This window comes from Passer montanus, unplaced genomic scaffold (assembly GCF_014805655.1).
Source record: "Passer montanus isolate IOZ18808 unplaced genomic scaffold, ASM1480565v1 scaffold108, whole genome shotgun sequence".
Taxonomy (NCBI): domain Eukaryota; kingdom Metazoa; phylum Chordata; class Aves; order Passeriformes; family Passeridae; genus Passer; species Passer montanus.
In genome coordinates this window covers 213,362-357,540 of record NW_024357392.1, presented here as the reverse complement: position 1 = coordinate 357,540, position 144,179 = coordinate 213,362, and the positions used below count along the sequence as shown (strand labels likewise).

At 41.7% G+C, this 144,179-nt stretch overlaps 1 protein-coding gene across 2 annotated transcripts; it reads right to left on the bottom strand.

The window, feature by feature from the left end:
• Nucleotides 1-80,768: 80,768 nt before the first annotated feature.
• Nucleotides 80,769-120,338, bottom strand: ANKRD50 (ankyrin repeat domain 50). 2 transcript variants are annotated; one of them, XM_039722751.1, is made up of 5 exons: nucleotides 120,156-120,338; nucleotides 118,117-119,389; nucleotides 97,892-98,121; nucleotides 86,003-89,550; nucleotides 80,769-83,757 (listed from the first exon to the last, which is right to left on the bottom strand). In XM_039722751.1, the coding sequence occupies exons 2-4, from the start codon at nucleotides 118,593-118,595 to the stop codon at nucleotides 86,006-86,008; spliced, it is 4,254 nt and encodes a 1,417-aa protein (XP_039578685.1). In that variant the 5' UTR covers nucleotides 118,596-119,389; nucleotides 120,156-120,338; the 3' UTR covers nucleotides 80,769-83,757; nucleotides 86,003-86,005. The 2 variants fall into 2 exon arrangements, with proteins under 2 accessions (XP_039578685.1, XP_039578696.1); XM_039722762.1 differs by having other exon boundaries at nucleotides 120,058-120,166.
• Between the last annotated feature and the right edge of the window lie 23,841 nt (nucleotides 120,339-144,179).

The following is a 144,179-nucleotide window of genomic DNA, read 5'->3' as shown; positions in this document are numbered from 1 at the left end:
TTACAGTTCAGTCAAATTCCTTCCAGTGACCTTTCCACGTATTTAAAATATTTCTTTTAAATAACTTGCCATTCTGTTCCAGCTTGTTGCAGCTGCAACCCCCCCAAACCGAGGATAAAACTCTGATTTTATGTCATATCATTACTAAGTCCTCCCCGGCAGATGCTGATTAGAAATGACCAATTAACAGTCTTCCAGTCTGTGGAACAAGCCTAATTAGCCAGACTGAGGAGTGCCCAGGAAACTAATGACTTTTCCCTTATTTGCACAGGCCAGGATGCCCAGTCAGCACAGCTCGGCAAGGCTCAGGAGGCTGTCAAAACCAAGATACCTCCCTGCAGGGCATAGTGGGAGCATGATGGTCAGTGAAAAGGGCCTTCAAGAGGAGAAGCTGTCCCACTTTGGTGCAGCATCTCTCTTGGTAGGAGCATCCAGCACTGGGCTGCACTGGGCACACCAAGGGAACCTCTGGAAGAGAAAGCTCCCACCCCACAGAGCTTGGAAGGGATCCATCAGCACTTGGCCTCAATGGTGCTGAAATACAAACAATTCCCAGATGAGAGGCCTGAGGCTTGCAGGAGGACAACAATAGGGTCAGGAGGAAGTTTTGGGGCAAGCATATTTTGGCTGGGTGTGATAGTATGTATGATTTGTTCTTTTTTTCCTTCAGTTGCAAGTCCAGCTTGGCTACACAGGATCAGACTGCTTTCCATTTGAATGACCTTGCAGTTTTGCAATAAGAAAGTCCTTTTTAGTTTCTATGAAACTGCAGGGCTGACCAAAATAATTTTTCTATTGTTAAAACTACTAAAATAGGAGTTTGAACTGGCTGTGTTGACTTACAAAAATTTTTTTCCCCCACACAGTAATAAGACAAACTGTCACTTAGGATTGGAAATTCCCACAGTTGCTAAACAGAAAAAAACAGAGGAAAACCTTTATAATGTCATGCTTTGTGCAAAAATATTTAACAATTAACAGTCTCAAGTTTCTTGAGCATTTCTCTAAATATTGCAGTTGTATTGTGAAGACCACTGTGAACACAGCTGTGCCAAGCCAACAAACAGTTGAGGCCATTGTTGGTATTTTGGCAAAACTCTCTTCCAGAAAAGCATGAAAGCCAGCTGGGTTGGAAATTGCAGATTCCAACTTTAAAGATTTGAGGGATGGAGTATGCAAAAATAAAGAGGGGTTATTCTGCCATATTTACCCACACCAGTAACAGCCCTTTGAGACCCACTGGCAGCAGGGGATGTATTCAGCCTGCAGGGCAGATAGGCTCCACGAGGAAAGGAGAAAAAAAGCCAGTGCTGTTGAGGAGACAGCCCAGCAGCACTGGAATGCAGTTTGGGAACACATTAAAACTCCCTCCCAAGTTTTAGACATTTCCATCAATGCCAATAAGTCCATTAATAGAGAGGGCTCAGCCAGCAAGGAAAGATCTGGCATGGAGAGCATTGTGCCACCTCATGCTGCTTTATACTCTGCAAATGGGCCATGGGTTTCAGTGGCTGTGTCCTGCAGCTGGGAGTAGAATCAAAATATCCTCTGTAGGTAGAGAGATCCAAACCAGACCTACCAGCCCAGCCCAAACTCCCTATCTAAGGTTTACCTCGTGTGTTGGCCCATAGCTGTGTCATCACATTCACAGTTCACAGCTGTTTAAAGCACCCTGAGGAGCACGATTCAGAGCACTCTGCATCTTGTGGGCACCTAAAGCTACCCACTGAGGTTATGGTGCCACGAGGAGTCCCACAGAGCAGGTCAGCAGCACATGTATGGGGTGATGGGACAGAAACAGAGCAGCACCACAGGATCTGTAGCCTCTGTAATGCCTTAACTGGAAATAATGCCATGGCAGCAAAGGCTGGCTGGCACACTGCAGAAATTCTGTTGGTATTTCTGTCAGCAGCATCAATGGAGAGAGCACAGATTCCTCTGTCCCGCTGAACAGCAGCAGCTTGCAATGAAATAAAGGGTTTAAAATGTTTAATTTGGATAGGTGTCATTTCCCTCCTAGTGCCACGCTACCAGATGTCCCTGTGCTGACTGAAGGTGCTGCTCCTGATGGAGCATCCTTCCCCACCCCAGCTGCCACCATGCATCAGCCGAGCACAGCTGGCCTGCCCCGGAGCACCCAGGTGACACTGAGGTGCCGCAGAGGTGCCTGCAGGGATTTTGTGGCCCCAGTGCAGGTGACACACACATCACACGGGGAGCCAGTGGGTTGCAGGCAGTGCCAGCAGGACTTGTGGCTGGCAGAGATTTTACAGCCTCTCTCATCACAGAAAATGCAACTCACCAGCTAGACCTAATAAAAGCCAGTCCTCACAAGCAAGGCAGCAGTGATGCCAACATTCTAAGTGGTAGGGAGTGCACGCTCTCTTTTTTTGGTGGTGGAGGCCAAGCAAACATGATGCAGTTTGTGTTTAGGGAAGCATATACTCCACTGTGATGTTTGATCTGGCAAGAAACCACAGTTCCTTCCTGCAAGCTGGCAAAACACTAAACACAGGGAGTGCCATGCACAGACAGTCTCAATTAAGCTATCTTTTCTGAGCTATAAAACAGCACCGGGCACATAAAACAACAGAAAACACATTTGTTTCCTCTCCATCTGCACAAGATATGCAGTGATTCAGTTTTACTCAATTAGCAATACCAGAGGAAGAAGAAACATGCATTTAATCTTTGTTTAGGACCACCTTACTCTGTACTGGCTACTGATCATTTCTAAACCTCTAAAGGTGCCTTTAGAGCAACTTAAATCTGGAGCTAAAGTCCATTAATCATGATCTGTACTAGATTAAATAGGGCATAATTACAGCAAGTTACTAAGCAATTGGAAAATACAAAAAAAAAAAAAAAGCCCAAAAAAACTTGCACCAATTAAAAATACCAAACTATGCAAACCATCAAAATCCCCCGCAATCACAACCCTACTGCTTTAGTTCCTAGTCATGAAATTCAGTTAGGTAACACATTTTTAGAGCAGAAGGAATATCTCCTTAATAACCCTTAAAAAGCTGGCATTTTCTTAGAAGCCATTTCTATAAACTGAGCAATAGGTTAATTAAAATTAGAGTCAGTCATGACAACTTATTTGATGACACTTATGTGGCCTTGATGAAGCTGATTGCAACCATGGCCTTGACCATGGATTATACACATGAAAAATCTCAGGCTGCTGTAAAACAGAGAAATTCAGACTATTTCACAGCAAAAATCTTATTTTGCATTTGGGTTCCCTAAACCACCAGCCCCACCAGCCCAGGTAAGAATCTAAATTCTCTTGGCTAAGCAGGGAGTGCAGGAAAGTTGGGTTGGGAGACATGACACATCAGTAGTCCCTTTGTGGCCAGCTCCCTCTTTCCACTGTGCCATGTCTTGCTGCCACTATAAAGCAAAAAGAAACCCCTGGATTGTAAAATATTCTATTAAGAACAAATTTAGGTCTCTCTGGGGTTTTTTTGCCTCCCCATAACTACAGTCTATATGATTAGTACCACTCAACTATAAGAGGAAAATAATTGTATTCAAATTTGGCCTTTGACCAGCAGAGTTTCTCCTCTGCACGAGAAAGTTCAGTCTGGGTTTGGCTGTTGCCTTTAAGATAAACAGAAAATTACCCTGCAGTTTTTCTGGCAAGTTGGTGAGGAAAGAAGCCAATACCCAGCTAAAATTAAACAGGGCTGCTTCACCATTTAGCCTCCCCTGGATTTGCGGCTTTATAACTGGGGATTCCAAATCTCTGATTTCACATGTTAAGGAAACTCCCCAGCCTGACCATTCACGAGACCCTCTTGCGTTTTCAGGAATCTCTTCCTTAAAAATAGACAGCTTTGGCTGCCCCTGTGCTAATGTGGGCCTGAGGATTTGCTCAGTGTGGGTATCCCACACCCAGCATAAGCCCCTTGGATCTCTCTAGCCTGGCCCAGGTGCAGCTGCAGTGGGGCCATGAGATACACGTGGGGCCCACAGAATTTGTTCCAAAGCTGTCCTTGAGCTGTCTCACCCTGCAGCACTCATAGATACACATTAGGCATCCTCTCTGGATTACAGGCAATGTGCATGTCCATCACAGGAGCAATGTGAGCCCTCTATGAATTGTTTTCATGGCTAATCATGCCAACTAATTGCAGGACATGATACACAGAATGTCTTCTTGTTTATGGGAGGATTAGCTCTCCATCCCCTTAGACCATAATCCAGTGCTCAGAGCTCCTCTCACAGACCCTTTGGAGTGCTGCTGGCCTCAGATTAGTAAATTCTAGGTGACCTATGGTAGTATCTAAATGACTCGTGCTGCATGGCCAAAAGCTGAGATAGAAATATTCCTTTTTAAAAACCAGCAGAAGCTGCTTGGACACAGTGGGACACAATTTCCCTAACTATTAACCTGAAAAACAGATTACCTGGACAAGTGGCTGTTAATAAACTCAGGAAAGTTTTTTGCTGATAATAATTTACCTAAATTGAGACAGTTTGGCAGTGGAAGAGGAAATAATTAGCAGAGAAAGAACAAAAAGCACAAGTCCAAGGTGTCATGTGCCACAACACATGTCACAGTTGAGACAGCCACAACACACAAAGTGTCACCATAGAATTCCATGGCTCATTGCTGTCAGTGCTGCTCCCCTGCTTCCCACAGCTGTGCCCCATTAGCCACCCCCAGTTACCACAAACTGTGTGCCTGCACCAAGGTCCAGTCAGAGACAGCATCTGAGCAATATCTATACCTTAAAATAGCTGACAGAAATAAAACAGCAAGTAATTGTAGCACACAGCTGACAAAGTACAACAGGTATCTTCAAGGGCAGATTAAACCATCTTGACCATGAGCCACATGAAAACTACCATGTCTCTTACTAAACCAGGACATGGGTACATCTACAGGGGGGGGAATCTATAGTGCAGTCAGAACATTTCTTCCTTTTGTCTTACTTATCTAATCTGATGGGAGAATAAAACTCCCAAAACTCTATTTTACAATTGAGACTGTAATGTAGACATGGTAGAGAAAGCCACTTTTGCACTTAGGGTAGAACAGAAACACAAAGGTTGGTGAAAGGCACTTGTCATAAAATGCAGAACATTAATTACAGAAATACATAGCAATTAAAAAACCAAAAAACCCCAATGGTCAGGATATACATGCATGCCTAAAAGACAAGTCCCAAAGCAGTGTTTTGAATTACCTTTTACTTTATCAATTATAAAGTAACAATTTTAGAAACACAAGCCCTTCTGCATCCCTCTTCTCCACAAGTGGCCCCTGAAACAAATCGAGGCACTTCTGACTTACATGTCTGGTAACCACAGCAGCCAAGGGTGGAAAGGGTGATTTGGCTTCCCAGTATTCCCAGCTGGTCGGTGGTGGCACACGGCACAGTTGAGATGGCCACAACACACACAGGGTCACCATGGAATTCCAGAAGGCTTCAACCCACACAGAGTAAGACCCTATCACTTCAGGAGGCTGCCAGCATCTACTCACCTTGTCCCCCAGCCCAGCCTTTTATCCCCTGATGCTGATGCACTGCCCCTGTGTGCCCTCTGTCCCTTTGGTGGTTGGTCAGTGCCCTGGGCACTCGTTACCCCCAGTGCTGCTCAGCTGCTCTGCACAGCTGTGGCCCATTGGGGATGATGCTCTCAATTACCACAAACTGTGTACCTACCTGAGCCATCTTTAAAATAGCATATTTTGGCAAGGATACCACAACAGTGAACCTATTTTTGCTTGATAAACAGCCCCATATTCCCCTTGGATAAACAAAGTTCCTCTGACACAATGACGATACCTGGCTTTATAGATCACTAACAGCTTTGCAGAACTTTTTATTCAAGAAAGGTATTTCTTGCCCCATTAGACAGATGGTCTGGGAAGGGAAGAATAAACACTGAATTCATGATCACTTATCACTAAAGACAACCTGGCCTGCCCAAACCCGGCCTCAGTCCTTCATTTCTCTGGAGTTTGGCAGAAGAGGAGCCATGCCATTCAATTAGGTGCTTGTGTGCCCCTCAATTCTATTTCATTATTTGCAATTGAGACAGGCCAAATCCTCCATTCTCAAGCTGAGACTAACCATGTGTGCTGAGCAACACCCTGCTGTTTCCTTGCAAACCCATTTCTAAAGTTTCCCTTCCCAGGCTAAGGGAGAAAAGGGGAGTCAAGCATTTATATTTTTTTTTTTAAGGAGAAGCTGTTCAAATCTCCTCAGTTCCAGGCTGTTTCCTTACAGCAAGGACACACCAACATAGAGGAAGTCAGCAGAAACCCTGTCCTTGCATTCCTGATAACAAATGACATTTTTTGGGGTGCCTGGTGGCAATTAACATTGAATTCCTTGCATAGAATGAGCATGACACAGACAAACACTGTTTTGTCCTCTCTGAGTAACCCAAGTGTCTTCTCCTAGTACAGTACTTGAATTCATTATGGTGGCCAATGCACTTTGAGCATTAATAATGACATTTCTACTCTCAGTCCCTCCATAATGGGTAAATTGCCTTTAGGAAGGGGAACAGAGAGGATATATTACTCTACCAGGGTGAAAAAAAAACTCCACAGGGAGAAGTTAATTGCATCCAGAGTCCCATGCTAACACCTTAAAGCCCAGACAGGCTTTCCCCTTTATATACTGAATTCACTCCATTTGCAAAAGGAAAGAATCTCTCCTTCTATACTGGATTTTATCAGCTGCTTAATCTATTGATGCTAAAATGGAAAATAGGGAGCTTCTACTTTATTAATTCTTCATTTTACAGTGCCCAGCCCTTAGCTGAATACAAATTATTTTTTTTTTCTTTACTGTCCTTAGTTTTTATGGCTGTCATGCATATTTGGCCACTCTTGGGATAAGGTCATTTCCATGAGCCCATCCCCTCCCTCTCAGGTATTTTTATTAGAGCATCGATCACAGCAGTAGCTGGGCACAAAGCGTCACCTGGCTAATGGTGTGTGGCTTTCAGACACCATAAGAGCTCAAAGACACACATCAGCATATCAGCCCTGTCACCCCGACCATGCAGAGTATTTCAATCACAGCACCCATGCCAGGCAGGGGGAAGGAAATTTGTGCCAACCCTCTGATCCCGGTGCCTGAGAGCGCCTCAGAGCAAAGCTTCAAATAGCACAAAGCACAAATAAGTTGCCCAGTTTTGTCGCTGAATGTGTTAAATGGGGAAGAGTTGCTCTCACCTCGCCCCTCTGAAGGTGGGCAGGGGAAGCCAGCACACACAGAGGGACACAGCACCTGGATCTGCAGCATCCACGTTTCAGCTCCTCTGCTCCCCCAGGATGGCTCAGGAGCACTCCCTGCTCTCCAGAACCAATCTGACTCCTCCAATGAGGCAAACCCCAAACTTAGGGTGCGCTTCCACAAGTGCTCCCTGCCTTCCAAAGGCTGCGCCCAGCCCTCCTCCCCCTTTCCAGCCAGGCTGTGATTTCGTATTCAGTGCCTTTGTCTCCTGCTCAAGTCAGCTCACATAATTGATAGTGGAGCAATTTCCAACTTAAACTCCAGCCATTAGCATACAAAAAGCAGAACGCATTTATTTGGAGTGCTTCGCTGTTGGAGGGAAGGAAACATTAGCCCAGGAAGACTTAACAAGAATGGAAGAAAGTAAATGGCTTTTAACTCAATCAAGGCATTTATGTCCTGATTTTCCCCTCCTTTTATAGAAGGATTCTAGCCCTGAAAAATAAAACATGGACATTCCTCACAGGAGGCCAAAAAGCCCTTTGAGTTTCATTATTTATTTCAGACTTCAGCTGGATGCAGATATAGATCTGCTCTGAAACACTGAAGCATGGTAATCACAGCATAATCAGTATTCTCATCTGCATTAAGAGCTGATCTTGAATTCATCAGATCAAACCCAATGCTCAATTCAGCTCTATAATATATTCCATTTCTCTTGATCCATCTGTCAGCACATTTCTACTATGCAGAGAGTATGAATGGCAGCACAAAGCTCCAAATTGAGGAGCTGGATTTCTCCTTGATCCTCATGGGGAAGTGTATGAAGCAAATTTTGGTTTACTATTGGGCTTTTCTTTCCACCTGCCTTGGCAGAAGGTGCGATGTACAAGTACCTGCAGTGTGGCAGGTGCTCTCTGATTCTCATTAAGATTTTTCTTCTCCCTGGCTTCTTATATGTGCACGGCCCAAATTGGACACTACAGCTCAGTACCTCCCCTTTGCCCTTCTGAACAGTACAGTTATGAGTCTCTTCATAAGGGGAAGTTATCACTGTCATCAATCTCTCCCCATTCTCTTTTTTTTTTAGTTGAAGTCACAATTTTGTGTCTTTCAAGCATCATTAGGCTTTTGCCATTACACTTGTTTTATGATTTACAGACTGTGAGAAACATTCTGCATTTTCAGCATCTCCCTGTCCCCTCTCCCCTCCTTTTTTTCCAGGGATTTAATTGCAGAGCCAAGGCCTTTCACTGAGCTGTGGCTTTCCCTTGAGAGGTGCATACACTGCAGCACACAGTGCTATCAGGATTTCCCTTCCCCTGCTCCCAAACTCCAGCTGTCCCCAAGGTAGCAGGGCCTGAGCTGGCACCTGGGATGTGCAGGTAAAACCCTGCCCAGCACCACCACACAGCCATGCCCCTCACAGGGCTGTCAGCATCCCCACCACATCACCTCCTATGCACACTGCTGCCAGTGACATGCTTCAGGGGGAGCTGATAAAATTCCATAACTGCAGCTCAGGAATTCCATATCTGCCCATCTCACTTACATCAGTTAGGATGCTGCTTGAGCAGAGATGTGTGTACCAAGAGCAGCTGGAACCAGGCTTTTGGTGAAAACAAAACCTCAGTTTTACCTGTGGAAGAACGACAGAGTTAGCAACCCTTGGATCGTTTTCCACCAGCTATAAAAATAATCTAGATTTACACAGAGGAGCACTGAGTCATTTTTCAAAGTGCCTTAGAAATATCTTGAAGGGCATCAACATTTTTATTTTTTTACTTTTACGCTTTAAGAAGTTATTTTCAGCTACCTAAAGGAGACCTCAGGAATTGCTCACAAGTAACTTTACATAGTTCAGTTCATGTCAGCCTTTTTCAAACCTCTACAGTTCTTGGATAAAGAAAACTTTGAGGAAACGAGCATTTACTGAATGCTCCAGAAGGAGGAATATATTTATCAAGCAAACATAAATCCAAGCTGGCAGAGAAAAGCCTGAAAACTAATCACATTCACTGTGAGTTTAGATTAAAGGGTTTTTTTCCTAAATTTACTGCTACTGATTTTAGTGTTATTTTTACTCTACTCAAACCTTCCTGCAGATTATTCTACACATCTCACAAACATTCAAAAGTCCTAACCAAGCTTGAAAAAGACCAGCATAGAAACATTCAGTTGCTAGAGCTAATCTTTGATGAAGGTTAGAAGCAAAAAAGAGAGAGAAAATCCATGCAAAAACCCTCACATGCTCCATCTTCCACCGACTGCCAAAGAGCCTCCTTCCTCTTCAATGGGTGTGAAAACAATAATAGATTCACTCATTTCAAGACAGAATTCTGGAGTCTATATTTCTACAAGTCTTTACAGCTTTTTATTTTCTTTATGCAGGTGATTTATCTTGAAATCCTGCTTTGATTTCCCATCCCCAAATATCCTGATAGTTTTCCAAGTAGTGATATAATTAAATGAGTTTTCCTGTCCAGGTGTTTTTACTGACCCATGCCCTTGGTTTCTGTCTAAACTCCCAAACCTGTTACAATTTAGTTCAGTTAATTCAGGCTGAACAACATATCGTGGCTTAATCTAAAGTTAATTCCAATGGTGACAACTCAGTTGTTCTTCCCTGACCTTACTCAATTTCCAGCCCAGGCTAGATAATCTTGTATGATTAGGTATCCCCTATGTGATTACAGCTTTCATAAATACCCTGCCTTGCATGAAGCTTGTTCTTTGAAAGTCTCACCATCTCAATGAACAGTTCTGTGGATGGTGTGCAACGAGAATGAAAAATAATTTTAACCTTTTTACTGCTTCATTCTACCACTCCACCAGGAATTAAATGGAAGTAGAATTTTTGGGTTTATTGCTAACATATATATTGCATGCATATATCTTTTACCATAGGAAACAAACAGTAGGATAAGCACAGCACCAACTTTCCAGGAAAGATTTCTATTATATATTTCAGCTCCATGGTGTTTCTGAATTTGCCTGTCCAAGTGTTTGATGGAATTAATGCGAACGCTCGTCCTACAGATTTGACTCTTGTGGTGGAGCGACTTTGAGGTCTCAGCAAATGCAGTCTGGGATTGTGAGTTCTCTGGGTAGTCTAATACCTGAAGTTACACTAAATTAATCTTCTCTTTTTAATGTCATCTCTTTCTTTCACAGCACATATGAGAATATTATGGATCTTTGGAACTCTACCTTTGACGGCTTCAGACCATATTTGCCTGTGGGTGCATAATCTAATCTAAGGTCTGGGAACAAGATGCAAATAGATAGATATCCTCTTTACATAAGGTGTTTTTCCACAGGAAAAGAAACAGAGCAAACAAAGCTGTACTGGGTGGAATATTTTAATATAAAGTGCGTTTATGAAGTCCCTCTGGAATCCAGTCTATATTACAATCACAGAGAGATGGATCAGCACACAGCATCTCATCTCTTATTGTTATTAAAAATGGGGGATGAAAGAGAAAAGAAGGAGAGGGGATGGCTAATGGGGGCTCTGTGTGGTGCTGAGATGGGGATTTATGTCGGAGCAGCAGCAGTTTCTTTTGGTAATTTTATTTGTGCTGTTCGCTTAGAAAATATTCGTTGAGGGCTCCCTCATGGCTTTGCTGTGTAGTTTGCATTTGCCACTCTCTCAGCATGCAGCTGCCAGGCATATGTGGCAACCAGCAGAAAAGCTGCTAAAAGGTACTTTGCACACACAAAGGTGGAATTGTGCCACCCAAACTCGCTTCCAGCTGCGCTCTGAATTTCTACATGCACACGACTGACCCTGTGAGGTGCTGCCTGTGCTCAGACCAACACACTGCCCCACTCACTGCCTTTCATTAACGTCTGCAATGTTGCAAAAAAAGTTTTGAAATATGCACCATTTTTCATTGTTTAGCACGTTAATGAAGGATAATGGCACGCACTGACATAAGTTGGTAAGGAAGTACAGGTTGATTTTAACCTTTGCTCTGAAATCATTAGACTAAGAAGGAATCTTCAAACCTTGCCTTTCTTTAGGGAAAAAAAAAAGTGTCTTTCACTGTCTACATTACCCAGCCTGAAGAAATTTATATCACAGAATCACAGAATTGATAGGATTGGAAGGAACCTCTGGAATCATCTAGTCCAGCCCTCCTGCCAAGGAAGGGTCACCTAGAGAATAAGATATGAAATTTGGTATATGATATCAATCAAAATGAAAGCAAGGGATCTCATAACTTGAACATTTTAACAGGCCAAGGTAACATTCTTCTTTATTAATGGATGAAGGGGCTTTGAGGTGGGCACAAATGTAAATTAAGCCTTAGCCTCAATTTCTCCAGGCTTTGCTGGAAAATCCCTGGGCATTTCAGCATCACAAGCTTCTCAGGAATGTTTGAAGATATTTGAAAGGCAGCTGATATTTCCAGCAGCAATACTGGAGAGAAATGTCGTGGGATTGTTCTGTTCTTCAAATACTTTCAGCTGCACTTTGGAGGAGAAGACCTATGGAGCAGACCTGGCTATGGTTTGGTGGTGTTGCTTTCTGAGTAACTGAATTTCCAGCTGAGTGTCATTGCCACTATTCCAGTTGGTTTTGAGTCAAAGACACACTGGGGTTCACTACAGGTATTAAAATTCTTAGATCTCTAATATGAAATAAAACAGAACTAACAATGTTCTTACTACTGAAAAGGCTGAAAGGAAGGAAAGGTTTTAATTTTTTTTTTTAGATAGATCTATCTTTCTTTTCTGCAATATTATGTTTTCAATATTTGCCAATTTTAAAAAAGGAGCTTGTATTTTAAAACTAAAGCAAAGGCTCTATCTTGGCTGTATGCAGGGTCAGCACCAAGGGGAGACAAGAAATCTCCCCATACCCTCCTGAACTGAGGGTTGTGTGCATTGTTAGGGAAAAGAAAATTGAAGAAAGAGCTTTTCCCACTGAAATTCACAGTGGTGAGGGCCAAGCTGAGCAGAAATGACAGCTCAGCAGCTCCAAGCAGAGCACCAGGAGGAATCTTTCAAGCCTGGAAGATAAAAGAGCAGCTGCTCTGGCCCCGTGTAAGCTGCGGAGCAATCCCTTTGCTCAGCCCCCTTTCCACTTCCCAAAACTTAGCTATGATGGAGAGGAGATGAAGGAGGGGAGGCAAAAGGGGGTGTTGGGGGAGGAAGGGTATTGGTGATGGCACAAAAACATCTATTTCCTGCCCTTGTTGCCAGAGGGTGCCTGATCAGCTGGATGCTCAGCCAGCAGCCCTTGGGTGCAATCCTGCTCGGGGAAGCAGAACCCTGGTGCCTGAGGACAGAGCAGGCACTGCCCTGTTCTCTCTCAATTAATCAATTTGCCTCCTTTCATGTTGGGTCAGTGAGTTACAGTGCATTATGGCTTCAGAGGATACAAACTAATTAAGGGTGAAAGAGCCAGCACACATCCGTTTAAGTCTGGGTTCCTCCGAGGAGTGCTGGGAGAGCTGTGAGATCCCATGTGCAGGGCCTCATCCCAGGAGCACTGAACCTTTCCCTGCTCAAATAATGCTACGAGCAGCATCTGCACACTGTGTCAAGAATGCCCTCAAGATTCCCCTCTACTTGGGAAAATAACACCAGGGCCTTGGCCATGTCTCCAACTCCAGTCAAACATATTTAATACAACAACTGGAACATTTACATCTGATGTCAGCATGTTTATACCCAGCCAGGCTCCAAAACCTTATTGCCTTCACAGGAAAAAAGAGAAAGAGGACTTTTAAAGCAAATTTCTCTGGTTCACCTGTGTTCTCACTAGTGAGGGTGCCACTTCACTCTGAAAATAGAATGAGCACAGCTGGTATATGCCTGTGGCTGTCAAGGCCAGTCATGTTCTGGTAGGAACACACTGATGCTTGTGTTAAGAATATTAACACATCAGGCACATTAAGTTTTCTACTCCCAGTTATCTCTCCATCTTGTTAAAAGCCCTTATGAGGCAAAGTATGAGGGTGAGTATGAGGAAAAATTCAGGCTGCAATTCTGCCAGTTGGACAAAACAGCATTAGACCTATCCCTAAGACTCAGCTCTAATGTGTTGAAGGGTAGATACTCAAGCAAACCCTCAACTCCAGCATTAGAAGATGCTATTTTAAAATAATTTTTGTTTTATTTAAGTAATGTTTGATTTTTTTGTTTGTTTTGTTTTGTTTTTGGTTTTGGTTTTGTTTGTTTTTTTTGGTTTTTTTTGCTTAGAACATCCCCAAATTTTCCAGGAGCAAAAGTGTCCTGTGCAATCCTGGTAATGGTTATGAGATTCCAGGAGGCCATGGAATCTGGCTTATTTCTGCTTCTTATTTCCCCCTGCTGGAATTACAGCCTATTTCTGTCAAGAATATAGTCACAGCCACATTATCACAAAGTGGGAATGCAATTACTTAACACACCCCAGTTTTTCACAGTGTGTCAAGTTAACAGTAATTTTTTATCCTGTCTCTGCCACACAGCACAGATGTTGTTGCTTCCAACATTTCCTTCGTTACTGGAGCACAGCTGAAGAGTAATTTTAGTTCCCTATTTTACACAGTCTCTTTCATGTGCTGCTGCTGCAGCCATCAGCCAGACAAGACACTTGACTAAGCAAACTGTCAATGTATTTCACACATCCACGGGAGATGCACAACATCAGATTTCAAGTTCACGTGTGAGATGCCTCCAGTTTGTTTGATTTTATGCTGGGCTTACTCTCCCTCATTAGTTTCCCTTTTTGTTGTAGCTGGGAGATTTTTGACAGCATAACTTTTATTGTGAATATACTGAAACTTCTCCTGAAAATGGAAATAATTCACACAAATATCTCGTGCTTTATGACAGCCACAAATTTCTTTTTGATTTGTTCTCTTGCAATGACAGAATTCAATGCCTCTCAGCAGCCTGCCTGTATTACCTGTAAGATGGAAGTGCAGGTGGGAATTATAAATCTCCAGCCTCTTTGCATACACACAAGCACTGAAAAAAAGCTGGAAAAAGGCTGAAGAATGAACTGGTAAGTTCTGATATGGCATTTGGAGCTCTGCTGGATATTCCTGAGGTCCCGTCCTTGTGGAGAAAGGACTTTGCTGTGCCAGATAAATAGGAAGCAATGCACTTGCAGTGTGACTGGATCAGCCCCTCAGCAGTGAAGGCTTTCCCTACACTATCACCAAACCCAGTTAGCTTGAAAGACAGGCGAATCCAAACCACTCACAACTTCCTCCCTGAGTGCAAATCAACCATGAACTGGAATTTCTGGAAGTCAATTAACAGCCTGTAATTTCTATGAGAAACTCTCTATTTTAGGAGAATTTCTGCATCTGTTTCCCCAGCAGATACTGCCAAAAGAAGACACTGGCAGAATTTCGGCATCTTGCCTTCTGTTTGAAACTTCTGTGAGTATGGAAATAGAAGATAACTTTAAAAAACATGATCTGAAGGAGATCTATCACTAGGTCTTGTGCACCAAAATGATCTAGATATGAAACTGCGACAGGACATACAAATAAAGGGTTTTCCCTCACATTCCAAGGGGCTGAAAGACTGGGAATGTGGGCGTGCACAGCTTATTGCTTCCTGGCACTCACACTCCCAAATGTGACAATAGTGCTGCAAGGATAATCAGGCCAATTTATGTTCCAAGTGTGAAATGTCCAAATCCTGCACAACAGGGGGGCTTTCATCATTTCATCTGCGTGCAATGAATGCAGAGAATAATTAGCAAAATGAATGAAAAGGCTTTGGACTCGATTTTAATCCACCTCTGTGCAATGGGAATAACACCCCAATTCATTAGGCATCAGATGCACATTAGTGAAACACAGTGGCAACTTAATTCAGCTGGGAAGGGCATCCCCCCAGGGAGAGCTGAAACAAGCAAGCCCATCATTTCTCCATATGTGGCTAGCTTCAATTAAACTTCCCAAAGCACAAATTCAGACACACCTTGAAGGAAAATGGGAAAGAACAGCTACTTTATGGACCTTCCTGTTGTATTTCAAGATGGTTTCCTCATCCTGAGCAAGCTGCAACAGCAGGAGTGGTTGGAATTTCGATGGAGGGGAATTCAAGCACTGGAACAATGTACTCAGGAGACCTCTGCAATAGTCAGAACAGGATTTGCAGTATCTTTAGGGAATATTATTACTAAATTTCAAGTTTCATTTATTCCTCTGGATTGTTCTACTCTTGCCCTGTCATTTTGGATCAAGTGCTCCTTTGTGAGTTTGTTTTCTCATTTATTAAAGGCCAAGTGGTATTCTGTTTACTCAATTCCATGGGAAAACAGAGTGACAGCTTGCTGTGGGCTTTGGGAATAAATGCTGTGCCCTGAAGTCTCATTTCCTTGCAAACCCTCCTATTAAAGCAATAACTGGGAAGGGTGAGCCAATTTTCCTGTTCTATAAACTTTCCCTAAAGGTTTGCTTAGTGTCTTTTAGCTTAGAGAGAATCTAAAAGGAAAACACTCATGTGCTCCAATTTTTGTTTTCTTGGTAAAATATCTAGGAACTTGGCAAGTGCAGAGCTGAGGGGAGAAGTTAATTTAACTGATATCCTGCTCAGTTGGGATCTTCTTGCCTTTTGAGGTCTCAGTTTGCAATTCCAGTACTGTACAAATTGGCCATTACAGAAATTGCTTATTAGTTTTCCCAGGGTTTCAAGTTGCATCCCTGACTTCAGAATTCTCAGGAATACTATTTAAGGAAACTGGGATGTGTGACTCCCAGGGCCTGTCCTTGACTCCCTCCTCAGCTTTGAGAGACAAACCTCCTTCTCTGCCTGGGCCATGGCATGCAGAGTTGAGGATACAGCATGACTTTTGTCCCAGAATAGTTCAGGCACCCCATGGATGTTCCAAGGAGGGAAAACTGTGCTTGAATAGTTATCCTCACTTGTCCTGCTTGTTCCTGAACAAAGGACATTTGTGGCCCAGCAGCAGACACAATAAATGGATGTCACTGCTGGTGTTCAGTTCCAGGGAGCTGAGGAATTTTCCATGTCACTCACAAAAAACAGCCCTTGGAGCTGATTTTGAGGCTGGGGTTACTCCAGTGGAATCAGTTTAGCCACAACTAACATGAATGACAACATGGAAGCAGAGTCCATAACAAATCAGAGGGCAGAGATGTTCTCCCTCCACCACACTCCTTGCACAGCTCTGTCATCAGACAGACCTTCTTACCCTCATTCCTCCCATCCAGAGGGCACATCAGGCACAAATGGCAGATATCAGACAACTCCAGAGCAGCTGGCCAGGTCTGGTGTTTGCTGTGAAAGTGTGAGTCACAACCAACCTCATTTTTCCCACATCTGCATAAATCAGCCCTTCTGCACGGGCTGTTCCAGGGAAAAGAGAAGTGAGAGGTAAATCTCAGGGAAATGGAAATGCTTTTGCTCTGGCTCGGTGGCCAGACATGCAGGGTGTTCCTCCTGGCCTCAGTGGTGACAGGCATTTCTGACACTTGTGATTAATCTTGCTCTGATTCTGGCCATGTCCCTGCAGCGTCTCCTTGCACCTTCTCCAACCTGTCATGCAGCCCATGGATGTGACAAGAGGTGCAAACTGCAGATGCCCTGGCAAGCTCAGCTTTAAATAGTTTAATCCTGGCAAGTTTGTGCTGCTGAGGTTTTTCAAAGGTTAAGCCCTTCCAGTGTGGAGGTGATGAATGGCTGCTCAATGTGGCAAGCACTCAGGACAGCAGGGGCTTCTAAATTCCTCCTCTTTTTCATATTTCACACAGAGAGCAAAGCCTTGAATTCAGTGTGATGCTTGTGCTAATGGCAGTGTGGCCTGTTTGTAAACATTCAGCAAGAGGGGGTGATTTAGGGGATAACCACTCTGTGGACCCCAGATTTTCTCTTATGCAGCTGCCATTCTGTCAGCTGTTGGAGGCACAGCTTTCCTTCCTTCCCTCCTGCCTGCTGCCCAGGCCCCTCTGCAGTCCCAGGAAAAGGAGTGGAAATGACTCAAGGACAAAGCAGGCTTCTCCTCTCAGTGTGAAAAGGAAAAGGCCCCTCTGAGACTACAGAAAGCAGTGGCTCAGTTACCTGTGAGGCGGCAGGATTTCCAGTGTGACTGGATCAGCGCCTCCGCAGTGAAGGCTTTCCCTACACTGTCACCAAACCCAGTTAGCTTAAAAGACAGGAGAATCCAAACCACTCACAACTTCTTCCCTGAGTGCAAATCAACCATGAACTGGAATCTCTGGAAGTGACTTAACAGCCTGTAATTTGTATGAGAAACTCTCTATTTTAAGAGAATGGAGCTGGAGAGAGCAGAGGGCAGGATGGGAGCAGAGCACCGTTTTCTCAGTGTCCTGCGGTCCTTTCAGGGCAGAAATCCCTGAGATTTACAGAGATTCACACAGTATCTTAGAGATCCTATTATTAGCAAGCTCTGTTTAACCTCCCAGAGCATCCATCAAGCCAAAGCATCACAGTAACACTCCCCAGCTGTTATATTACATGGATAATTATAGTCTGCAGATGCTAATGCAAGGAACCCATGTCACTTATGATACATCATGCTACAGGATGAAAGGCTTGTTTTCTCTTCTTTTTTTTTTAATATTAGGCTTCGAAGTGGCAAATTGTTTCTTTCTTTCCCCATTGTTTTTCATCCTGCAGAGGTAGAAGCACAGCCCCATTCAACAGTTTGGACTGGATTAATTTTTAAGGAGTGCTTGGAGGCTACTTGAGGTCAGGCAAACATTTTGCATGAGTGAGCAGTCAAAGGGGAAAGCACACGAGTCAACCATAACGTGGCCTCTCAGGGACACTGCACTGCTGTTGTGGGTAAGGCAGCAGGCTCAGGCAAGGCCAGGCTGCAGCAGAAGCTCAGAAATGTCTTGGTGGAAACCTTGGCCTGTCCCCAGCCACCTCTCTCCATGTTGCACTCTTGCTCCAGTCTCCTGCCTCTTTGTTTGACTCTTTCCAAGGAAAGCAGAAAAGATCTGAAAACCTCCTTTGCCAATGGATGCATTTTCCTACATTTTATCTGATGGGTATGTGCAATCTCCTTTTTCCACTTGTGTTACAACCACAAGGGCAGTTGGTGCCTCATGATTACAGTCTTGAACTCAGAGTGGACTAAAATAATGTGGAGAGCACGGATTAGAGGCCAGACACCCGACCAAATTTGAGACTGCTCAAAGGATTTACAAAAGTGTCTCCAAATCAGGGAGCACTCAGCCAGCTTTACTTTACAAGAGGAAAACCAGGGCACATTCCTTTGACCAAAAACCTTCTGAGCACTGAGGAAAGGAGGAGCAGACAGGCACAATTTAAGGATGTGTGCCTTTGTGTCAGAGTTTTCAGAATGAACAGTGTTAATTTTACATTCCCCCATTAATTTTTCACAAGGCTTTATTTGAAGAACAGGACTATAATTTCGGCTCAGGTTTCTGGTGGCTTGAGGATCATTTTGTTTATAATATCACCAGACAGCCCTGATGGAAGTATCTATCTGTAATTCATGTTGGTTTGCCACTCATTCTCCCTTTTCAGTATACATGAAGCTCCTGTAAAAGTCACAGAGGTAATTGCATTTTTGGATTTGTACTGTGTGATTAAATGTGAGTGTATGTGGAATTTTTTAGGGGAAAAATCCCCACAATAAAACTACATTGTGAAGGAAAGAATTGCATATATGAGTGGATGTACTTCTGCTGCTGCCATTTCAAAAAATCACAGCTCCAGATTGAACTAAATCAGTACTAAATATTTATTAATGCATTCCGCATTTTTTCTTGCCTTTCTTTCTCTTACCTTGCATGGTAGCTGGCAATATATAGAGATATTGGTACAGATTACAGAGCAGGTGAAAATAACATTAATTATAAGATAGCAGAGAGAAAAGATGCATGCAGGGAAGATTTACTGCTTTCATTTTTATATTCTCCTTTCCTCTGAAAGAGAACATTAAGGATCCAAATTGCCTTTAATTCTCTGCCCACAGTGCATCACACATTATTTGCAGTCAATAAGTATAATTTTTTTGCAGCAAGAGGAGCTTTACCAGTCACAGACAGCATAAGAAGCATTTAATGTAGTACACTCTTTATCTTTTTTTGTCCCCAATTTTAACTGTCACGACACAAAAGCTAATTTCTGGTGTGGCATTTCCCAGACAGCACAGGAGGTGCTGAGACAGCTCTAATAACTTCACCCCAACCTCTGCCTCCACATCACAGTTCTGGGTAATGCACATACGTGTCTGGTGGCTGGGGCTTTCACAACATCACATCTCTGATCTCTGGCTGCCAGTGTCATTCTCAGTTTGCTTTTATCCTTAATGACAACGAAGGAAGCAGGATGCAAACAAGAGAGCTGGATAGGCTCTATCTGTTTCTGTTGTGAAATGAGAAGAATAATTGCAGCTGCCTTAAAACAGCTTCCCCAGTGCCTTCTGTCTGTATTGGGGTAAGCATTGAAGCCACTTCTAAAATGAAAAAAAATATTAGAATGAGCCATTTTTCTTCTTAGGGTATTGTGAGCCACACATATGAAAAGATTTATGTTGAAAATCTATAGTCTTGATAAGTGTGGAGTTTTAATTTTCTTTTAATGGGTAAAGACAGACAGAAGGGGATGAAAAGATGCATCAGATAGAAAATAATACAGCTACAAAGAAATACAGCTACTGCCTTCAGTTTGAAAGTTAATTAAATTCTGGACATTTTTGTATGGACATTTTGGATTTCTTTTCATCGTTAAAGAATGGAAATAGTAAGAGGCCCTGTAAATACACAATGACCTCCATCCTTCAAATATAATTATTATATTAATTAGCAGCTGCTGTATCTCAACCTTGTTGGCCCAAGATGTTAACATTAACTTCTACACAGGAGATAAAGCCACCTCTAATTGTATTTTTGCAATGGCTTATCCCACTGTTCTGGGACTGAGGCATGCTAATGACTGCTCAGGATCAGGAAAGACTCTCCCATTTTCCTCTCTAGGGTTCAAATCTCACCTTTACCAAACTCCAAGGATCCTTTGTACACAGATGTGAAAATTAAATACTTTTGTAAAGACACAGCATTGCTTGAGCTGAGCTGTACGTGCTCATATCTAGATGCTTTCAAGTGGCTTCCTGTCATTTACTGTTTACAAATCAATTTCTCCTCATGCCTGTGTTTTGCATGCAGCCCTGGCCTCATCTGCAGCTCTTTACTGTACTTTTCAAAAGCTTGTGGCAACTCAAGAGGGTATAATTTACTCCTGAAAGTGTCCTTTTCCTGTCAAACATCCTCCTTCCTTCCTCATTCCCAGCTGAAACAGAACAAGTAGAAAGAGATGCCGATGATCTGAGCCATGCAGCAGGAAGGATACAAAGTGATTTATTGTTGTGGATCACTGAATCACAGAACACTTTGAGTTGAAGAGACCTTTAAAGTTATCCTAGTCCACCCTCAAAACAATGAGCATCTTCAACTCGACCAGGCTTCTCCAAGCCCAGCCTGACCTTGGGCACTTCCAGTGATGGGGCATCCTCAGCTTCTCTGGGCAAGCTGTGCCAGGGCCTCACCACCCTCACAGTAAAAAACTTATTCCTTTTATCTAATGTATAACGTTATCTATTCTAGATCTAATATCTATGTCTATCTGTAGCATCTGTATGCAATCTGTGTGGGTCCCCTCATGCATCTGTCTCGAAGCACCCATGCTGTCCACACTGCAGGTGAGTATTTCCTAAAATCTGCCTCCCAGAACCCTCACGGGCAGACTGTGGCTGTCGAGGGTGGTAGCCTCTCTGAAAATGTGACCAGAACATGCACTCTGTTATATCTGAAATTCCCAGGCAGGAAAGACATGCAGTGTTAGGGAAGCAGTGTGATAAATTTAGCAAGTGATAATGCAAACAGCGTGGAAAAAATGTGTGCTGTACAGGAGGGCACAGGCTCCTTTGCTAGCTGGGACATTACTGACCCCTTGGAAAGAGGGCAGTAATACATTTAAATCTGATCCACAGGCTTGCATGTGTCCACAGTCCCACTGGAGTCAGGGAGACTGCAGAGTGTGCAGTTATAAGCTATAGAATTATTTATTTTTGTAAGTATCAGGAAGTTAGGGGGTAAAACGTCCTTGGCTTCACCTCCCAAATAGATCAGCAATGTAAATAGGCAGTTACTTCTCACTACTGTCAGTGATTAATCTGTCTAAGGAGAGCCCTTACTTTCTCTGGTTCACTTTGCTTTTTCTTTGTTGATATTTGACTGACTTGTCAGTTTGCTTGAAACAGTAAAAACATCAATTTGCCAGAAGCCAGAGAACAGTCTCACTCCTTTTAATTTGCTCGTTTTCAGTATCAATTCGTTTAGAAGTCTAAAGATTTAGCCTTGTGGTATGTTTTCCTGCAGCTGCATTCATATCCTATCCATATAGCCAAAGCAAGTGAGTTTCTCAGAAGGAGGACAGCTGAAATGTCATAGAGAGTTAGTCAAATTGCTGCGCTGCAGGCATTACCAAGACACAATGACAGAAACTCTCAGGCGGAGGCCAACTCTACCCTCAGCAATTTGTTCAAATTCCTTTCTTTGTTGCTTCCCCAATTTTCCTGAACTGTGGCTTTATAAAAATCTTCACTGAATCCTTATATTTTACTGTAAACACCAACCAGGCTGTTAATTCACAGCTCTAGGCTTCCTTCCCAGGTAACAAGAATTGCTTTCTTGCCATTGTTTTTGGGTTTTTTTTCCCAGTAACCTCGAGTGCCATTTGATTTAGATTGATAAAGAAATATCATTTCCACTTTTAACAAGCCATTGTTCAGATCTGAAGTGGGAAATATCCACCCAGGCAATTTGTATTTATAAGACTTCTGCTGCTCCCCAGATTGTTTTGTTCTTTGTGACAAAAAAGGCTGAAATGAGGAAGCAAATGGAGGCAGTAAGTGAAGTGAACATGGAGAACCTTTCCTAAAGCTTAAAATCCCAGGTAGTGTCATTGCTAAGGGCATTAATTATTTCAAAACTGTCTTGCTTTTTCCAACGAGACAAAATGTAATGTGAAATGTTACAGTGAAATCAGACACACTGTAATCCTCAGCAGTTAATTCAAGGCTATGCATTAGCATCAGAAAGCAATTAGATGTTTGAATTCACACAAATTGGAAGGGTCACAGTAAATCTACTGTAAAGGAAAGGAACCAAGTGAATTGAAGAAAGACTTCCCAGTCAAACTGCAATAAATATGTAGTAAATCAGCTTCTGATAATTCAGGAGGCACAGAGGCAAAAAAACAGTGAAGAAGCCAGAGTTTTTTAAGTGCCTGTCATGGTGAAGGAAGGCATAGGAAAGGGAAAGGCTGGAAAATTAAAAGGGCAGAGGGAGGGATAATATTTTTTTCTGTCAAGCATTGTAAAGAAAAGAAAATGCCAGTCATAATGATAGGGGAAAGATAAGAAAGGAAAAAATGGTTCTTTTTTCTTATGCACTAAGCAGGGAATGCTGCTGCAGAGCTGAGCAGGGAGCAGGAAAATGTTAATGGGCACAAAAGGCTGGGCTGCCCACTTGGATGGGGAGATGACAAATTGCCAACAACACGAGGCTTGCTCCTGTTCAATTGCATTTTAATAACATGGAAGGGCTCGGTGCAAGCAGCGAGAGGCTCCGAGCAGAAATTACCTTACAGAAAGATAATCTGCCTCAGTGTCTGTCACTGCTGAGCAGGAGGGACACACTAGCAGGGGGAGAGATCAGCATGCCCTCACTGCTTTTAACACACTGCTGTGAATGCCCAAATCCTCGAGGATGAGGTTAAGGCAACAGACTGCCAGGTCCCTGCATCTGCATCTGTCACAGATTCTGGACAAAAGACACTGAGGTTGCCCAGAAACTGAGGGAGCAACAGCAAATCCAGCAGCACTCGTGGCTGCAGGAACTAGAGTGGAGCTTCTGTCCAGAGTCAAAATGGAGCTAACAAACTTGCCCGCTTGTTGTGGACATCCAGATAACAGCTTTATATTGTCAGAGACAGAAGTTCTTTAGCAATGGACCATAAAAATAAGCAGAAAAAAGAAGAGCAAAAGCTCTTCCCATCTTCCTTAACTCAACACCTCTTTTTCCTCACCTCTCCTTAAAGTACATACAGACTGGATGTGCTGACATTTGTAGCTTTCATTTGGTATGAAGAGTTTGGTATTTCCTACAGTTTTGGATGGCCAAGCTGCTGAAGTGGAGGGAGAAAAAAAGACTGGGAGGTGTATAATAAAAAAAAAAAAGCCTGAAGGGAGAAAAGACTGAAAGATATAAGACTTCTGTAACTTTTTCCCCTCTTAGACCTGTGGAACATACACTTTAGTCAGTGATGAGACACTGGCAGAGGCTGCCCAGAGAAGCTGTGGAAGGCCCATCCCTGGAAGCGTTCAAGACTGGGTTCATGAGGCTTGGAGTAACCTGGTCTACTAGCAGGTGTCCCTGCCCATGGCAGGGGGTTTGGAATAAATTGACTTTTAAAGGTCTCTTCCAATCCAAACCATTCTCTGATTCTGTAATTGTGAAGGAACAATCCATGTTCAGGACCTAGTCCTCAAACAGAAAGTTTTAGCATATGACCACCTGCCTACAAAGGTCAAGTATAAAACCTTAGCACTTCAATCAGCACATTATTTATAACATTTCTGGGATAAGCTGGAGTCCACCTAATCAATGGGAATGAAATACCATTCTAGTGGTTCAAGTTCTAAGGGAATTTTTCTCTGGGATTCTCTCACTGTAATTTTTTTTATTGCTGGCATAATTCCCTTTGAAATGACATTTCCATTTCTGCACTCACACCGAGTCAGCCTTTCTGGGAAGGTTTCCTCCGTGCAGCAGAACAATATGGTGCTAATGGGATTACTCACAGCATAGAGTTAAGCATTCATAGAAATCTTTGAGAGAGTGGGGTGATAATTACCAGCTCTCATATCACAGCCCAAATAGTGAAACATAATAGTGTACACATTTCCCCCAAAGTTGTCTGAACTCCTCTTGGTCAGAGCATTGGTGACACAGGAATGGCTCTGCTGGAACTTAAGCTCCATTCACTGACACTATTGTGTGTAATTAAGGGAATTTTCTCTTTTTAACACAAGCACAGCACTGAGCATATCCAATGTGGAGATTTTCAAGTCAAAATGCATTTAAAAAATGAAAACTCTGCCCTGAATGTAATAAAGGTGTCAGCGCATTTTACTTTTCAAAGCTCTGTATCAAGATTTTAGTTCAAATGAGTATTCCAAGGTAAAGCAAAACATAGTAGTCACTAGTATTGCAAAGAAGAAAAAAACCAAAATAACAACTTAAAAGGTTGTTTCAGTATGGAAATAAAAAAAAATGCCAAGTTTCGGCTTTAGGTTTTCTTCATCCTCTCTCTGCTCTCCTCACCTCCCTCCTTTAGAAGGCAAAGGGAAGGAAGCGTGCAGAGATATGGTTTTCATCCTCTTTTATTGTTCTTTTTTTGGACATATATATCCTCATCTGAGCTGGAACTCATTTTCAATATACTGACTTTTTAAAACTTGCTTTTGAACATTTCTGTTGTCTTACATTCTCTGTAATTTTGTCCCATCTCATCATCTCAAAGCAAACTGTTCTCCCTTTCTCTTAATAGTAGCTTTTATGCTCTTTCTGAGGAAAGCCATTGACGTGAACTTTGTGTTGTGCAGATAAGAGAAGCAAGCTGTGGCACTCCTAAGGTTTTAACAATTATGGATAGTTTCATTCTGTGATGAGCTTTATACTTCTACATCCTCCCTCTTTTCAGTTCTGGACCAAGAGGTGCCGTTGAAAAAGAAAACCTACAGAAATTCATGAATTCAGCTATAAATACCAGCAGTTATACATCAGCACTAGGTAAAACTGGGGGAATATTCACATTGTCTAATGCAACAGGGAAACCAGGCACAATGTTCACCAGCAGTCCCAAAATGTGTTGGGAGAGAAGGGAAAAGTGTAGTGACAAATTATGTAAATGGTCCATACAGGAGATATGTAAATGGCTAAAGCCATGTTATTCATGGTCTCCTAACTGACTCCCGAGGGAATAATTAACCATGTGCAAATTATGGAACATTTCTTGCAGGCCCTTTTCTCCTTTGTGTCCCTCTTCCCACTGTCTCATTAATTAACACTCCTCTCTCACTTTCTCCTTTGTTTCCTTCAAACTGTTGCCAGCTAAGAATAGATGAAAACTTCACACTAAGGTAAATCATGTCGAGGTTTCAATCGATAGGAAGGGAAGAAGGGAAAGCCAACAGAATACCTCTACATGCACTGAGAATTAATTATAGCAACCAAAAATAGTCAATTGATCATTGACTGAGATAATCTCATCAAGTGATGATCTGATCAATTGATCATCTCTTCTGAGAGGAGGGATGGGGGATTGAGGAGTTCTCACAGGACTGTGCTGGGGCTGTGTGAAAATGGAAAAAGCAAAGCAATCCTTAATCCAGGGGCATTCCAAGCACTCCTCCTGTTCCTAGGCAGAACAGGGAGAACCACAGACACAAGGCTGGGACAGGAGTGGGTCCGGGCAATGGGAAATTTTCCCTCTGGTGTGAATTCAAGCCCAGCCCTCAGACCAGACCAATGGAGGAGACAGACCCTCCATCTTTTGCAGGTGAGCTTCCTGAACGACCATCATGGCATGGTAAAAACCCCCAAATAGCAAATTGTCCCACTAAACCCTAGAACTGAAGGAAAAACCCACTGAGAAAGGCCTCCCAAGACTGTGGTTGTGCATGAGTTTTATAAGGTGATCTGTAAATGTCAAGAGAAATGACATTTTGGAGCTGTAAGATGAGATGCATTCCCTCCAGTGGTGCTGATTGATTAGGCATTCACTGTCACGTAGCTAATTGTTTGCCAGCTGCTAATCAATGGGATCTGAAATACCGTGTGTGCATAAGGCTTATTCCCAAAATTAAAAGGAAAAGAAAAAAAAAAACCACAGAAAACATTCAATATCCCTGTGGTATTCATCCTCCAAGAGGTATCCCATATAAAGTAAATATTCAAATTTTATTGTTGCCTTTTGTGGAGGATGTGACAATGACAGAAGTGATAAGCATGCTTCGTATTAAATCCCTCAGTTTTTCCTTAACTAATAAACTCCTGAAACTGCTCTCTGACAGACTCTGAGAAGGCAGTGAAAGGGTCAGCTCAGTGATAGCGTGGCTCTGATGTAGCATTAAACAGCTTTCCACAAAAAGATCGTCCATGTGACTGCTGCCCCATGAGTGAATGTTCTGTCAGACACTGGAGCCCATTTGCTCTGGTTGTGATCTGAGCATCCAGAGTATCTGGGCACGGGCTGAAATATCTCTGACTGGGCTGGAAATGGCTTTCAGAGCAGTTTCCAGCTGAAATTATCCAGACATTTATCCAGACATTCTCAGGGCTGTATCGGCCAAATGGCTATCTCCCAACACAGAATTAAAAGCCTGATACTGAACAGATTATGTTTTGGAGAGTCAGAAGGATATAGAGCATATTTTTCTGTAAGACTGGAATGTAATTATGACTTCTGGGGCATGGTAAGAATAAATGATTGCATTTGTCAGATATTTTGAAAAAATGCTATTTTGCATGCAATCCAATGGGTGAGCAATATTCCAGCAAGCAAAACAATGCAAATTCCTACTGCCAGAGCATATACAACAGTTTGGATTGTCATGCACAAACAAAGAGTTGTCCTGCCTTCATCCACAGCCTGTTTGTGCAGTGTGAGATCCCCTAACCTCTACCAAAAATTGTTGAAATTAAAATTAATAACGAGGTGATCTAAATGTTTTCTCTCTTTTTATTGGCACAATTTTTGGCAGGCAGAGGACATGACTTATTTGCCAGTGTTTAAAGTAAAGGGTGGCACTAAGAAGAGAATGAAATGATCATCAGTGCCTACAACCTCCAGTTTCTCCTACCTCCTGTTAGCAAGGAGACAATGGTGGACAGGAACAGCTCTGGAGCCTCTGGACAGGCTCTGCATCCAACATGTCTGCTCTGTGTCCTTCACTGGCCAAGGCACAGCTGAGTCAGAAGAAAATGCATCAAGCATTTGTTTTGAAACGGAATAGAAACCAACCTTCCTTCCTTCCTTCCTTCCTTCCTTCCTTCCTTCCTTCCTTCCTTCCTTCCTTCCTTCCAAGCACCATGTGTACAACTTTAAAAAGACAAAAAGGCAAACACAGCTTTTGATAACATATAAAAAGGAAAGCAAATATATCAAAATAAATAAAAGATGAAGAAATTCAGCCAACTGATGTAATATTTAGATGTTTTGATGACACCCTTTGATGGCTTAGACAAGAGTAGGTGTATTTCATGTTTCATAGAAAAAGAGCAAAGCAAGCTCAGAGATTTATGCTTAACCACTAAAGAACAGCATTTAGAAAGCTGCAGCCAGGAAATGAGTCTTTTTATCAAATTGCAGAAGGGGCTGAATGGGAGGACTGCATGAAGGAAACAGAGTGATGGTCAAAGGGGAAATGAACAGGCCCTTATACACAGAGGGAAATGGCAGTGGGGGAGGAAACAGGTTTGTTTTCTCTCTCTCTCTTGTCTTCTTTTTTTTTTTTTAGAAAAGTACTTAGAAATATTAATATCTAAGAAAAACAGTAAAGGAAGAAGAGAGATATCATCATGTAACTGAAGTAAGAGTATCAGATAGCTGCAATTGCAGCTGGTGGAGATTATGTGTAACATATAACCTGTTGCCAACTCCTTTGATGAAACCAGTGCTCCCTTTATGCTACACTTGCAAATAAATGAGGTGGTGACCAGTTACCATTAATCTTCTGAAAATCACAGATGAAGGCCAACAGTTTTCTATCAACCTCATCATGAGAGTACAGTTGAGGTAAGATCAAAGCTCTGGGGTTACAGCAGGAATGCCTGATTTTGACAAAATCTCTCCAGAGATTTGGAGAATGAAGGATGAACAACAGGACTGGATTTAAGCATGTCTATCAGGGTACCTGGAATTGTTGGCACACCCAGGGTTCCTGCTCCTGAGAGGACACAGTCCCTTTTCCAAAACCTCCTCCTCTCCCCTCCTTCCCATGCTCCTTTTCACCAAGCTCAGTGCCAGGGCTGCAATGGTCAATCCAAAGATTCCAGAGCCTGCTCTTCCCTGCAGACATAAAGGCTACAACAAAATCCCTTCATGTCCCTCTTGGCTTTGGTAATAACTGCTGCAAACTCTGCATTCCTTCACACCAGTGGCATTCATTTCCAAATCCTTTGGTTACTCGTAAACTGTGCTCCCATGATACTGGGAGGAAAATAAACACACAGACACAAAAGCCTCTCTGCCCATCATCACAACAATCACTGCAAACTATCAAGCACTGAAAAACGAGGATGTGAGGACAACCTCTAAAATGGACAGTCCAAGGGGTCAAATGGAGCTTAAACTGATTGAAAAACTGAAGTGTCCACCACCAAAATGATGATTAGGGATGGTTTCTTTCCTTGTCTTTCCCAGTTGTGATTCCCCACTTCTTCTAATTCAGAGTAAGTCTCTTTCCAGATGAGATGGGATATTATATATAATAGGGGAGAAAATCCCACATCAGCACAAAGACACAAAAGCTGGAAGTGGCTCCCATTCCCACAGATGTCAAGTCCAGTGAGAGACTCATGGGTGCTGTCTGGCAGAGATGAGAGACAGCAGGCCAGTTTTCTGCTCTTGTTTGGCCCTTGCAGTGTATGGGAAACAGGAATTTGGGCACGCCTGGTCAGCAACTGAGTGAGTTGTTGTGGAGAAACACCAAACTCAAAGCCAACTTTTTCCCCCTCCCCATTGGGACAGCTTACCAGACTTTGAAGTTTTTTAGCCAAGGAGTATTAGTGTGCTGTGACAGCTGGCAACACATTCCAGTGGGTAAGTGATGGACTGGCTCTGGAGAGAGTAAAATAAATTATGAAGTGGGTGAAATTTCAGCCCTCCAAATAACAGTCCAATGATTTCATTGGAATGGCTCTGTCTGGCAACGTACTCAAACACATACAGCTGGGCAGAACACACAAACACTCCTATATGGAATAGCTGCCTGCATGGGAAGAGAAGGAGTTCTCCTTGGATAAAGGAGCCTGAGCTGGGAGACAGTGAGAGGGGATTTTCAAAATATGCTTGTGCCAGAGCCAGTCACGTATGGTTCTGTGTGAATGTAAGTGCTGGAGCCAGAAATGAGTGTTAGACACATTGCTCAAAGCCAACACCTCCAGGATTCCCTGGGGGATCTCTCTGCCCCAAAGAATGCCATCCACTGTCTGCACTGTTAAAGCACCAGCATGACCTAAAGACTCAATTTCTACCTCAATGAGTGCAATTGGCAGGGGCAGTTTAGCAGCTGGAAACATGAACAGGTAATGCAAATAAGAGCCCATGACTCAGAAGCAAAATGAAAAAAATGAAGTCACATATCTTCCTCCACTTGGAATTAAATAGGTTTAGATGGTATCACCCTGCCAAGTCCCCCTCCAAACTCTAAAAAGGCTGCCTGACCTGTGGCTTTCAGCACAGAGGGAATGTTATGGAGTTAGTTACCTTATTTTGTACCAGGACATTACAGGTGATGGACTTGGGCTGACTGACGAGGAGAGGAGAGGAGAGGAGAGGAGAGGAGAGGAGCTTTCTAGGGACGGGAGGTTTCCTATTTTTAGCTGCAATTCATTCCACAAATTTGTACATTCTGAATGCATCATCAGTAAACAATAAGCAGCCTGTTGTGTGAGTGCTTGTTGTAGAGGATCCTATATTCTCCTCTTGTCAAATGTAGTCAGTGTAATTTAATTTGCTCAGGGAAGGACTGTGCAGCTTAGCTCTCCAGAACCTGTACATCTTTTTCAACCTCTGGATGGGATCCATTGAAGTGCAAAAAAATCCCTATGAACAGGTTTTCTTGGAGGTGTATTGGCTTCCATCTCTCAGCTACTCCCATTTCAGTACAGCTTTGTGGCTCCTGTGTCAGCTGCCTGAAAGAATAAACTGTGTGCTGGGAACATTTACTGCAAAGCTCATTGCTGCTTGTGTTTGTTCTGCCATGGTTTAATCAGCATTAGCCAAAGCTAATGTTGGTTAAACCATGGATATATGATCAGTTCCAAAAATCAGTTTATTTCTATGGTAGAAAATTTCATGGGGAAGTTACATTTTAGGGATAAACCACTACTGCCTATCATGGCATCATCCCATTTTCTCTCTTTTCATCACACACTGTCTGCTAGCTCTGTCTTATTCCAGTGTAATTCATTGCTCATAGGAGGCAATTACTACTTCTTGTCTTAGGGACACCTGTAAACATGTTCTTCTGTTTGGGAATTTGTCTTTAATACTTTTTTCCTCTGTATACTTAATAAATTAAAAATCAAGCTAAATCAGAATTAGATTTCATGCTAGCCCATTACACAAAGTTTATGTATTTGACAAAATCCTAGAGGGCTCTAAGAGTTTTTTGTGCCATCAAATTCCCCAATGTAAAGTCTGGGAAACTGTTTTGATTACTATTAATTTGTCCTCAATACTGAAGGAGAAAAGGCTTGCAAAGAAATTTACAGTGTTGAAAAAGAAATATATATATAGCCATCTTTTGTTTTCTTTCAAATTTAAACAAGAGGACTGAATATTCCACAAGGGAAGCTAGAACATTTCAAACTGACTTGCAATGATGGAATGATTTGGGCTGAGTTTTGTTTACTATTTTGTTTCAATATACATTCACTTTCTTTCCAAAATTTTCCGCTAAGCTATCAAAGTAAAAAATATTCTTTTTTGTTGTCTGCCCTTAATGTTTTTGTTTTGGCTCTGGGTTTTTTTTTTTTGCATATGATCATTTATGCTGCCAATTTCCTTTGTGTGTTTCAGCTTTTCCTCTGTTTTCTTGCTGTTAGACCTCTTGAATACCTGTCCAGTTAGGTATCACAAACTCACATGAATGCTTTGATAGTAGTCAGAAGCACTGAGAGCAATACTTCTGTTTATTTAAATAGAACATATGATTATTATCTTTGGTGTAGTTGCAAGGAGGAAAAAAAGATCAGGATACTCTTGGACACTATCCGAGCCCAGCTGAAATCCTCAGGGGATTTTAGGGTTTAAAATTACCAGGATGTAAATTTTCCCTGGGCTCTGGCTGAGGAGGGACATCTGTATGCTCTGTTTCAAGCGAGCACATCACTAGAAATATTCTGAGAGGCTGTTGCTGATATCCAGACATGTGAAATAACAACGGGATGGTCACATTTGTTCCCCTCCCCACCAGTTCCCTCCTGTGAGATGCCTCCCAGTTAAGCTCCATTCATCACTCTGTTATTTTTAGCCTGGTTTCCAAAGGAAACCCTGCACATGAGACCGTGTTGTCTGTCTGTCTGCTTATCATTGCCTCCATAAAAATGTACCCTTGCCCAGTTTCAACCAAATTGGAGAGCAGGACAGAAGCCTGTGGGATGTGAAATAGCTGCCAGTTTCTCAAAGCCTGGAGAGGCTGTAGCAGGAGCTGAGCAGCTGCCTGGTTTCTGGGACTGGACACAGAACATACACACACTAGCACAGCACCACTCACCCTAATGCCAAAATTCTTCAGGGATATAGAGAAGGGATGGACTATCCAGAGTCATCAGGAGCTGGAAGTTTCCCCTGAACTTCCAGAAGGAGTGTAAGAAAGGCATTTGCTAGCAAACAACTTTACAAAATGACACCTCTTTCTGGTGTCATTATTCCTTGACTCAGAAAAAACCCATAAATATAACCCCTGGTCCTACTTTGCTACTGATGGTGAATTAGGCAAAATGTAACAATGGAGACAAAAAAGCCCAAATTTCCACCAAGCACCACCTGCTACATTCACAGAGGGTACAGCCCAACCACTGAAGAAGCAGTGGCTTGACTGGCTGGCCAGAAATGAAGTCGACAGTGTAATTAACCCCAGGTGATGACCACTGGTCTGAGTCAGGAATGACCTTCCTCTCCACCAGCCCATAATTCTGGTGTACACCAGAACCAGCTCAGTCTGAGCCATCCCCCTGAAATCAGGGCTCCCAGCACAAGAGGCAGCATCATACACAAAAAACTATTTGCAGTGTCTACAGCTTAAATATTACCAAGCTGGGTAAAAAACATCTGTTTTGGCCAACACCAACAGACCTGGGAGCACTGCCTGCTTTGGGGCTGTTTGTTTATATATTTATTTATGCTTTCTTTGTTTTTTGTTGGGGTGTTTTTTTAATGGCAGTCAAAAGCCTCCCATACAGAAGCATGAACTAAAACTATATTTAAGCCTTTAAAGCGAAGAATTGCCGAGCGCCCGCGGTTCTCATTAAGAACCGACTGACGTTCACTCCTTTGAAAGAGCAGCTTGGCACCGCTGGAATCAAAGCACTGGGAGAAAAGCTCCACTGCTCTCTTCACTTCCCAGCGAACCAAGGAGCCAGCAGAACACCAGGAGGGGAAAATGAGAGATGCTCACAGTGTGATGGTTCACCTGGATCTTTGGTTTTCTTTTGAAACAGCCCGTTTGGAGCCACCAAGTGTCACCAAGCACCGAGACTGTGAGGTTTGCTGACCCCTCTGCAAAATGTAGGGCTCTTTTCCCAAATATTTATCTTTTCAGCTGAAAATGTCTGTGCTTGATCTCTGACTGTAGTAATATTCTTGGAAGAAAAAGCAAAGTACTTTCAGCTGTTTAAAATAACTTTACAGATGATTTTATAAAAAAGCAGTCATACATAGTTGCATGCATTTTGCAAGGCCAAAGGGAAAAATAAAGGAATTAAGTTTGACAACTGGCTTGGGCAATGCTTTCATGTAGATCTAGTGCCTTTTCTGGGCTTGAAATAAAACAAGGATCTGCCAAGGAAAACATGCAACCTGTGCATTCATAGAATAGCAGGTTGGTTTGGGTTGGAAAGGACCTTAAAAACCTTGTTTCAACCCCCTGCCATTGGCAGGGACACCTTCCACTAGACCAGGTTTCTCAGAGCCCCGTCCAACCTTTACATGAGGTGTATCTTTAAAAAGAGCACATGAGTAAAGTGCCAGTGGTGGCACAGATATCAGAAAAAGGATCTGTCACCACAGCTGCTCTTGTCTCATGGTCTCTCTTAGTTTTGAGACAAACCGAATTGATGGGGCAGTGCAGGATATAAATTTACTAAACTTGAGTGAAGTGAGTACAAACTGGGAAGATCCAGATCGAAAAATAATTGTGAAGAAGGTTGTAATCCCTGAAATTACTGAACCAAACAGGAATTTGAATAAATTCTCTGCATTAAAGAAACTAAAGTATATTTATAAAAAAGAAGCTGGAAAATTTAGGATTGCTTTCTGAGGCTTGAGTTCATATTCCCCTTTTAAACTGAGTTAAGGGATGCCACTCAGTTTAGCAATGGATCTAAACTTAGAAACACGCTGTACACAACCTGACTACCACACCCCAGATGACCATCAGCTATCACACCCTGTGTAGCCTGCTCTCTGTGTTTCATATCACTTTAACAAAGGCACAGAAGCACATTATTTTTGAAGGTAAGGGTGGAGTGAGGAAGACAACAAAAGAAGGAAACCTGAACAGGGATAGTGTATTAAAAAAAGAAAAACTACTCTAAAAAAGAGAGATGCTGTAATATGCTGGAAAACAGTGATTGTCTTTAAAGTCCTTTCCTCCTCCCTCTGTATATCTGGAATTTACACTGTGAAATTGCTACTGAAATGACTGCAAGGAATTACTGAAATCTCCACATAAAATCTATGTTCCCGGTCCTGGATCTTGTGCTCATTAAAAGTGCAGAGATGTGAAAAACTTCTGTTCTTTTAATTTATGCACTTGTGCCAAGAAGCTTTTGTGAAATACTCATAGAGGGATTTTTCTACATTTTTTTCTCTACAGATTAAAAAAAAAATTAAAAAATCTGTATTAATTTCACTTATGGCATTGTTCCTTTAACTGGAAGGGGAGAGGGTGTATGAGAAGACTCTGCCTGGTGGCAGCTCTGGCCCAGCACAGCTGACAAGTGTGGTGTCAGGAGGTAGGCAAAGCAAACCTTCCCTTTTTCATTGAAAGAGCTACTATAACTTGATTTTTTCTTTTTTTCTGCTCAAGGCCTGCTGCTTTCTCGGTGTCGTACTGATGAAATGGAAAAACCCAAGGGCAGATTTTGTCCTGTGGTGGAGGTGGGGTAAAATTCCTGACTGCTATCACAGGAAAGGTTGTTATTCTCATTAAGTCATCCTCTCTGCAATATCGTGCCGTGTTTGTGGGCTGCTGCAATTGTTTCTTTGGCAAACGCTCCAGTTAATATAAGCAATCATATTGTTCTAATGTCATCCAGGAAACCAACAGCTCCCTTTCCTCCTGACCCTCTCACCAGCTTCCTGCCATTCCTGTGCTCTTCCTAATGCACTGGCCTGATTTCAGCCTTGGGGAAGTGAGCTGCTCAGAAGCTCCTGCTGCAGAGAATCCCTACAAAATAGAAACTTTTCCTGAAGCTTCCCCCTAACCCCTTGAATGCAGCATGCTTCCTGACCACAGCCAAATTCCTCCTGTGCTCAGGGCCAGGAAATTCTTGCTTGACCCTGATGGGATAGCCGTACTCTCAGGAATTTGCTCCCTAGGAACCTTTTTGCTACAGCCACAACTGCACCTTTGTGTCCAGTGAGTCCAGGGAAGAAGAGGGGTAAGCAGGTAAGAGGGAAACTTGCTGGCCAACAGCAGGGAAAGTGATCCATTCTTTTGTGATCTTACACCACCTGCCTTTCCCATCTACCATGAGCCTTTGCACAGAAGAGACAAGAGGAAGAAGCTTTAAACTGAAAGAGGGCAGGATTAGATCAGATATTAGGAAGAGATTCCTCCCTGTGAGGGTGCTGAGGCCCTGGCACAGGGTTGCCAGAGAAGTTGTGGCTGCCCCATCCCTGGAAGTGTTCAAGGCAGTGTTGGATGTGGCTCTGAGCAACCTGGGATAGTGGAAGGTGCCCTGCCCATGGCAGGGGGGTTGAAACAAGATGATTCTTTTGGTCCTTTCCAACCCAAATAATTCTGTAATTTTGTGGAGACTGATCAGTGACAGTTCACTGGGACATTGTGGATCGCCTTTCCAAGACAAAGCAAAGCCTGCTGAGACCACCCAAAATCAGGGCATTACAGAGAAGGCTGCAGAGAGTATCTGCCCTTCCAAAGACTGCTGTGAAACAGGAGGGGGAGAAAAAGGGCCAGGTGGTGACAGGGGCAGCACAGACCTGTAGCTGGCCTTTGGGTGGGACCTGGCAAACCCTTGGAAAGGCACTGATGCTCACGCTGTGCCAGGGGCATGTCTGCAGGGACGGGATGACAAGGAGCCAAGCCCTGAGACTGGCAGCCTGTTCACCTTGTTGGGCTGTCCAAGCCACAGGTAATGGTGTTGATTAAACAAACGCCCTGCTGGAGCAGCTGTAGGCATGTCGAGTGCCTGTGCTGATGGGAGCAGCTCCAGGGGAGAGGAGAGCCACTGGCATGTGAAGGGCTTGCTAGGAATGGGCCCACGGACATGAAACCACAGCCAGACAAAGGGAGGGGGGAATTTCCACAGAGCACTTGAAGATCTTATAAAATGTTCATTAAATTAGGTTTGCAGCAATTGTCAGCACTTGAATTATAAGGACCAAATGCAATTGAAAAATTACCTTTTGCTTTCATGTGAAATGGTAACTGCACATCAAACGTTTTAATCTCCTCCAATGATAAATATGTGGAAATCTGTAGGACTTTATATAAAAGCTTCCAAAAGATATGTTATCTCTGCAATTTACCCCCACTCCTTCCCCAAGGGATTTTTCTTTCATGTCTCTTTGCACGGTCTACATTTATTTACTGGTGAATATCACTTCAAATGAATTTAGTAGCAGGGATGTTTATAGAAATAGCACACTTTCAATGAGTTGTGGAGAATACTTACAAAGTGAATGTTGTAAAACACAAGTGTGTTTACATTAGAAGACCAATAACAGACTGGTTAACAGGCAGTCAAGGCGTGGAAGAAAATAAGAGACCTGTTCATCAACTCCAAGCCAGCCTACAGTCTTGAAAATCAAAATGCTCTTGTGGTGGTTCCACATCTTTTGTGACAAACCTCTTTCCAAGTAAGCTTTAGACCAGGAATTTTTCACTGAAACTATTCAGAGGATCATGTGTACAATTATTTTAATAATAATTTGAAAATACATTATTCTGGATGATAGGAAATGAAGCAAACCTTCTCCAATAAGCAATTTGCAATAAATTATTCAATCACCTCTAATCAAAAGTGCATAACATGAAGGCAAGTAGAGAAAAACATCCTAAGCAGCACTTTATCTATTTCATTTTTGAAAGGAACCATGTGTGACCAATGAATGAAATGAACTTTCCCAGAAACCCTGGTACATTCTTGTTTTGCTTTGGACAACAATAATTTAGATATAAATTTATTTAACAAGAAGCATTCACTTCTAGGTCATCCAGCTGCTTGACAGTTAGAAAAAAAGAAACAATGTGCTGAATCTGGGGCCAGATTCTCCTCCATCTACAACAGAATGACAGAACCAGAGAATGGTTTGGGTTGGAAGACACCTTAAAGAGCATTTAAGACCAACCCCAGCTGTGGGCAGGGACACCTTCCACTAGACCAGGTTGCTCAGGGCTCCATCCAACCTGGTCCTGAATCAAGTATTAATCAGTACCAAGAATCAGTTTCACTTGAATTATGCCTAATTCTGCATGGATAGAACCACTTTATTTCCAGCTATAAGAAATCTGAAGGCCAAATTGAGGCAAAATGAAATGCTCGCTGTAAAGGAAAAGTTGCCATAAATACAGATAAACATCCACAGCTTCTGGGCAAATTAGAAGTAAAATCCTTATGCTGAGGGGAAAAGATGTGGTCTGCAATGAGCTGAGGAATTATACTAAAGCCACCAAAATGGGAATGTTTCCAGTATGGCACAGATGATCAGCATGGATGGACTCCACAGAAGAACCCTGCTGTCCTTAGCCAGGCAGAGCACGTAGACAGACACAGCTGATTTCTTTTCAAGCCAAGTAACACCCTCCTTCCTTTCTGCTCACCATAACATTGGCAAAGCTAGCTTTTGCTCCTTGCCCTGACTTCAATTCCCTCAGGCCAGAAGGAAATCAAAGGTCAACTGAGGAAGAGACAGCAAGCAGAAGAAGGAGGAGCAGATCAGTGAATGTGGTCTCAGGCTGCCCAAATGCCCAGGTCAGAGCCAGAGTACAGGTCAGAATTAAAAGAAGGGCATGGAAAATCCATGTTTTTCCTGCAAAAAAGGGGAAATGATCAGCACATCCCTCTGTCTAATTTATCAAACCTGAGCCACTGCTACAGCACTGAAAGCAGCTCTGAGTGTCCCATGTGCATCAGGACTGTTTTACAGAAGTACCCAGTCACAGGGGTGTGGGTGTCCAGACAAGTCCAAGTGGGGAAAATCCAGTCAGTCAAAACAAATACACTGAAATGGTGATTTTTAAAGCACAATAAACTCATGACTAAAAGGTACCATTCAGAAATACAGCAGCATTTCTTCCTTATTTTTTAATCATGGCACCTTCTGATCTGTTTTAGGCAGCAGACAAACCATTCTGTAAAAGCCTTAACAACATTTTCCAGTCTTCTCAGTACCTTGCCAATTTAAGCATGGCCATGAAAGGAAAGAACCATCCAGCCATCATTCTGCTAGAAGCAGAGAGTCGCTTTTAATTACGGAAAAAACAAGTCCCAACACCTAGCCAAATGCCAGGTAAAAATTCCACTTCCAGAGCCTTGCAGAAATGGCAGAGACAGCTGAATAATGTCTAGAGGGAGGCCCTGGACTGGTGGTTTCAATGGTGCACAAACTTCCTCCCAGCTGTCATTCCAGTACACTACCCCAAAGCTGGCTAAATTGAACTAAAAAAGAGTACTCTGGATCCATGACATTCCCTTTTCCAAACGTAAATCAGAGTTGTGTAGTATTCCAGCCCAGTTTCTAAAATGATGAATTACATTCTTCAGAACTTTGCTATATAATTATGGATACCTTTAAGGAAACCAGATATCCTTGTAAGTTTGGATTAAACTACTTGTAGAATGTTTACACAGACTACAGTTATCTTCTCCTATTATTGAACACAAGTAAAGTAGACATTGCTAACATAAAAATCAGAAAATCTACTCATTTTCAAGGAATGTGTGAATCTTCAAGAGTTGTGAAGAGCCAAGAGAAATGCAGACATTTAAAAGAGTAGAACTAAGAAGCACTGCCAACAGTATCCCTATTTTGTTGGCACAGTCCATGCAAATGAGAACACTGCATCCTTGTTTCTTCCAGGCAAAAAACCCCTTCATGCTAGATGAAAGGAATTTCTAAATTATAGCTATAAGTTTTTAACAAGAGTTCACAAGGTTTCCTTCCTTAAGTACTGTTTAGATAAGGAGCTTTAAAACAGAAATTCACCCTTTCTCAGGTTCAAACAAGATTGTGGCTTCCTGTCATTCCAAACTTCTCTGTAGCTCTGTCAAACCACCACTGCTTGTTCCCAGCAGCGAGGATTCACCACCAGCCACCACAGGAACACCTCACATGTTCCACTTGTAGCATCTCCTTGGATGGGGAGGCATGTAGGGTTGAAGAAAATAAGTGGCAAGAACATCCATGCAAGGCCATTTGGACAGCAAGTCGTGTCCTCCCTAACCTTTGTTGCTGCATCCCTACATTTGGCCAATTATTTGCAGGAAATTAATTGCCCCACGGTGCGATCATTTTACCCAAATTACCCGTACAGAGAGCCAGGAAAGAAAGCTGTGGCAGGGCCATTGAGCCCTCGCATCCTGCCAGGATGAGAAGAGCTGTAGGTTGTAGATCCATCTCTCCATCACTCCCTGTTTCTGAGTCGTAATTTTGCCTCACCCGTCCGGGGAGAGAACGATGGAGCATCAAGGTCTGCAGCCCTTGGGGGTGAGAGGTGGGGGGATGAGGTTTACTGGAAAGCTGCTCACATTTCATTCAAGTAATCCTGTCTGCTTCCAAGCAGATTTCAGAAAAATATCAGTGTTCTGCTGAATAGCTTTAATGGGATTACCTTTAAGGCTTCTCTAATAAGTGGTGTTATTAAGTTGTCTGGCTCATATGGAGAATTATACATAACCACTGGCACTCCCCCTTTTCCCCTGGTTTTGTTACAAATTGGAATTAGTGTCTACTTGGTGTTGGGTTTCGTGTTTTAAAGAGGATTGGGCTAGAGGAAAATCTTTTTGGGTAAAGCCCTTTTTAAAATTTTGCCTATATTAAAAAAAATCCCTTTCTTTCAGCGTATGAAACGTGTCCTAAAAGGGATTAGAGATGCTGTTCAGTACAAATCTGCCAGGAAGTCCAAATCAAGATTTTGCAGATCAAACAACGATACAAATTATTGCAAAGGCCTAAGATTTTGTAGGAAAAAAATTGTCTCATATTTCCAAAGCCAGTCTGAAAGCCCAGTGGAAATTAAAAGGAGTGGGCAGAGCCTGAAATGATGTCATTCTTTCAGCCATTCCAGGTGAGTAATTTAAAAAAACCTATATTTAAATAATTCATTTTTAAAAAGTAAATACATTTAAACGGCATTGACTGGAATGTTTTGAACTTGATGGAAAGTCTGTCTGAAAGTGAGTGAAAAAAGAGTATTAAATTCAAGAAGTTCTTGATTCAATCCCTTGAACAAAGGATAAAAAGTAGTATCCTTAGACCAAAATAAACTAAGATAACATGAATGAAGAACTGTTAAAATACAAGAAAGATTCACCCCCATGAAGACAACCCAAAGAAATGACATAAAACCCCAGAGCTACTGTATCCAGACAATTTATTGAAGGAAATCCCCCAGGGAATGACACAGAAAGAGCCTGTGCTCCTGTGGGACGTTCTGCAGCAGTAAAGGCGATCACTAGGAGGGTGTATGAGTACAGCTGTGTTGGTACTGTTGACACCTTAAACATCTGTCTCATTTACCTGTGACAGGAGAGAAAGGACCCCTAACTCCAGCGCAGTGACTGCCAGCAAATCTTGGTGCAAGGAAATTTGGTTTCTCTCATTCATGGCTTGATCCTCCTCTACCCTCTCTTGGCAGCAGAACCTCTTGTTGACTCTAAAAGGTATCTCTACTCTGAAAGTTTCCTGTGGCTGAAGAAGTCAGAGCTTCAGATCAAAAAGCTTTTTTAAAATTCAGTTTCAATCACTATAGATATACACGTATATCTATATCTCTGTCTATATATATATATATCTTTTTATTGCCTTAGAAAAAACAGGGAATGCTGATTTTTCTTTGGAGTTTCCATCTTGATATGTGGGACATCAAGATGAAGTTGGAACTTTAAGTGGGAGAATGCTAATGCAGCACATGGAACCTGCGTGGGCTTTGTTTTTCACATGGGAAATAGCAGAGATGAGCTTCAGAGCTGCAGTAAAAGCAATTGAGCAATTGCCAAGATTTGTAGTCATGATCTCAGGATTTCACTCACTTGAGCAAATACCCTTGAAACTCCCATTATGGTTTGTGAATCAGCAGCTGCCTTACTTTCTTTGAGATATCATCACTACAAATAAAAGTGTTGAATCCCCAGGGAGATCAGAAGGCTCTGGTCTCTATTTTGAGGGACTTTTTATTTTCTGGGGTGTGAACGGGAGTCCGGCTCTGTCTCTTGGAATCGGAAAAAAGCGCCGTGGGATTTGCTCGACCGACCAGCCTCCTGTTTTCTCAATATACACCTGACCTTTCCTAACTACCTGGTAGGAGGAGGAGGAGTTCAAAACAGAAGAAACCACACTCTGGCAGCCCTATAGCACTGCTCAGCACTTTCAGCTGTGAGGAATTTCTTTGCTGTAAGTGGAATTCCTCATGCAGAAAGGCGTTCTTCAGGATGTGCGGTGCCATAAAAATCTCACCCTTCCTATATCTGCTGCCATTTGAAACCTCCTGTGCATTATAAGCTCAAAGATGCCAGTAATAAAAGAAAATGTGCTCTGAAGCCCTATGATTCTGAGGCTTCAGGACACATTTAGGCTGCTTCACCTCTTCACACAGCATAAGGTGAAATCATTCTTTTTCCAGTTGCACTGGAAAATCTGTTCACACCCAGGTTTTCTGTGTTTTTCTAGCAGCTCCCAACAGACATTACCAAACCAGCACCACTGCTGAATTTCCAGGCAAAGATATGAGACCCTGAAGTAAAATGGGGGTGCTCAACAGGAGTGCTTTTGTTGGGATGACTCCTTTCAAAACAGCATTATTGGTATATTTGACTGATTATAGAACTGTTAGACATGATTCATTTTTTCACTGACTTCCAAACATGTATATTTAAACAAACAAATAGTAGAGAAGCCTGAAAAATAGAAACATAATGAGTAAAATTTTCATAAGAACCTGAGGAACCTAGGTCCTAAGGAACAACACTCTGCTTTAAAAAATGATTTATACATTGTGACTGCACTAAAAACCATCTTCAACAATTTTAGGCTTGTGATTCAAACAAATTTTCACCAGTTAACCTGTATTTCTAAATGGATGGTAAAAGCACTGTATAATTTCTGAAAGCACTTCAACTTTTTCACTCAGTGATCTAAGTATATTTACAGACACAAAGTTTTTATATGTCTCTGATATTTAAAAAGCGCCTTTGTTTCACACAGTGCCATATACAGAACATTCCAGTTGTTCAGTTTTTGGGGGCATGATAGGAGACTTGTGGCAAGAATAAGATTGCACTTACTTTCATAGGTAAAGGGAGAACCTTTTTATATTTAGCAATACTTTCTCCCAAGGGGAAGAGGCTGGTTATGATCAAGACAAGCTGGAGACAAACACTGTCTGTGACAAATGATGGTTAGCAGGACCATTCCAATATCTGATTGAGTTTAGGATGCTCTGATGACCTTTCCCATTCTTTTTTTTTTTTTTTTTGTGAGAAGGGTGGAAAGTCAAAAGTATGAGTAATAAAAGTCTAAGTCTAGTCCTTTTTTAGACATGCTTAAAACTTCCCTCTCTGTCCCTCACAACCCGTTTACATTCCTAATCTTCATGTGGTGCCTATTAGCTGAGCATAAATATGGAATGTTAAGCCTCTGTGTATCCCAAGCTATCTGCAGCCTCAAAGGATTCAGGAAAAATTAAACAAGAGAGTAAGTAGCCTTCCAGAAATAACAGAGCTTTAACAAACACATGAAGTATTTATAGAACATGTAAAGAACAAAGGAAATGCAGCATTTCCTCCCAGTCCATCAGTGTTTCATGAATACAATTCCCATTCCATGCCACTACTCTGAGGAAATGCACCACAGCTAACATACCTAATAAACTCCCCTGGATGAACCTGATTTTTTATCAAAAATACACATTCCAGTGATATATGCATTTCAAGATATAATTCTTTTGTAAATAAAGTCATGCTTCTGAAAAAGGAATCTTATAGTAAGCCTTTGGGCTGCAGAGCCCAAAGTTTTTGGGCTTACTTGTACACCTGCAAGACCTGCAGTGGGGAAGTGACTGCATATCACATTTTTTGGCCACATAATGTTAATTGAACATGCAGAGTGTCTGCTGACACAATGACAAATACTGGGATAGTGTAAACTGCAGGGGGAAAAAACCCCATACATGACCCATGTCTGATTCAGAAATCTTGGGCCAAAGAGCATTTATGTAATTAATGGAGGGTAAAATATTGCAGGGACATTCTAGCATCAAATCAATAGATTGGTATCTGCCATGGTGTGCGTGTATGTGTCATTGCTCAGTCAATTTTAAAATGGGATATTACAAAATAGCAGGCACTTTAGAGAAAGTTTAGGTGTACAACTGCAAGAAAAAAAGGATGGTTAAGAGTCAGGGGCCTGGCCTGACTGGCATCTCTCCTGTCAAAAGTTTAGTAGTCTTCAAAATTATTTTGAGGGTTTTTTCCAAGGTAAAAAAAATAGAAAACAAAGAGAAAGCCACGACCTTCACAAATGTTCACTTTCTTGGTTAGACAAAATTTGAAAACCAGGGCAAGAGAAAGTCTTGGACCCTCAGAGCCAGTTTGTCAAGCAGAGACTCTTGAATGAAGAGGCTGGAGCTGATGGGCTGCTCTCAGTGCTCTGTGCTCATCCATCTGCAATCCCACATATAATTGTGGCTGTTCAAAGCTTAAGCCTGACACCAGAGATTTCTTAAAGCCCTGATCTCCAAAAAAAAAAAAAAAAAAAAAGATGGAAGACTGAAGCCAAAAGCTGAGCCATACTGAAAAGTTTGAGCTTCTTTTTAAGGTATCTAAAAATGAGTATGGAAAAATTACAACAAATAACTATTTGACTTTTTCATGCAAGTCAAAGATCATATACACACATACTTATGAATCTCTCTTGCCTGTGCTAATGGAAATCTTTACAGAACTTTAATTTAGCTGCTGTTAACAATCCTGCTACAATTGAGTCCAGTGCAAAGTGCCTTGTAAATAATAGAGCTGTTTATAACCTGAAGGGCAAATCCAAATCCTGTTTAATTTCCTTACTGTTGGTCATAAACCAGTCTCTTTTAGAATAGAAGTGTTATGTGCAAACATAGCAAATCTCTCCCTTTTATCATCCTGTCAGAGCAAACCCATCCTCTTCTCCAGCTTTGCTACCATGTTTGGAAGTGAGAGAAAATTCCATCTCTACTGATGCAGAGGAACTCCAGACAATCCAGAGCCCCCTGGCCTTAACAAGAAGAAGAAGTCTCAGATTTTACAGCTGATTTGGTTTAGGATTTTCTGGCATTGAAGCCCCTGAGTGGTTTCTCATGACAGAACCTTTGCCAATTGCAAAAGCATCACAGCAGCACCGCGGCCGGTGGCACCGGAGCTCTGCCTGCACCCGAGAGCAGGAGAAGCCAAGGGAGAGAAGTCAACGCTTTCTTGACAAGGAGTTTGCTAAAAATAAGTGGCTGGCACACCTTCCCAGAGATCCAGGCCTAGCTGGGAATGATTCATGCCCATGGAAAGGGGCCAGGTTTGCTGGATGGATGCATGAGGCCATTGCAATGAGCTCGTGAGCTGCACTCCTGGTGCTGAACAGTGAAAATGTGCTCTGGAAAACAGAGATGTGGGTGGGAATGCTTTGGTACCATTTTAACTCTGAGAAAACATGGAATGTTCAGAATGTTTGATAGTATAATCTCACCTTTCGTGGGGTTTTTATAGGCAGGATTAACACAAGTCTAGAAAACAAAGACTAAGGTAAAAAAGAGAACAGGAGATGACCCTTCTTTACTGGGAATGTATCCTGCAAACAAACTTCAGACAACTCATAGAAATCTTATTAAAAAACAAAAAAAAACCCAAAAAAACCAAAAAACAACTAGTGAAAAATTTTGGCCAGATTAGGGCTTTGGATACTGTCTGTATTTAAAATAAATCCATTCACATCATCTGGCTTTCTGGTTGTGAAGTGTTCTTAAAATACTTCACCCATTTGCCAATTTATAGGTCATCATTTTTGAGAGCCAAACTTGTGACTTTTATTTTAGGTCAAGGAACTGATTTTTTTTCTCACTGGAGACATTGCAGATCTACCTGAGATTAGATCTGCTACCAGTGCTTTCTACCAGCATGAAGCAAAACATTAAAATAATGATAAAGGTTTGGTTAAAGATTACAAAATTAATTTGAAATCCCTTTCATTCCCAAGGTAAACTTTCAGAAGTACTTCTGGAGGGAGGACAATAATCTTACCCTTTTGTTATGATCTTCCTTTGCAGGAATATTTAAGCCTAAATGGACTGGATTAAGAAGAGTTTTTCAGTTTTTCAAAATATTTTAGCAGTTTGCCATACAGAGAAGCTATCTGGAAAGAAAATTATATGTAGGAGATAAAAAAATAATTTTCAGGTCTTGTTTTCCATGCTGCCTGTGATTAAACTGTATCTAGGTACCCCATGTGATCCCCCGGCAAGGTTGGCTGTGAGGGTTATTTAATCACTGATGGTACTGAAAAATAGATAATGTAGCAAGAAAGAAAAATGGTCTGTGAAAAGAAGATGGAATTATCTGCAGAAGTGTGTACTTCAAAGTTTAGCTCAGTAGAAAAGGCTGTTGGTATTTGTTATTAATAGGGCTTTTGCATGCAGTTCGTGCTTTTACAGTGACAGAAGGTATCTGTCTCTTCCTTGGAAACATGTGTTTTATTTCTAGAACTTCCAAACTGCCTGGACAACATCATGTGTCAGGGTGGAAATTCATGGAATCACAGAATGGTTTGGGTTGGAAGGGACCCTAAAGGGAGCCAGCAAAATCTCATTCCTAAATCCCATATATAACCTTGTTCTCCAGGAGGAGGAACTATCTATACAACAGGCTAAAATGCCTATTGTTGACTAGCACATCATGTTGATTTGAGTGCATGTATTGGCACCTTTGGAGGGATTAAAAAACCCCCAAAGAAACCAGAGCATAACAAATTATAGATAAGAATTACATTTAGTACATCCAATACGTGGATGCAGTGGTGCACTTCTTTCTGTGTAATGATCTGCAGATGTCTGCTTGTAATGCAGGTTAAATAAAAATCAGGAACATCGTAACTGTTTACCTCTTGCGTTCAAGCTGTTTGCAATTTGTAAATAACGTACAGTAAAACCGTGCTGGGTAAAATCCTGACCCCTCAATAGAGGTTCATCACCCAGCCCCTGTTAATTCACAAAGGCAGCCTGAAATGGGTTTCAATAAAACCCTGAGACATTTATATCACCTCAGTGGATGTGAGAAGAATGACAGAACGAGTAATAGCAAACCCAAACAACATGCATCAGTGTTTGACAGCTCCTCTGCCAGCTCAGGTCACACATGCAGCATGGGTTCAGGCCGTATTTCAAGGGAATGGTGCCTGGAAGCTGTGGCTCCCTTCTGTCCAGACCCATTAGTGGCAGAGACTCCCAGACACAGAGACAGAGCCCAGGGCCACCAAAGGTGCAGCTGGTGACCCGCTGTCACTGGCTGTGCCCTGACACTGCTCTGGGTCCTCCTCCCAGGCAGGAGCAGCAGCAGCTTGCTCTGTGCTGTGGCAAACTCTGGGCACAGAATGTGGGATTCACAGATTGTGGGCCCACAGATCTGGGCACAGAGAGTGGGTTGGGTTGGAAGGAACCCTAAAAATCCTCTAGTTCCAAACCCCCTGCCATGGGCGGGGGCACCTTCCTCCAGCCCAGGTTACTCCAATCCCTATTGGACCCTTCCACTGCCCCCACAGTAAAGAATTTCTTCTTAATATCTAATCTGAACCTTCTCTCTTTCAGTTTAAAGCCATTCCCCCTTGTCCTGTCACCAGGATGCTGCCTGCCTTTTTAAAACATGCAGAGTTGTTTGTGTCTATTAAGCAGCTACTCCAAGGCACTAAAGTACCAGCACCCCTTCAGGACGTCTAAAAGCTAAAAGAGTGATTAGAAGGAATAATCACATCACAGAGTTTGCAGAAGAGCTGATGTCTTGAACTGAGTGAGCTGTGCTGGAGAAACTTAGAAATAGAGCTGTAATAATGTTTTATACTGTACTTATTTTTATGATCCCTGCATAACATATTGGAAGCAGCTGTGACATTTTTGAACATGGGGAAAATGTGATGGACCTATTTATTAAAGAGGGGTTAAGAGCCCCAGGTGGTCTGGAGATTTAAAGACCAGGAAATACCAGAGACAAATGAGAAAACAGGGTGATCCAAGCCATACCAGTTGAAATAGATTTTGATGATAAAGCACAGTTATATATCATACAATCTGAGATGGATATATCATGGCAGGGACAGCATTACTGAACTGTTTTAAGGATGATAATTGCACAGTCCTCTTTCATGTGCCCTCACCACACAGGTTCACCCAGTCCTACACGCTGCTGGAAAGCCTGCAATTTTTAAAAATTACAGAAATGCCCAGGATTTTTATATCCCACAGTTATAAAGTCATAATAATTCATAGACTTCATGCGAGAGTGTTTCCTCGCCTGAAATTGAACCCTGCAGTGTCTTAGCACATTCAGATCAACACAAAAACATGGAGCCAGGTTCTGCCTTCACAGAATGCGTGGATGTTGATGCTTAATACAGAAAATCAGGCTTTCCTATTTCCATCAATCATATTCAATGGGAAACACACTTAGAAGTGAGAGGCTTTAAAAATGTATTTTAGTCCAGCCAGCATCTGTAGCTCATCTTGTTCTGGAAGCCTATGGTCTTTGCCACATTACTGGACTTTATCCAGCCTGATAACACAATTCCATCATTTTAACTTATTACTCAGAGAACTGTCTAGCAAGACAACTGTGAATGTCTGCAGAGAACTTACAGATAATCTCCCCATATTTGGGTTTAAACAAAGCTGAGTGAAAACTGCTGCAAACCCTGTAGACATTAACTGGTTTCAGAGCTCGTTTTGCAGCACCACAGTGCTGAATTTTATGCTGCTCAGTCTCCACTCAGTCAAGGGCTGTGGGTCAGCACCAAAAGAAGGACAAACTGAAGGCCCTGGGAGCACTGCCACTCACTTCAATGGAGCCATGATTCCGCTGCAAATATCTTCCCTGCCTACACAGGGCTTGAATGATGCCTCATTCCCAGGCTGTAGCCTGCCTCGAGGGTAGATCTCCCTGTTTGTTTGCAAACAGGCTCAGAGCAGCATCACCTACACAAGTTTTCACCGAGTGGCTCAGCAGCAAGCCATTAGCACTCCCACGTGCATTGGGTACCAGTGCGAGGTGATGGAATGGCCAGCTGGTTACTCCTGTTCCTGCTCTCTGGAGACAGCCGTTCCTGGTTTGGAGCTGGCAAATAAGCCTTGGCACAGTGCATCTGCTCAAAATGCAGGATATCCATTTGACCAGGAAAACACAGGCGTCATGTCCTAGTCAGGATGAGAAGCAGAGTATCTGAAATTCCAAGTGAAACCCTGGGAGAAAATCCCCATCTTGCAAACAAGGACAACAGCCCAATAGTGGTGAGGGAGCACTATAAGAACTATGTGCTTTTGTTGGTCAGACTTAGATATCTTCTCTTTGTGTGAATATAAAAGCACAGGTTCCTCCCATTTTTAGCCATTCAGTACTATGGAGATAAGAACAGTGATACCACAACCTCTGACAAGAAAAAAAAAACACGAAAATTTTCCTAATTGCTCAATAGACTTGTGCAGTATATACCTACATCATACCTGCTGCAGAAAAAATGAAAGGTCAGAGCTACAAGAAATACAATTTACAGACCCAAAGTTCTGCCACCAAAGCCTGGAGTGGGCAAAGCCAGTTGTGCTGACTGGGTTAGAGTGTTAAGTTAAATTTCAGTGTTTCCCAGGAGATTAGAACGACATGTGGAAGGTTCAGTAATATTATATATTATTTAACAATGTGTTTTCATTCTGGACATGGTTCCTTTGGGATGTGTACTCCTGGCTGGTTACAGAGATGGCAGCTGGATGCTGCCACTTCAAAGTATCTGCGCACTTTGAGCCAGTAAAAACACAATCATCCAAAGAGTCTCTTGTATGATATTAGGAATGTAAGCCATGACTTAGGTTTCCAGGCCAACACAACCAAAAATACCATGTAACAGTTGCAGAGGAAAATTATGAACATTCCCATTTGCTTAACTTTGTTTGCCTTTAAGGGCTGGGAAGATAAACCAGATTAAAACAAAAAATAAGCAAAGGCCACAGGATGGTTTCTTCAAAATATGAAGCAGTATTTTCTACGAGTTCTTTTCTGAAGAGCTGTGAGAAGTCAGGGCCCTTTGCCAACTCATAACTATTTGCATCAGCTGTTAACCAATTCATCTGCAGTTTCCAAATAAACTGCAGCTACATGTGGATCAAAAGTTTTTGTTTGCTTTGAAATACCCATCCTGGGTCCTTGGTCTCCTCCTGAATCTATCTATTGGAATCCTAATTTTTTTATGCCTTCTGGTTTATGTCTGAAATTAAACAACCATTCTGTATACCTCTAGAAAATGACAAGTTTATAGTGGAAAAAATCTTATGCTCCCTTACATCTATGAATATCTACATCCTCAAAACTAGTGGTAAATTGAAGGAAGATGATTTTCCTTTGACCTCCAAGGTCTTGGATCCTGGCATATTTTTGCCTCAGATCCATTTGGCTGTAAATACTTGCCCACTTCAACATCTCACAAGAGAATACATTTAAAGTAAACTTGCATTCTGGGGCCAGACAACCTAGAGATATTCAGACTTTTATTTTGTGACTGTCATTGGTAACTGTAGAAGATTCCTACAATAATAGGGTATTGTCCTCTCCTTATAATCTGATAATTCATGGTACAACTGCAATAGTCAGTAATGTGGTGTTTTTCTGTGCAGTTTAACACCTGACAAAACAGCTTCAAGAGCTGCTTTGGATCTAAATCCAATATAAACACCACAGGCTGCCATTTAATGCTTAGAAACATTTACACCACAAACATTAACAATGAAGTCCTTTCACTCGCCTTTGGACATCCTTTAAAAAAAAAACAAAACAAAACAGAACCATTTTGGTGTTCTGAAAGTGACAGAAATAATAGGCAATTTAAGACACCCATTCAAGATTGGTCTTTGTATACAATGATTTTTTGAGGGGTCAGTTTTCATGATTATCATCTTCTTTTGGAGCAGCAGTTTGGAATACTGGTTTTTGATCATCTTTCTATAATATTTTTCTTTTACTTACCTCTCGCAGTTTCATTGTCACAAATATATAGAAACCTATTCCAAGTGGATGAGAAGTGCAAAATCATTTGCATTGTAATCTTATTTTTTCTCCAGATTTCTGCTTCTGTGTCACAAATTGATTGCAAATTCTCATAATACTTTCCAAATATTTTCCATTTTTAACAGTTGAACCAGATTTCCTCCATAAATAGATAATTTCCTTTGCTTAAGCCTCTGAAATATAACTTGTACCAATGGGTAAGAGGGCCCAAGATATAATTCTCTTTGCTGACTGATAAAATACCACTCCCAAATAATTTCCTTGATACAATCAATTATTATGAACCCAATAGTTGTTTCCCACAATTATTCTTTAACATTTGCTTTGAGTTTCAGCCATTTATCTCCCTAAATTGAGGTGCTGAGGAACGGGATTCCCACAGGAGAGGGATTCAGGCATAGCCAGAGATGTCTAATCTAAAAGCCAATCACATTAAGTATCACTCAGGTCTGACTTTGACAAATGTTAAGCTATTTAGCAGTGGAACTCATTCAGCCTCTGAAATACCAACCCTTTTAGAAGTTCACTACCTGTCTGAACAAAGGCTGGTGTGGAAGCAGCATGGGTTAAAGCAGCTTAACCAACAGAAGAGCAAATAATAACCAGCAGGTTTTATTTCTATAAACACAGCTTAGTGCCAACTGGTGACTTCACGTCTATGGAAAAATTTAAATATTCTTGTCTCAGTTAAGCCTTGGAGACTTTATTTGCAGTGATGTTTTCTAAAACATTCAGTAGGGCAACCGGAGCTGTGCCATGAGCGGGATAAAAAGCCCTGAGTAGAAGCAAGAGGAGAATGCTGACCATCTTGAGCAAGGACAAGGCTGGTCTCTCTGAGCCTGAAGGGAGCTGTGGTCTCCCAGTCACCCATGAGGAGAGCCTGGCCTCCTGCCCAGGTGGAGGACAGCTGGGGTCAGGTGCTTGGGGAGCTCCAGCCAAAATGCCTGAAGTCCCCCACTTTGCACTGGTATCCTCACTCCAGGTGCCAGTGCAGAGCTTCTGATTTGTTTCAATAGTTTTATCTCTCAGACCAACCCTGACAGAGATGCTCTCAGCACTATGAATCTCCCACTGCAGGTTCCATGGAAATCAGAGGTCTCTTAGGGATCTGCCTGACTACTTTACATAAGTCTTGGAGAGCTCAGGATCACAGGAAGGGGAAGGCTGGAAGGAGCCACTGGAGATCATCTAGTCCTGCTCAAGCTACCTGCTCAAGCAGGATCCCCTAGAGCACCCCTGTCACTCAGGACTGTGTCCAGCTGCCTTTGGGATATGCCCAGAGAAGAAGAGTCCACTCTCCCTGGACAATCTGTTCCAGTGCTCAGTCACCTGCACAGCAAAGAAATTCTTCCTCACATTTGGGTGGAACTTCCCATGCATCAGTTTCTGCCCCTTGCCTCTCATCCTGTTGCTCAGCAGCACCAAGAACAGCCTGGCTGCACCCTCTTGTCCTCTTCCCTTCAATACTTGTATGCTTTGAAGACCCACAGCTCCAGGACAGCCAGCAAAGCTCCCTTCCCCTAAGGCACTGCTGGCTTTCATGCAGAATTCCAAAATGTTTGAGTTTCAGTTTGGGTTGGAGCAGCACCAAAGTGATCAGACTCGAAATCCCCCACAAAAGAGGATTGTGTTTCCTGGTCCCATCCAAGATCAACAGCTGGGGGTCAGCCGTGGCTGCCCAGGACATCCGCTGGTGGATTCACCCAGGCTGAGAGCTGATTCTGAGGAACAGCCCCAAGAAAGACAGGGCAGATCAGGAAGGAAAAGTTGTCAGGAATGGATGTGCCTTTTTAACACTTTTTTATTTCTTTTTTTTTTTTTTTAAATAAATTACCCTTCCCAGTAAGAAAAACACATTACTTAAGCAAAAGAGCTCCCTATCAGCTCCCGAGTCTGCTCTGCCAATGCAGCCAGAGTGCAAAATTCAAGAGCTACAGTTCCTTCCCACACACCCTCCCCCAGAACATCCTCCCACAAATCTGAATGCATTCAAACTAGGAATGCAATTCAGGCAAAATCAAATTTCTTGGTATCTGTTCCACTCTCAGTAAGAGAGGTTAATCCTCCTTTTCCCCAAGCTATTTTATCCTCTAAGCTTCTTATCACCTTCTGCACCATCCACAATATGAAGACACAGTTTTCGTACATTTCTAAAGTTTGCCACTGCCAATGCTGTCAGGAAATTGCATTATGACAGGGATGCAATTTTTTTTCCCCAAATCCTAAGGTGGGAAGTACTGAAATAATATAGAAAATATGCTGTACAGTCATAGCTGTCCTCATTTTTTAGAAGAGTTTCATAGAATAATAAAGGAAATACATTTAAAGACATCTATACTCAAACATTCTTAAGAGTTCTTTTCACCAGAAGAGAAAATTCACTTCTCAGGAGCCAGTTATGACTTTATTGTGTGCAGAAGTAAAGGTGAAATTCTCTTCTTTTAGTATTTTTTTTCTCATTAGAATATCTTCTCTTCAGCATCTAAGAAAGAAAACCTTCTTAAATTAAACAGAGCTATTATTCTTAATGTGTGCCAAAGACGGAAGGAAGTTTTTTGGGGCTTTAAAAACTTATTTTTAATAAAAGAAACCACAAAAGGGAGCCCTCAAATACCTGGAGCCATGCAAGAAGTGCAAGACAGCACATGCCCATCCATGATAGCCATGGATTCCTTACGGATATGCACCAACAGAGCGAGACTCAATTATACAACAGGGTCTCCTGGCACTGAAGGAGTCAGCCAGACCTGCTTTTTAAGTCTCAAGCTCACAGACAGCTTAATAACATCTGCAGGATGGAAGAGGAAGAAAGGTAGAGGAGTAGGGAAAAAAGTAGCAATAGGAAAAGAGGTACAGCTACATTCCAGCTTTAGGAGCAGCAGCAGCATCAGAACCTTCCACTTCCTTTCTCCAAATGATGAAAACAAAGCAATTTTACTTTTGCAGTCCATTTTGTCACTGAAAACAGAATCTGAAAAAATCCCTGGTCTTGATTTCAGAATCAGAATTAAGATGCAAATACAAGGAACAGTTCAAACTGGAGCTACCAGTGTGACATGGAGAAATGTGCTGCACACACAACGAATCCACGTCAAGACTGACAATTTGGAGGCAGACCTGCATGTGGGACCAAACCAAAGTCCTGGATGGAAACTCCTCCAGGGCTGAGCATGGATCAAATCATGGATGAGGACCTATGCCCTGATTTCTAGGTCCATAACAATGTCATTGTTTTTGTGACTAGGGTATTAGACCTTCTGTAATTTGCTTTCCCCCCCAAAACACCTCTGCTCTCCTTTAAGATAACCCAAGAAGTTGCCTCAGGTACTTCATGCTCAGCTTTCAGCTCTGTGCTGGCAAGCAAGACTCAGACATCCTGCTTGCTGGCATGCACATTTCCTGCTGCCAGCGTGGCTGGGAGACAGCTCTCCTGTGCCAAGGAACTCCGTGCTGTCACTAACTTTAGTGACACTAAGGATGTCACCAGTTTGGTGGCATTCTTTTATGATCATGGTCTGCATCTGCAATCCCATCTTTGTGATCTATCCCTGCCACCTGATCCTGGGCTATGACAAATGCAAACATGACTTCTCTAGTTTGCTTATCACAGCAGACAGAGCAGCTGCCTCATGTATTTAGGACTTGTTTGTGCTGTCTAAATCTAAATCTACTTAAAAGTACTTTGGGTTGAAAACAAAAGTTACCACAGAAATTAAAGCTGAGAGATGTAGTTTCAATATTTCAACAAAGTGAAAATACATTATCCCTATCATTGATACAGGAATTGGAAGACATGGTGGACTAGAGCATAAAATACTTGTCCAGTGGAACAAATATTTCTGCAAAAAGAAGGTCATGGCAGTTTCTCCAAATGACAGAGCTCTGTAGATAACTTTCCAACTTTCCTTCTGCACTATAAGAATTGCCTGACACAGATCAGATCAACATTGGAGGCAGGTTTCATGATAAGGGCAGTTTTCAGAAGAAATTATCTTCTCTGCTCAGGAAAGCAGCAGATGGGTCAAGGTCCTCCTGAAGCCAGAACAAACAACAAATCCAGCTCCCAGAGTCGGGAAAATGAATTATACCCCCTCCAAGGTGGAGCTGCTTCCATTGCACTGACAGCAAATATTTTCTACCAAAAGAAATTTTAATGGGAAAAAATGGGATATAAGCTCAGGAACCAGCAGTGTAGCCACTATTTCTCTCTCCCCTGGCCTGGAACCTGTCTTAACCTCGAAGGGGTGGAGGATGACTCCTGCTCTTGGTGCTTGGGAAGAGCTCCCTGCTGACCCTAGGGAAAGCTGCCAGCTCTCTTTACCCTGTCCCTCCTTGGGGGACCCTGGATGGATCCTGCAGGTGCCTCCTCCAAGGGCAGCTGCTGTGTGTGGCACTGACTTTTGTGGCCTTGGCTGGGCTACAAACGGCTCTGAGCTTGGCTGGGCTGAGGCACTGAACCTGACACATCTGCAGAAACATTTGTTATTTGCCATGGTGATGTAGTTCTGTTGCTGACACACCAAAAACACATTTAATTTCTATTCCCTCTGTCTGCACCAGTGACAGTGGCCCTGGACATCCACACGGACCTCACCACACAAGCCTACTGTCACTGGTAGGAGTGACAGGCTCCTCCACCCAAGGCAAGGATCTTCGTCAGACTTTCTACATCACAGAAACCCTTTTTATTTTCTACTTGTACACGCTAAAATTTCTTTTTCTTTTTTTTTTTTTTTTTTTTTTGTATAAAGGTTTGAAGTTCTGCCCTAATTTATTTTTCAAAGGAACACCTAACTGAGTGTATGTGAAGGACATTTTAGAGCTAGACAGGTAGAAACAAACTACACATGAAAAATATAAGGTACTGTAAATAAATGTGAAATATAGAAATAAATACAGAATGCATTTGTACTTCACTGGTCTCAAAAAGGGAAAAAAATCATCAAAACATCTCCCATGTCTGAATGACCCCGTGTATGAAATGGCACTATGTCTAATTTAGCTTTCATATGTGAAAACATTTGGCATTTCCCATAGTAAACCATAATTTCTGAAGTCTTAAAGCTGCCAAGATCACAAAGTGAGAGCACTTATTGGGTATAATGTGGTATGAGTTAGCAGGATATTTGCTGTGAACATGTTTTCCGAGCTGCAGGTTGTATATTGCAGTGTTTGCCTTTCAAATGTCGACTTTGAGCTTCTAAAAAAAGTTAACATTGCTGAGGTATTACAGTCAGCCCCTTATTAATCAATGGGCAATGTTCCCTCTCCCAAAAAACAAGGATCCACTTCATTGCAGGAGTGCAGCCTTCAGATCAATAGAAGCAGGATGTGAGAAGTGAGGGCTAAAGCCTTCCTCCCACTGCACAGGCTGCTCTGAACCACCTATCAGGAGGGGATTGAGACAAAAGCATAATGAAAGGTTTCCTCATTTCTACTCAGGAATAACAATCCATAAATAATTGATGTCATTACAACAAATGCAAAACCATTAGAGGGGTTTTTAGTTGTCTTTAGCTGAGATCATTAGAGTGTGCTTTTTTCGATCTAGGAAAATGAGAATGAAGAACTAAACCTGGGAAATTAAAAATGCTGAGAGGCTGAAAATTTGTGCATAAATTATTCTCTTTCCCTCATTCACGTGGCTGGCGTTTGCTTATTTGTTTTGACTAACAGGTAATATAAACCACAGAAATGTCAGACTTGTCCGCCTAGTTTTTCCATTCAGAAGATTTGTTCTGCATTTCTGCCTTGTGCCACAGAAGGCACACCCCAAAAACAGCACCAAGGAGGGAAGGCCCAGTGTAAAACCTGCCAGACTCCAGGCACTGCAAAGGGAAAATGTTGAACACTATATGCTTCTTGCCAGTCCCAAATAAGTAACATTCTTAATGCTGAGAAATGATTAAGAAATACAAAATTGTAACAGTGACACTGAAAAGAAGTTAATTATCCATGTACAATTTCATTTTTTATGAAAATGCAGGGCTTTTTAGAAATAAAAATGAAACCTAAACCTGTTTTGTCCAGTCCCAAAAATACAGCACATTTGTTATTTTGATAATTTCCAGATTACTCTGTAAACTTCGAATTCTGCTTGAGAGACTGATTGGCAGAATTTGAAACTCAGCTGCAGACCAGGCCAAATTTGCTTTTGCTCTGAGTCCTCAGATGTTCATTTTGACTATATTGGGATTACAGTGGGTTATGCAGCTATTTGTTGTGGGGTTCTGGAACAAAAAAATCCAACCAGAAGTCATTCGTCTTCCAGGAATGTCATCATTTCGCCAGACTCATCACCCAGTATATGGATAAGAGGTGCCACGCTAAAACACATTAATGGGGATATCCAAGTATGATAGAAAGGTAGATCTCTGAAAAAATGTCAATAATTTTTAAACAATGCAGTGAGAACACTCAAATTTATATCATTATGTGAACCAATAATTTTCACAAGGTCCTACAGCTGGTTTTAATTCATCAGAGAACATTCACTGTGCAGTGTTCATATCTTAATATAACACCAGGTTTGTTGCAGTTCAGTTTGGAACTGAGCCACAGAATAAGATTTTTTCCACCTTCTTAAACTCTGTCTCAGGGCAGCTGCAATTACATCACATTAACACCTTTAAGAGCACAGGTCAAAAAATGCTCTTTCTGTCTTGGGAACCAGCTAGATGTGGAGCCTGATCTAAAAATCTCCTGCTGGGGATTCAGTGGAGCCTGGATGATGTTCAGACCCATCTGAACAGATGTGGGTGGAATCACCAGCACACTGAGAAATTAAGCAATGAATGGTCCTGTTTGCCACTTGACAAAAGTGCATCTCTAGCCAAAGGGGCACTCTGAAAAGGAGAAACACCTTTAATTTTGGCAATGAAATTCAGTTGTTTTAGATGGCTTGTGGGCAGAAGGACAGGTTTCTCCAGACTGAAAAATTACTTCAGACCTCCATCTTCCCAGACTTTGTCTCTCTATATTCTGACCATATTCTGGTTATAATAAGTACAATATAAGTAGGTTATCTTAAGTTATCACTCCCTGCTCTAAGTTATCACACACTGGATCTGTAAGGGCATCTGCTACTCCTTAAATGTAGAGAAGCAGAACTATTGGTTAATTTATTACATGTAAATTTTCTGAAATGCGTATGCTATTTCTGCATCAGAAAGTAATTTCAGGCTGCTCAGATGAGGGAAAAAAATCTGTTTGTTATTCACAAACCCTTGCTGCAGAGCATAGGAAAATATTCTTTCAGTGCATAGTCTGTTTGCTCCAGATATTCTCCCTTGGTGCCACGTGGACACTGGGGCTGTGCAGTATTTTTGTGCAGAATAATAGCTCAACAAATGGTGAATGGTACTGCTGCCAGTTATTTCTCTTCCAAAACTCCAGTGGTGTAGGCATTCCTCACTACAGGAATGTGGTGGAGCTGAACTTCTCTGTGGGCTGAGATGAGGGATCAGAGATACCTGCTTTTGCAGTAATTGACTAGATCTATGCTTTTAGGTGTATTTGCACAGTAAGGCAGAAATTGTAGCTGAGGAAAGGGTGTCAGGTAGTGCTAACTCATCCAGTTATTTTTATCCCATTAGTCCCCTTCCTCTGTCCTAAACTGTTTTTAAGCCAACTCTATAGCAAGAGTTGCAAGACAGCAAGAGTCTTTTTTTTTTTCTTCAATGAATCAGAGGTTAGAATGGCAGTATTTCTGTTTTCTGTCAGATCAGCACACATGGAGAGAGCTGCTCTGTGTCTTTTCTCCTTAGCTCTCCTCCAGGAGCAGGGGCACAGTCTGTGCCTGCTGACACTGGCTTTCAAAGATAAACTTCACTGTAGTACCCAGGACAATGCACAAAATCATGGAACCACCACAGAACGGTTTGGGTTGAAAAGAACCTTAAAGATCACCTAGTTCCAACCCCCTGCCTTCAACTTCTCCTCCCTGGAAGTGGACCCAGTGAGAAGGAAATGCTTGAGAGGCAGAGCTCTGTACATCAAGCCAGCTAAGGAGTTTTAGCTGGAGCTGTTTTACTTCTGTCACACGTTCCCTTTCCTTGGATCTTGGTGAACATCATGGAAAAGTGCCGAGAGGACGGAGAGGCTGAGTGGAACAGAAAACATGGCAGCTTTCACGGTAAGCTCACGGCTTGCCATGTGAGGAGATAGGGATGAGCAATGGCATTCCTAGGGGATGGATGAGAGTCTTGGCTACTGCAATGTGCAAGGCAGAGCTCAAGGGCTCAGCACAGGCGTGATGTGAGGAAAGCTTGCCCAGAGCACTGGTGGGAGCTGGAAGAGAGCTCCAGATTAAACACTCGCCAAAGTAGCAATTAACACACCACCATTAATTTCCCTCTAAGGTGGGCAGTGTCAGTGGTGGAGCTGTTTGTGTTCCACGGGCCCTGAGCTGCATTGAGCTGTGTCTGGAGCAAGGGCAGTGCTTGTAACAGCCCCCAGCCAGTGCCTGTGAGGCTGCACAGGCACCCTGACTGCCCACAGATGGTGCAAATCCCCTGCCACTCACCATGCCAGCTTCTCCATCTTACAGAAAGGCGGATTAAGCCTTGGACCTTTTCCTCAGGTGCATTTCAATCCACTGCCAAGGAGTTGCCTGTAAGTCCTATGCACTATTATTTTTTAATTACTCTCAGGATAACCTGGGGCCCTGCCTCCTGACTTTTTAAAATGATTCCCCTTTCCTTGAAGTTTGTTATCTTCCAGCTGCCTTAAGTGTTTTGGCCCATTTCTATTCCTTCCTGAATCTGCCATAAAACCAGCACAGCTCCAAGGCACTCAGGCAGACCCAGCTCTACAAGACAGCTGCCAAGTGGTATATCCTAAAAATTAACATTAATAAAACCCCCAACACAACAAAAACAAAAAAACCCACCACTTTAGACCTCCTTTAGGAATCTGGTTGAACCTTGAAAAATGGGTTCAGTGTCTTGTCTGATTTTCTGCTTCAGGCAAAACACTGCAGGACCTTCTGTGATGATCAGGGTTGGTGCTGGAATAAAACTAATTTTCATACTACAAATTGTGGTTAGTTTCTGTTCTGTATGTGCATGTAGGAGGTTATTTACAATTCTCCAGGCACAGTGCTGGAGAATTGTAGGTTGCTCAAAATATAATGACTGCATTATATTTTGAGATTGCTTAGTCCAGACACTCTTGCTGCCATTACCCCTGTCCTCTGGAACTTCTGATAAAAGCAAAGACAATGTAAATTCACACGTGCTCAGTGATTAAATAGTCTGCTTAGGTTTTCCAGTGTGCATTTTTGCCCTTTAATACAAAAAGAATATGCTGAGGTTTCCAAACCCAGTTTTTTAATTATACTGGTTATCAGATGAAAACATTTAATGTGAGCCCATATCCTTTCATAAATAAGAGAGTTTCTCACTTTCTAAAGTTTCTCACCTTGTGACCTCAGAAAACACTTCAGTTTCTCTGACAGGAACTCTAAGTCATAACAGCATATTTCCACAGCACAACACAGCTCTCACTACTGAACTCTCTCAATATTTCCTGGCCAGGAGGGATTAAGAAGCAATGAAACAAAACTATTTTCACAGGTTTTCTTGTCTGGCACTCTCACTATTTGCTTAAGCTGGCAATTTATGTGAAAGTCTCCCTTCTCTCTCTCTTGCACCACCTCAAACAGTGCTACTCCTACCATCCCACACTATGAAAAATACATGCATTTTTAGGGCAAGACAGCTTCACCCACTTAAACTCTAAACACAAGTTGATATGGACATCATAATGTAACTAAATTAAAGCTGAGCCCTTTTCCCTGAGGCACCCCCTTTAAGCCCCTCAGGCTATTGGAAACTCCTCAGTGATCATGAGGAATAATGCTACTCTTCCCAAGTTTTCTAACCCTGGAGGGTCCACAAACCTTGCTCTACATCAGGAAGACATCGCCACTTAGCAAGTGCTAACCTCTTGTGAGCTCTTACCCCAGGAGAGCTGTGGGTCAGAGGCACAGATGGAGAGGGGTGAAAGCTCTCAAGGACTTCTCATCCCACTGGGAGCTCTGAAGGGGCTGGTTGGTTTTATATTTGTTTTGTTTCTGCAGGAACAGGCTACAAATATCCATGGAGACAACATCAGAATGCCAGGAAACCCTAACAAAGATGACCGTTGTGTCTTGCTCTGAAAAAAACAGATGTTTATTAAAATGTCAGCCAGATGACTTACATGTCACTGACTCTGAGGGCAGCACAGCAGTCCTGCAATGTTGAAAAAGCAATAATAATGAAAAATGGTCACTCATCACTATTGAATGATAGCTGGCATCCTTGCCAAAATGGTCATTTCTGCTGCAGTCCAAGCAGTGTGGAGGTGGTTGGCATCTCTGCGGCTCAAGACTCCTATTTATTTCCAGTATTTAGATCCATAGGTCAAACCAGTTATTTAGAAATGGATACAGGCTACTTTATAGTTCTGACATTTCTGTTTCCCCAATGGATTGCATTAAAGGTTATTGACCTCTCTAGGGCTGAGTAAGCCCACAGAGAATGTGCTCTGGGAGACTTCAGCACTAAAAGCTGTAACAATTCTTCACTTTAATAACACTTATCAGATAATTCCAATTACTGCTTGCTTTTGGAGTTCCATACAGAGGGAGAAAGGGATTTACATTTACAGCTCAATTCCCAGCATGCTTTACAACACAGGCAACATCTATTATTTATTATGTGTCCTTCCTTCTCTCTCTGTGCTCTGATGGATTGATGCTATTTGATCAGTCACAGATCTACAGCCTGACACCATCAATTTCAACCACTCTGGCTTTGTCCAAATGTCACAGAAAGGGCTGGGAGTGCTCCATGGCCCGTGAAGAATCAATGTTTAAAGCACAGCCGTGTGATGATGTGTTTACTAAACAAGACTAAACAAGAACACACCAGAGAACTCAGCCCCCTGACTCCAAGAACTGCAAGCACTCTGCTTCATGCATCATTTCTTGTGGATGAAATGCATGCATATGGTCTGGGGGACAGATGGGGAGAGCATGTACAGAAGTAGCTTCCTCTGTGGAAATAAGAGAGGAGAAGCAGCAGGTAGGGAGCCCTGCTGCCACAACATCCTGTGGAAGGAGCGTGCCTCATGAGAGAGATGATATCAGTTATAAAAGACTTCAAACTTCCCAGATTTGAGCTGAAGTGACTGGATTCCCAACAGTGTAGTGGCTGTTAGTTCCAGACAGCTTCTCTGAATGGCTCTCACATTTCATTACAGATGCATTCATAAGGATGCAAGTTCCACCTGTAAATTATCTGGAAATCAAAACCCCTATTGAGAAAGTTAATACTCCTATTTTTAACTGAGAGAAAGGGAAAACAATCTCCAAGTGATTTTGAGAAGTTCCTAAGCATTGCTCCATTAATCCTGCCCTGGCTACAGCAATTGGGAAGATCAGTGAATTAAGTGTGGCTTTTCACAGGCAATGAAGTTTATACTTGAGTACTTTACTCCCATGACTCAGTGATGTGAATTTGGTAAGAAATCTCTGTAAACAAGAGTGCAACAAATATTGTTTTATACCTGGGAGAAGCAGATCAGTGGTTACTGAAAGATAAATATATCCAGATGTGTTTATCAGTTGTTCACTCAAGTATTCAAGCATAACTAACTAGCTTTAAGTTGCAGTTCTGACTTGTGCCAGGAATCCCCCTGGCAAACTAAGAAAATTTAACAGTTTTGGAATGGTCACAGGAGATTGCATCTGCTCATGGTGAATGTCCAAATGGATACACAAAGTTGTTTCAATTTTGCTTTTGTATTTTCATCAGTCAGCATCTAAACCCAAGGGAAAGCCCTGCCAAGCAGGGTTCATTCCTCCCTCCTGGAATACTCACATGGATGCTGAGAAAGGCCATCTCCAGTTATTAACTGCAGAGAAGGATTCACAGCTGTCATTTCATTTTAGGGTTAAATGCATCTCTTTAGTTTGGAATGAGGTTTCAAAGTGTCTTTGAAAGATGGACTGCATGCTAAAACTTTCATCTCAGCCTTTCCTGCTCAGCCTTCTCTCAGTTTCTTTCTTGGATATCTGACTCTTCCCATGCATGGTTGGCCACACGTGGGCACTTACCTACTCCAGGAGTGGGGAGTTCTACATGTTCCTGCTGCATCCCTGAGCCTGACTTATAGACTGTGTGAATTTAAAAGCTTCATTTTTTGTGTCACTATAACCTCCTCAAGCCAAAGTTCCTTGGTAAAACCACCGATAACATAAACGCTGTGTGAATCTGAGCCTGCAGTGTGGCTGCTCAAAGCTTCTGTGTTTTATTTGAGTTATTAAGTTCCTAATACTTTTCATGGTTGTCAAGGCACTATTCCTGTAGCATGTGTTGTTTTCTTTTTGGAAAAAACTCAGCATGGCATCCCTCAGAAATCAATAGAAACTTTTGAGTAGGATGGACAACACCTACTCAGCTAATCTTGATTTAATCTCTGCTCAGGGGACAGAACTGCTGCTCCTCCTTGTCTCTGTTTGCCCTGAATTAAGCACATCTGATTCACTCCTAAGCTCCTTCATCAGCTTTAGAATATGGATGAGTAAAACCAAAACATTAAATTTTTTTAAAACCCATTTTATATTCACATAAATAAGGAAAAGCTTAACCATAGGGAACCATGCTGTGAAAAAAATGAATTGCAACCTCCTCATTATTTTATGTGATTTAAAATTAAGAACAACATGCTCCAAAAAATTCTCACAAAAGAGGAGTAGTTATTTATCTAAGTATTCAGATATATCTCATACCTAAAATGAAATTGCATTAGTCAGAATAGAGAATTACCCTTTAAAAAGGAACTCATGGTCTATAGATTAAAATTTCCTTTAAGGCTCAGTGGCAGTGATTCTGTTCCCAGATCTAAAAAAACCCTAACCCAAACTAACCTAAATTTATTTAATTTCTAAAAGCTGTGATTTGGTAGGGATGTGCATGAGAATGTCACTGGAGGACGGAAATGAAGTTGCCTGGGTTCAGCAATTGCTCACTTCAGTGGTATGTTTTGATTCCTTTGGAATTTGTGCTTGACATCAAATGTTCAAGATCTGCAAATGTTTCTTTTGGGGATAGGGAGGAACTACATCCTGATATTTATATAAATATCCAATTTTAAGAATAACTTCTAAAATAAAATACTACCTTATAAGTAAAAGTTTCAAATTAGGGAACACTTCAAACCCACAGACACACACTTTCCATTTTAGTAACTTGATCTGTGCATTTTAGTTCCATTTGGAACAGCTTTTCAATCCCCCAAATAATGCAAACTTGATTTTCAGACAGTTCCCTGGCCTTTCAGCTTGCTAAATGTTGCACTGTGCTCTCTTAACTGCTACGTGCAACACGATGCCAGCAAAAACAATAGCTGTATTTATGAAATACATTATTGCAGCTTCCAGCCCACAATTCAGAGACTTCATGGCTGGAATCTAAATTATGTGCCAGCATGCATGCAGTTGTTATTAATCCACAGCTGGAAACGCGAGCCAGCCCTTAGTATGATATATTCTTCTTTGTGAACCGGTGAACTACTTCTGCAGATAGAAATTACCCCAAAAATTTACCAATTCCCTTCAGCAAATGAGCACTGATGAATTGTTTGGTCTTGGAGCTTATCAAAGTTATTTCAGGTGAGTTTTCACCAGAATGTGTGTACACTGGCCTCCCAATTTATTTTTTTCTTCTCTGTGTAATAATTAATCTCTCAGTGATGCATTGTCTTCCAAAACCTCCTGACACTTACTAGAAAACGATTCTTAGCCTGTCTTGGGGGTGACAACGTTTCATTCGCTCAGGTGCAGGTCACACTGGTTTTCTTTCTTTGAGGATTGTGACTACAAAAAACACCCTGTTCAGAAAGCCCTGATTCCTCCAGGGAATGACAGCTCTCTGGCACGAGCCAACACCATTCAAAAAGTGATACTTGCTCATTTAAAGTGGTGCTGAATGAACTCCACTGGGCAAAGAGGTCTTATGGGAATGAGAGGATGATTATGAAGCCCAAGCAATCCTCCAACCATTATTTCCAATAAATTCTTATCAACTCAAGACCTTACAGAAATACCATAGAAAAGTTTAGGCTGGAAGGGACCTTGTGAGTGAATTTGGTCAACCCTCCCTCTCTCATCTCCACGCAAACACAAAATCCAAGCCCTTGGAAGGCTTCTGAGCTGCTCCAGGACCCCACACCCTTCCTCTTTGGCAGCCGTCTAAACAAAGCCATCCCCCCCAGCCCCGTAATCTTACACAGCATAGTGAACACAAGCATGGTGATTGCTCAAGTCTGCAAACTCATTTCAGTAGCAGCACCAACATTCTTTGATGCCACTAGAAGACCATCATTATACTCTGCACCACCAGGAGAACTGTCTAAGAAAAAGCCACTGAATCCTGCCGCCTCCCGGATCTACCACAGCCGCCGTTCACATCAAGAAAACCAAATTCCCCGAGTGTTCCTAATGACTGCTTTCTTTTTCCACCTCCTTATCATTATGGTAGAAGTCACCATAAGAAAGCCTCAAGCTTGGTGAATGGCAAACTTAATTGGATGTGCCTGGCTCAATATTTCTATTTTTGATAGCCTAATTAGAGTGGGCAAAAGACAAACCACTTTTATATTCAGATGGCTTTGCAGACTGCAGTGTTTTTCTTTTAGTTATCAAAATCATATGTGTCTATTTTAAGCTCTTCATCCTAAAATATTATGTCCTGGAATCTGACAGAAGCTTCCTGAAGAAAATACAAAAATGGTAATTCAAGGATTTATAATCAAGGATTCAAAGCAAGATGCTGGAGACAGCTGAAACAATAGGAAAAGTACTGAGGAGAAGGGCAGGAAGTAGTATTGCTGCTCAGATTTCAATGGAGCCACACAATGGTACTTCTAGATGGGTGTCCATAAAAAAGATTATGTGTAGGAAATTTAGCACCTCCATATCCCTAAAATACCATATACATGCAATGTCTTCTGCCAGTTACCAAGAAATTTTTCTGGCTACTCACTGTGCATAAAGACAGCAACAGATAGTTCTTACACCAACCTTCCCTGATCTGGGGCAGAAAGGTGACACTTACAACATGTCAATGAGATCTTCATCATATGAAAACTGCATGTAGATTCTGTCTTGAAATTTCCTGAGGGTTTTTCAGCCTATTGTAATTAGAGAATTTACTACGCTGCCTAATCCTTCTGTATGCGGGTATTTGCCATTTTTTGTCCAGGTAGGGCAAAAATGCACAGGGAATGCATTTTGCCTATTTCTCTCAACTAGGCCATTACTTTAAAAGTGGGGGTGAGGGATATTAAGAAAAAAAAACCAGGAATTTGACCCTGAAATTAATTAGTGTTGGGATGTCATGGGTAATTTTAAAATGGCTTATCCTAAAAGTAAGAAGTTAAAGAGCCAACATGTGGGATCTTTTAAGGAGCCATATCTTCTCCAGATCAACAGAAAGCCGATAGGCTGTGAGGTTTCTTTTCTTTACATTCAGTAATTACATTTAAAACCAAAACACTGGCAAAAAAACCCCACACCTTCAACTGCTTTACAAAGCCATCTGAGATCACTTGCATCCCAGACCAAACCACTGCAGGGTTTTATCCGGGAACACCAATAATGGCCCTGGAGATGGGCAGGGAGGGAAGGGGATGATGCAGCCAGAGGGAGGGCACACAGCCAGCCCTGGCATCCCCTGCCCAGGAGCTCCCATGCTTTCCCAGGGCTGGCAGCAGGCAAGCCCCAAGTGCCCTGCATGTTTGCCAGCCCTGCCAGAGGCACGGGGCCAGGGCAGAGAGGCTCTGGTGGCACCTGCAGAGGAGGAGCTGCAGCCATCTCTCTCCACAGGGAGCCGTGCCAAAGGGGGAACAGCACAGAGCCTTTCAGCCCTAGAGGCCACTCCAACCTGTGTTTCCCCTGCAAAGTACAGGGATGTCTCAAACACCAGCAGGAAAGGCTGCTGGATCTTTCCTTTTTATCTCATGCACATGTGGTACCTCCAGCTGCTGCCTGAGCAACCAAGGATGAGGGAGGGTGAGTGATCTGGGGCTGCGCTTTTGCCTTCTTCTGTTAAATTAATTCATATTTAGATACAACTGACACCTCTTCAGATCTGATTTGAAGTTATTTGCCTATGGAGCAAGCTAATTTAATAGGTAATTAACATGAAAGAACATGGATTCGTTAATTTTTTCTTTTGTGAAGTCCCAGGTCTCTGATAAGCATTTTTGTATTTGACTGACGATTTTGTGGAAAAAAAAAAAAAAAAGATTGGTCATATCTAGTGAGCCCAAAATTATTTTACACCAGCAAAAGCATAAATTCGAGACATTGGTAATAAAAAATACCCATGCCTGGTTTTCAATGCTTAGTTTGCCTTGAAAATATTTTGGGCGAAACTCTGTATCATCACACCCAGAGTGAGCCTGGAAAAGAATCAGGAATTTTTAAATGGCTGTAATAAAATGTGATAGTATTCTTGGATGGGAAATATTAGACAGATGGAAGGAATCCTACTAATGCCCAACAATGCATCAAGCAATGTAATTACATGCTGTAGCCAGGATCCAGTTACTAATGCTTTGCAAGGCACAAAGGTATATGGAACCAACTATTTTTACAGCTGTCATAAAACTTCATTCCTGCTAATATTCCTCTACCTCTCCTATGTGTATTGCCATAAGCAAAAAATCTGGATGCTAGCAGAGAAAAATCAGGAATTACAGCAGGACAAAGCCTGTTTTAAAGCCACAGCAAAACAGATAGCATTGTGCCAGCATGGGATGCTATTTACAGAAATTCCATGATGTAACCCAGTAAACTCTGCTTACCAACTTAGAAACCAGTTCTTTGAAGTTCAGGGTTAATATAAGCCCATCTTGAAAGATATGAGTAATTTTTTCCTAGTAAATCAACATAATGCCACCAGAAATCCCACAGTTGTCATCACAAACATGTGTCACACAGTGCTGCCAGGCCGGTGCATCCCTGAGTTTGCAGGAAAGGCTGAGTTCTCAAATCCTCTCCCAGTTTCTCTTCTTACTGTGTACCACATAGACCTAACCCACAGAGATATGCATGTCTCTCTGTAAATCTCCATACCTGTGCTGTGGGAGTAGAAATAATTGTCGTTTTCCACAGAGGCTGTACAGTGCCAAGGGCTGCACTCCACTGGGCCAGGGATGGAGCCTGCAGTGGGCCACAGGAGTCCTGCTGACACACGGCAAGCCCCAAACCATTCACAGACACAGCCTTTGTCAGGAGTAACACTGGAAAACCAGAGTCAGGGCTCATGTGCTGGAAAAAAAATAACTACAACAGTGGAAAATCTACTCTTGCAGCCTCCAGATATGGATTTGTGTCACAGCACACGTCACAGCTGAGACAGCCATGACACACAGAGCATCACCATAGAATTTCAGAAGGTTTCAAGCACTCACCCAAACAGAGCAACACCTTACCTCATCAGAAGGCTTCTGCCCACACAGAACAACATCCTGCCCCCCTCAGAAGGCTTTTTTTGTCCCCCAGCCCAGCCTTTTATCCCCTGATGCTGATGCACTGCCCCTGTGTGCCCTCTGCCCCTTTGGTGGTTGGTCAGTGCCCTGGGCACTCGTTACCCCCAGTGCTGCTCAGCTGCTCTGCACAGCTGTGGCCCATTGGGGATGATGATCCCAATTAGCACAGCCTGTGTACCTGCAGAGTGGCAGTGCACAAACGCCCGGCACTGGGGTTTCCATTGGAGTGTGGAGTTGGCATTTTAACTGGCTGTACCTCCGTAAGTGAATGAAAGCTCACTACAGAGCAATGGTTTAGCAAAGTGCATGGAAGTGCTCAAGTTTTCTCATTTTTTTAATCTATCACATACATATAAATGATTTATAAAGAATATTTTCTCCTGCAGTTCTCTTTAACTTATAATTTAATTTCATTAATTGACTTAACAAAATATCTGCTTCAGATATGGGGAAGCCAGGGAAGAGATCAGAAGCTAGAGGATCTGCAGTCTTCACTACACATGGCAGCATTATTTTCTGGAAGATTTCACATTCTTACTTTAATAGTTTTTCCATAAAGTTCAATCTTGCTACAGTTAAGTTATAAATTGATACTTGCCAGAGTCACAGTTGCTGCATATCTGAGGTATACAATGATTTGTTGATTTAACAAATCATCAAATACCAGATGTATTATTAGCTTTTAACAATTTTTGTAGCCTTCCCACAATGCTTTCATAATTCTATTCAAAGGAATATAAACAACACTGTCTAATGACTAGTGTTAAAGAGGCCATGGAACTTGCTCAGGTAGATTTTCTTGGCCATGTTACAGAAATGTTCAGGTTCAGAGGTGAACAGGAGTCATTCCTACCTTTATTATTTAAATGTATTCTCATTGGCATTGTCTGCCAGCTTATTTACACAACAGCTTTTCCTGATTCATGTTTTGCCTCCGTGGATTGCTGGAGCCCTTGCTTTGAGCAACTTAGAAGATACAATGGATGTGATTGTCTTAGGTGATGAGATCCTGAGAGGAAATGTCCGAGTCCTTCAGGTTCCTCCTTGCACCGAACTCCAGCAATACTTTATTTAATCATTTTCTAATTGAATATATGCAGCATTTGTTCCCTTTCAAGAGGAGGGAGGATGTCAGCTAATTATATGCTTCATACCAGGATGGGAGTGATTAGGTAATTATATATCTCCAATAGCAGAATCTTCTAGAGGTACTGTTTCTTGTGGGGGGACTTCATCTGTTTTCCCTTTCTTTTCAGAGGTTTTGCTCAGTATAAATATATCCCTGGGCTTTTCTTTACCAGGATATTGCCATTGGAAAGTTGTATTCTACAGATATCAAGGAGAAATTAAACACAAACAGAAATACTAGGGAAGTATTATAGCAGGAGATCACATATGATGATAAAGCAGTAGAACTTTTGCATACATAGTACAAAGCACATCCTACACTAATGCAAACACCAAGCACAGCAATTTCCATTATCCTTCAGGCATATTCATTACAGATTTTTTTTTTTTGGCCCTAGAATTAACTTGGAGAGTAAAAAAAATCAGAGGTTTTAAGTCGATTTAATTTATTGAGATTAAAGCAGAAAGATTAAATGAACAGCAAACAGTGCCAAAAGTTTGGATATCAACACTGTCATTCTTGCAAACTTTTCCAGACCTATAAATCTTCCACATTTTGCTTAAAGATTTTCCTTTTTTTTTTTTTTTTTTTTTTTTTTTTTTTTTACAGTGACTTGATGAAAGGCAGCAGCACTTTATGGATATTATAAGTGGTGCAAAATGATTGGTAGCCTTGGGAATTCTCCCTGCTTGGAACGACATTTAAAATCTATGAAATTTAATTAAAAATACATATATCATAATTGCTGTGCCTAGCTCTCTTCAGGGCTCTGCTATCCCATCTAAACCATCCCATTTTCCACTTTTCCTGCTGGCTGGCATGAACTGTTATGACTCCATCAACAGTAGCAGGTGCAATGTCAGAGCTTTTTTTCCCTCTGCTAAACCAAGGCACAAGCAATTTAGCACCATACACGTGGGAGCTCATAATCCCTGACACAGGACACTGTAACCATTAAGCCACTGACCAGAAGTCCCATCAGAGATGCTCAGCTTGTATAATCCTGAAGATAGCTGAAGCTTTAAGGCTTTAAACCATTTTCCTAGGAGGCCAGAAAGCTCTCTTGAAGCATATTTGAAGATGATATATTTTTTCATCTGGTACTTATGCAGCTCACATTCCCTGCCCAGGGTGGGTAGGGGGTGTGGGGTGTGGAACTAGATGATGTTTAAGGTCCCTTCCAACCCAAAACATTCCATGATTCTGTTCTAGAACCCTACAAATAAAAATGTTTGCAGAAAATGTTTGTGGTTTTCCACAAGTCTGTATCTCCCTGATGAGGATGAGCTTGTTTTGGAGAAAGCAAGTAGAGAGTGTGATGTTGAGCAGCACTGACAAAACAGAGCTGAAAACCTTGCTTGGATTTTGGTTTCCACTCCATAAATCTCACATCTTCCCTTGTTCTCCATCCAGACAGCATCCTAGTGACAGCAAATGTCATTCCTTTTAGTTTGCTGTGAAATCTCCTGCTCTTGTCAGAACCACTGATAATCCTCACGGATGGAACAAGCCCATGGCTGCAAAAGAAATGGAAATATCAGGTTAATATCCTCTTTTCCACACTGACTGGGTGAGAACTTGGCCATTCCTTGGCATCTGGACGGGATAAGCTCTGCAGCACGTCCTTCTCTTTAACTTTCCTCTCTGTAAAACACGAGCCACAATTACTGCCCTCCTCTGTGGTTTGTGTGGAAATCCATTGATGCAGTTACTGTCACTCTCAGAACTTCTTTAAAGCTGAAAGTACATTCTAATTTAGCTCAATTTAAAAAGGTTTCTTTTTTGAGTAAGAGAACCTTTACTTTTTGTTTTTAAGCAGCCCTTTCAAATTCATATTTTATGAGTTCCTTTAGCTTAAATTGGCACAGCTATTGTCTCTCTTTCTTAGAATGTCCTGAAGTAGTAAAGATATTAGTTAAGCATTACAAACTAACTAATTAGGCTTTCAATTATCATTAAAATTGGGGTTTTTTTAACAAGTATCTACTGATATGAAAACCTTTTGATCCTATAATAGGGCTTGAAGTATCACCGTGCTCAAAACAAAGATTAGGTTACTCTTACATTAAATGTCTCTATTTATATAGAAACTATTTCTGTCTAAACATTACAAAGGAGATTGTATTATCACAAGCAATTATTTCAGAAATAATGAAAAGGTTTTTTTCCCCTTCAGAATGAAATTTGAGCTTAGCTACAATCAAAACACTTCCCTGTTTTGTTTTTGTTACATCAGCAAAACCTTAAGAAGTCACCTTTAAGAAGACAATCTGTAGAATACCTTGATATATTTAATATATTTTAAAAAAAAGGTTATTTTCTCAAGGAGAAAAGCTCTTGGAGACATGCTTTCTAAACACCTTAACAAGGAGAAAGACTCCTGGTCTTCAAAAAGATTCTGCTGATTGTTTATTGCCTTTTTTTTAAATAATAAAATTTAAAAAACCCCAACACCCAACTGGCTGCCTTAATTACAGTGTGCAGCAGCATCTCCTCAAATTAAAGGTTATTGTCAAAGACTCTCTGCAGGACAATGCTAAACCAAATGGAAAAATATAAAAACACATCCCAGGGTTTATGCAGCAGAGAGCTGGAGGCAACAGGCCTTGTTTTATGGTGAATTTTAAAAAAAGGCATCGTTCTCATTAACACTCATTGTGTCTGAATGGAGCCAGCAATTGCCCCGGGGTCTATATAATTAGCTTTAACACTTGATTTAATAAAAGAACGATACAGGAGGATGTGAACTATCATTTTCTGCAGGTCTTGAGTATTCAAAGAGCTCTACTAGGAAGAAAGACACTTTTGTTCTCTAACTACAATAATAATAACAATAATAATAACACCATTAGCAGCTAGGTTGGGTTTAGTAGTGACATTTGTGTCTGTCTGTCAAAAAGCTGGTGGTGAGGATTGAAGAAGCACCAGCAGGGAGGTAGAGAGGCTCCTTATCAGTTCTGGGGAGGCATCACAACAAACCCCTGCCCCCGATGGGGTTACAGAGCATCTCAAGAGAAGGCTGTCGTTCACAAGGCATGGGGACAACAGGAGGACAAAAGTAGAAAGGGATTAAAAAGACAGAAAAGAGAAGGAGCATTTCCTGCACCCTTCCTTCTTCATATTGCCGTCATGCTATGTGCAAAAAAATCTCTTTTAATCCATTGAGAGAGACCCCCAAAAGGCAGCACAGGCATCCAGCTGAGACTCAGATGCCTTTGCCTGCAGCACTAGATGTATTTTTAAGGGCTCTCATCACCCACAGATCTGGTGTGACTCTGCTTAACTTGTGAAATCTGATCACAGCAGAAGGTGATATGACTTTAGGCAGAGCTGTGGCTCTAAGGAAGAGAAAAACTACTGTAGTGCAGTAAATAACAGCACCAGAAGCTCTGTACAACATGACTTTCAGGCTGATTAAAGCTGCCTCAGATGCCCAATTTGTGTGATGTTCTACCAGGCTCGTTAACTGTTCAGAAGCTGGTATTGATGGAGGTTTTAAGACAAAAGAATGTAACTCCTGAACCATGGAGAGTGAGTTCACGCAGCAGCTACTTCATCTCCTGTAGCAGCTCCAAACAGTTTGCAGTGATTAAAATAAACATAATTATCCATTCTTATGGAGGAACAAAGGCATTATTTCTGTTCTTATTAATCTCAGCACGGTTCACTATAACATTTTCCTACAAATAGAGATTACCTTTCTTTCCCTCACCACTGATGGCTCCAACTGCACCAATCTACAGTTAACTTCAATGAAGCTACTTTAAGTGTAAAGGAAATTTGGTTATACTTGAGGATTATAAACCTGATGGGTTTCCTGGACAATCTGAGATGAAAGAATCACAGAATGGTGTGGGCTGGAAAGGACCAACCCCCCGGACAATGAGCAGGAGCATCCTCAATTATCTCAGGTAGCTCAGGGCCCCAGCTAACCAGGGGCCTGAATGTTTGAATGTTTCCAGGGACAAGGCCTCCACCACCTCTCTGGGCAACCTCTTTCACCATCCTCATCCTAAAAAACTCTCCCTTACCTCCTCTTGTAGCTTTGTTCCTGGACAAGGCATCAGGATTCCTAAATCCTGCCTGCTGGACACACCAGGTTCCAGGCCTACATGGTTTTTATGACCATGAACCCAACTCCCCTCAGCTGGACCAAAAATGCTCCAAAAATACAAACTAATAAATTCTGTGCAAGCACACATGCCTCATTTTGTTTGTTCTGAGCAGAAGCTCTGAAATGTTACACCTCAGCAGATAAGACGCCCGTGCTCAGGTTTTAGATCCATGGGGTGCTTGGAATGATTAAATCAAGGGAAAAATATGCCAGAGGAGGAAATGAGCTTCCTCCCCCATGCTCCCTGGTGCCGTCTCACCTGCTTTTAAGCCTCACCACTGCTCCCCACAAAGCCAAGTCATGTCTGTGCCTCTTCCCATGTCCCTGATGGACAGCAGCCAGAGGAAAGCCAGGAAGCAGAGCACGAGAGACCGGAATATGCTTGCTCATACTTCCAAGTGATTTTGATGAATAAAACAAGTTGAAAGCAGGCAAAAGCCTACACTTTGGAAAACCTGGCACACGGCAGATGTACAAGCTAATATAGTGAAAAGACTGGAGAATTAAAGCTGGGTGAAGATTAAACTTTTTGTGTTTGAAGACTTCAGGCTCAACACCTGAAAGCCACCCTGACCCAGAGATCTAAAAGGGAGGAACCTGCAAAATCAGCTAAAAAGTGCTGCCTACTCATCTCAAGCCCCCCATTTTTATGCCTGCCTTTTCCTTCTGTAAGTTTTACTTAAAAAAACTGAAGTAACAAAATCAGAAAAGAAAACGCTTCAGTCATTTCAAACTTTGCAGAAAATTAAAATTGGAGCTGACTCTGAGTCTTCTTACCACAGAGGAGCTTCAATTTAGATGAATTGCTGCTATTTTCATATACATAGCAATGTATAATAAAAATGTATATATTATGTATATAATTATATATGTAATTGGTATAAAACACAGCAGTACCTTCATCTTTGCTGGTCCCAAATGCCTCCCCAGAGGAGTTAAAAAAGAAGCAGTTTCTAGTTTGGGGGTAAAGATAGAGGGACGGAAGCCACGCAGAGCTTTGCACGCTGCATTTTGCAGGCAGTGGTGCGGAAGGGAGGATGGATGAGTCCTGTGGAGCGTGCCAGGGACTGCATGGGCTGCTCACAGAGCTAATGGGGAACGTGTTCAGAAACCAGCTTGCGCCACAACAAAGAAATTAATCACAATTTGTTGGCACGAGCCTGAAAACAATTTCTCTGGGTCTGTAATGACTGCAGTTGTTTTGGGCTCCGAGTCTCAACAGCACTTATAGTCATCAAAATACTGTACTATAAACATCATTTCACAGGGCCAAACTTCCATTGGATCTAAGGATTTTGAAAAGAGACTGTATATATAGATATGTTTTAAATCCAGATTGCAATTTGCCAGCACAATCTCCAATGTCTTGTGGTTATGAAAGTCTGCAAAGCCATTGGAGGAAAATCAGCATAAAAATGGGATGGGGTGAATACTCAAGGTTTTTCCCTGTCACCATGCCTCAGGATTGAGACACAGCACAAGTTTAGCACAGTGCCACAGCTGGGACTAACTCATGGCTACAGCCAAAGCATATTTAATCTCTTAGACATAAACATCTTTTATTTTCCTTAAATCCAGCTTGAGCGCAGGACTGGTCCAAGAGCAAAAAAAGGATAGTGGCAAGAAAGCCTGCAATCAGTTTTTCATCTGTCCCCTAGGATGAAAGAGGAATATGTGAGTCATTTTCTGGTACAATGGAGAAGCCTGGATCCCTCTGCATCTGGTTAAAGGCAAGGACTGGCCAAACCGTATTCCGCTGTGATTTGTCACAGATTAAATGCAATCATAAATGTTTCTGGAAGTATTTTTTGATGGGTTTTGAACTCGGCAATAAAACACTGTTCTTTCAGTGGAATTTCAGCCACAGAACTCCTATACCAATGCCTAGTATTAAAGTGATCAATAAGTGATAAATGACTGACGTTCTGGTCCTATACACTGAACAATGGAATGCTGAAGGACAGTGACAGTTGTTCCCATGGGATTTACTTTATTGTTTTCTGCCTCTTTTCAGACTCATGCTTTGAGTCTTTTTACACTAATGTTTCATAAGCTGCTATTGAAGCAATAAAAACAGAGATAGGGAAAGCATTTGGGAGTTACGCCTGCATTTTCACACGTGATATTGCATTGTTCTTTCTGAGACGCTGCAGTCTGCTGGGAGGAAAGGGACTCGGGGTTGCTTTCTTTCATTTTATTTAACTAATTTTTAAAAGCAATATGGAAATTCTTGCTGTGTGAATTAGCCTTCCTCTTTTAGTCTGCCGTCCACCCACTGCCAGATGAAATAGTAGCAGTGAGTGAAACAGTATTTATTCCATCACGCTCCGTTTGGATTACCTTAAACTAAACCAATTCTCACTATACAGCAAACTTCAGCCTGAAGAGTTATTTGGGGATAAAATGGTTATGGAAAACGAGTTCCTGGAGGAGGAATCCTGCCAAGAAGGTGGAGATGGGCTGAGACAGGCAGGGTCTCTCCACTCGGTCCTGCTCCGAGGATGCTGCGCTGGCTTTATCCACCTCCCCTGCCTGCTCAGCGCCTGCATGAAAGCGCCCTGTAGGAGCCAGCACAGGTCAGGGAAAGCCAGCGCTGCCCCGGGGCCAGCAAACCTGCTGGATGACCTGTGGATGTGCGAGCACGGCATTCCCACGCGCATCCCGCCGCGCTGATGGCTGAGGGAGTGTACCTGGAGACTCCCTGATTAATCTCAGCTAACAGAGGATGAGCTGTGTGTCATCACCTGGCTGCATTTCATGTTTGGAGAGAGATTCAAGCTCTTTGAATAGCCCTCAGCTCGTTCCCAGGGGAGCCAGGCCTGCTGGCAGCCGGCATTCCGGGTGGTGCCTGGGAGTTATCCCCACGGAATCCGCTGTGCTCCAGCCCTGGATGCAGCGCCCACACCGCTGAGCTGCACACAGCCAGCTACCGCTGCTCCTAATTGCACAACAGACCCCATTTGCGAACGTCCCCAGAACGGCAGAAACACACTTCAATAGCCTTATGTAATTTCAATCTAATACATGCCCGGATTGAAATCCTCCTCCGAAGGGAGGGGTCAGGCTGGGCTAGCCCTGCTTTCTGCCCCGAGGCATCGGCAGCGCCCTGATATCCAAACACAGTCCTCCCACCAGCTGTTCCCAAGCAGGGGACAGCCCAGGCTACATCAGGAGGAGGATGAAGACATTCTGTCGCTAACTTGCTCTTCAGATCACACCTAACTCTGCAGGGCCTCTTCTGTCAGTCTCAGCAACCTCTTGGGCAGATGAGCAATTCTCAATTTACCTTCTCACAAGGCAAAACTGCTGTGTCCACCCCGAGGACACCTTTCTAGCATGCCCTGCACTGACAGCCCCTCCCGTGATGTGCCAAAAATGACACACCCCTGGCGTGTTTTTGAAGGCTTTGATTCCCTGTCTCACCTCCCATTTGCTCCTGAAGGGCAGCTCTCTGGGTAGCCAGCGCTGCCCACCGTGGAGCTGAGCGTTCAGACAAGCATTCCATGCTTCCCCCTGGGATGTGACAAACATACACATACAGACCAAGCCTCTTTTCCACATCCATCCTCTGTCTGTCCATCTCCACGCTCAGCGCCGCCCCACCCCCTAATAATTAGGATGAGAACAGAGCAGATTTAATTGAGACTGATTTTTCCATATGAGGCACAGTGCCCACAGCCTAGCGGTCTTGCCAGAGTGGGAAAACTGGAAGAGCCAAGGAATACGTTGACCATGGTGTTACCTAAGTTGTGGAAACCTGTTTTGTTCCTGAAGGAGTAGATTAGGAGTGTGGGGAATATCAAGTTTAAAGCAGCTCAACACTACTTGGCAACTTCTAGTCACTGTCCATGTGATCTGTGAAAATCCCAGAGTTAAATGAAAACAGATTGAAAAGGCAAACACAGTCATTATTTCTGCAGGGAAAGTGCTTTATCGTGGGGATACGGCTTGGCAAACTGGGAGCTTAGGAAACACAGGAAGGAGTACATCTGCTGCAGTAATTTTCCCTTTCACCTGGCTCCTGCTGTGCTGCACAGTGGCACTGCTGAGCAGTGCTATGAAAATACACTCCTGCACCTGTGCTCCCCTTTGTGCCCACTGGTAATCTGGAGAACATTCATTTCTGAGAGTGTGCATTCCCTATTAGCAGCATCTGATGGCTTTGGCTAAGAGCTGGAGGGGTGGTGAATCAGTATTCAAGTTTGTTCATGTTGTTAATAAGGGAAGAATAACTCTGATGTTCTTGGGATCGTCTTGTCTCCATGCAAAAAGATCAACCAACTTCCCTACATGGATCTGGGGCACAGAAATGTTCCTTCTAGTTTGTTGCAAAACAGGTTTTCAGCAGATGCAAGGAAATCCTTATGCTTCAAATAGTATCTTCACTTTCTGCATTGTATAATGCTCCTATGAACTGCTCCACATTTATTCCAGACCAAATTCTTTTGGACATATAGATCTTCACATACATCTTCTGGCATAAATGTACTCATGGCTTAAAACTTGTCTTGAGTAGCTGATTGTCTAGTGGTCTTACCCTTAAAGAACAAATATTATTTATAAATTACAGTGCACTTTTTCAATCTCAGCCACTTGTTCCTGGTTTAGTTAGCACTGATTGACACAGAAAATATTAATGATAGAAACATTGTCTCTGGGTTGGGAAATCCCAGAACCGCAAACAGCTAGAGAACATTCAGAGGAAATAAATCACTGAAAATTTACCCTGTTGTTGTACTTTTCTATTCACATCTGATATTGGTCATTGCTAATGACATTGCAGGGCTGGATGAATTTCTGGTGTGTCCTGAAATGGCTGTTCTTAAATCCATCATCCCATCCTGGCAAAGAGAAAAGACTTACCCTTTTTAGAAAATAGGCTGCATGTATATGAGCCAGCAGTGCGAGCCAAAAAGCACTTTAGTATCAATTTAGGCACAGATTTTGCTACCTTTCCTCAGGTGAAGGGAACCACACTCTTCAAATACTTCTATGTAACTGCTGAAGTCTCAACCCCATGTAAATAAGAACGTCCCTGAATAATTCTGCTCATTAATTTCACATGTTAGAAAAAGTAATTAGGAAAAGCATTTCAAAACCAACTCCATCCAGTGCTCTTGTGGGAAATCTCAGCACAAGCAGAGTGAATTAACCACGGTGTTACCAAGGCCAACATTGCAACAGAGTCGGAGCAAATGCGCTTCTGCCTCGCTCTGGGTCTGCAGTGAACAGCTCTGGCAGCCAAATGCGGACTCTTAATTATGCACCCTCTAATCATCTCAAGATTTGCTTTAGCAGTGGAGTTTTTAGACGTTTGAAGACTTCAGAGATGGCGTGAACCTTTCCTCCCTGCTTTCTTCTCATGCAACTAAACCTTGTACATCACCCGTCCAGGTGCTTTTGCTCCTGCTCCTGTAGGGAGAAGTTCAGCTGGAAGGGAAAGTATGCAACTTGGTCCTACCCAGATTCTGAAAAACTTCTCTGCTTTGAGCAGTGTGCCTGTAGAAGGATCTTGTCTCTCCACACCGTGAATACCATCAAATGACAGCCTTCAGAAGCAGGCATCCCCATTAATTCGTCAGCAGGCTGACGGCTAACCAAGGCACAGGGGAGATGTGAAATGTTAGCACAGACAGAAACATTCAGACTGCTTTATCTCCCCTTCAATTCAGAGTGTTACATTAGCAGAAAACTGGCACCAGGACACAAAGGCTTGGATGCATGCTCAGTACTGCCTCTCACAAAGCTCTCACCTGTCAACAAGGTTCCTGGATAAGCCTGGATTTTATTTTTTTTTTTAATTTTTTTTTTGAAGCTCTGATTGCAGTAGGAAGAATGAGCACAACTCCAGAGAGAGCTTGGCAGGCTCTCCCCCTGTGCCATGCTGCTCAGCATGGGCCAGACGCAGTGAGGCAGTCCCTGGTCCCCAGCCCAACCAGGCAGGAATCTGCTGGCAGGGCAGCCTCCAGAGTTGAGCTGACTCCTCTCCCCAGCTCCAGCAGCCTCCAGAGTGGGGCTGACTCCTCTCCCCAGCTCCAGCAGCCTCCAGAGTGGGGCTGGCTCCTCTGCCCAGCTCCAGCAGCCAGCCAGGAGCTGGAGCTGGCAGCACCCAGCTGCACGGACAGCCTCCAGCGAGCTGCACTGCAAATGCACAAAAAGCACCTAAAAAAAGCAACAGGAAAAAAAAAAAAGGCAGCAGGAGATGAGTTAATGCCAGACAACAGGCAGCAGAATTGCCTAGTGCTGGGAGAGGCCCAGGGGCTTTTCCTGATGTTGTTTTGAGCCTGCTCAGTGACTGACAGAGCAAATGCATCCTCATCTCAGTACTTCTGAGTTTTCTGTGAAGTGCTTTGGGATTTACTGGCAGATAGTAACACCTTTTGTGAGAGCAGTATGAAAAAACAGCAACAGAACTATCACACTGTTATTAAAGCTGGAGCAAGACTGGAATGTGTCACTCTTGGGGAAAACACAATGGTGAACTGGATAGCCAGCATAATGGAAAATGACAGAATAAATCATAATAAAGTTCCACTCTGTCTTTGTCATTTATGGATAAAGTTTGGAGTTTTTAATTCTCTCTATGAGGTTGCCTAATGTTCACCAAGACACAACAAACACACAATAGCTCTGCTCACAGCCTTAACTCTAAGAGGAGAGAATTGTATTACTTATAATATTTAAAAAAAAAAATTCCCTAGTAGATGCAGGCTTAAAAGTTGCTACATTAAAAAAGTTACTGGGGAAATTAAAAAACCAAAACCAACAACCAGACCCCAAAGCCTTATTCTTTCCCTACAACAAGCAAATTACATTTTAATTCTGAAGGTCAATCTGTTTATATTACCTACATACACATTTGGAGACTTCTTTATCAAAATTATTTGCCTACTAGATTTCTCAGTCCCATGCTCTGTTTCTGTGACTCTTTATAGCTCAAGATGATTAGGATTTAGATCAAGGCTAAACTCTCATTGCTGTCTCTCCAAGGGCCTCCAACTGAAAGGCTTTAGTTTGCTGTGCCAACCAATCTCAGCTTTCTTGTGGAAAATACATGTAATACACAAGCCAAATTGTAGCAGGGATCTCACAGAAGAGGTGAAGCATTATTTAATGTGACTGTGCATATTCCATAGAATAAGAGATTTAAAACAGGTGTTGAATAATTTTATTTAAATATTATTACAGTGCTCATCTGAAGAAAATGTCTGTCTCTGGGACATAAGAGAACTTATTTGAAGATTAATTCAGTGAAAATTCTTTGCTTCAATGAAAAATAGACACTGAATTAACGCATCTCATACTTTGTTATTTCAGACTGAGAACTTAACAAAAGAGGGTCAATAATCGCTGTGAAAAACAACAGAAATCCACAGAAACAAGTCAGCAGATAATGACAATTTTGCCATTCACCTAATCTTAGGAATCAGTTGAGCCATATGTACCAGCTGCTGGGATCTGTGTGAACCAGAATATCATCTGGGAGGTAAACCTGAAGCATCATTTGCAGAAGGCACAGCCAAACTCCTCCTGCACACTCAAAAACCCTCTGCAGAGAAATCACAGTGGCTCTACGACCTGAAGAAGTGAGACAAGATCACAGAGCCAAAGGGTATTATTGCAAGGACCAGAAAACTTCTCTCCCCTACCTTTTCTAATAACACATTCAAGAAAAATGAGAAACCACTCCAAGTAAGAGAGATTTGCTTACACTGAAAATACTGCAGAGAAACACCCATCAAGGCAGTAATTAACAAAAACCCATTTGGACTTGTTAAGAACTTACAGCAACTGAAATAGTTAATTTATTGGCCCTTGTGGTATTTACAGGGTATTGTGGTCACTTTAAACAGAAGGACATGCAGCAAATCTCCTGCATATGCTCAAAGCCACAGGAATTAATGCCAGGGTCTGAGGTTGCCTAGCCTGGGCTGCTTATTGGACACACACATCATGCTCCATTTAGTACTACATGAAAGTGAATCAAGTTTAATAACCTTTTCCTGAAATGTCCCAGGAAATGAGGTAGAAAAATTAAACCAGTTAGATGTCTGCTGAAAAGCAAATATATTTATTATGCACTTTAATATACACAGGGATTTTCGCTTAATATAATACAAGGAATAAAATAAAAATTTTACAATGTGAAATTCATTCAATGTACATTAAAGGCTATTTACAACCCACTCCAGGAAAAAACAGTCTATCTGCAAACCAAGTTAACTGAGGAGTTCAGATGGGGAATATTAAGCATAACAGACATTTGCATAGCAGAGTAACTGAGGAGGGAAAACACCTTTTTAAAGAAATGGTAATGTTTTCAATACTGATCACAGAGAAGACAAAAATGCATCAGTTGTGCCTCTGTATCTCTTAATGCATTTCTCCCCAGAAGAGTTTTTCCACATGCACCCAGTATTGATATCCATGTCCACAAAACAGTCTTTTTCCCCAGCACTCCCATCAAGAATTTTGGATGTCTTGTGGAGATGACCTTGGAAGGACCAGCGAAATGGGATGAAGAGAAACAGGATTCCTGTTTCATTCAGGTTTTTTGGGTGGTGAGAACTGCTGCCCTGGCAGAAGGAGCTGTGCTGAGTCACAGCTGCACCTCTCTGCTCACCTCCACTCCATCTACAGATGGGAAAGGGCAGGGCAGAGGGAACAATGGGGGAACAGCAACTTTGCTTGGCACACAAACCCCTCACAAATGGTGATGCTAAAAATCACACGCAACAGCAATGTGCAATTACACAGACCATCTGAGAAAATAAATGATTTAAAGCAATTCCTGCCCCATTCCAAAGGGATATTCAAATGTGGCAGAACTGTCATTCTGAAAACATTTTGACAGGTCTACTTTCTGCTGATTTGGAGAGAGGGTTTCCCCAGTGACTGTTTCAAATGTAAATACTATTCACACAAAACCCACCAGACTATCTGTAAGTTGTGGCCCCTTGTGAAATTGGCCATATTTTTACGTCCTCTGTCCACAAGGTGCAACTAATAACAACACAATAAAATTAAATAAATATAATCCCAATGACAGTCAAGGTCAGTAGAAAAAATGTTGGCATTCAGGGATCCCTTTCCACAGAAGAAAACATACATCTAATCACTAAGGAAAGTCGTATTCTTGCACAGTATTGCAAATGTACTACACTTGAGGTTTGGAACAAGTCTGCTGAGAACATTTTGGTACTTTCTCTTTTCTAAACCACTAACCCTCTTAAGGCCATTCTGTCAGACTCCTGTTTTGTTTATTTTATAATTGTCCCACAGGGACAAGAAATTCAATACATGAAACATTCAGAATAATCCATATTGCCGTGTGTCAGCTTCTACCATCTAATTTTACTATATGCTGAATGCCTGACTATAAAAGATTCTTTTTTTACATTTAGGAAAGAGCAAATAAGAATGGAGGTGCAAGATTAAAAAAAAAAAAAAAGTATTTTGATGACAGTTGATCATAATAACCAGACATGGAGCCCTTCAGTGCCTCAGAAGATGTACTACATCTACATCCAGAGGCCGTTCATCAAAATTTAAGGATCTAATTAATCATCTATGAAAAATAACCTCAGCTCTCCATCATCTTATTTCTGGAATGATCAGAATTAGAGTATGAAAAAGATGAAACCCAAGCCTTTAGAAGAAACACTTGCATACAAAAATAGGCTTATTTTCTAAAGAGCAAGGCTGTGTAATGGTGAATAGTAGAATACAGCTTGCATTTGTAGGAGGAAAGAACCCACTTGTTTAATTTTATCACTTGCAGAACTGTGCAAGTAAGATGTCCACATTCAAAGGGAAAACTCACACTGCTCACTTTCACAACAACGACCTTGACTTTGCTCTCTTTCACACAAGTACAATACTTCTGCTGTGAGAGCAGGAAACCAGCTTTCCACTCCCCATGGATAGGCTCTCCCAGCTGCTGAGTCACCGTGCTCCAGGTACAGAGACACGCTGGCTCTACCTAATCCCCATGAAGCAGCAACCACATTCATACAAGTTTGTGCTTTAAGGAGTTATTGTCTCAGGACAGGGCTAACTCAGCCACCTCTGCACTCCCCAGGCAACGCTGTCGCTGTGCTTTTCCACTGCACTCCCGCTGGGTATTCTCTCAGCCTCGCTCACAAAGGGTCTGTATTTTCCATGGTTTGCTTTACTGACATTCCCAAAAATAGTCCTTTACCTTGGAAAAGAGAAAGAGCTGTTTCTAATATATAGAGATATACAAGAAAGCAGGATCAGACCTTTTAGCACCTCAGACATGCCCATATTAGTTACCTCATCACCGTAGCAATAACAGAGCCTATTGAAGACCAAGTGTCCAAAATTTGCCTATTGCTCTCAGTGGTCCCAATCTGCCATCCAGATTTGGTGCTGTAGTACCAGAGAGTAGATTTTTGCCTCTTAAAAATCCCAAAGACACTGCAGGTGGCTGCAGTCCGACGTCTTTGCCACCACTGAACAGCAATTACACAGACAGAACACACAAGTACAGTATTTATAAAATACTGTTACAAGACTTGTAATTCTGGAGGGAACCTTTTGAAGTACACGGGGAACTGACAATACATGACAACGATGCAAATGTGACAAACTCGTTGCTTATTTTCTTTAGCCACAGAAAAATAAATACAAAAAGCACTGCCTTTTCCATAACACAGTTCACTGTGGCACATGCACCTCTACCAAGCGATCTGGAATAGAAAATCAGAATTCCTGGTTCTTACCATTTTCAGCTGTGGTCAGGGAAATACAGCATATATCTTTCTGCAATTAAAAAAAGTGCTCATTCTGTGTATTAAATACAAAGTACACAAAATAAAATTTCGAAGCACAGAGGGTTATACTGAGAAGGCAGCCTGAAAATGTAGGCACGTTACAGTAATTAAGGTAACTGAACTGTAGGAATCACATTCTTGAATTTCTAGGTGGACTAAACAAGCACTGTTTGCTTTCATCCCAGCCAGCTGATAAATCGTCGGGAGCAGAAGCGCTTCTGGTTCACAGCATCACGGAATTGGCCTGGAAGTATAAAACAAAAACACAGAGCTTTGAAATAGTCTGTACCACAAATAGCATTGTCAGAAATGAAGCTGTATCATTTACAGCTAACTGAAGTCAAAAGCACACAGCAACAACCTGAGTGTTGATGAGGAAAAGTGTTTCCTGCCCAACCCCAGTCCTGTGATTGTTTCCCTGGGCTCTCTGCCATCCCAAACCCCTACAACAGGGGGAATATATGCTGGGAAGCAGCAGCCAGGGAAGGAAAGCCATTCCTGTGGTGCTCCCATGGAGTATTTCTGATGTGATTCCCCACAGGTGACTCATTTATCCACCAGTCAGGGAAATTACCCTTTTTTCTGCTTGAGATTTGGCAAAAGAGGAGGTAAATTACTGCCTGTGGTAAGCAATTCATAATCCACAGAGAATTGTTCTAAACTCCCATCTTTAGAGTGACGCTCAGGGAAGTGTTAAGAGAAAAGCAAAAGGAATCATTTGTTTATCCACACCTCATTTTTTAGCCATTTGCAAAACCAAAAACTTAACTCAGAGAAACCCTGAATTTTCAGTAACACGCCATTTGTTCCAGACAAAGCAAAGCCAAATTTGAGTATTATATGTGGAATGTTCAGATTTCCTTATATGCTGTTTATATTTTAAAATCAAGGAAGATGGAAAAATTCACCAAAACCAGTCTTTTGATGACAGGTCAGGTCAGATGAACACATTCTACATCAGAACCATGCAATGGATTTACAATAAAGTGTAACATGAAAGCAAGCAATGAACATCAGGTGCAGGCACGTAAAAGTTAGGAAATACAATCCTTAATTACACGTTTTAAAGTTTTACAGAAGCAAGAAAAAATGACAAATAAATTCTAATCCTGTTTGGGCATGATGTACTACTGTGGGAATCTGAAGTCATTGTAACTTTTATGAAAATTTAAGCATGTTGCTCTCCCAGCTGATGATTCCTCTCTATGCCTGTTCCTGCTGCCCTGCCCCACAGCTCATCTGACCCTTTGGTAAAATTTGCATTTTACAAATGTGCAGGCTCTAGTGCAGATGTTTCTGAAACACTTTATTGTTTCAAACATTTTAAGTGAACCAAAATGCCAGCCCAACAGGATCCTGACAATTTTCTATAGCTTTGTAATTCTCCAGGGACCCAGCAGTGTCTACAGGTATATTTCATTAACATCAATTGCCAGGACATTTTGGGACAACGCCTATTTATGTTTTTTGATAGCTGAAAACCTTCCATGTGTGGATTCTGCACCCCCTTCAACTGTCCTAGAAACACGCTGTCTCTGGTGACCTGCAGCAGAACTGAGTCAGAACTGGCAAGAACATTTTTGCTCTAAGGAGCAGCAGCCTGAGCTGTCCAAAATGCTGCATTCACACACAAAAAAATGTCTTCAAAAATAAGTGAATGAGCGATAAGAGGTGGGCCCACCTCTTATTCTGCTTCTCTGAAATTCCAATAGAAAACATCTTAACAGATTCCAAACACCCTAAAAAAACATCCACATCAACAGGAAGAGGGAGAAAAATAGAAGTATTTTAGCTGACTCACTGACAATTCATGTCTGAAAAAGAGACTTATAATTACTTTTTCAGCCTAAAATTCAGTATTGGAGAGGAGGTGAGATATCGAAATGACCTCCACTGATTAAGAACAACAGAATGGTCAGAAAATTGGTACCAAAAATAGGTCATAATCTTGCACCAAGAAAAGCCACCACTTTTATAAGATTACCTTTACAGTAACAGAAATATAAAATCAAAGCTTTAGAATATTATTTTATACTTATTATAATATATTATAATAATACTGATAATTATACTTATTATATACTTATACATCCTTGAAATCCACATTCAGAAAAGTGGTTGCCTATAACTTTTAGGAACCTTCAGAAACTTTCTGAAGAGCATTTTCATTGTATCTGAAAATATAATGAACTGAAATTCTCATCTCTCCTTACATTTGAAAATCAAATTCCAAATCAAAGTCACCTGAAACTCACTTATCAAAGACAGTGGGGTACAATTTGAGCAACTGAATTCAACACACAACACGACAGTGATCCAATTCCTCTATGGCTGGTGCTTTTAAATGACAGCGAAGGAAATACTTGACAGGTTAAGATTTTAGCATCCATCATGTAAGCAATTATGATGGTAAATGATAATAAAATGCAATTTTAGCACATTTTAAATGAAATGCAGGCATTTGGCTCCTTTGTGACTGGGTAAGTTACCTTTTACAATGGTGTTTCCTTCTTGTAGTTGAAGCTTGGGTCGCTACCTTCAATCTGAAGTTTTAAGGCTTGCTTAAGGCTGAGTTCTGTCTCTGCGGGGGGATAGCCTTCCAACACATCCTGATGCCCTCTGTCCTGCACTGTTCGGGGGACAGAAACCCTGCCAAGAAAAACCTGATTGCTCTGAAGATGGTAATTTGGATTTGTCATAATGCCATTTCTCTTCTTCTGCTCCCCACTCTGTTGGTGAATCAGGAACTGCTGCTGAGATCGACCAACTTCTTGCTGAGCTGGAGGGACCAAAATTTTGCACTGTGGCTCTGGTGGCATTGATTTCAGTGGCATGCTTGTGCCAGATTTGGCAATAGGTACTCGTTTATCAAACTGAGTCATTTCATACTCTAGCACTTTGGGTTGGGAGGAACTACTCTGCTTTATTTTTTTTCCAGCTGACCCAGACTTGCTGGAGTTGTCTGTTTTGCCCCCTTTGTTCGCTTTAGTTGATTTCAAGCTAGGTTTCACTTGGCTCCATTCAAACTCGCTACTGGGTGAATTATGATTTTGACTCAGGGAATGAGTTGTGGAAGAAGGGGAAACAATGGACTGCCTGCTTCTGCTGCGTGGCAGGGAATGCTGCTGGATTTGCTCCGTGAATGACAGGCTATGGAAACTATCGATGGGCACCGTCTGAGCGGTGGCTGTCGAGGACGTGGTGCGGAGAGAAGAATTTTTGGAGCTTTTCAGGGAATTATTTGACAAAGATGACTTTTGACGGTCAACCGTAGAATCGGGAGACTCCGAAGGAGAACTGAAGGCGTGTGCAGGCCCATTGGATAGTCCCCGCATTCCAGGCTGCATGTCTCCTCCAGTACTCCCTGAACTATTGGACTTCATGGTTAAGGACTGCATTTTAGAGGAGACTGATTGCAAGGGCTTCTGCTCCATTGTGTGGACTGGAGAGGGAGTACAACCATTCAGAGTCGATGCACCATATTTTTCCAGTAATTTGATAATCTGGGAGTGTCCATTTTTGGCTGCAACCCGCATAGCAGTGCGCCCAAATTGGTCAGCGTGATTGGGATCAGCACCATGCTCCAGTAATATCTGGACAACGTCAATGTGCCCCTCTTGGGCTGCAATGCAGAGTCCAGTAGCACCTTGATTACAAGTGTGGTCAACCAGAGCACCATGCTCGATGAGAAGCTGCACGACCTTCACATGGCCTTGCCACGCAGCAGACTGCAAAGCGGATCTCTTCTCGTTATCCGCAGCATTCACATCAGCGTGGTACGTTATCAGCACCTGCACCATCTCCAAATGGCCCTGCCAGCAGGAAACATGGAGTGCTGTTCTTCCTTCAGCATCGCTTGCTTCGACATTTGCACCATTTTCTAAAAAATACTCAGCCATTGTAAGCTGGTTTTCTAATGCCAGGATATAAAGTGTCGGCCGGCCATCAGCATCCTTGTAGTTCACATCTGCTCCATGGCTGAGCAGTAGCTCAACTATATCTCTGTGACCTTCTAAGGCAGCAACCCGGAGAGCATTTCTCCCATCGTAGCCTCTCTGATCAATGTTGGATTTATTTTCCAGTAACATCTGCACACAATCATAGTGACCTTCCTGCGCAGCTAATATGAAAGGTATCCGTCCATCATTATCAATTTCGTTTGTTCTAGCACCTTGTTCTATAAGAGCTTCACAGATCAACCTGTGACCTTCAAAAGCTGCCATGTGCAAAGGCGTCCAGCCTGCATCGTCTCTGTGATTTTCATCTAGCCCCCTGTCCAGCAGAGTCCGTACTACTTCAACATTGCCCTGCGCAGATGCTATGCTCAGGACCGTTCTACCTTCACTGTCAATGCTGTCAACAGCTGCACCCCAAAACAAGAGAGTATTCACCACTGAGGCGTGGCCCATGGAGGCTGCTGCCAGAAGCGGTGTCCGGCCGTTGTTGTCCGTGTGATCCACATCAGCTCCTCCTTCCAGGAGCAGATCAACCACATCCACGTGTCCTTCGTAGGCGGCCACCAGCAGTGGAGTCATGCCATCCTTGTCACAGTGGTCGACTTCAGCACCGCGGTCGATGAGGAGGCTGACCACCGAGGCGTGGCCCTTACTGGCGGGCACGCAGAGCGCAGCCACAGACAGCGCCGTCCTCCCGTCCACGTCCTCGTGGTTCACCTCTGCACCGTGGTCCAGCAGGTGCTCCACAATCTCTTTGTGCCCCATGTAGGCAGCCGCGATCAGAGCCGTCCTGCCCTCGTTGTCAGCTTTATTAACTTCAGCCCCGTGCTGGAGCAGATTCAGCACGATATCTTCATGCCCTCCCCAGGCCGCCGCTCTCAGCGCCGTGCGGCTGTCGGCGTCGGCGCAGTCCACTTTGACCCCAGCATACAGCAGCGCGGACACCACCTCCGTGTGGCCTCCCCATGCCGCCGAGCGCAGCGCCGTCCAGCCGTCGTGGTCCGTGTGGTTGACGTTGGCCCCGCAGCCGATGAGGCAGTTGACCACCTTGGTGTGGCCCTGCCGAGAAGCCAAGGTCAGCGCTGTTTGCCCGTGGCCGTCTTCGATCTCCAGATCCGCTCCCCTCGACACCAGCAGGTTGACCACGTCGAGGTTGCCGCTGTAGGCTGCGTTGGCCAGCAGGGTTCTCCCGTTGGAATCGCACTGGTTTACGGACGCCCCGTTGTCCAGCAAGGTGCGGATGGAGTCCTCCCTCTCCAGGGCCTGCCGGACGATGCAAGACGTGCGGTCGTCTTCGCTGTTGACATGGGCACCAGCCTTCACCAGCAGCTGTAACACCTCTTGCTCTTTAGGAATTAAGGTTGACAGGGAGTCTTTGACAGGTGTGCCATTCCATATCATCCACAAAGCCAGCTCTGAAGTCTCCAGCTGTAAATTAGAATTAATGAGATGCAATGCAAACTCTTGAGCTTCTAACGGCGTTAAATCCTTTGCCCGGCAGGTGTAACTCATCGCCAGCATTCTGTGTCCCTCTGCGGCGTTACACAGGTATTTCTGTGTACAGTGCTTTACATCCAGCAACCACTCCGCAAAACTGTAATGGAACAAGATTTTTGTATTTCCAAGGCCATCGATAAGGACTTTGGACAGGACATCCAATTTGCGCTGGAAGTCTTCCATCGTCAGCGTCATGTTTTTGGTCCACACCGCGTGATACAATTCCGTGGTGGTCAAGGGCCTGCAGGCTGCAAGAATTACATTAAGGATGGGCTGGACCTTTGCAAACTGTTTTCTCACAAAAAGTCTCTGACAGAGCCAAAGGTAGAGGCCGTTTAATGTTCCTGGAATATCACGGATCTCCCGTAACATGATAAAATTCTCCACAACTCCATCTAGGACACGTTCCAGATACAAAAAGCAGCCGCTGCTTTTGATGTGAAGCTGATTCAGCATTTCTGCCGTTTCTTTTGTGAGGTGTTGTCTCAGGGCTTCTTCCTGGTCCAAACGATGCAGAATATATTGCTGCACATCTTTCACAATGTAAGCTTTTCGGAGGTCATCCAGACTTATTTTTCGAAAACCTGTTGAGAGGAGAGAAAGTTGTAATTATTTCTGATCCAGTTCTGCCTAACTCAGTGTTGAAAGAAGAGAAAATAAAAGCCAAGACATTTTTGGGTGGGGAACACCCACAAGAAAATATTTTCCCCTCTAAACAAAGTGAATATAAATTAATTATAATAGCAGAAAACTTTGATAATTAGATACACTGTTATCATAATCTATTATAAGAAAAAAATAGGTGCTATTAACAAAAATAATATTGTAAATCACTCTGAATTAGGCATTGTGCATCTGCTTTGGACAACAGTAAACACCTAAGCAAAACCATCAAAACTGCAACCGAAATAAGATTATTAAGTATTATTATATTATTAAAGGAACAATCCCTTCTCCAGTGTGGTTAACAATGGAATTCTAAGTAATTTTCAGCTATTTAGATTAAGACAATTATTTTGTTCATTTAATTACAGAAGAGGGTATTCACACCTGCTGCATATGCATGATTAAATGTATATAAATCACTAACTTGACCATCACAGCTTCTTTTAAGAGCTTTTATTATACAGGAGAGACACTCAAAAATAGTTTTAAACATCTTCAGACCTCTGCACACTGAAATGATCTACTTTTTGCAAGTGAGGACTGAGTTCTAGATAACCACCCTGGTTCTCTGGTCGGTGACTCATTGTATAAAGACATAGGTTCTCTCGTAGTCATATCTCTGTTTTTCCAGCCTGTTTACTCTTTAGAGGCAAAAGGGACATGATTTCACACACACAGACTGTGTCTGTCCCCTCCCCACTCAAGGAAAGGGACACCATTCCCAGCAGCACGTGCAGGGAAGTTCCCTGCGCCGCCCCAGCAGCTGGGAGACTCTCAGGAATGGGGCTGAACCAAGGCACAGCCGTGTGCATACACGGCTGCCCCTGCCATTTCAAACATTTGCTCTGGTAGGGCCAAGGTAAGCACTTGATGAGGACCTGCCCTCCCTGATTAATGACACACCGCGTTGTTTGAACGCTGCTCTTGTGGAAGTTACGGGAAAACCACAGCGGTCACGGAGGCAGCAGCTTCAGTGACTGCGTTTTGGGACAGAACTGCACCTCACTTCTCCAGAACTGCACCTCACTTCTCCAGGGACAGCTTGTGATCCCTTCCTTACAGCCAGCTCAGTTAGTCAGACACAAAACCAACTCTGCTCTTCAAACCAAAGCTAAGTTACTAAACTCTAAATTATACTGACAGAAAAGCAACCATAGATCGATGTGCTCAATTAAATTCCGGCCCCATCTCCATGCAAAAAAAAAAATAAAAAATTAAGTGAGCCTCTCAAGCATGTTGCTTCTAGATCTATGTTTTTACTGTATCTAAACACTGTGGATCAAACTGCTCAGTCTGTGAGGTTGTGCTGACAGCAAATTCAGGCTGGTAACAGAGCTGTGGTTTTTGCTCCCCAGTGGCTTCAGCAGAGGTTCTGAACATCCCGTTAAGGTCACTCTGTTAATTGTTTAGTCTACATCAGCACTGTACAAACACCACAGATGAGAACAGAGAGGCCAACTATGGAAGTGTTACTAAAATATTTCTGCTTGCCTTAGTAATTATGGAAGCACTACAAACAGGACTGAACCAATAGAATACCTAAAACAAAATCATGCTTCTCCACAAAATGAAATCACTGGAGAGGACACTTTTGCACAGTCAGTTCAGAGAATAAGACTACACAAGGAAGATTGACTACTTGAAGATTTTTTAATCAAAAAGCCAGGAACAAGAAAATAATCTTTCTCCATTTGGCTCTCAAAGGAAACACAGAAACAGCTTTATCCACTGTAACATGCCACAAATTCAAGTAATGTCCTTACCTGACTTGTAGGATGGCATAATTCATTGCTTTATTATGTATTTTATTAAAATATTCTGTATGTAACGTTGTGAAGGCTTAATTCTTGCACATAACCCAAATAAAAAACTTTGCTGAGTAAGAGCAGACAGTGTCCTTTGATTCTGCAGATCCCAAGCTCCCACTCAAGGCTGTTTCTAGGTCAGGATCATTCAGAAGACACAGAAGTGAAAAAATAACACCAAAGGCAGGGCATTGCTTGGTGCATGGACCCACAGTGACATACATCCAAGGAGCTGTAATTAGGGACAAGTGTCCCTTTGCCTGGCTCGTGTGAACAGAGGGAACAGCTCTGTGTTTTGCTCAATCTGGAGCAAACACAACCACCCTACTCACTCACCTTCCTCTGAACTGCCCTGCACAGATCTGTCCCCGTCTCTTGGCTGAACAAGAACAGGCAGGGTGCTCTGCAAAATCATTCTCTATGTCTTTAGACCTAAGTGACCCTGCTCACAAAATCCCCAGCCTCTCACATTAATCTCATGCCCACATCCTGCCTTCCAATATATACCTGCAAACGTAAGCTATTTTTATTTTTACATGGTATAAGTGTTTTTCCAGTAGTGGATTTTGTTTCCCTGCAATGAGAAAAGCCCCGATGGACTGGCACAACAGCAATCCTGAGATTTCAGCTGATGTTCAGTGTTGCCTGACTAATGATTACACTTCACCTCCCCTGACTCTCAGCCTTCCCAGGAAAATGTGCAGTGACAACTGTTTAAGTGCCTCTGTCTCAGTCTCTATATCTCTGCTTCAAAAACAAAAGACTCTGCCTCGGCTTGCAAGCATTCTTTGAAAAACAGTTTTCATTTTGCTTCCCAAAATGGGTGGGAAAGTGAACAAAAAAAACCCTAAGCCCTCCAAATAAAAAACTAAAAAAGGAAGGGTTTGTGTGTTTGGCTTTTTTTTCTCCCCTTTAAATGATGTATCAGTGCCCAGAGAAGCTGTGGATGCTCCATTCCTGGAAGTGTTCCAGGCCAGGTTGGATGGGGCTCTGAATAACCTGGGAAGGGGGTTGGAATGAGATGGTCTTTAAGGTCTCTTCCAACACAAAACATTCTAAGATGCTCTAATTACTTTGTTCCATACTAGAGCTAAAAATATTAGCCTGATCTGTTCTTACCTGAGATACACCAAATATCTAAGCACTTCAGACAGGTAAATAAACTTCAGAAGGCTTCAGACCAGTTTTAAACTATTTGATTTGCTACATGTTTATGGAAGCCAAAACCTGCTTTTTTCCCCATTTTCTGCAGTATTACCATACATCCTTTGTTAATGAGATCCTATATATTGTGACTGAAAGTAAGCTTGGATAGCAAGAAGCATACTACACCCCATACAGACCTTCCCACATCCCAGGGATGAAACACCCTTTAAGGGCTGGGATTAACAAACTGCCATTGTAGCAGACTTTTGGGCATGGAACAGGATGTTAATTTTAACCACTGCATCAGGCCATACTATAATAAGCAAATAATTCAAAAGAAGCCTTATAGATAGAACTGAATTTTTTTAAGTCTGAATTTTTTGTTGCTAGCTTGAAGAAGGAAAACAAAGCTATGTTATTTTCCCACAAATATCTGCCTAAATGAAGCCATTTTACATTTCCAAACAAAGCTCCTGCAAACTTGCTTTGCAACCCTGCCCCATACAATAAGTCACTTTCATGGACAAGAAGTACCAAAATATTAGGAGAGAGCTCATTTTGTTTCAGATGCATTCCCATGAACTACTTAAGCTCAGCAAAACAGAAGTTACAGTAGACAGAACTTGCAGTCCCACGACCCTGCTTCTTGCATTGTTAAAATTTTTCTTAGAACACATCACTTTCAACCCAATGGGAGCTCCAATATGGATTCTGATTTATTACATTTCTGGCAGTTCAGTAAACAAATCTGTTCTAAATGTATTCCTTGGCAAGACCTAGGTCATTCAAAAGGGGAAAAAAAACTATCTTGGTTATAAATACTTTTATAGCATGTCAACCTTTTCATACTTTAATAGTAAAAAAGCTATTAACTAGCAAGTTTCAATACTTAGAAATATCCTTCCACTTTCCTATCTTTAAATGGATTTACATAAGCACATAACAGAAGTTTAAAATGCATTTTGATGTGTTTAACTGAATTGTAAGCTTTAGAGAAATCCAAATTGTCACAAACATGGCAGTAATTTGGCATTAATAATTTATGCTGCTGATCTAAACACGTATTGAATTAGGTACTTCTGTGGACATTTATGCACACCTGTTCAAAAAGAATAACTTATCCAGCAGAGTAAAGGGCACCTGGAGACTCAGGCAGCACACTTAGCTTTTAGTGCATTTGCAGTATATTGTGCATTTCAAATTTCTCTGCCTCTTCTGCAGGTGCCACGAGACACTGAGGCTGAAATCTGCTGCTCTCACTGGTCCGTGTCACTGCACAGAAGTTTATTTAATTAGATCTACAGGTAATAGTCCATTTAAAACAATTTAGTCTTCCCTCTTTAATTACAAAGCAATTAAACTCCAAGTTCACACACAACTTTTTACAAGGAAATATGAAATTCCCTAGTACAATGCCTTCAAAGTGGTAATGAAAAGAAAGGACACAGTAATTAAAAGCTCCCTAGATTTTCCCAAGCATTCTAAAGAATTTTTCTCTCCAAACCTCAAACCTAAACAAGAAATAAACTTTTTCAAAGCTTCAATATTAGCAAAGTAAATTTTACAACCACATAAATATATAGTTTATTTTTTACAGTAAGAATCCAACTCCCATAAAGACTTCAAAGAAACATGAAATCACCCAAGTAAATCCCAACCTATAATGAAAAATTAGAGGACAACTCAGATTTTTTATTTTGGAAGCAATCTCTCCTGAAGCAGTCTTATGCAATCTATTTTCTAGAATGGCAGAAAGGTTCAGCTCCAAATCTGGCAACTGATTTAGTTTGGGGATTCAGCAATAAAACTAACTTAGTAGCTCTAATCACCAGACAGTGAGGTTTCTGAGAGAAGCTGCACTGTGATTTTTTTTACTGTATTTCTCTAAGATTTTCACTTTTTTGCTTAGTTTGAAATTTTTTGGAAGGCTGTAAGGAAAACAACCCCTTACATTTATTCAGACCAGTAAACAGTAGAAACAGGAGAAATACATGTTCCTGAGATTTCCAATCAAGAACAAATTTGGATAAACACCAACTCCTAAAAGTTCCTGTCTGTCTGGAACTGAATGACAAACAAAAAAAAGGATGAGTGAAAAATGGGTGACATTGTCAGTTCCCACCTATGGAGAAATGGGTGAATGGAACTTAAAAGTTGCCCCTGAGGCTAAACTGAACCCTTTCACCTCCATTTTCGGTTTTTTATTGAATTTTCCAGTACCTTTCTGGCATTTGTCATTAACTTCATGAGAACTGTGGCTCCCTGAGATGTGACCCTGCACAGGTTGTGCTCCACTGGTGCACTCATGCCTCATGCATGAGAAGGAATTCTTTGAAAGAATGTCAGTGTTTAACTGAGGGGTATTATCAAGCCACATGCCACAGATACTTGATTTATGTGTCTAGCAGAAAAAGAAGAAATTAGATAATGCCTATTAAAAAGAAGCCTTTTAAAACCACTTGTACATATGTACTTTTGCCTACTTAGCTTTATGCTGTTAATGAGAAATTATTTGCTGTTCACTTCAACTTACCTATGCAAAATTGCCTAATTTTAAAATGCATCAAGTTCTCCAACTAATATGAGAGATTTTCAAAACAAGAAATTAGTTTTGTAAGCACGACTCCTATGCTTTCAAAATTTAATCTCATTTGAGAAGAAGCATTAGAATTAGTTCATTAGCTAAAAATGAAAAAAATATACATTTTATGCTCTGTGCCACTTTGATGTGGAAGGGCTGTGTTCATGTAGCTGCTTGAGTGCCCACACTTGGAGCCAAATGATAAACAAGGATGTGGGAGACAACGTGGATAACTATGGGTGCAAGACAGAATTGTTAAATTTAGGGGAAAAGCCATTAGCGAAAGCAAGCAGGCAGCATGTGGCAGTTGGTGACAGAGCATATGAAGAGAAGGCAGTTATCTGTCCCTCTCCTTTTTTAACTCATTTGGAATTTGCTTAATGTGGAGGGTGACTGCAGACTCAGCCAGGCATCATCTCGCATTTGGTTCATATTTTTGAGGCTGTCTCTGTAGCCACAAGAGGCAAAACTTTTTTTTTTAACCTTTTTTTTTTTTTAATTAATGAAAGCTGAGAATCTGAGCCAGGGGAAAAATTCTGTAGCACATTGTGCTACTACAGAATCTGGGAATACAGAAGGGCCCAGAGCACAAGCTGCAGCAGATGCAGGCACAGCTATTCAGTTTTCATAAATAAGTTACCACCAGAAGTGACAGAACAAAGAGGACCAGAACAAACACCCCTCCTCCTTTTCTCATTCTTAAAGAGTTCTAGGGATGATTATTCATCACTGGCAGTGTCAGGATGACAGTGGGTGAGAAAGACTGGACTCTCTCTTCCATGTCATCACTATTTTTGGCTCAGGAGCTGCTTGCACAACTCCCATCTGTACTGCACACCCAAAAAAGAGCATCATCAGGACTGCAGAAAGCCTGCTTCCAGTCATTGGGAAGCTAAACCTATTTGTCAGACAGATTCAGAAGAATTTTTCACTGAATGAAAATTTTAAGTGAAAACAGATACAAACTCACTGCAAACAAATGAATACTGGTCAATGTGTATTTCATACCATACACCAAAACTTTTTTAACAGAAAAAACTACAGATGGGACACATTTTCTCAATCAATTCTGAAATGATGCCAATCTTTCTCACTAAGTTACAGTGCAACTGATTTTTATTTGGTCCAAATATTTATTGTTGATCTCCACTTCTGCCTGCCCACTAACTAAATATAAATAGCTTTAAAAATTGGCTCAGCTAAAAGCAAACATTCAAACATCACAAAGGAGGAGAAGAGTTTGCCCCAGTAGAAGAGTTAATGTCAGTCAATCCTTTGCAGGGCACAACTCAAAAATTTGCAGTTTTATCAAGTTGCACAGTTTCTGAAGTTAACAGAAGCTTCAGCCATGCTCCCATATCCTCACTACACCTCCTGCAAACCTGAATATTGGCTGGTAACAGGAAAATCCTCTAACACTGAATTAAAGCCACATTAAAAATGTGACATTACAGCCACCACATCGGCTGTAATGTCACATTTTCCTTTCATAGTGTCTAAACCACAGCTGCCTCCAAATAGACCCTAAAATTTCTTCTCAATTTGTATCCAATCGTTTCTTTGCTGTACCTTTCCCACAGTGAAGATGGGATTATAGTATCACACACCAATTTCCTTTATGATATTCATCAACTCATACTCTGTAGAAATGAAAAATTAACTTACTGGAATTAAATTTATTTTAAAGGCATATCCATTAGTTCTGCTGATTTTTCCTGTCAGGAATTACATCTGGAAATATACTTAAAAGACAACATCAATTTTTAGGGCTAGTCTGAAACACTGTATGATTCAATGGAAAGGAAATAGGACTACTGTAAGAAAGTCTTGTCTGGTTTTTTGGCAATAACAACATATCTAATCAGCCAAACTCTGACAAAACTATTCCCATATGAATGCCTGAAGGAGCCCTGTGAAGCCACCCCAAAGTTTCTTTTAGTTGTCACATACTCCCAAATACCAGTCTTCATGTTTGCCTCTGATTAATACAGTACTTCATTCCAAAGTGCAATTATCCCATTGACCTTCTGCCACTGTGGAAACGAGCAAGTCTATGGGTCTAAGTTCTATAATCACATTTTTTGTCCTAATTGTGTCCTTAATACACACAGGCTTTATACATAGGCCTGGAATCCAGTCCAGATATTGCCTTTTATTAAATTTCAGAGAACTTCCAGTAACAATGTCATTACAGTGAAGAAAGGTTCTCATGACACAGTAAAGCCTGGATGAAGAAGCTGTAAAAAGTTTTTTTACTTTGGCAACCTTTGCCAAAAGCACAGTCCAAGAATTCACATCTACATTGTTCCTCTCTCCAATTTCACCTTCAGAGATTAGTACCCACTTTCTGCAAACATAGGGAGAGATTTTAATGGCAGATGAAAGGAAAACCTTCTGAGGCTGAAGGAATGGGTGTATGCAGCTGAAATACTTCTGCACTTACACATCACCTATGCTGTTTGAAGCTTCCTAAAATGAGCAAAGCAAGAGGCAAATTCAAGACACTGAAGAGAACATGGATGCTTTGCAAAGATAAAATTTAACTCTGAAATGCTTGGCTGATTTAAGCTTTCTATAGCCCTTGTGAAACAAAGATGTGTGTTTTTTAGAATTACTATTTTTTGCTATTGTCATTTTTTAGAACTAAGCACGCAGCAGTGCTTCCCACCATCCCCAGGCCCTGGTAAACACAACATCCTAGGTACAGGTCCTGTGCTCTGTGCTCACCTGTAAACATTTTTGTAACAGCTTTACTCTGCTTGCGGGCAGAACACAGGAGGAGCAGCCAGGGAGGGAAGAACTCGAAGTGGCTGGCTAAAATCTCTGCTATTGTCCCAGACAAACTTGTGGAGGTCTGTTCACCCTCAGAAACGTTACAGCCCTCGTCCACCGAGTCCACCAGCATGAAGAGGCTCTGCTGAGGGGGCTTCATTCCCAAGAGAGGCAGCAGAATGCACCTGGAAGGAACACAGCAAAAAATTGGTGTTTTAAATGCATTTAACAACACATTGACTGTCACAGGCATCCACCACTAAGCTATGCTCAACTTAAAATGCAAAGTTACTTTTTAAAAATAGTTACCATGGAAAAAAATTGAGGTAGACTAAACTAGAATACTGTGAACAGGTAGTGATGTAGTTCTTTGCTTAGGCACCATTACTTTTTCATGAACTTCTAATTTATAACAATACTTTAAAATTATGTAATAGTGTTCAAGGCTAATTAGAAGACTTGGAAAAATGTTGCTTCACTAAGAAGCTACTTGGTCTAAAGCGTAAGAACTTCATCACAGTTGTCTCTGCCAAAGCTGTTGCTACTGCTTATCAGAAACTAATAGTGAACAATAGCTGGTCATGAAACAAAAATCTGAAAGACACATGAAATATCAAAGCTCAAAGAGTTCAAGTCAGAATGAACAACACTATTACAAAGAACAGAATTTCTGCCATACCTTCACAAATAAAATGCAAATTAGTAGCAGACTGAGGCATTTGGTAGTGACTTTGATGTATTAGCTTTTATTTATATTGAAGTTGCCAAGCTCCTGTTACTGGGAAAGGATTATCGCTGGGATGCAGCTCCAACAACACATCTGATTGTGAGGCTAAAAATTTCAAATTTGCATCTACTGTTGCTCTCTTTAGCAGGTGGATCTTAAAAATATACCTAACTGCATTTACATATATCTTTAAATAGCACTACATAACCATCATGCATCTATTCAGTATTTCCACACTATACTACTGTTTTTTGGGAAACTTCATAGTGATTTAGGCCTGTAAGTTTCACTGACTAAATTATCTTTAAATACACTTGGCAAGTAAACTTTGACTTTATAGTACAAGGATTTAGAAAATGAAACAAGGTGAGAAAAATACATATCTGACAGTTTACTCTCTTGTAAATTTGCTGTTTGCACATGTCCAGAAGGCATACCCATCATAAGTATCTTTTGTTTTACTCAAGGCCATAATAACCTTTTTTCATTTATTTTACTGAACAAATTTACCTTCAGAATACTTTGGTCAACACATTATCACCTACCAAGCATTCAAATGGGAATATAACAAAATCCTGCCTGCTAATGCAAGAATTTAACCCACTTCAGAAATTATTCATAAGCCTTGTTAGGGGAAGATTTGTTATTTTCTGGTTTTCTGACTGAGAAAAAAGCAAAATGGAAACAGTGGTGCACTTTTCACATCTGACAGTACTAGGAGGAAAATTTCCTGAGAGGTATAAAAAGGAAGTACAGACCACTTGTGATCTGAAAATATTCAGGATTACATGGATTTTAAAACATGGCCTTCCCCCCTTTTTTTTTCAGAAGTACACGACTTCTGGAACTCTGTAAATTGCCCAGCTAGGTACTCCTAGCCTGATGTACAACTGCAATCACTGCCCTCTAAGCTGGGAAGTTAAGCAGCTACCAATTTACAGAACAGGAAATTAAAGTAGCCACGAGGTTAAAATTACTTTCCCAAGTGATGCCAATCCCACAATGAAAGGAGGCAGCTGGAAATGACCACATTTTCCACCCCTTCCCCCACCAAAATGCTGCCTTGCCCTCTCAGCTATTTGTGTCAGGGCATTTTTCCTGCAACATTTCTTGCCCTATCAAAACTAATTTTCTTTTCACATAGTTCTCTGCATGAAATTACTTCTTGAGAATGAATGTTACTATGAGATATGAATAAATGGCAATGGTTATCTTAAATTAAAAATCTTACTTAAAATCCACATCACCCTAACAAAATAACTACAAAATACCTTAGGAACATCCAGAATCATTCTTGTGTCAGCTTTTACTTTAGGAGCATCCAGAAATATTCTTGTGTCAGTTTTTACCTGTTGGGCACACCACCAAGAAAAGCAAACAGTCTTGTCTGGAAAAGATTCCCAAATCACTCTGCTTCCAAAGAGGGCTGGAAGCAGATGTCTAAGGAATAATGTAAGCACTGGGCAAGCACTAGAAGACCAAATTTTACCATTTTCCTCAGCAATCACTGCTTCCAGGGACTTTGTGAGATTCAGCCTTTGCATTTAACATCCCTTCACTGACCACACTTCCACAGGTCTGTCCAGGTTTTGTAGGAACTGGTTTAAGGCTCTGGCATTCACAACAGCAAGGCTGTCTGCAGCTTAGCTGCACACTGCATGAAATAACCTATCCTTTTGTGATTTAAAGACCAAAATGTCCTTGTTCCATTTGCTATCCTTCAGCTTCTGACTGAAAGAGGCAGTGAGCAGTAATGTCATATTCCCACTATCTATGCCATTTGTACCACAGCCTCTCTGAGCTATTTTTTCCCAGGCAGATGAGTCCTAGCATATTGAAGCTGCTCCACAGAATGCTATCCATAGCCCCTTGTTTCCCTGTGCTCTGCTTCTTTCCACTTCACAAAACTTGTATTTCTGAATCTTAACATAATTTAAATTCCACTAGGAAAAATATATGCACATAAGAAATGAGGCACAATGACTTCTCCCAGCTTAGAGCAATATTAATAAAAGTGTGGCATTAACAATATATTGATCAGGCTTTCTCTTTAAGTGCCCTTTGAAACCATTTGATAAAACTCTGTTCTTCCGAGACACTTTACATCACGAGTTCAGAGTGGATGCCAAGGAACACAACAGTGAAACTTTTCGGGAAGTGCTGTGCTAATGTGCCAGAAGTCCCATTTATGTGACAGCCAAGGGATCAGCCCCAGACAGCATGGGGGTGGGAAAGGCAGGTCCTGCCTGACCAACCTGATCTCCTTCTAGGACACGGTGAGCTGCTCAGGGGATGAGGGAAGGCTGTGGATGTTGTTTACCCAGACTTTAGTAAAGCCTCTGCCAGCGTCACCCTCATCATCCTCCTGGACAAACTGGCTGGATGGTGGAGTCTAAAGAGAGGTGGGGAAGGGAGTTAAACCCAGCTGGGGGCAAGTCACAAGTGGTATGGCCTGGGCTCAGTTTTGGGGCTGGTTCTGTTTGGTATCCTTATCTCTGATATGGACAGGGGCACCGAGTGAACCCTCCCTACGTCAGTCTCTTCTCCCAAGACATGGTTTAGAGGTGGACTGGGCAGTACTGGGTCAATGATCTCAAAGGTCTCTTCTACACCATCCTATGAGTCTGTCTTTGCCTCCATAACATGACGCAGTAATTCCACTCCCATTTCTTGATTACACAGGAAAATAACATAAATCAACACGGAATTAACAAGGTCTTTAAAGCACTTCCCTCAAGGGTGATTCATCTACAGATTGTTGTAACAGATTGCTTAATTGCAGAGTGCCTCTCAAAAGATTGGAAGTTGATTTTCTTTACCTTCTGAAAGGGTAACAGCTTTATCTTTAAAACTTTTATATTTAATATAGATATAAAAGTGGTGATCATTAAAAAAGCCCCAAGTTAACCTGGATGTTTGTAAAAATACAAAATCTCCAGAGAAAACAGCACAATTACGTGTTTTCAAAGATGGAATTCATTTTAATGGCAATCTAATGACTTACTTATGCAGAGCAAAGATGTTTTACATGCTCTGCAGCAAACAAGAATTCCTCAGAACAATGAGCCATCCCATAGAATTCTTCAGGATTGCTACTGAGCTGACTGAACCCATGCAAACATGATTTTCCACACATGGAAGGAATATATACAAGCTATGCTGAACTCAAGGCTGGCCTTGAGATTTTGATTGGATCCACAAAAACACAAGGACAGAACAGAGCAGAAAGACAGCGGCGCTGTCCACAAAAGCTGAAAAGAGTCACAGTGGAGTGCACGTGCTTATTTTAAAAAGAAAAAAAAAAAAAGAATAAAGCAAACACGTTGCCAAGTAGCAATTAATGAGTGGCTCTAGTGGCAAAAGACATCATAACGTGTTCCTTGTATTTGACTGTCTCTAGTATGTAAAAATTCAGCTATGTCCCACTTAAATTGGGAGTGTGGCATGCTAGAAGGACTCCTGTTTCCCTACCCTGCTGCCAGCATTCTCTACTGACAAACACACAGAACATATATATAAAAATCATCTCCTAAGCAGGCCAAAAGCCACAGGGCCAAAAAAGAAACCAAACCAAAACCAAAAAACCAAACCCAAAGAAAAACCCAACCACTACCCCTGATCTGTCAGACTCCAAGTGCAAAGCATGACACGCTTCAAATTTCATGACAGAAATTACATACTTGGAAATCTGCTGCATTACTACTACTGAGCCCTTACCTTTCCTTTTCTAAACAGTGCAACAATGTTTAACATTGCAGTTTAACCAACTGCTTCTTGGGACACCTCCCAAGAGATTATATCTCAGCATTTCCAACTTGTATTTCTGAGAAGCACCATCCCAGAGACCTGCATCAGGAAGTTACAAACTCTGCTCTTTCCAAAGAAAATTCGTAAAGAAGCGTAACATCGTTATGCCTCACACAGCCTCCTCCTGCTTTTTCCCACGTTTCCACACCAGATTCCTTGAGGAAATTCACCAGCTATTTGCCATACACCTAAACTCTGCATATTCATCAGGAATATGCCTCTATCTATATTGGATCGATGTCTTTGTGATTATGTATTTATATATAAAGAGTTTAACAATACCTGGTGTATAACAAAATAATTCTCCAAGCACTCATCTCAGTCTTCAGAAAAGCAAACAAGCATCTTCCTTCTTGTAAGTGGTTTTACAACACGACACATCACAGCCCTTTACAATATGATTTTTAAGACACTTACTTCCATTTATGTTGTATTGGCAAATATGGAAAATGAAGTGCACAGTGAGACTGTAAATAAGCCAACTATATTTACATAATGTTGTAGCAATTTTTTGCCAGCAACATAAGAAGCAGCAGGGATTTTTGCCTAAAAATCACACGCTGAGACCTAGCAAAAATCCCAAGCACTAAGGGGAAAGCTGCTGCTGCTGCTGCCTCTGCATGAGATGCAGCAGAAGCTCTGCTGTGCCCAGCCACTGCATGCCAGGGAAAGGGGAAGGAATTCTGCTGTACTGACACTACGGAGGGGAGCTCAGGCCATTGCAGGACACCTAAGGACAGAGGTACCCAAGGGCACAAATCTATACAATGGGATTTTCACTACTTCCACTGCTCATGGAGTAAACCTAAGAGCTTCTAAATGCCTAAAAACAGAAAACAAAATGCTAAACTCCCAAGTATTTTGTAATCATCCCTACTTGAAAAATTCTCACAAGTGACAGCAAACACCAGAGCTGGCTTCTCCTATGCTTACAGACACATGTTCATTTGTATATTGTAATAATCCAGGGCTGGTTAGCAGGGAGCATAATCCATTAAAGCTGTCTGTCCCCACCACCCCCAGGTCTCAATTTGCATTTAAAAGCATGGAGCCAGTGAAGATAAAGCTGTTAAAGACTGATAGAAGCTTCAGCAAAGACAGACTTACACCAATAGCCGCATTTTTCTCTTTTGTTTTCCAAACTGCATTTGGGGCACAGGTCGCAATAAAAAAAGAAAAGGTGTGAATTTAACTTCTAATAAAATTGACAATTCCTGCTGTTCAGCTGATGAAATACTACCCTCATTCCAAGTACTTTTTGCAGCTGTATTCACACAGAAAGAAAAACCAGAGCATCTTTACAAATTGCTTGTAGCACTGTTGAAGAATTAGTTTTATTTTGTCCTGTGACAAGGGATTTACATCTTATGGATGACTTACAGTAAACAGTTTATTTACCTGCCTTATAATGCATTCTGGCTAATGATTAAAAGGGAAATTAATGATCAAATCAATAGCTGCTTTCTGTATATCACCACCCCAATTCTTGGCACTATATACATGTGGAATACAGGCCTTTCCTTCTTACTAATTGCCCAGCTGCTCATACTGGTAATAACATCCAGAAAAACAGACACATGGGACCCTTAACTAACTGGGAATATTTATGAAATACGAGGGCTGTGAAGCCCAGAACAATTCCACACTTTAAAAAGCTGAAAAACAGAACCCATAAGGCAAAAATGAAGTGACCCAGTTGGATGTGTGCACACCTGTGTACACACTGACAGATCTGATCTGGTTATCGAGGTACTTGTTCTGTACTTTCTCAACGAGATAAAGTGCACTGCAGCTGATTATGACTTTCTGTCTAAGTGTAATACTGGAATTAAGGCACACTCCTGGGCTACAGTGTAATAGAGATTGTTTCTAGTAAATTATTTATTTGCAGACTGCACAGGAAGACAAATTGGCTCTAACACTTCTACCCAACCATGGTTAATCCTATGAAGGAAGGGGCAGAAAGCAGAAGAAGAAAACAAACAAACAAAACAAAACCCACCCTGAGAATCACCTATAGGGAAAGCTCTAGGCGAAGTACACAGATGTAAATCGAGGGTCTGGCCTTTTCAGAAGTGCTGAATTAGAAACAGCAGGCAAGTCTTGTGCAACTCAATACCTGATTTTGCAATGTCTTGTAGCAACCTGGATTTTATCTGCAATTGTAAGGCAGACTTGCAGCCCCAGCAGGAGAGCACAAAAGGCAGCTCTAGGGCATCAGGCCAGACAAAGGCAGAGCTGATGGTGGAACCAGCGCCACTGGTCCACGCTGGACCCCGGGTATTGATTAGAGCCCTCCTACAGTCTCACACAAATGCAGAGGTGATTTTTGCCTACAAAGCACCGCCAGCAGATCTACTCCTGGATTTACTTGAGACCTGGAAAAATAGAAGCCTTAAGAGCAAATATTTTGGTGTAATAGTGGACTGCCCAGAACAGTTTGCAAACAACTTGGCTATTATAAAGGACAGGCAACTGTGGCTGAAAGTCATTCCCAACTGCTACCAAGAGCAGGCTGACTGGATTTTAAATGGAATATACTTGCCATATGTCCTAACATATAAAATGTATTCTAAATTACGCTGAGTCTGACATACAAAAATCTGTGTCCCCAAAGGCAAAGAGGGCAAGAGTACACAAGATAATGAAAAGATTTTCCCCAAACATGTAATAAAATTAAAAAAACCCCACAATGTATTCAAAACAAACTCTCACAGTTCTGTTTTATAGTGATGGAGAGGTCACCTAGTCCACTTTCTCACCTTCAGCAGGATCAGCCCTACATGTGCCCTCCCTGACATACAAGCCTAGGCTTTCCTGAAGATTTTCACAAATCAATACTATCTCCCTAAGCAATCCATTGCAGTGCTTCAATATTCTTGAAACTGGGAAGTTTTCTCCTTCCCTTTCTGCATCTAACCTTCACCTGCTTTCCTGCAATTCAAACCTTGTACTTGCTGCCCCATAACTTCTGCCCCACAGATAACACCAGGGTCACTACAAGAAAGCCAGTAGTACCCCAAATTTATAACCATTTCTCTCCAGTCACCTGACAGAACTAAGGAACACATTGAAAAGAAAGGAAAAAAAAAACGCAGGAAAAAGTTGGTATGAAACCAGCTTGAGGTGTTGTGTCAGTTTGAAAGTGGAGTACTGATAATTAAGTACAGTTACTAATCTCTTATTCCATGTAGTCAAATATAGTTCTACCTTGCACATGGCCTGCTTGCACCAGTCTCATGCAAGTAAAGCCTTCCTGCAGTCAAGATGGCATTTATGGTTATCTCTTGTCCACGAGTCCTGTGACTCTTCCAAACAGACATTAGATTAAATTTATCAAAACCAAACTATGTCATACCATGTTAGTTGTTTTTCACCTCTTTGTTATCTCCCAGCTGTCTACAAATAGTTTGTCTGATTATTTCTTCTGGTATTTTTCATCTCGACTGACACACTTCTAATTCCCCACACCTTTTATATCCTGCTTAAATCAAGACACCAAATACACAGATTTTTCTTTCAACTCTGAATTTTCAGCAATTGTTATAACCTCTCCTTTGCAGACAATCAGTAACAGTTTGAGAATATCTCACCAATTCTATGTTGGATATCTGTTTGAGGTTTTTGGCCTGGGCTATGTTTTTCTTTGATCTTACCCATTTCTTACTACTTTTAATTATGTTGCTGACTGCAAAATGACTGCTTTTAAAGAAAGGGCAATTTACAGAAGCACTGAAATTTTAGCTTTCCTACTGCTATCAGTTTTTTCTCCCCAAGGAATAGCAGCCCAACACTTGGTGTTTTTCTGCTAACATATATATGGAGTTACTTCTTGTAAAACACACCTCACAGGAAACATGAACAACGCACCTTGAACTTGCAGTCTTGCTCTCATTTTTACCTTACTCTTTCACTTTCACATTTAGTGGCTGCTCTGTTTTCTTCCTGCCACCTTCCTGCTGGAGTTTAACACGTGAGCGACGAGGAGCTCAGTTTCACTGAAGCAGACATTTAATACAGTGCTTTAGACCTCAGTGCTCTTCCCAGCCAGCTCCTGGCTTTCATTGTACTTGTCTTCATCAGATCTTACTCACAAACCCTCTGAGATGGTGAACATCTCCATCCTTTTGAGTCTTTCTTCCTCCTCCCCTTCTAAGCAAAGAATCATTTAGGATTCTATGAAGACCTTTGCATCCAACCATTAACCCAACACATGCATTTAAGATCATTTCACAGTCACTATATCCAAAAGACTTCACTTCCTCAGCTGATTTTTTTCCAATCTGACTGAAGCTAATTTACGTCTCCCCACTAACTATTCTCTCCTCTTGGACATCAGAAGCATGGTCACTGGCAGACTCCTGCTTGTATCATGCCTTCCCAGCTGATGTTTATCTCCTATTTGTTATTCAGATTTTTAACTCTACCAGAGACAGACATTATCATCCAAATCCTATGCCATGGATGACACCACTTGTTATCTTAAAGCAGTTTAGCTTACTTGAGCTTGCTGCTTTGGTAGGGTAAAGCACTTGTAATTTTACAAAAGTTTTGAGGTGAGGGAATCTCTCCGAGTTACCACAAACCCTACTTGGACAAAGCAGGTAAACTCTTAGACACACAAGGTGTTCTGATAGGTAATTTGATTTACAGTCCATGGAAGATCAGGCTTACCAACAAACCTTCAAACAGAAATCCCACATGTAGGGCTATCACCACATGTGATATATGTATTTTATTCAGATTTTCCAGTGGCTTTAATTTCTTTACTTTGCTCTAGAACTAGAAGCAAGCATATTATGTACAAAACAAGCTACTTTTTTTAAACACATACCTGTTATACAAGTTATCCTGACAGATCTTTTAGAGCACTGAACTCAATCTTGACTGTACACTAAAATTTCCAGTTCTGCTTGTTCACCCCTTACCTTTTTTCCATTAGTATGAAGACACCTAAGGCATTTGATTACTCCCTGACTTATCTTCTTGTCTGTCCCATGACCTACATGACTAAGCCTCTTTGCCCTCCTCCTCCATCCCCAGTTTTTGAGCTGCTGTCTAAGTTGCTGTTAGTTAGATTTATTCCTGGAACTTGTCATCCGCCAGGTTTTGCTTTAAAGCTCTTTACTTAGGGTCAAAAAAATCAATGTTTTTCTTTCTATTAAACATCAGTTAAGTTCTCAATGGTATTTTTTCCTGCAAATCCATCTCTCTTTTTTAAAAAAAAAAGTAGGAGGGGTCAAAGAACGTATATTTTAGATCAAATGCATGAGATGAAAGCATCAAATCAGACTCACTGAAAACTATCATTAGTAGAAATGAGAGAATTGCCTATACTTCACCTTATTTTGCATACATGTAAAGTTGGGACAACTTACTTTGCAAATATTCAAAAGCCTGTGGTTGAAATGCAACGTGTAAGAGTGGGACACCACAATAAGAAAATGAACGAGTTTATATATGCAACAGAATGTATCAAAACTACAAGGTTAATTTTAAATAATTTATAAAGTTAAAGATACAGTGAGTGAAAGATATATATATACACATACAGATACATTCATTGTTTTCAGCTTTCTTTATTAACTACCTGATTCCCTAGCTGTAGCAAAAGTAATCTTTCTTTGTTAAAAAAAAAGTAACTTCTATAAGGTGTGTTATCTGAACACATTAGTACACAATGGAATTGAAATTCTTGTAACTTTACAGGCATTTGAATTTGTAAGTATTATTCTACATTTTGGAGATAGAAAAAAGAAAGGGATTTTTGTCTCTTTCTATTTATGCAGTGCATAAACACAACTGAAGGAACAGATATTTCTTTCCAGGTGTATGATTGTATTTGCTGGCATGAGAGAAATGCTAAGCACAAAAAGAAACCTAAAAACTCCCAGATGAGGCAGGTAGAAAACTGCACTGAATAAATTAAATTGCGTGCCTGTTGGCAGGCTATATGCTAGTTTACTGTGTTCTATTATTCCATGACCATAAGAGAGAATACAGTAGATTAATACACACAATAAAAGAGCCACCATCATTACTGCAGTTCAGTCTGACAACCCCCAAATTAATTAGATTTGTCCTATGCATTCCAAAGGAAAAAAACCCCAATATTACTGACTGAAAAGCAGGAAGAAGATGAGCTGCAAGTGGCTGTTTCAGCACTAAGCTGTTCCTTCAGAAGAAGGAAGAACTTCCAGCCTGGAAGAACCAGGCTAAACAACTGACATTTTAAAATCTTGATCATTCCCTAATCAAGTTGTTCCACACCTGCCTGCATCACGTCTTGCACACCATCATAAAGCACCTCACACTTCCACTGCTGAACTGATTGCAGGATTATACTGTCCAACCTCACTTTGAGAAAATCCTCTGCACAAATACCAGATGAAAAGCTATTGAGAATTTACCTTCTTAGTCAAGCACACTCAAGACAGCTTTCCTACTCTGTTTAGCCATCTTATTTTCCATCTTAGTAAAACGGACTATCCGAATGTTTATTGCACTTAGTTGAAAAGGGAACAGATGGAGCAGCTTCCGTGTGTCCCATTCAAAATTATTCTCCCATAGTCCCCAAAGCACGATTCACAGCATATGTTCCTCATGCATCACTTTGGGGCCTTATCAGTTACCTTGTGGTTCAGGTTTTTTCATCCCCAGTCCCAAGCAGATAAGAGTTTTTCTGTTCTGCCTGTAAAGCTCCAATTCACACTTTCTGTATTGTCACCATAATTTATTCTCAAAAAACACTCTTAGGTTAGCATTGTGTAACCCTGATTCTATAACCTTACTGCAATGATCTGATGCATTTAGCTTTGGAACTGCTTTTGCAGCCTAATATTTATTAGCCTTAACTACAATAGAACAAGTGAGAGAAACTACAGCTTCCTCCTCCTCCCGTCCAATTATGCATATACAAATTGTTGACTGTGGATGAAAACCACCAATTAAAATTAAAGGAAGTATTAATAAAAAAAGTATAGAGATACAGAATGATTTGGTGTTGTGCTGTTGACTGCTGAAGTTTCCATCTGTTAATACTTTGATCATTTAGGGTAATCCAAAATCCTGTACGACACAAGTTCTCTTATAATGGATCAGCTTCACTTTACTTACAAATTGAGCTTTTTTTGTAATGTCCTGCTGAACTCTACTCCAGGAAAGTGTATAAAAATGACAGACAGCTTAGTGTATCATGCCCACTATCAATGAAGGACAGCCGATGCAGTTAAACCAAGACTTGTTAATTAACTGCTCTAAGATGGAGATCATGCTGCAATCCCATTCTGAACAGTTTTTCCTCCTGAGATTCCTTCCTACTTGTTATTGTTACTGTCATCTCTACACTGCTGGTATTTTCCTTAAGTGATCCATAACTTCTGAGCAGGGCTCTCTGTTTTCCAGGACAACTCCATGATGCTGCAAATAACCTTAAATAAGGTTCTGCCAGGGCCCCTTCCTTCTCTCATGTTCTACGATATCACAGATCTGTAGCACACAACTTGCATCCTATGCACAGCCAGGTGCCCACCTCCCCTTCTCCACATAAGCACTACCAGCTCTTATTGGGCCATGACAAAGAAAAAAATCCAAGGAAAAGACACTGCTTGTGGTCTGTGGACTCAAAGTCCACTCACATATGATCCTTTCTTCCATCCTTCCTCTCACTCCCATCAATTTAAACAGTAGCATCCACAAGTGAGCCCAAAATCTGATGCCTCCTACCTGCCTGCACAGCCCTCACTCTGTGTGAAGGTATCTGCAAACGTGACAGAGAGAGGAATTTGATAGCAATTGTTTTGCCCCTTTTATTTCTTCGTTATGTACATTTCCCCAGTTGCCTTCTTTTCATGATCTCATTTTCAGTTCTTTTTTCATGCTATTTTCTCACATTTTGATGTCAACAAGCAGACCAGGAACCTACCCACCTCTATTCTTTCTGGCACCTCCTCTGCAATACCTCTGAACACCTCTGTACAACTCAACCCTTGGGTCAATGTAATTCTGTTCTTGACTTTTTGGCCTGATTATTTCTTTTTCAGCAGTCATTCTTCAATCACAAAACGTAAAGACATTAACTGTTAAAAACATTCCTGCTCCTGGACAAAGACAGAAGATTTCTCACCATTCCTAGTGTACTGTACACATCATCACACACAAGAAACTGAAACCTCTTCAAGTCATGGCTTTCAGAAGGCAATATTTCAATACTATCTTCTCCCAGTATATAAGACACATTACATCCTTTCTACTTCACAATCCACCAAATCCTTTTCATTTTTTCATTGAAAAAGAAGACAGGAAAGGAAGCCTAAACCCTTGCACAAGCTATGAACATGTGCACAGAAGACTGAAGGGAAGGGAAATAATTAACAAGTAAGAATTACTATGAAGGTCCATCTAACTAAACAGCTTATAGGAAAACCTGTAAGGTTTAAGTCTGAGCCACATTGATTAAAGCCAAAATGTTAATGCCTATAGAAGTAGAAGACAAAAAGGTCTATGTAAGTTGTCATTATTAAAATGCCTCGGGGAAACTTTCTTATGGTAATTTAATCTGAAAAGGTTAAAACCTTAAACGGTATTATGTTCAGTCTGTAGGCTGTGCTTCCATACAATGAAAGAGGAACATACAGCTTGCTCTTGCAGAAACACTGACTGCTGCTATGTGACCCGTTAACTCCACAGATTTAAGGGAAAAGCCTAAAGAGAAACATGCCACAAAGTACTTAAGCTTCAGGCAATGCTCAACGGTTCTAATGGTCTGGAGAACACCAGAACACAGAGTTTCCTATGAAACACAGCACCAGTTAAAATCTAAAGGCCCAGTTACACATAAATACTCAGAAGTTCCAGCAGAGTCAAGATGCCCTCACAAAAGCAAATTTACCTTCTGCAACTCCACTGGAAAGACAGGCTGAGTTGGCAGATTCTTTTTAACCCTCTTGTGGCATGATCTTAGAGAAATAGTTTCCCAGCTCACCCATAAATTGGTATGATTTTCAGTTGGTATCTTGCCTCCATCATTTCTGGGTGTTAAATAAATCACAGATAAACAAAACAACTTGACTTTAACTGTAATGAGACAGTTTTTAACTGAAAACTCCTGTTAAAAGGAGAATTCAATCTTCTACCAGATCAAGCTCTTTTGGGCTACGGTTCAACTAGCTTCAGGATTCTAGTCAAGCATAGGTGAAAGATGTAGGAATGGACAAAAATCTGGGAAAGTACAGAAGTAGAATGTTGCCTATTTACACATCTAAAATATTGGTAAGAAAAAAATCCCTTTAGAAACGGAACCCTTTTATTTAGGTAAGGGATTTTTTAATGCCACATTCTTAGGTGTGACCCCTGAGGACACACTAAAAAAATGAATTAGTGAATTTCAGGCTGAGATGAAAGACAAAAAAGCTGTATTTAAAGACGTAAAAGGCCGTCCCAAAAAGGAAAGAAAGAATTTATTCTCCATGTCTCTAGAGAGCTCCCTAAGTAGTAAAAAACTTGGATTATAGCAAGAAGAGACCAACATAAGGATTTTTTTTTCTAGATGAACTATGAAGCATAAGAGTAGATGAAGCCAGCATCTTCTGTCTGGTGAAGGAGATGCTGGACTTGATTTTTCTGAGCTCCCCTTCCAACCTTCTCAATTGTCAGTTGCACATTTGAACTTTACATGTGGTAAATGTATAACAAACACACTGGAGGTTTAACTTACTTCTTTAAAGAGTCTTGTAAATTAATTTAATATGCATTCAGCTCCTTCTTTGCATGAAACAGGATACAGTTAGTCCTTGCCTTTGTTTCTACTATTTATAGCTCTACAAAATTAAGAGAGTCTGACAAAATCTACACACTCACACCCTTCCTGCAAGCACTGGAGAGCTACAGCTCCCAAGACTACTGAAGCTCTGGAAGCAGAGGAAGGCTCTGCAGCAGCACTTTCCAGAAGGAAGTAGATTAGAGCAAAACAGGTAGATCACTCCCAGACAGTCTGAGACCTGGCTGAGAAAAACTGAGTCATTTATCACCTATGAAAGATTACTACTGAATTACTAATGTCCTCTAGAGTAAACTGATAGAAATTCCAGCAGCTTTTGCGTTTCCAGTAGCCCAAGCTCAGGTATCTTTAAGTGTCTCCAATGTGCTGCCTCTCACCTTTTCATAGCAGTCTTGGAACTTGGGTGCTGCAAACTGCAGTAGAAGCACATACTGTGATTAATTCACTAGCAAGGAAAACTCCCAAGTTTGTAGGGTGCAGTATCAAAACCCATTAAAGTCAGGCTACTCCTAATTCATCTCAAATTTACTCCAAAACGCACTCAGATTTTTGCAATTAAGAATAGGCTACTCCAAGCCAGCAAAAAGCTCACTAGTTAATTGCTCAATAAAGCCTACACAATCCATTATAATTTTAATTATATTACTGACTTCAAAGATGGTACAAAGAGTTCTAAAAATGAACAGCTTCTTCACACTTCATCTGTCATCGTTTACAACTCAATGTCTGAATCTCTTCCTTCATCTAGGCAGGAAAAAGGAGTTTCAGTACTGCAGATTGGAAGTCCCTGGACAAAAGTGACAGAAGGTTTGCTGAAGAAACCACTGTTTTTCTACATTGCCCGACAAAGAATCCAGAACTTGAAATAAAACTTGTTACCCCGTATCATTTAGATAGGAGTAAAAACATCACCAACAATTTGCAACTTTCTGATGATACACGACTCTCGAGGGAAGAAAAAGATAAATAACTTAGTAACATGGAAAGGCAATACAGGTGGAGATCTGGGGGAAGGAAAAGCTTGTTAGCTCTGGCTGACACTCAGAGGTTTTTCCTCTGAATTCTGCCCTTTATGAGGTTTCCATTACATTGCCAAAGACAAAACACCAGAGGCTCAACCCTTTGGAGTTCTCCAGGCAGGCAGAAGGAACTTTGCATAGATAACAGCAATTGGCACAAGACCTGCTGCACTTTAACGCTGTCCAAGGGAGTGACTCACACAACTCATACAAGGCTTTCAAATTTAATCAACATAAACCCCTGCTTCAAACTTGCAGTCAGCAGAGAACCTTACATGACCTCTCACACCTCTTACACTCAAGTCTACAGGTATTTGCATATTCTAGAGAACTATGAAACTGTTTGGCCTTTTACATCGCTTAACATTATTGGTCACGTTAAATCACAAGGCAAATCTGTAGTGCACGAAGAGATGAGGAGTTAGAAACAGAAGAAAAGCTCTGATAATCTGGGAATCTGCAAAAGGAATCACTGCACTGAATTTAGCACCAGCATGCATAGAACCTGGTGTCCTTTCTGAGAAAAAAAAAAATATATATATACACTTAAGCTCTGGGGTACAGCTTCCCTATAATCACTTTTGGTAAAGAGGATGTAACATCACCTTCAGAAAACTTCTATGAAGCTCTTAAAGAGTAATAGATTTGTTCAGCAGTTCTTTCTGGTTTTGTGGCTTTATTTCTTTTAAATTTCGGGGGTTTTTGGGTCTCTACTGATCAGGGACATCTACTTGCATGGGAATGCAACTTTAGCAATGCAATAAGTGGAAATCTGAATTCACAGCTTCATTCTTTTTACTGATAAAAATCACTTAGATCCTCTTACATTAAAATACTTGTATGAGAAATACTTTAGTAATAAAATATTAGAATACCTTACAAGCAAAAAACCACTTGGACACCATTGATCCAAATTCAGTATGTGACAAACAAGGATGTAAAAAGTCTCAAAAGAGTTGGAAGTTCCCTGAAAAGACACCCAGAAGCTGGAAAGAAGCTTCACTTGGAGTGAGAACAAAGCAACTCCACCTGCACCATCCGGCTGGGAGATGTGGAAATTCACCATTTTTTGGTGATTTATTAATTGCAGCAACACACCCACGCAAAACTCAAAGTTTGGTTTAAGTTACCAGACCAACACACACTAAAGGTGAGTTTGGTGGAACTTTAAAAACATCATGTTATTTAATACCTTCCACCTCTGAATTCTCTGTCCCAGGAGCTTTGGTCTTGGGTTACCTTTCAACCTCAAGAGCAACGGCTGCAAAAAAGAATCAGCTCTGCAGGGTAAACCATGCCCACGCTCTCTGGGCTGTGAAGGAAGCAAGCTCTGCCTCCCACCAGTAACCCAACTGCAGCACAACACATGGGAATTATGTGCCTTTCCCTACTGTCTGGAGGTGCTTAATGTCATCTCCTCTGTCTGGAAAACATAAACCAGGAACACAAGGGAAATGCCTTTCTACTGCCTAGTTTACACAAATTTCAGCATTATCCACAGCCTGTATCAGAGCTGCTCTATGCCCTCATGGCCTTGGATAAGTGGTATCTGCCTGTATTCCTACCAAATCACTGGAAGCATAAACTTGCTGCAACAAAACCAAAACAACCCTAGAGATAGCATTACAAAATTTGGGTTATTCAGAATTGGACTTTTCTGTATCAATAGGGAAGAAGAGCCTAATGGACCTTTTGAATTAAATTCTTTGTTTATCACATAACTTCTTAACTTCTGGTGTCTGTAACATCTTTCCTTCTCTTCTGCTTTACTTTCCCTGAAAATTTGAATGTGAGGGTTCAGCACTCTCCCTCACATTTTAAGCTGCTTTCTGCTCCAGCACTGAGTGCCTGATAAGAAAAGTGCTGCAAGTAGCTGCTCCTTCTCTCAGCTGTCAGTGCAGGAACAAATGCAAAACACTAAATATATTCGTATAATTCAGCACTTCTGGTTCTTCCAAATTTCAAGATCTGCCCCTGAAAGAATTTTTCGGGCATTTAAAGCTTATAAATGCATAAGAAGTTTTTAAGAGGAGACATTTAAACAGTGCGAGAAACATCTTAACTCTGAGGGTCATCACTTGCACATGTATCACTATGACCATCAGGACTGCTGAAAATCTATTTAAGAAACATCCTTCAGGAAAACATGTCACCATTTTAACTAACAAACTTTACATTGTTTATAAACTAGCATGTGACCAGATATTAAGAAGCTTTTCTTTCTCAGTATTTCCAGGACAATCAGCACAAAAATAGAGTGGTATCATCTTGTTTAGCACTTATGAAGACAAGCCTTTCCATTTTAGGCCATGAATACATGGCTGGGTCTGGAGGAGCTGTGAAAAGCAGAGCAAAAATTTGACAGCGCCTTTAAAGAAAAATCTTTCTCTTCTTTTACTGAATAAACTAAAATAAGGCAAAAATCGATGGCAAGCACTTTGCGATTCTTTACACAATGAGAGATGCAATCATCTGACTGGTAAGTCTTCCTAGAACTCATTTCACATTACAACAACCTTCACTTAAACTCTAAACACACCCGAGCAGAGCATCGGAGCGCTCCGTGGCAAGTTGTAGAAATCACGTAACATCCTAAATTATAATCTTGTTAAAACCTTCCTTGCACGGTTTATACACTAGCAAAGGCTCAATCAAACAAACGACTGAGGTGTCTGATGGTGGCAAGGGGGTGGCCAAGTGCCTCTTGTTTGTGGGCAGAGATTGTATCACCCAGCAGAACAAGCTCGTGGTGCTGCTGTCAACAGCCACCGCCTGGTCCCCTGCCACAGTGCTGAAAACTTATATTCCCAGCACAGCACCTTGTCTCCAACACCTCATCTCCCTTAAATCTGAAACAGCAGAACCAAGAACAGCCACCACAGCTGCTTTTGAGAGCAGGAGATCAGGATAAGGGGGAGCAAGGGAACACATGAAGGGAGAAAAGAAAAATCTCCTTGACTGAAGCTGCTGTACTACCCTGTAAGTATTTTTAGTGTAGTAACAGAAGTTCACAATCAGTGCTGCTAAATTTGAGAAGGAAAAGACTATTGCTGGATGTTGTGCCTATTTTATTTTTCCAGTGCAAAACCAAGAACTGTGCATATTGACATACTCAAACCAACCCATCATTAAACCCTATGTTTATAAAAATTAGTCTAAACAAATATCTCATATTTTATATTTCTAGGTTGCATTTTTGTCTAAAGACATTTACCCAGCTCCTGTTCTGTGCAGTAAGGCAATCACTTTTACAAGAGGAAGGATCCCAGCTCTTACTGAGAACTTGCCTGTACTAAATTAGTCAGATTTCCCTGTAATAGACTTTTAAACATAAACGGGCTCTTACACACCAGATTAATCCGCTTTCATGATTTTAAAAGACTGCCTGAAGCTAGATGGCCACTCTGCTATTCCATTTGTAGACACTTAATTGCACCCAGTTTTTATTCATTAGAATTTAAGAGGGCTTAATACCTCTGAAATTAGGACCCTGATAGCTGTTAGAAGTTGCATATTCACTTAGCAGCAAACAAAAAATCCAGGACTAGTCTCGGTTTAGACTATTTGTTTTAAGACACTACACTGAGAACAATGTAGACATGCATCCTGTTTATTCAGCAGGCAAGGACATAACAGCCATCAGAACTAGAAGGCTCTTTTACACCACCATGACAATGGCAGCAAGCACTACAGTTCAACCTCAGTACTTGCCCCCACAATCCTAGTAGGCAGGAAAGAAAAAATAGAGGAGAGGAAATTTACACTGGAAACAGGCAATAAACCCTCAAGCACCACAAAAAGTTACACCACTACACAGTACCAAAAAAAAAATCAGTTTCACCAATATTCCAGAGAAGTTTTATGCTGGCAACATGTTCAACTGAAACTCTGTTGATGAAGACAAGCCTTACCCTTCATGAATTTCCCTTCATTGTAACCCAAAGGAATAAGGACCAATAGACACAGGCTGTGCTCAAGACTGTACATTGTTCTAAGTATATCTATGGATATACACTTATACACATGTAATTTATGCTTTCATACACCCTTATCCTCACAGAAACAGAATTATCAGTGATATACTCGGGAGACTATACTTTGTTAGGGAACACTAGTAAAAAAAGCCTGTTTCTTTTCCATTCAGCTTAGACAGCTGACAAACCTCTTTAGGGACAGGGTGATCAATTTCTTGATCAATTTCTGATTCCATCAACACTTTGAAGTACTTACAGAAGAAGCAGTAATAAAGATTTGACACAATCTGTGCATATTGTGAGAAGAAACATAAGGAGTTAATTGACATTTTTCTACCACATATTTTTAGACAAACATAAAACCGATGTGCTGGATCAGACCCAGAGATCCATTAGCCCAGTTTCCTCTTAGACAGAGCATGCAATTGGAAGCTTTTCCAAGGGTCCTGTAAGGTCTGTTTCAGGTCTGTGAAGGACAACTGCCCTACCTTTATGGCACATAGAGACCATGGACCAGATATTTTCCACTCTGAAGTCAATTACTTTCAAGTCTTTCCAAAACACCCAGTTACATCTGAGGGTACTAACATACAAATGTAAATAAATTCACTATTAATAATAAACTTTGTTTTGAAAGTAAATATTTATTTATGTCAGCTATAACGACAAAGTTAAGTTTTTTCCGTGGTTAAGTCTGCACGCTCTGACAGAGATAACAAGCCATGAAACAAACATGTTTTAAACTATCTGCATCTTAGGCTCACTGGAAGGAAGACCTAAACAGCAGATTTTTCTTGTTTGTTTTATTTTGGGTTTGTTTTCAATAGGGCTGGTTTTCGTTTTTGTTTTGTTTTGTTTTTTTAATTTGTTTTTACCTTTTAAACGCTTCAGCAGGGTTCCTCTCACATTCCCCAGGCTGCAAGAGACTTTGAATAGCAGGATCTCTTAGTTTGTCCTCATAGCCCTGGATCAGTCCACTGCGGCATATCTGTGTGACTAAACCTCGAATAAAGCCTCCAACACAGAGCGTGTCAGAGTCCTGGGCCCTGCAGAAATGGAAGGCCAGGGCCTGGCGATGTAAGCCTCTCTGCAGGTTGGCAGGAGAGCTTGGCCACAGTAACTCAGTGCAGAGGGCTGTCTTCCCACTGCCGGGCCCTCCTACCAACAACACACCCCAGGCAGCTCCTTTCCCAGAGACAACACCGGTGTTATTCCCAGGATTCCCTACAAGAGATGGTTTGTTGGCAGCGCTGCCGCCGCAGCTCGCTTTCTCCTGGAGGCAGTGCTGAAGCTTGTGGAAAACCCACTCCCTACAGTAAAACTGCTTTCCCTGCAGCAAGCTGGTCTGAGCCATTTTATAAAGCTTCTTCTCTTGGATGTGTCACAAGCTGCAGCACATCTTCAGCATCTCAGGAGCGGGGAGAGGCGCGTTCACCCGGCGCGGGACGATCCCGTGCGCGGAACTTGACAGAGGTGACAGCAGCCGGCCACCCTTCCTCGTGAAACTCAGCAGCCTCTGCTCTGCACGACGGGTGTCACTCCATCTGTGCTGGCATCAGCATGGCACCATCACAGCTCAGCTGACGTCCTGCGGCGGCGGCTGGGACCAGCCCTGGGCGAGACCTCTGGTGTGGCTCACAAGTTCACGCAGCTCCATGGCTGCATCTGCGGCTCAGGCAGTTGTGTGTGCTCCCAGTGTACACGGGAGACAATACAGCTGGAAAAGCTGAGGCAAAGCCAACTTCGCAGTGTATACTAAACGCCTGTCGACTCTAGGCATTAATCTCTGTGGATATACATACAGAGAAAGCTGTCCATAATAAAATGTTCCTTCTGGGAATTTCATAAAAAAAACTGATTTCTCTTCAGAGCACTATAAACACACCACAAACGTGGCAAGTACCACTGACTAAAGCAGCCAGTCTGGCCAGCGAGCTTTGCAGACTTCATACATCTGGGAGAGCGTCCGAGAAGTGCTTCACATTAGGGTTTCTTATGCAGCACAGGCGACAGGGGGAAAAAAATGTTTACAGCTTCTTATTTCAATACACTCGTAGTGTCTTCTTCGGGAACTTGATTCTTACTGAACCTGTTCTCAGGTATCTCAATCGCAAGATGTCAGAAGAGACAACATCTTCCCCTAGAGCTCTGAAATAAAGGAGACAGCACTTTTAACCCTACATGCAAGTCATAATTCAGTCAGCTGCAAACGCAGACAACAAAGACCAAAGTCAAGGGCTCGTATTCCTTATTCTTCCTAATACTGTTGAATGAATCAAGAGAGCCGTTTTAAAGAAAATTTGTTGTTATGAGGCGTGATTAGCCACATGCAAAAAAAGAAATCCCCAACAACAAACAATGAGCAGATATGACAGCGGCTTCAAAACCACAGCAAGTCTTGCATTTTCTCCCGAGGAGAACCGAATATATCCTTCCATCCTAGAAACATTCCTCCTAGCGAGGCTTCCTCAGCGAATCCCCTCACCAGCGAATCCTCTCCTCACCCCATTTCCCTCCTGCCGGCTGCGGGCGTTTTCGGGAGTTTGTGTTGCAGGGCAGCGCTGCTCCCCGCACGCTTCTTTGTTCGCGGCAGCGGCGCCCGGCAGCCCCGGGGTCACGCCGTGACACCCCGAGCCGGGCCGGGCTCCAGCCCCGGGCACCGCCGCGCACGCACGGCTCGGAGCCGCCCGGCAGCGCGACCACCTCCCTCCGGGGAGCCCCCCGAGCAGCCGCGGAGCGCCCCAGCCCTTCCTCTGCCTCTGTCCCCGGCGCGGCTCCGCACGCCCCGTGCCCGCCGCCCTCCGCCGCGCACACACCCGGCTCCGCACGGGCACCGCGCCCGGCGGGGACCCCCCAGCCCCGGGGCCGGTGTCAGCCCCGCCCGGGCAGGGGCCTCCTCCCGCCGCTCGCTCACCTCCGTCGCCGCCTCGGCGCGGCGGCTCCTCCAGACGGCTCCCCTCGCCGCTGCCCGCGCCCCTCCTCTTCCTCCGCCCGGCCCCTGGGCTCCCGCCCCCGGGCGCCGCCGTGCCAGGGCCGCGGCCACCCCGCTCCGCGGCTGCCTCAGCCCGCCCGGTGCTCTCCCTGCTCGGCGCCTCCCTCGCTCCCCGCTCCGCCCGCCCCGGCCCCGCCTCGGCCCGCCCCCCTTCCCCTCCGGCGGCGGGGACATCTGGGGCGAAGTAGTGCGGGGCGGAGGGAGACGGGCGGTGCCCCTCGCCGCCGCCCCGGGCTTTGTCCCGGCCCCGGGGCCGCCTCCGTCCCGCCCGCTGCCGCGGCGCCTCCCGGCGCGGCCCTGCAGGGGGCGAACGCGCCTCCGCCGCGGGCCCGGCCCCGCTCCGGCTCCGCGGCCGCGGGACTTGGGCGGAAAACTTGGCCCCCCTCCTCGCCGCGGGGCTGGCACGGGCCCTCGCAGTGACACCCGGGCTGAGGCGTCCTTGTGGAGCAAGAGCGCACCTCAGAGCTTGGTCTCCTCGATCACTGCCTTTGCTGCTCGCGTCCCGCGCTGGCCCGTTTCAGACGGAGCTCCCGTGAATTACCCTGACAGCCTCTCCAGATCGTAGCAGCAATTCTGAACCTTTCCCACCTTCCCAAGCGCGCTTCTGGATGTACTCAAAGTCATGTTTCCAGGACTGTGGGAGCTCCCAGAGGCATCCCACATCCTTCCCTTAGACCACGTTAAAGTGACCCTTGAGCTTTACAGTTTGTGGATCCCTGCAAACCCTTGGAACCAGGGAAGAAACAGGGTAGAACCTCGTCCAGGACAATTTTGATATGGAAGAAAACGGGGTGGGTCTCGCCCCAGGACACCTTTACGATGCCCTTGTGAAGCTCCTTCCACCCACGACGACAAAGCCACCGCTCTCCTTTATTTTGTCTGTGATAGAGCAAGGGGAGGATTTTCATGAAAATTTGCTCCCCTTGCAGCTGGCTGCATTAGTTATGATGAGGCACTTTCCCATCAAGGATCAAGGTCTTTACGGTTGCTAAATAGTGCCTGCATTTTAGCTCGGCTCTGTGTGGTTTTGTACACCAGGTAATTACAGCATTGTGGAGTACACACTTAGTATATCCATAGGATACAATGGAGTGATTGATTTAGGGCCCTTCAAGGAGCATCCCGGGGTTCTTTGCAGGAGCAAAATGAAAAAATTAAATAAATTCAGTTGGTTTTCTGAAGAGCTTAGGAAAACAAGTCTGTCTGCTTCTGAAAACCAGTAGAACAAGTTTGAAGAACCTTTGGAAGCAGTGAATTACAAATTCGCAGAGCAATTGGGAGTGGGGGAGAAGCAGAAATAAGATTAGTAGTAAGAAAATGCTGTGTGGTTGTTTTGTTTTGCGGTTTTTTAAGCTTTCTGACTTGGTTGGGTTTTTTTAACCCTACACTTTTGGCAAATAATCTTCTCTAGGCTTGTTTTTTTGGTTTTTTTCTTTTTTTTGGTCTTCCTAGCTGCACCACCCTTCCATTTCGAAATGTTGTGGAAACTCAAGACTTCCAAAACTAATGCTAATACAAGTTCAAGAGACTTTGAACTGTAAAATATTTTCTTTTTTCGTTTTTTTTTTCCTTTTAACAATAAAGGGATAGAGACAGATAATGGTTGGAGTAATGGGATTGTAGTTCTAGTCTGCTGAGCAGGCTAGAGAAAAAAACAGAAGTTGACAAGGAGAAAAAAAGGTAAAAATCCCACAAGTAATTGCAGATTCAACACGTTAAGGAGCAGGTCTTGGCACAAGCATTAGACTGGTAGGTGACCCAAGGAGAAAAAAAAAAAAGAAATTGGGCAATGATGAGATGCAGGGGAAAGTGCAACTTCTGCCTTTCTGATGGCCAAGACACAAGTGAGAACCCAATTTAGATGAAAAAAAAATTTAGATTTCATAACATCCGGTGTGAATATAGTGAAGCAGGTGGAATAACAGCATGGTTTGCTAAAATCAGATGTTTAGCATTATGAAGTTATAGATAACTGTGAAAATACTTAAACTTTCCATGCTGATACATATATCCTAAACCAGATGACGATAATTGGATTTTAGCGTGGTACAGAGGACACAAAATAATTAACCCTGTAAAACTGACTGGTGGGCACTGCATCTGAGCTAAGTTTCCCTTCAGGATATCACTCCTACAGCTGACATCAGCAGTATGAATATACTTGCTGGAATTACAAATGGGAGAAGGAGAGGGGAAGGGAGAGAGGAACAGAAGTTAGAAAAAACAATGTGGCTGGACTAAAGTATAATTAGGCAAAATCTTGCAAAGTCCAAAGCATGACCTTTCAAAAACTTTCTATGTACAAGCTAAAGGTGAATGGCCTTGCACTGACGCTCCCCTCAAATTACTACTGGGAAGCAACAGCATATGAACACTTTCCATGTTAAATCCTCTTTTTTTTTAGAAAAAAAGAAAAAAAATCTTAAAAATAAGTTCAAAGGGTTAAAAACTCAAGGTTGTCATGAAGAGCAGCAGCCACAATCTCTCATCTGTACACAAGAAGCTAAGACCCTGAAGTCAACCTTCAAAAGCAAGGGAGGCATTTTGTTATCAAGATTATTTGTGTAGTACCTCCTATACCTAAGGTGACAGCTCAGATGACATCATCCCGGTGAATTATTATAGCTGAGGGTCAGATATTTCTGATACAATTGTGCAACGTTGTAGTTAATGAGACAGTATCAGGATAAGAACCAAACCTTATTTTTGTGGTTTTGTATAACTTAGTTTGATACAGAGAGCAAACAAGCCGTGATCTAATTGGCTGCAACCTTGCAGGCTACAAGGCTGTCGGATAAGGCCTAAAAGAAGATGAAACAGAGCAAAATTTCCTATCTGGAAAAAAACCAAAAAACCAAAAAAACCCTAACAACTCAAAAATGCTCTATAGTTTTTGTTTCAGTGGTCTGAAGCTGTGGGAACCTTCCTGGTTAATCTGAGCCACACCCGGTCACCTGATTTTAAATGATGGGATGTTTGTGTCGTGCATGATTTTGGGTATGGTTTTGTATTTAGCTGGTTAAGGCTAAAAAAAGAAGAAACTTTGAGGGAAAAGATCGCACAAAAAGTTGTAACATTAAGAAGTCTGCAGTAACAATGGAAAAACCTGAGGGGCTGGGTTAAGCAAAAACCTTTTATGCTTTCCAAATGATTTGCCACATCTTTTGCAGAGTATTAAGACAGGCTGCTCGGGGTGCACGCACGTCCCAGCCAGCTCGGAGCCAGGGCTGCACATCCTCGGAGCTCCTCGTGGCTTGGGCACAGCTCTGGGCAGGCAGTGATTCACATCCCAAAATAAATGTTTTGCAAGGGTGGGCCTGAGGCGTGATTATCTGCTTAAGCACGGGGTAGTAATTTTAACTACTTTTGTAACTTTGGAGTTACTGGTTTTCGTGCATCATTATCTTTTAATTCAGATGCTTTCATTCTCTGACAGGTAAAATTAGTGAGGTAGATGGTAAATAAAGATAGTACAGACTTAGGATAACATAGGAACATAAACATTAAAAAAAGTTATAATATCCAAACAAATAGTGGAAATCTTATCACGTGAAGTATTTAGGCAAAAGCATTACTCTGATACTGATGTTTCAGGTCTTAGTCCTAAAATCTGTCTAGGCTGAGATGCACTTGGAACTGTCAGTATCATATAAGATGCCCCCACAAAATCACCTGGAAGTCCTGTGAGTGGCCTGTGACCAGTCTGGCAACCACAGCGAGTCTCTGATCCATCCATCCATCCATCCATCCATCCATCCATCCATCCATCCATCCATCCATCCATCCATCTCTGGTCATCCATTGCACCAGGTCAGAAACCCTCAGCTCCTAAATGATGCTACAGGGGATGGATGTCAAAGGCCTCAGAAATGTCTGGTTAGTTTTTATTCACAATTATTAGATCCTTCAGAGTCACACTGGCCACTTAGTCACGTACTTGGGAATGGACTCCAAGAGGATGTGCTTCCTGAGCTCCTCAGGAACTGAGTGGGGCTGACCATCTTGTTCCTTCTTGTCTTTTTTAAAGAGGAACATAATGCAGGTTGGTTTTGTTTGGCTTTTTTTCCCCCCCTACTTATCAGGGACTTGCACTCACAATTTCTATTTTCAATAGATGAAGGTAATAGTGTTCTTTTACATAAGAATATAGCCAGGAAGCATAATAGTTCCTTTCAGCTCTTTCCTCACCCTTCCTCATTACCAGGTAATTTGGGTAGGAGTACTATCTATCCCATCTATTGAAACTGGAGCTCTGTGAACAAAGGATGCAAGAATGACTAAGTTGAAGCAAAATTAAACAAAAGATCTGGGATAGGATCATGTGGTGGCTGGAACAGTTGGCCAGGAGAGGAGAGAGCTGTACTCGCATTTTCCCTGAAAAGGAAATAGTTCTCGTTTCCAGGCTGACAGCATTCATCTCTAGGTCATTACAGAACTGCCACCACAACATAATCTAGTTGCATTTTGGTAGAGAAATGGCTATTGTGCTTTGTGTTAGAAAAGGCAGTTCTCTGTCCCTTGATACACAGGGGCTAGGGTCTGTCCTGTAGCCACAGAAAAGGGAATGCAGGAGGTTTGCATCCACATATCCTCATCCTCTGTACAAATACATCTGTGCATTGAACACCCAGCAGTGGTGGATGTTCATTTAGCAGCTTAATAGCAGAATTAAGATACACTCAAAAGACCTGCTGTCCCTGTGCTGCCTGGGAAAATATAATTTGTATCACATACAGTTATAACTGTGCTTATATCTACTACTGTGTGTTACTGTCATCCTGTTGATAGGATGTTGATCCTTCTTCTCACTGCTATGCTGTCAAGGAAAACACTCTTCCAGGTGACTGTTCAAAATAGGGGATCAGTCTAAATGCTCTGAATTCCTCCAGGAGTAGCTTTTTTTCTTGCTCTGTACTGATGTGAGAACACCATCCTCCCAATTGCACACTAAATTTAGTTGATAGGCTTGGAGGCACTTTTTGTGCCTCTTGAGCAAAACCCAGGCATTGGCTTTAAAGATTTGCTGCAGCATCTTTTATTTATTTATATATATATATATGTGTGTGTGTGTGTGTGTGTGTGTGTGTGTGTGTAGTATTTATACACACACAAATATGCATCTTCACAGAAGTAGGAAGATAGGAATCTTCTGATTAATAATGGATGCTAAACCTCTGATACTTACTGGGCAAGGGTTTATCTGGGTGTCTGCAAAATACATCACAATTTTTAGCCAGTTACACAAAAAAACCCAGAAAAAATCCCAAACGACTGCTTTTAGTATCCAAGAAATACATATTGGTGTAGTGCTCTGGAGTGCTGTGCCGTGTCCAGCCTGTGTCATTCTAATTTTAAATACTTCTGTATTTCTGTATCCATGTGTACAGGAACATGAATCAGCTTCCTCCTGCCTTGAAGTAACATGTTACCCAATATTTGTGCAATATGAATTGTGATAAAACATCACCATTCCATTTAATAACAGTTGACAATGCACAAGTCCAGCCAAAATTAACACCAAAGCAATGGTATTCTTGAAAACAGGTGCTGCAGTTGATAAGTTGTCCTGTTGGATGAAAATATAATTGTATGTTCCTTGGGAAGGGAAGAATTTAGATGCTGTTAAGTGATGGCATAAAAATGTCTGTGGAGGAGAAAGAAAAAAAAAATCCATAGCAGTAAGTCAAAAGAGAAAGCTAAATCATGAAAGTGACTTTTTATGTGAGACTTGGTCCAGAAGTATATTCAGCACCATTCTCAGACCATACATGAAAGAAATTTTTACATTCTTAGGCAACTGATTCTCATGTGAATATTCAAAATAACTAGAATTAGAAAAGACATTATGCTGGCACAAGATTCTGTATAAAGGTGGTGAAACCTAGGAAAATCTTTGCTTTATGCACCACATGAATAATCTGTGAACTTTGGGAAATTTTGTGTACAAATAAGATGAGTAAAAATGTATGTGTGTGTGTATATATATATATATATATATATATATATATATATATGTATGTATGTTTTTCACATAATGTCAGTGTTTTCATCAGTCAGTGCAGTGTCTGAACACTTGCCCTGACCTGCTCTGTGATCTTGAGCAACTCATGTCACCTTACCTGCTTCTGTTTCTCCATCAGTACAATATAAATAGTAAATCTTTCCTATCTCCTTTCTTATGCCTGGTCAAATGGCAAGCTAAAGTAAGGTTTGCCAAAATATTTTGTACCACTTCAGTAACACAAGCTAGGCATAAACTTGCTCCAACCAGCTAAGTTTGACTGATGTTATTGAATCAGCATAAACTCTTCAGGCTAAACCAGGAGTAATAAATAACCAAAATACTTTTTGCTGTATAAGCTCTTACAAACTTCTGCCCTAGGCCTGTAGTAGCTCAAAAGCTTTTATGCAAGAAGGCACACTGTGATACTATAATGAGTCATTTTAACACATTTTCTCTCCATCTAGTTTACCCTGGCTGAAGAGTTTCATGTTGTTTGTGAATTTGTGCGTTTTAAACACGCCACTGCAATCCTTAGGCAGGCAGGCAGGCTGCCCAGGTCGCTTAGCACTGACTGCTGCCCTTCTTCTCAGTTTGTGAGGGCTCTGCAAGTCATCACTTCAGAAGTGAGAAGATGGCAGGATTTCATTTTGCCTGTCCTTTTAAACAAACTTCACCCAGCCAGCCTGCCTCCTGTGAAGCCAGGGCAGCGTTCTACCTTCCATCGCCTTACCTGTATGGGTGCTGCATCTGTCAAATGCAAATTTGGGGTTATCTATAAGCTCAGCTTCCAGACTTATCAGCACTTCGGAAGATAATATGGAATGCAATCATGCCCATCTTTCTTCCTTAGCATAAGGCATGCTCAAAATAGCAAATACAGATCCTCCTTCCCTACGAGGAGGCTCGAGGAACACGGAGCACCTGCAGGAGTTCTGTGGGAGCACGGGAGGAGCCAGGACCAGACGGAGCAAGTTCAGAGCTGTCCTGGTGGCCCTTGCTGGCAAAATTCCTCATAGGACAGCTGTGGCCTTGGCCCCTGCAAAACTGTTTCAGCATCTTCCACTGCTCCACCAAGGTCCAGTTGAATAGTCATCCCCGTTGCTTGTGGAATTATTTTTGTGCTCACAAAGTTAGTAAATACAAGTAATCAGCATAATCCTAAAAGAAATTGCAATATAAACGATATTTTTTTTTCCCAGGCTGAGGCCACTAAACTTGTAGACACTCAGAAAACAAAATTATTCATGACAAATTGTAATCAACAGGGGTAAATATGAAAGATTTTTAATCTGTTTCACTGCATCTATGAAACCACTTGATTAGTCCCCTTCTAACACATTTCTAAACACAGATGAGACATAGTGAGATGAAGAATTTTTAGAGCATATTTTGGATAAGTTTGCTTAGATTAATTGCAGATCTTCTGAATCTAGAAGAGGCAGCTAAAATATATCCTTAGAAATGTCCCATTAGACTTTGAAAATGAAATGGGAAAGACAAATTAATGTTGATTGAAAAACAGCATGTGCATTTTGTGTGGAAGTGAATTTAGTTCGGTCATTAGTGTCATTTGATAAGCAGAATTTCATTCCCTTCCCCTAAATAAGGAACTCGCTCTGTTTTTCATAATCCAGACTGTTTATTCTAATGGATTTTAGGAATCCAAAAAAATTTCTTTTAAAGGGAATGAAAAGGAAAGAATCAAATTATGCTTCCTCATGCAACACAGCAAAATAACTCAAAACTTTAGACACATACTTACATCAAAGCAACTAACTTTCCCACTTACTATTTTCCCACATGAAAAAAAAATCAGGGGTTTTTGAAGTAAAATTGAATTTGGTGTATCATAATGGGAAAACTAGTTATTTCTGCACTTACCAAACACATAAGCCATGTGATTTATTGACACTTCAGGAGGTAAAGGTAACTCAGGAGAGATTCAGAAAGTACATAAAATTGATTCAGAGCAGATACTAAGTTTGGATATTTGTTGGCTGTTCCTATGAAATGTCATAAGCCAAAATAGTAGTAGTAGCAATATCAATAACAGGAACAGCTTCCACAAATTCCCTATTTTTCGTTAATGGACAAAAAACTTCCCTGAACTGACAGATGCAGACTTTTTCAAAGGAGTTTGGATTTCAGTAGCATTAGGTTTGGCCCAGTCAGTGCCAGGGAACCTGGAAAACAAACATGATGATAGCTCTGGGGGAGCTCTTCATCAGCCCTGAGTGTGGTGGTGCATTCCTGAGTATCTTCCCTTAGCTGATCTCCTACCACTCAGCTTGCATTACCCGGCACCCTTCTCTGCCTTCTCTCTAGAAATCCAAGGTGGAGTCAAAATCTAGGACACAAGATCAAAGGGTTTGGGTTCTGGCTGTTTCCATGCGTGTGTCAGCTTCATAAAATCCTTTTAATGCTCTTGTGATGCTGACAATTGAAATGGAACCTGGGAGAGGAGGTAAAGGCCTGGCTGAGGCAGCAGAGAGTTTATGAGATTGTTTTATGGAGTACACTGCCCAAAAGGATTAATGGATATTTAGATGCAGAGCAACACGCCTCTTCTTATTTTAGCTTTCTCTTGGAAACAAGTCTCATAAAAAAAGGTCTAAAAATACAAATGGAGTTGAGGTTAAAAGAGTAAAAAGCATGAATTTGATGATACAGTTCCTCTGGGAAAAAAACCCCAAATAGATAAAAACTAGTTTATTGTTGAAATGCTGTATTCAACTAAGCAAATTTACCCCATTCACAGATATATTCATTTAGGTTGGAAAAGGCCTTTAAGATCATTGAGCCCAATCATTATTCACTTCCTTGTAGGTGAGATCCTGAACCTGCAAGAAGACTGGAAAAAAAGCCCAAAGTCCATTTTGCTGCATAGCCATAAGCAGCAGGAAAAAAGCCAAAGATAAACTGCCAGCAAGGCTCTACTGAGTCTTGGCAAAAACCATTCCAGTACTTTAGTGCTGAATATTCTTGGAAACATTCAGGGGTGGCACATAGGACCTTGAAGCTGAGGATTTAGCAGAGGAAAAAAAAAATAATAGAAAGATTTAAATGTATTAAGGGGGTAATGGGACCCAGGCAGAAGGAGGTGGAGATAGCTTTAGCTGTCTTGTAAATGAGAAGAGGGAGAGATGATAAATGGAGTTCTGAAGCCTCCACAGATTAAATTATCTGGGTGGGAGTCAGGTGTGAATTGCTGGAGAAGTGCTGGGACTAAAGGGATTTTTGCATTTGCTCGTGCAGGTTAAGTTTCCCTTCAGGTGACAACAGTCAGTGGTGGAAATGCTTGAAGCTGTGTCTCACATATTATCCAAGGCCTGGGGAATAATTCTCAGTGTGAGAAGGAACCTTTAGTGTCTCACTGGAGGCTCGGTGGAGTGAGACAGAAGGGCAGCACAAAAATCAACCTTGACAAACGTAGGAAAAAGTCATTAGTCACCATGGCAAAGACAATCTTACTATAAAGGAGAGGATTGAAAGTAGTCTGAAAATAACTGAGGAAGCTGCCTGTACAGCAGATAGACCTGCACTAGAAATCAGAGTGTATCCATGACATCAACAGCTTTTCCATCTTGTTGCTGAGAGCCTCATTTTAAAATACTTTTGCAACTGTTTTCAGATTAATCTGTGTTTCTCAAGGGGTAAGAATCCATTTGGTGCCTGGGGCTCCAATATCATATCTGCTGTGTTTTTCTGCAGTTTTTAGCAGCTATTTATGCTCTTCCCCTTTCACCACTAATCAGTATTACTCTTACACTAAATCAAACCAAACTGATTCAAGCCACATTTATCAGAAGTTCTGTCAGGTTTTGTCAGTAAAATAGAAAATAAATTCAATGATTTTGTAATTAAGGATGATAAATTATGGCCCTATATGAAGCCACTATATTAACTGTCCATGTTAAGACACTCATTAATGCCATTGCCCTAACAGGAAAAGAGTCATTTCCCTCCTTTGACAAGTGTTCCAGATCTCAGAAATCCCTGGAAGTCAAGTAGGTGCCTTTAAGGAAAGTCAATATCTAAATGTCTGTTTCCAAGGAATTTTAGACTTGTCTGTATTTTCTCTTGCACCCTATTCACAGCATTAAATTCAGTGGAAGAGGATTAAGTATTTTACTGCTAATTCAGCATCTTATTACTGGAGGTAATAGCATTCATGTGTATCAACAGCTTTATAATCCTATTGACATAAACCGAAGTCAGCTGTGAGCAGTACACAAGGATGGTGGGGACTGCAGCAGTGGTCCAAGCAAGGCTCCATCCTCCCATCAATATCTTCTTTCACTGATTTCACACTTGTACTTTCTCCTTGTTCAAGCCATAAACGTGGCCTGATTACGTTCTTCAGTGCTTTGCCTTCCCAGCAGAGGGTTACCACCACTAAATCCCCGGGTAGCTCGTGAAGGAGCTTCCTCCAAACCTTCCACGAGATCCACCCATGCCACGAAAAGTAATTCCCTGCCAGTGAAATCGGGTGGTATTTAATCTGGCAATGTAATTACGCCATGGCAATAGGTGTTTCTCGAGCGCCATAGATTAGGCGGATTAATCGGCTGTGCGGGAGGTGGGCGGTTGGCATTAATAAGGCAAAATTTGTTTGCACTGTATGTACAGACAGTTCTGGAACTGCCAGCCAAAGCAGAAAGAAAGGATTTGCCTTGGTGCTGTTAATGAGAAGTAGATTAGTAGAAGCTGTGCAGTTAAAACAAAACAAAATTTTGTTTTAACTGCACAGCTACCACTTAAAGGCAAGGAGAGACTGTGTTCATTTTTAATAAATACAGCATCACTGGCTGCTGACTGACAGCTTCAATGTTATCTCACTATATATGTCTAATAATTAGTTGGGTAATTTGGCTTTCTGAGGAAGATTATTAACTCTATTAGAATTACAATCAGCTCAGGATATCAGATTCCTAAATACTCTGAATCCAATGCCTGCTTTTATACACAGCTTTTGGGAGGGAGCAGGGATGACAAGCACAGGCGGAGTTAGGAAAATGCAACCCAAGTGTTTTAGAAACCCAGACTTTTCCTTAGCTTATGGCTGAACAGGAAGTGTTTCCAGCTCCAGAATGGGACAAAGCCCCAGGATAAAGCCGTTCCCTGCCTGGGAAGCAGCATGAAGTGGGAGCTGGCCCCAGGTGCCGCAGGGAGAGCGCAGCGGTAGCAGCCCCCGTGGGCACGGAGTCAGAGCAGTGTGTGTGTGTGTGTGTGTAATTACATTCGTGTCCTGATTATAGAGCCAGATGACTCCAGCACATGTTGCTGCTGTTCCTGGGAGCATAGAAAATTCGGACCACACCAATTGCCACAAAGATATGTAGTGGCTGTCATCACACTGGTTTGTAAGCGAGGCAGATTGTCACCTCTAGGAGAACCTACTTCATTAATAATAACATCAATGTGACATTTCCATTTAATCCTAATGACTTCATAATTATTAATTACTGTCGCTACAGAAGCAAAGTCCCAGGGAAGGTGGAATCTCAGTCATATTGTTCTTCACAGTTGCCAGGTATTTTTGGATTACTTTATCCAGGAAGAAAAAAAAAATGATTTAGTCATTACTGTTGAGAAACAGTCATCATAAATATAGAAAAACTGAAAGAGTCACTGAAGATTCTTCTGCCACCCTTAAAAATAGAATTATAAATAGCATTTCCTTTAAAAAATGTTATGACATTTTTATGACATCCAATTCAGTTTGTTCAAATCACACCTTGAAGTTGTCAGTGTGTTGAGCACACACATCAAATAATGTTGTTCAACTTTGGACTAAATCCTGCTGAGTTAATAATGAAGCATGATCCTCATTGTCAGTGATTTGCAAATTTATATTCTATTGCTAATAGCATCCATGCTAATTTAAATCTGCATTCTCCTATTTAAGCTTTTGGTACTTCAAATATTTCATTTAAATTAGTGAAATGAAACCAATTTTTTGTTTTAATCAAATTGGTTTTTCAGATTATTTGAACTGTGCTCATTGCAATTAGGAAAGGTCCCATTTAGTAAGTCAAGGGAGGAAAATCTGAATTGTCTTCCACATAGTATACTTTTTTAGAGTTAGTTTTTCAGAATTATGGGATACTTTGAGAGGAAGGATTTCTGATGCATTTTAAATGTGTCAATATTTACATCCTATATTGGCTTTGCTCTTTTTGCTGCATTAAACAGATCCTATATTTAGAGGAGAAGGTGAAGCAGATTGACTCCCTGTATTTTTCCCACACTGAAGAAATGAGCCACATTACAGAGCACGAAGATAAAAGCAGATGAAAAATGGATAAAGTTGCACACATTGTGCTCAGTGAGGAAGCCTGATAACATATAAATGCCGTAAATGCTATTTTTTAATAAAGGTTTCCTATTCAAATTGTTTCTTTCAGACCTCTTTATGGAGGTGGCTTTAAGCATGGCAGCATTAGCCTGAGGTAACCTTCACCTAAGTCTCAAATTTCCACTGATGTATTTTAGGGGTATCTTTGTGCCAGAGGAAGACATGTAAATACAGACATTTAGCACCTGCTTATCTACCCCACAGATGCCTGTCTGCCTCTGAGAACCCAAGTTATGCAAGGAAGAATAGCATGGATTACTTGGACACCTATTAAAATTTTGATCCTTAAAGCTGAATTGTTTTCCTTTAGGTATTCAGTGTGTGCAGCCATTCAGATTTATACATAATAAATATATTCATATGGAAAACCCACTGTAAGTCTTCATTGAAATATAGACTCTTTAAAGCATCACTTAATATCAAATTTGTTTTGTCACGGTCTATATATAACACAAATAGGCAAACTTTATAAACTGCTTGGTAAAGAAAGAAATATTACTCATCAGCAAATTTTTGGATAAGAATGAGCGCCCCTTCACATACCCACATCAGCATTGTGAAATTGAGAAATGTTCCTGAAGCAGCACTCAGTGAACACCAACACACCTTTGTTAAACAGATGCTGATAAATGCCTTTACCTGTGGAAAATGCTGTGGGTATGCCCTGCAGCGAGGCAGGACACAGCAGTGAAGCATTGAAAACAAGGATCTCTGCAAGAAACGTGAGACTAGAAATGCTGTGACTGCTGTTGAGGGTCCAGAGAAGCATTTTGAGGAGTTACAGGGACCCCAAGGACAGGAATATCTGGAAAGATGGGGTTTATGGCCATGAAACCACAAGCATGTCACACGTGTCCAGGCAAGAGCAGTGTACCAAGGCTGCTGATGTATTGAGGCTCTTCAGAGTCAGAAAATTGGCAGGGGAGGAAAGTTAGGAAGCCTTGACAGGGAAGGGTAAAGTCTGTACTCTAGGACATAAGTCCCATACTCTAGGAGTAGCAAAACTTTGCTCTAAAGGTGAAAACCCAGTGGTTAGTAGTAAAAAACAAGGTCCCAGAATGGAAGGACTTAATTACACCACCAACTATGCACTCTGTGAAGGGTTCTGGGATGTGGAAGACAGTATAGCAAAAAGGAGGGCAGTGTGGGCTTTAATTAAACACAGAGCACAGAGCTGGCCCTCTAAATCAATCATTATTTCTTGGAGGCAAGGACAAGTGCAGAGCCATGCAAATGTGTGAAGAGAATTTTGGGTAACAGCCCTGCAGATTTCTCAGAGGAAAATGCTTTGACAGATGCCGAGTGGGACTGCTTCTCCTTATGCTGAACCCAAAGGCAACAAAAAAAATTAAAATTACTCAATGGCATCCAAGGAAAGTGTAAAAGAAATCTTGATGTGTAAGGCTTAGAGTCTATTTTTGCCCCAGGTTTGGAGTGAGGTATTGGAAAGAAAACAGACTGATAGTCTGATTCAGGTAAAATTGAAGACATCACTTTGAGCAATTCAGAACAGCTTTTTTCCCATGCAAAGACTGATTCTCTTGGTCATCTTGCACACTCAACCACAATTAAAACATTGGTCCAGCCCTTGATGTGGTTTAAACAGACCCATACCCATAAACATGAGTGGGAACATGCTTCCTGGACTTCAGCCAAGGATCGTAGTCCAGTGCCTTTGGTGGGAAGTGGTCTGAAACACCAATCTGCCAGAGGATGAGGAAGTCTGCTCACTGTCCTTATGCAAAAATAACATCTTAGCAGAGTTCCTGGTGATCAACCAGCACTGGGGCTTTGCAAGCCAGCTGACAAAAAGCATTTATTTCTAAGCTCTGAGACAACAGATTCTTGGCCATGGCATCTGTAAATGCCTGTCATTTAAAAAGTGGGAAAGGAAACACCAGGAAAGCTTTTTACTTGCCAGTCAAGGCTTTGCACCTCCCTGTTTCTTGGAGCTCTATTTCCAGTCAGTGCTTCCCAGGAACCTTGTCCTAGCACACACCTCAATCAGGAGCAGCCAGCAGGAAATGTCTTGAGGACACCAAAAACATGACAGGAACAGGCTTTGGGTGGGGAAGCAGCTGAGATTGAGACATGTCAAAATAGTTCTGGCAATGACAGCAGGAGGCTGGATGGATCCTGTGAGATAACCTTCCAGCTCTTAGATTTAGGATTTCTGAGAGGTTGTGGAAATGAGAATGACACTGACCTTCAGTGAATCCAACAGAACTAGGCCAAAAACGTGCAAGATTTCAAATCCACTGTGACAGGAACACAATCTTTGTATCTCCTCCTAGGACTTGTGAAAGAGCAGCTCCACCTGTGAGCACTTTCAGCATGAGCTCTCTCAGACTGTTCTCTCTGTCCTTCCAGCATGAAAGTTGCTTGCTGCTTTTGAACAGATCAGAGGGAATCAGAGGGATAAAACTGTTATTTATCCACATCTGTATTTCAGTCAGGAAGGGTTACAAAAATGTGTACATTTAAAATCTTGCCAGCTCTGCGCAAATTTATGGTCATTCATGAAGATGAAGTACTCTGAGCATGTAAAGTGCTTAGACACATTCTTAAAAAATTAATCTGTTTGTAATAAAATGAACCTTTTGGTTCTCACTGACATGAGTCCCATCCCATGCAAGTAACTGTGTCCAAGAGAAAATTAAAAATTACCTTTCTATCTGTAGCTAGAGAAGGCATCTTTTATATTTAAGGCTTTCCATGTACCATCTGACATGGGGTAGTGGTATGGCAATATTTGCTCACAATTTCTTTGTTGGCTGATGTGTCTGGGTGGCTGCTCAGTGTTGATGGGCATATTTAATTATTGGAAAGAAGGAATTATTTGACTGGACACAGATCTAAGTTTGGAAGACTCCACATTTTCCAACAAAGCATTCTACAGCCCATTTAACGGTGGAAAAAAATATTTGGGAAACTGGTCAGCTACTTCTAGGACATGCTAAAGTCTTTTTACTGAGGGAAAAGTCATTGAATCAAGCATCTGGAAACAAATCACTCACAAGATTCCTGCAGCTTTGAAGCAAAATGTGTGGTCAGGATGGAAGGCAGGGGAGAAAAACGAAACCTCAGAATGAGTTTCCCTCTTGCAGTCATCAAAACCTCGTGCATTTAATTTGTCCCAGTTGCTTTGGCCTGCACCAGCAGTGAGAGGAAGCCAGGCTGAGGAATCCCCCACGGCTGGAGACAGCCACAGATAGCATCACATCTCAGTTACAATGCTAGATCGGCCAGGTCTGCATTTCTGCTCACCCCATGGCACAGATATTCCTGCACCTGCTCCCTGCCAACATTTATTTTCCATTCTCTTGGGTGAAGTATTGTCCTTCAAACCTGTTTTCACTGTAGGGAGCAGAGCTGGAATGCAAAGCCATCACCTCTGGCTTTGAGCTGTAGCTGGGATGTGCTTGGTTGCTCTGAAGAAGCACAGACCTACTTGTCTTTAGCAAATGTGGAGTTTAAATACTTTAATAAACACAGTTCTTTTCAAGACAAGCAGCAAACATATTCCCAACGTAAATAAAAAGCAAAACATGCTTCCCAGTTTCACTGTAAATAAAGTAACTGAAGCTAAAACTGAAGACAGAATTCTGTAATATCAAAACATCATCCATAGAAGACCAATAGAAATGCTTAAAAGAACATTAGTTCAGGAATTGCTTTGTTTTCATCATTTGGAAATGAAAATGCAAGATAACCCATCTACTCTGAAATAATGTGTTAGTGTGACTTACTGCCTTATCAGGGGCTCCTAAGATAAATATCCTTAGATCTTGACCTTTCCAAGATTTGAAGACCATACTTAAATCTTTTGATTACTTTTCTCCTCCAGAGGAACTGAATCCCCTTGCTATGGTGCAACATGTGAATTAAGCCTGTCTTATAACTCTTAGATTTCATTAGACATGGCAGATTTTTTTTAATAGTTGCTAAACTTTAATTCTAATAAGTGTGTCATCTAATGACATTATGTGAAATGCAATGGTGAAATGAGCTTGCTAAATAATTTTAAATATGTCAGCTGGCATAAGCAAGGCTTTACTAGTGTGGCCATACCCAGCAGATTTTAAGGTGCAAAGGATGGGTAAGGACCAATTTCTGCCAAGGAAAAGCTCCTTTCTTCCTAAGGAAAAACCCTAAGTGAGTAGGAATTAATAGAAACAATTACACTTTTCTGCCTTTCTTCACTTTTTCTTGCCCTCAAGAAACATGGGACAAAAGAGTGTTTTACAGCATTTTTTTTTTTTACATTTAACTGAATAATTTTAAAAGCCTTTTCTTTCCATTTATTTTAATGTCTACAACCTTAATTTCTAACGGCCTGGGTTTTATGAGTTAACTTGCAGGGACAGGTGATTTAATGCTATTATATGGTACAAATCCCTTTTCCAGGATGAAAGGAATCCCCAGAGAATAATGAAAAATTCCCTTCCTTCTTTGCATTGTCCTGTCTGTCCCTGCAACAAGATAAAGTTTCATTTCTCAAGTATCTCTGAGAATATGTATGAACACCTAAGAAATTAATTAATATTGCACACTGATATATGCTTTAAGAATTAGGTATTTTCAGTACTGGAGTGCTTTTATAACTTCCTGTGGCATACTAGAAGGCCCACTGGAAAAGTAATTCAGGGAAAGTGTTTTGGGATTCAAAAAACCTCCTATAGAATGGACTTTCTTGCCTATCTACAAAAGCAAGTCTTGAACATGACTAAGGCACTTAAAGTTTGACTTTTAATAATCTTTCTGGCAATAATTTGTATTCTATTCTGCAGGTGGTTCCATTAACGTGGGGTAAGTATTTTATAGTCAGTTGCAAGAATGAGTCATTAGGCCTTGTCCTTACCTCAAACTTAGAGCAAATGGAGAAAAAGGATATTAAACATGAGAATTTGAAGAGTCACAAGAAAACAAAAATCAATCAGTTTGGCTTCTTCACTGACACATATATAATAATAATTAATATAACAAAAATTTAGATGTACCAGTCTGAATGTCTCATGTGAAAGGACCAAATTAAACATCTATTACAATATATTTCTCACTTTTAGTCAGTTAATGTGTCAAACAAAACATTCCTATATCTAAACCTGGAATTTTAAAGAAGTTCTTATTTTGAAAGTTGAAATTTTGCTGTCAGTAATAAATTAAGAGCCAAAAAATGTTTCAAGCTCTGTTGTGGTATTCTGCAGGAGCACATCAAATGCAATGAAGATGCTTGAATGCTTCTTTTTAAACGACACTACAAGGAAGCAAAAAAAACCCCCAACAACACCCCCTAAAAAAAACACTCAAAACACAAAAAAAAAATCCAGAAAGAGAGAAATAGTTTGCATTTTTGCATTCTGTTGGGAAACTGCCTGACAAATCACATTCTCAATCCATTTTGAAATAATCCCTAGAAGGGTTAGAAGGGTTAACTCGTAGAAGTTGTATCCTGTACATGATGCAAACCAGATGCAGGTATATTACTGATTTTTTTCAAAAGAATTGGGTTTTTCATGCTATCTAACATTTTCTAAACATTAAATAGAATTTAAAGACCTTACTGAATCTAAAGGACAAGTGGTAAAATGTCCTTTCCTTTTTAATTACCTGCTTGCTCTGGTGTTTCTGTGAAACTCATCAGATACTTTGTGCTCTTCTGTTTTCATAACTACCTCACTGAAGTATCAATGATTAGGCTCTTTTAAAGCAAATATTTGCTTTTTAGCACAGTTACTGTCTTCAGGAGACAAGGAATATTCCTTGCTGAAATTACTACCTTTTGATTAAAAAAAAAATAAATTCCTTATGTGTTGCTGCAGAACACAATTTTCTAAGGTAAAAAAGAGGGTGTTTCATTTCTGACTCTAATCCTTATAGATTTTCAAAAGTGATAGTGGATTGGAGGGTGACAGTGCCACCTCTCCAATGACACTGGACAAACCAACAGTCCATCAAATTTTTCTTCTTCTATAAAGGAATGTAAAACAATAAGTTATTTACATAAAGTGCATGAGAAAGTTCATTACAAGAATGTAAACATCAGAAGGCTTAGAAAAACTTAAAAAAACCAGGGTGACACTCATGTACCTCAAAAAAAAAAAAAAAAAAAAAGAAAAAAGAAAAAAAAAGAATTCCCAAAACATTCACAAAGAATTGTCACAGTAAGAATTGTCACAGTAATTTTTCAAAAGTCTTATTTGGAAGGTTGAAGACGACAGATTATATGTCATAAGACATTGTTTCTGGTTCTTTGACTGCCTGAATCCATGCTGTGAAATCTTAGAAAACCAGCAGAAATGGCCACGATTACGTGTCAGAGGACAGCAGGAGGTGTGAGGTGCCCCTTTCCTGCTCCTGCTGGCAGGGCTGGGGCAGCAGCGACAGCAGGAGCACACAAGCAGGAGGCAAAGCTCTTCTTTAAAGCCCTGCTGTGCCCTCTCAGACCCTGGGGAGGACAGGGAGCCCTTGGGCTGCTGCAGCTCCTCGTGCTCAAAGGAGAGTCAGGCCTTCCCTGGAAGCATGGAGTCACTTCTTTCCTGACAGGAATATTCCAGGCTGGTTTGGTAGGTCCTCCACATTCAGAGCGTCTCAGTGCTCCTTCCTCCCAGTTTCCCCAAGCCCCTGGTCTCCCCTGTGTTCCTGCAGCGTTTTTTGGTGGGTTTTGGGTGCAGAGGGGAGCAGAGGCAGCTTTTGGGTGCCTGGGTGCTGGTGGGAAGCACAGCTGGCTCCATATCTGCACGCAGATCACAGGAGTCAGCAGCCTGTGTACTCCCTGCACTTCCAGCTTCCTTTGATTTGCTTTCCTCAGGTTGAAATTGGAAGCAGTGTTCTGTATGCTGGCATCCCAGGCAGCAAAGGAAGATCTTCCAGGGTAAGGACTGGTGGCAAAGTGCAGTCATTCTATCCAAAACATGTGAGGAATGAGGTAATGTGGGCTATTCCTCCCACTCCCCACAGGATTCCAACAGAACTGCAGCCAGCTGAAGGCATTGATCTCAAGCTGCAGTCCTCTTGGAAGGTACTCCAAAGAGTGGGAAGTTCATTTACAGAAGAATTAAAGCCTGTTTCAAACCCCAGCACTTTCCAGTCCAAGCTGTTTTGGCAACTTCTTCTTCCTAGAGTCACACAACCAAAACACTTCTCCCTGACGGATGCAGAGGGAGACACTAATTACATATTTTCTCATTTAGTTTTACCATCTATTGAAACACAGTCATTTACCACAGGCATGGGTGTACTAGAAAGCAAATAAAATTGTTGTCCACTGGTTCACCCTCTGAAGAACAAGGAACAAGTCAAGCCATGACTGAAGTTATGGCAGGGATACACAGGTTTGGACGTTCCACTTAGTAGAAAATACAGGTCAGTGACAAATGATCACTTGTCACCCTGCTTTGCCATTTACAGCAAGAAATAGAGCAGCTTTCAGAGTCCTGTTTTAATTACTGAGCATCCCCTTTGTGCCTTTTAGTCCGTGTGACATATGATAGGATCACAGAATGGTTTGGGTTGGAAGGGACCCTGAAGCCCATCTCGTTCCAGCCCCACTGCCATGGGCAGGGACACCTTTCCCTACCCCAGGCTTCTCAGAGCTCCATCCAACCTGGCCTTGGACACTTCCAGGGATGGGGCAGCCACAGATGCTCTGGGCAACTTGTGTCAGGGCCTCAGCACCCTCACAGGGAACAATTTCTCCCTAATCTCTAAACTAACTTTACCCTCTTCATCTTAAGGCCATTCCCTGTTTTCCTGGTAAGAAGTCCCTCTGCTGCTCTCTTGTAGCCCCTTCAGGCACTGGAAGGTGCCCTAAGGTCACCTCAAAGCCTTCTCCTCTCCAGGCTGGACAACCCCATCTCTCCCAGCCTGTCCTCACACAGGAGGTACTGCCAGCTCCAATCATCCTCATGGTCTGCTCTGGACCCACTCCAGCAGATCCATAAGCTGCTTTTCATTTTTCTACTTCAGGCAGGACAAACATTGTCAAGAGGGTTAAATGGGTGCTTGTACACAAGTGTAAAACCCCAAGCAATACAGAGCATTGAGCAGCAGGACTGCTGCCGCAGCCAGGGCTCTAAAGCTCCTTTTGATCACACGCACACCCTCTCTTGCTCCTGTACAACTCTGAATCAGCTCCTCTGCATGAAAGAGTTCAGCCTCTATTTACAGAAACAACGTCCCAAAATTTTATGAGTTCCAGCTTTAATACTTTAATACTTTCAAAACCACAAAGTATTTTAATTTCTAAATCTCCTTGGCTCCTTTTCAGAAAGTGTTCCTGATGATGTCCCATTGATAGTGTTTTGTGTTAGGAACACCTTGAAAGAAAACAATATTTGCCATACACTTCCTGCATGCCTTTGTCTTTGTACCAATCAATCATCTGCACCCACAATCTAGATATTTTCTCTCTCAAATTTTTTTATAACGTCTTATGGTTTATTCAGATGAGAAAAGGATGACATTCACCTCTGAAACCTGCTTCTTTTCTAGGAGACCTAGGAAAGCATTATACCTACATAAGGTTTTAAATAATTCTTGGTTTGATTCACCAGTTCATGACATCCGTAGATTATTACTTCATAAAGCAATTTATGGCAATAAGATGTTCTCCATTAAGCAAACACAAGTCAAAGGAAAACAAAACACACACAGAATGAAAAAGATCTTAAAATTACATGTTTTCCAGACAGAAGATGGGAAGATTTCCAGTGGAATCTTGTTTTAATTCAAGCACTGGAGACCGCAAAACTTGGGTTGCTATTTCTGCCTTTTGTACAAAGTAAAGCCTTTAACCTGACCTTGGAAAAAAACCCCAACATCTAAGGAGGCTTTTGTCATGTAGAGCCCAAAGAACCAAGATTTCCTATGCTGTGATTATTTTTCTCATTAGTCAGCCTTGCCTTTAAAAATAATCAACAAAGCCATAACTTCTCCTTTGATGCTTTGGAGTGAGAATCTAAGTAATGATATCAACAATGATTTGATCATGTACTTGTCAACATTAGTCTTTATGTGGTTTGAATTTGCCTTCAGCACACTCCATGTTCCAAAGAGTCACTACAAGGAACTTCAGAGTGCAAGCAATGTGTGGATTCCAGAAGGCTCTTCCTCATGCCAGTAAAAAAAATGGATTTTTTTTCCAGAGAAGCAAGTGGCAAATGGCTACTCCCTTAGAAGACCTGTAAGGTTCCAAGTAGAAAAATTGTACTGTAGGATTTATCACTTTGAACATCAGGGAAACTTTGTTCTGATAGGAGCTTGCTTAAAACGTTTCTTTTAAGGAACTACCCTAATTTAGGGAGTTGCGTATGAGAGCCTCATAAAACCACCACAAAATTAGCTGCAAAGCTACTCTTTGAGCTGAAATTGTGAATGATGGAAGCAAAGCCATATTAAAACCATCCAGGGAGAGTAACTTACACAATCAGCATGTAGGGACTCCTCAACTATCTACATCACCTTTAATTTTATCATATCTTCAACCATCCTACCTGGCATCCTTTACCTGTGAAGTCTTGCAAGCTGATTGTATGCAAATAGAAGAAATGAAGGAAATTCTGGGTGCTTCAGATGATTTGCCCCTTTAAGTCTGAAGGACCTCTCAGTATCACAGTGGGAGGGCATCAGGACCTGGATTTATGGAGTATCAGGTCTTGGATCCAAGCACGAAGTAAGACCAGTTCCCCAGCCAATTTGAACTTGCTTTTCCAAGTGCAATTTTTTTTTTTTTTTTTGCTCTGTCCTGTGTGTCTGCTCTGGCCTATCCAGGAGGCAATCCCAAGAAACAAACCAAATTTCCACTGAGCTGCTCCTCAGCCCCAAGTGTGTGGGAGGCACAGAAAGGAGAGCAAAACACAAACTACTCCTGTATCCTGGATTTGGTGCTCCCAGCCTTTTTTGTGCCAGACAAGCAGTTTCTCCAAGACAATCCCATGCATTCTCTTTTTTTTTGCCTCTTCAAAATAATTCTGGGCTTTTCTGACTGTTTTCTTCCAAAGAGTGGCTTGACCCATAGCAAAGGCATTCTGTGATCTTGAAAGGTGCAAGGCAGTTCAATATGGTAGAGATAATTTTATTTATTGTTATTTGTTTATTTGTCACCAGTCTTTAAAAGGCCTCTTCGTGCTGCTGTGGTTTGAGTGCAGGCACTCTTTGCTTTTGGCAAAATGTGTAAGGAAATTCCCTTTCAAACTTGCCACAGGTCTAAGTATCCCTCTTAAAACTGTCAGTAATTGAATTTTATTGCACAACAGAAATGCTCTCAGTCTCTGTCTGTTTACTGTATTGTAATTAAACTTCATGAAAGACACCAAAAAATGGCAAGTATGCACAGCTTAAATTTAAGAGGAATAAATGATGGATGTATTCACACAAAACCTCTAAACTTATACATTTTCTTAAACAAGATGCTCGCTGTCTCTATAATCTTTGGGGATTTTTGCTTCTTGTTTTGGTAGTGGCTGTTTATGTAGCAACGCTAACAGACACTTGATCATTCTTCTGATTTTAATTACTCCTGACATATTTTGTTTAAAATTCCACACTGCTGTTGTAAGACAGTTTTACTGTAGTCACTGCTTAGTGATATTTCTCCCTGATGAAAACATCACAGTTAGGGAGCCCTTCAGGTCAAATATTTCCTGCTGCAGCTCTGGAAGTTCAGGAACTTCCCACCACATTTATTAGTGTTTTGTTTTCAGATAAACTTCCCACAGAAAAAACAAAAAAAGATACAGGCCTTAAAAATTAACTCATGATATGTCATCAAACAAATCTTAAGGGATACTTTAATGAAGAAAATTGGCAGCTGAAAAAGCATTGTGAGTTATCGAATCCAGTATTATATTACAAATAGTCCCATCATGGATCTTCCATCCCCTCAAATGTGGGGAAGTGTATTTGTGGGCAGACACAAGAGAGCAAAAAGGAACAGTTTTGTCCCTTTGTTGGCTCTACAGTGTGAAATCTTTCAAGTTTCTCAGTGTTCTCCAAAGTCTTGAGGACACCTGGGACCATTAATTTCCTCTGAGGATACTTTGCTGCATTTATAATACAGGAGAAACTTTTCTGTTAAAGGAGCTCGTTGCTTCTGCTTTCTGAGGCAAATCTATTTTCATTTCACTGGAAATTCTACAATAAATATATTATTTTATGTTTTATAGATATCTGCCATGGTCACTGAGATGCAGTTTAGAGTGTGAGGTGAGGAACATTCTTTATTCTTCAGCTTGGAGGTGGAAGAAGACGGTGGGGCAGAAGATGGGGGAAGGAAGGCTGAAGGCAAACACACATCTGGAGGAGAAAAAGGCTGGAGTCTGCTCTCTGCTTTTAATATGCCTTTTACATTAAAAAAAAAAAGAGCCTTTACTTAGAGGGATTCATATTTTTGGATAGACAGATAGATATGCTATCTCACAGATATTTGATTCTTGTAGCCTGTCATTGAGAATGATATTTGTTCCCCTGTATCTTCATCCCCTTGAAAGGCAAGTCCCTGAGCCAAGCCAGTCGTTTAGGACCTCTCTAAAGCTGTTTGAAGTCCCTATGTAAAGAGAAACGTTCCAGAGGACATGCATTTCAC

Coding starts and splice junctions, on each gene's coding strand:
- ANKRD50 (XM_039722751.1), bottom strand. CDS start 118,595: ATGGCTCAGACCAGCTTGCTGCAGGGAAAGCAGTTTTACTGTAGGGAG. Junction 98,122..118,116: donor CCTGCTGAAGCGTTTAAAAG/GTAAAAACAAAT, acceptor TGTTCCTTCCAG/GTGCATTCTGCTGCCTCTCT. Junction 89,551..97,891: donor TGTTACAAAAATGTTTACAG/GTGAGCACAGAG, acceptor TCCTCTCAACAG/GTTTTCGAAAAATAAGTCTG.